Source organism: Pyrgilauda ruficollis, unplaced genomic scaffold (assembly GCF_017590135.1).
Source record: "Pyrgilauda ruficollis isolate IOZ18807 unplaced genomic scaffold, ASM1759013v1 scaffold8, whole genome shotgun sequence".
Lineage (NCBI taxonomy): Eukaryota > Metazoa > Chordata > Aves > Passeriformes > Passeridae > Pyrgilauda > Pyrgilauda ruficollis.
The window spans coordinates 4688377-4832555 of record NW_024529932.1 but is presented as its reverse complement, the minus strand read 5'-3'; the positions used below and the strand labels follow the sequence as shown (position 1 = coordinate 4832555).

The window sequence follows — 144179 nt, the reverse complement described above, 5'->3', positions numbered from 1 at the left end:
ACAGCAGTAAAGGAAAACCAATAACAAACAGTGCTATTCCCTACGGAAATTTGAAGCCTGTATTTTTTTATTTTTCAATCAGTACAGACTTTCCCCACTTCTAGAGCATTAATAAGTCTAGGATGTCATCATTTCCTGCCACTACTTTTGTCCAAGTCCTCACACAAAGTTCCTGATCAGGAACTCCCCATCTTCAATATTACCCAGAAACCATTACATTATTCAAGTATATTTTCTGATTCTATTCTGTCCTAACAATTAACTTTTCAAGACTGGACTTAGCTACCTATAAAAATATATTTAAACATTAAAACACCCATCCTCTACCCTAATTCACAAGAAGCTACCTGCCCACATAAAAAAACCTCTTCCTCTCCTATTTCTTACACAGAAGATTATGACCTAGGCAATAACATGTTCAAAAACCAAAGAATATATAGACTATTGCTCCATTAAAAAGTTTTATGATGAATAAAAAGATGCCCCCCCATTACTGGGGTGATTATCACAAATAATATTTGAAAATATTTATCACCAAAAAAGGAGAAATTTTAAAAGATTATCACAAATATTTAAAACTAAATGATTGACATCATATCATAAAAATCCATTTCTCCATTTTAATAGATTCAGCTATAAGATTACTTGATTTCTTGCATTATTTTCAACAAGGAGACATTTCTTCATTAAAAAAAGGACATATCAAATTCCCTTCTGGACAGGGTAAAGGCTAGACATGTAGGGCAGTCTCCTTATTAAACACTGTATTTTTGGTAAGCAGCTAGAAAGTTAATGAAGACTCTGAGTAATTGCTTACTTCAAAAAGTTCCATTAACCTATTCCAGGAGTTTATAAAACAGTGCATTTTACAGCATAGCCCATGGGTTATGATAATATGCCATCCACAGGTCATGTTCATGCCTGCTTTTTATTCAGCACAACAGACTGCAATAAAGGTGTGTGACTGATCCACTGCTGTTATTAAACAGGCTTTTTTTCCACCAACATTATCAATCTTTTCTTATAACCATGTCTGAAGCATTTCCAAAATTCCATGTGCAATGACTTTCCACCCCATCATGTGAAAACAAAAATACCTTAGTGATACTTTTGTATTCTCACACCTTATCAGGGAATTTTTTTTAAGTCCTTGTAGAATACATTCTTAGGGTAAGATTCAGCTCATTTTACTCAATGTGTCTTGCCCAAACTAGTCACATAGGCCTCCTTTATAGTAGAGGACAGAAATATTTATCCTGTTATCTTTTGAGAGGATAGGATTACTGCTTTAGGAGAAATCTGAATAATTTACTACACCTTCCATCTTCTATTGAAAAGTTAAACTCCTTCATTCATTTTAACAATATGGTAGGATCAGTTAAACCAAACTATTTTGCAGGTTACATTACCTTAGGATTCAATTATTTGAATTTTAAATTTTGAACTGTTAATGTTGTTACAAAAATAATCTGATACAAAAATTTGTATGTGATGGTAAAAAGACAAAATTGAAAGAAAATCTGTGGGTATCGTAATATATAGTAAGCTAGCTTTTGCTTGAGTGGGTAAACATGGTTCTGGAGGGTTCCACTAATTTCATCAGAAATCAGTGCTACTACTACATCTTTTGAAAAGAAATCATACAGAAATTCTTGACTCTTGCTTGGACTTTTCAAAACGTTCTTCCAACAGTTTCTGTTGTGACTTTAGGTACTTTGAAGTACATTTATGTCCATTTTGCTACGCATCTTAAGACAAAAACACAAGTGAGAACCTGAAAAGACCCAATACTAAATTAAGGGAAGTACTTGTGTCATTTAAGACTTCTAATTACAAGAAGTGTGCTACAGTAATTACATCAATGAGCAAGTTGAATTGTTTCCATGAAGAACAATATTTGACGGAGATGATATCTGGTGCCCTCCCCCTTCTTAATTAAAATTTTATTCTGGCAGAAAACCCAACAAAGGAGCAGCCAACTTATCTCCTTTGGGGGCTACTGGGTGGAGAACCCCTTGTGTCTGGCACTCACGTGACACCATTGCTCCTAAAGCCCTTGAATTTAGCTATCAGCAGGGGTGGAAAGCTCTGGGAGATCAAGGGAAGCTGCAGGCTCTGGCTCCTTGGAGCCAGGAGAGAAGGGCGGTCAGCACGGGAATCAGCACAGGCTATTTCCCTCTGCTGAGGCTGAGGTTTATCAGCGCCTGCGGAAATCCAGGACAATGCTGCTCTGCCATGCAGACAAGCACACTTTGGCCAGTGCTTTGAAATGGTTTGATGAGTATCAGAGTGCAGAGTTTGCAAACTGTTTTGTGCCAGTAGCTACCTTTGGAGGAAAGCTGGAGTAGCACTCCCTGACCGTAGAAATGCAGAGTTTGCAAACTGTTTGTGCCAGTAGCTACCTTTGGAGGAAAGCTGTAGCACTCCCTGACCGTAGAAACAACTCTCTCCATAGATAACAGTGGCTTGCTTGGTCAACTTACAGTCTGGATTTTTGACCTCAACCCCTCCAAGTTTTCTAGAATTACATCATCATTCTTCTGGAGTTTCACAATAATAGTAAAATGCAATAAAGAACCACTTTCTTTCCTGCAGTTTCTAATCTTGCTTAGAATAACAGAAAACTAATTTCAAGAAACCTCATCTTGTGCTGCACCTCTAACTCGCCTAATATCAATACTCTTCAGTTTTCCAGTTTCTGTGTTAGGAATGGGGAGAACACAAAGTAAACCAAACCAGAGACACCGCTGACATTTCAGAAAGTGAGTCAAGCAAGAGATTAAGATTTCAATTTATAACACTTCCGTGTTTTTATTATAAAATGATAAATAAATCTAGCAAGGCAGGAAATGTAAATATTTTTGCAGTTGTTTACACTAAGAAAGAGAAAAGGAATTTAACATTCAATTAACCACTTAGGTGATTCCAGATATGTACCATATGGTCTTTGAATTGCTTAAAGAAAAATATTTCATTTTTTATTTATAAACTATTCATGAATTTGAGCTGCTTATAGCAAAATCATTTAGAACTATTTACTCTATACCCTCTTTTCTCCTCCCCAGAAACAGACTGAGGGAAGAAGATGTGGGTCATAATAAAGTATACTGACATCAAAAATCTTTATGTATGATTTGCACTGCTTCAAATCTTTAAAAGACACAGAGATATGAAAATGAATTCTTTATTGTGTTCTTTAACTGATCTTATTTGGACAACTTAAGAGACAATATTACTTGTAAACATTATAGCTAGTCTTTGAAGTAAAATATAAGAAATTTGCAAACATACGATTTTCAAACAAATCTTTCACATCATACCATGCAATTCTACACAGGTATACATATACATGAAATACCTCCTTTTCAATTATAATTCATAATTTCTATTATTGCCTAAGCTTTAAATTCATAAGCCTGAGATAAATAGAACCAGGTCACTGTTTCCTTTGCATACAGACTTGCACTGAAGCCCAAATTTTTTACACTACTTTTCCAATTAAACCTAATTTTAAGTATTGACCTATTGTTTTAAAATAAACAACATGAATAATGCTTAAAATAAACCCTTACAAAACCAAGAAATACTTTAAGCAACATGGTAACTGCAAAATATATTTGCAAGTACAATTTAATCAAGTAAAGTATATGAACCAACAATGGAAGATGGCATCACTACCTGTTTACAGTACTGTTTATTTACTATCTTTTGCTAGAGTCATTTTAGAAATGGATTTAAGAGATCATGACTCTAATCCTTAATCTGCCATAAGTGCAGAGAGAATTTAAAGAAATTACATTCACCCCATCTCAGCCACCTCCTGTGAAGCAAGGGTGCTAACAGTTCCTCTGTCTTGTTCTTTTCTGTTTTGACTTTTCATAGAAAGGACAGTCCCCCACGGCACATGAAGAGAATTTCATTTCAGGCTCTCTAGGCTGTGTTTATGGCAATGAGGTATTCAGCTGTATCTATCACTGTCAAATATAGCTCCAGTAGTGCAATCTCAGGGGGGAAAAAGAACCTCTGAGCCATGAAACTGAACTATATCAAACTAGATGAAGCTATCTGTGCTTTCATATATATGTACAATACATCTAAATATATTCAGAATTTTAACAGGAGACGTATGCAACTACTTCTTGCACTGCTCCTTAAAATGGTCTACCACATGGTAAATATGGCAAATGCTATCACTAAAGTATGTTTGAGTTTCATGGGGCTAACATTTGGAAAAAGAATTTCCTTAAAAGTGCTTCATATCTTATGATATCTGTAAACACTCCACTGCTGTAGATAGTTGCCCAGTGAATAGTGTCATATAACCACTGGAAAACAAATCTTCACAGTATTTGCTATCAGCATTTTCTTTATCATGAAATGAACTCAACTCCACAAAGACAGAAACCTAAACAAACCTTGAGAGGTGACTTTAAGAGCTTTTGAAAGTCCCAGCATCTACTTTAATACTGACCTCAGCAGGGCACCAATCTTCTTGAAATGGCTTTTAGCTATTAATTATTTATAGAACTATCACTTTCCCAGAGTTCACTGTGCACTCCTTTATTAATCTTTGCCTCAGACTCAGACTTTTCAACTTGATTTTACAGTATACTTTTAAAAAGGTTCATATGAAAACTAATCCAGGAACTTGCACTGTATAAACAACTTTAGTTTCCAACATGGCAAGGTAAAAAATTACCTTGAAGGGGTTACACAAACTTCAAGGGGTTGAGTAATAACATATGACTTCACCTCTCTTCAAAACGCAAAAAAGTGCCATATGAGCAACATCAGTACCTTTCAAGTAACTGCAGAGGGAGAAGTGGAAAAGCCATCCTCTAGGAAGGCTCTCTGGCTTTATTATGAAACTTATGTCCCTGTGATCTACAACAGTGGTTTCTTTAAAACTGCCGACAAGAGATGCGAGACATACTGGGTGTCTGCTTCCCTCTTCAACAAATGAGGGAAAAATTAACAATACTTTAAAATATTAGATACTACCCATAGTCGCACTTGCTATAAATTATATCATTTTTCCCCTCCTACTATTTTCTCATTAATAAGAAACAAATAATCACAGCCTCAATTCCAAATAATTTTTTCATAAAGATTTTCAATATCATTCATGTGTGCTCATATAAATTTCTCTTTGCTTGCCCAGTACTGGATTTCCTTAACTTTCCTCATAGTTCCTGTTTCCAATCTGGACAAATTCCTGCTGATGTCCACATAAAATGTCCCTGTCTGAAACTAAGCTTCCACCTGCCTTGTCAGCATGTTTTCTGTGTGTTGACTCAGCCACACATCTACAGTTTGGTTGTACAGTTATGATTTGCAAGTGTTAGAAAGCTTGTTAAGCGTAGAGTCATGCTGTCAATTACTTACATCCTGTTTCCAAGATTAATCAATGTCTTAGGAAGAAAGTGGATTTTTTCCATCTTAGCCAGTTCTTAACAAAACTGGGGTTATTTTGCTCACTTGACTGATCTTCATAAAAGGTATTTATGAGCTGCTTAATAATTGCTTCTGTTACTTGCTGAGTGACAAAATCTGAACAATTAGTCTACAGTTCTCAAGTTCTTCTCCCTTCGTAAGAGCAGTTATCATAACACTACTACTTCTTCATGAGTTTGAAGGAGGAATGGTAATTCCTCCAAGTCACTGACTGTTCTGACAAGCTTAAATATTCTGAAAACTTGACTATATCTAATCTAGTTACTCTATTTTATTCTGTAATCTCATTACTGTTTTAATGCATCTCAAAAATTGCATGTATTACTTACCTAATTAAAATTCACTTATTGTTCAAAAATGTTGAGGCAGACTAGAATATCACTGCTTTCTCTGACATTTACTGTTGCCCTTTCTCGCACTCTCCTCTTGCTTCTTGAGTAATTATGGAATTTATTACCTTCTCTATTTGCAATTCTCAACTCAGCATTTCTAGCCTTTTTTGTTCTGAATTCTTGCATTCTTTTAGTAATTATCTCTAGTCATATAATGATTTCTACTTTTTATTACCTTAATAAAGTTTTAAAGGGCTCGGTCCTTTACTGCCAAATCTTTTTTGCATCAGGATGGTTTCTACCCTTGGTTCAGTCTCTTGGATAACTACATAATGTCTTTTGAATCATCATACTTAGCTATGTTCCAGTTCCAGCAAATATCTGGCAGCCTTCCTCTTTTTGATGCATTGTTTTTAATTATTATTGCTGGGTTTGGTTTCTAAGCTGCTTGAAACTTCCACAGCTTTACATCTGGCTCATTAGAACTTATCCTGTATGCTGTTTTTCACACTTTTATATGGCTTTTACTTTTCTAATAACCACCCCCCCCCCCTTTCTCAGACAGTCAGATATACAGGCTTTTTCTCCCACTGAGTTCTTTTTAGCATCTTATTGATTAGCACCATAAATTTTACTCCCTCATCTGCCACCCAGAATTGTTTCTTTAAAAGCTCTTTGCCAACAGCACCCATTCTATCTTTTAACTGTTTTTTTACATTTTCTTTAATCTGGCTTTCAGTTTTGCTTAGGTTCTAAGGTTACATCATAGTTTAGCCTAATAAATCTAAAATGAATTTTGGAAGGTTCTAGACAGAATAAATATGAAGTCAAATTACAGTTTAAAATTTAATAGGTGGCCACTACTTAGCCTTCCTTACCAATAATTTTAAGATTTATGTTCACCACTTGAGTTAAGTTTTCAGAATTCAAAACCACTTTTACCATCAGAGGTTAAAGGTTATCTCTTATTTACTTTAAGCCAGCTGTGTCATTGCTTGCTCAGTCTATTTATTCTTTTTATATGCATTACTGATATTCACACGAAATTTTATACAAAAACAGAGTTATATATAACTGCACATTAGCAGTCACTCCAAAAGCCTAACAAGAAATCCTAAGACAACAGATGCCACAAGGACACAGATGGCAAATTCTGTAACAAGATACTTCACCCAAACTGCCAGCTCAGTAGGCTGAGGAATAAACCTGTTAAAACTACACTCTCTTGCACACAGATTTCTTCAACAACAACAAAACAGGAGGCTTTGGCTCATGGCAACCACGTGTGATGCAAAAACTATTTTCTCTCTGTAGAGAAGCCAGTTCTGCCTATTGACATCAACTCCTCCTCAGCTGACCAAAACCCATGCCTCTGCATGTTCCCTGTTAATGAAAAACTTGTGTTTTCAGCTCCCATGGCAAGCCACATCTTCCCATAGTGCCTGACAGCCTCCCTGAGCAAGCACTCCAAATGTTAGGTTGCATCTCATCCATTGATTTCCTTTGTCAGGAGCATGACAGACACAACCATAGCAAGTTAAGACAAGGACCTAGGTGGAGCCTTCCAAGGTCAGGATCCCTGTCTGGGCAGAGTCCTCCCAGCTGCAGGAAGAAGGCAGACTAACAACCACACTGGTGATACACCATTTTCATACACATCTTTGCTCTAGGGTATCTCTCACAATACCTGCCTTGTCTTCTGCTGGCAAACTTGGCTGGCTGACATTTTTGGTCTCACAGGTGTTTTGGTCTTTCCAAACACTAGCAACCATAGGCCATGCTGCCAAAGAAACTTGCACTCTGGACAAAACTATATAGCCATAATTAAACCTGTAACCTGATGCACACTTTAGGGTACCAGTAAAGGTAGTCCTTCTGAAGTAATCTGTATTTTAATATGTGAAAACAAAAAGGCATCTAGCAAATTATTCAGTGTTCCAAAAAAATATCAAAGGCACCCTACATACCAACATGTTGCCTCCTACCAAATGTAATTATAATTATGTGGGTTAATTCCATCATTGCACTTTGTATTCAAGTACCACACAAGAAATTTAGCTGTTTCTGGAAGAAAAGCCTACCAGAAGACCATGTAATTTTGAAAAATGCAAAAGGGACTATTTGGCAGTGATCTAGAAAAGAACCCAGATTCCTTTTGCCTCACTCTTCCAAACCATTTTTCATCACAGCCACAGTCAAACCATCTCCCACCACAATTCCAGATTAGAAAAGGTTACTACAATGAACAGACAATTAATATGTAAGTCCATAACTTTCTTAAAATAAGAATTAATAACTCAAACTACTTCACAAAGAAATACAGGTATGACAATCTGGGCAGGTGGTGTTTATTGTACCACTTCATTATTGAGAGCTCTTCCTGTGACTGCAGGGGGCTGCAAACTCCACTATCATTGCAGAGTCTGTTTACCCTGTATGTCATTTTCTGTTACAATATTGAACCAAGCCCCCAGCAGGAGATAGGAATGATTATGCTTGGCGAAGGACTAGCCATGGCATATCATTAAGTTTTGATGACTGTCTCAAAGGAAAGTACTTTTCAAGTCTGAACTTGGGGGACATGAGGGGACTAAGCAGCAGATTATGGGGAGAAACTTTGATCATGTCTCAGATTGATCAAAGGGTCACCCGATACATTTTCAAAAGCCTCTCTGGGCATCCTGGGGACAAGACAAATGTAGAGAAGACTAGGGGAGACACTCTAAAAGCAGACAGTATCATCAACTGCAAGGCAGGCCATAATTAATGAAAACTGACTTCACAAGAGATAAGAAATAAGCTATGATTTGAACAAAAGTTTGGAGCAAAAGCAGAGTACTGAATTCCCCACAGTACACAGATTTTGACACAATGTACATCCAGGAAGGAATGGCTGGAAAAAGTATTGTCATTACTATTTATCTTGCTCACCTAGAAGAATCAAAAAGAAGACTGGTTGTTTTTTAAAGGCATCATAAGGACTCAAGAATCTAGCCTGCGCAAAATTGCTATTCACTTTCCAAACTCAGTAACACTTATCTCCTCTGGCAACAAAAACTGCCAGACACTACAAAAACAGGCAGATATGTTTCCTTGCCCCCTGCCTGGTAATCATCAGCTTCTGGATTCAGTAACAGAGCAATGAATTCCATGGGGAATTTCGTTCTCCAGGAGCCAGCAGTAAACTCTGTATACTTTTGAACAGATAAGCAATGGCCAGCCAGAAATTGAGATTTGCATTATTCAGACAAACAAAGTCTAGTGGGGTGCTGTTTCTCCCTGCTTCCATCTGACTTCCTTTTTGCCTTGCATGTGGCACCAGCTCCCGTGCCCGCCTGCATCAACGGAGCCAATGCAAACACTGCTGCATGCAATGCCTGCTGCCCCAGTGCCTGCAAAATCTGTTTGAATGGCAAATACAGACTCATCTGGACTTATTTTCCACTATCTCTCAACACGACTTTTTTTGCACTATCCCTCCTACTGCTGGCACATAACACGTGATGCTTACGTTTACCTTAAATAGGTACAGCACCCCACAGGTGCAGCAGCAGCTTTTACTTACGAGGTGTAGTCTATATGCCTCATTTTGAAAGCACTGTAACAAAAAGACACATGCAAATTGCCCTATTATCTGAGCTGTGCCTGAGAATGACAGAAGACACATGCTGTGGCTCTACTCCAGGAATTAAGTCTGCACAATAAGACTGAAGCCCAACCAAGTACATTCAGAGGATATTTACAGAGTTTACTTGCCTGTCAAGAGCAGTAAAAGAGAATTTGGGTTCATCAGGAAGAGATAATAATGGATGCTTGCAGCCCTGACAGACAATGCTGCTACAGAAAAATCACATTAATGCAGTGAAGATCTTCACTAAGGAAGAAATACTCTTATGCAACAGCACTAACTTAAGATATAGAAGCCTGAATTAACAATACATAATGGAATCTAAATGTATAGAGAACAGATAAATTCAAATAATCAAAACACTTTGTTTTCTCTGCCAGCTCTGTAAGTACCTAGCCAAATAACAGACAAAAACATACCCTGGTCCTTACAACTGTGTTTCAGTGTCTAGCTCTGAAATCAAAAGAAAGGAAGAAATATATTCTCTTCACTCAAAAACCCCAACCTTTACTTCAAGGCTTTTATTTTTTTTATCTGGACTACAAATTAAACATGCAAATGTGTCTCAAGTTTGGAAGGAGGAACAGCAAAGGACAGCAAGACGAACTACAGACATTAAATACTCTACAGAGTACTAATGTTATCCTAATGCAATTTTTCACCATGTTTTACTGAAATTTAAACTGTCTTACAGTTCTTGACACTAACTTTACATTCAATAAATATAAACACAGACTTTCTGACTATTCCGAAGTTCACAGTATATTTTGCTGGGATTAAGTTCCAGGCCAAAACCTGCTGTCCTACTTCGAAATTACCATAGCCTCACTATAAGATGTTACACTCTTTTGGAGGGGTGATCAGGGGAAGTACAGTTATGACAAGGAAATGGATCTTCCAACACCATTCTCAGAAAAGGAAGGACATTTTGCTAAGGAGAAAAGTATACTTCCTGTGAAGCAGCAAAAGCATTTGGGTATTCTGACCACAGTGTCAAACAGTGACTGGGGGGGCCAGGCTCCAGGCAGGAATTCAGCTTCACACAGACCAGGAAATCCCATGACTGCTGTATACAAACTACACCTTTGGCTGTCACATGACGTGCAGAACGACCACATGTCGTGATGAAGATCAAAATTAGATAGCTAAGTAGAACTCAAGACTTCTTCACTTTCAGATCACACATGAAAGCATAAATGACATGACAAAGGCCACAGGAATGCGGTGAGAAGAACACACTTCCGTTTCCTGCTTCACACTTTCTCTCATGCTGACAGCATACACACACCAATGTGCAGCACAGTGTTTTGCTGCCTTTTATAAGCACCCTTGAAAAGCTCAAATAAACCTTCTTTCCAATATATTGTTTCCAGTGCCTTCTTTACTAAGAAAATAAAGGCAAGGTAATGAATTTCATCATTAAAAGACTATACTTATACAAAAACATCCCTACTCTCTGGATAAAGTGAGTGAAAGAAAGAAAACTTTCAATATAACAATAGAGCAGTAAACACATGAGTGTGCAGGGCAAGGGTCAGAGAGAGGAAGGGGTGTTATTGTGCTACCAAAGAAAAGGTGCAGCTTATACAGTTATTCTGTTGTTACTCACTGTATTGGGTACGTATGGCAGTCCATAAACTTTCTCCTGTGTTTCCTTCAAAATTTCTGTGGTTGACTTATTTAGAGGGTGTTTACCATGGTAGATTTGGTCCAAGACAGCATAAAAAACCTGAAGAGAGAAAACACTTTTCTTTGGCACACGTTACTGGCATATGAAAACCAAAAAAGACACAAAGAAAAGAACATGAGAGACGGACTCGAGAGAGGGAATAGTTTAAATATATATGGTTTGGAAATCTTCTATAATTAGTATAACATACTAATGTTACACAAGAGAAAAACAGGTTTTTGGAGTACACCAATCACCACCATCATGACCTTTTGTAAATCCATGCTTACGTCATTTAGCACACTGGAAGTATTAAATTGTTTGCACTTTTTAAATAAATTAAGATCTGTCCCTAAGGCCCTCCAGCAATTCCACTTTTCAAGAAAAGTATTTTAAAATAGATTTAATAAAAACTCCTATTTTTAAGTTATTTATTTTAAAGTTACTTAAGTGGACACTGCAAAATAAGCTATTTCAAGATCTGTACATGTAGCCATGATAACACTTCACCCCTGCAGGCGCAAGTTATGGCTTAGGCAGTGAACGTAAGAATTATGTTAAGAATGTTACAGAACCAATGAGGTTGGAAAAGGCCTCCAAGATTATCAAGCCCAACCTTTGACCTAAAAGGACCATGCCCACTACACAGAGCTGTGGACACTACTGCCTTTCTGCTAGAGCCCTGAAACAGTGTAGTACTAAGGCTGATCTTTCCTTTATTTTAGCTCCCACCATCAGAGCAATGAATTCCTTAAGTGCAAGCTTAGCTAAAAGCACACTGCACCAGGAGGGTACTTTGCCAGAAGTAAGAGCTGCTCCATAAGCAATTTTTATGCATGCGAACTACAGCAGAATACAGGTGCACAACCAAATAACTGAGGTGTTGAGAGGGTGGGAAAGCAGCACCATTAAAAAGACTTTCCAAGCAAAGACAGCAAAGCAGAGTCTCTGGAACAGTAACAAAAACACAAAACACGCATGGACAGAAGAAATGATTGCAGTCTTTTCTTTTGGTATGAAGATTTCCCTATTTTGTGGAAGTGCAAGGAAGACAGAGGACACCCACTGCTCTACAACACAAGATATTTTTTAGTAGTTTGATGGATCCAGATGCTTAAGGGAAGAGGTCAGATCATCCTGTGGTCAGCACACTTCATAGGAAACTTGGCAATAAGGAGCCTCAAAAAGCTTTTTTGCATGGAATGAAGCAAATAATCTGGCTAGAGATTCAGGCCCAGTCACACTCCCAGGGTGCAATACCATCCTCAATGACATAAACACACTGTCCCAGGAACTATAACCATGGAATTTTATGGAAAAAAAAGTTGTTTGGACATTTTATGTTACCTAAATAACACAACCCCTTGAACCTCTGAAAAGATTCTTTATTATGAAATGTTAGTACAAATGATTCTGAACTCTTTAATAATCTATCAGAATTCAGAATCCTTTTATTTGTTCTGGATACAACATGCAGTTTCACCAAAACTGTTACTGCTTCTAAAGGAGTATAATCCTTCTATTTGAATAAGCTGTCTACTAACATACAGAATTCTGATAAACCCTTTGACAGTCTCTCCTGGCAAATAACAAGTGTGCACAATGATTTTTTTTCTAAGAAAAACTGAGAGTTCTAAGCGGAGGGGGGGGGGGGGGGGGGGGGGGGGGGGGGGGTGTGAATAAACTGTGATTTGCAGGAGCTACTCCTAGATTTCCTGCTTTCTCCTCATTAGCCATGGCTAATGAGAAGAGAGGTCAGTAAGACTAAATTTGCACAATCACCCAGTAATGGCATTGCAAGTTTTATGGCTCAGGTAGCAAAACTGAACAAGACATGTAAGCACTCAACACTGTCCATCTACAGAGTAGCCAGTAAGCATCTGTTCGGATTAAAAATATAAAGAGAAATCTACAATACACTGCAAAAGTACTTTTTTACTCTTATTTAGCTAAGAAGAGACAGAGGCTTTACAATGGCTTTGCAATCCTAGTCACTAGAATCCCATTCATTTTTTTTTTTACACAGTTTAACAAAAGCTACAGGTTTATGACAGTAAGGGTGACTGAGAGTATGACCCACAGTAAGTACCGTGAATAGACATGAAAATTACCTCATGTAATAGTCCTAAAAAGCTCACTTTCTCCTGTCACCTTAGACCTTTTTAACTCTGCAGTAGTCATTTCACACTAACTTCTCCTCTCCTCTCTACAAAACCCAAATCAAACATGAGAAACTTCATCTGACAACAGAGTTTAGCTTCAAGCTCCATCACAGCCTTGATCCTTTTTTCTATCTCCCGTCTCTGAAGATGATTTTTTGGACCAGTCTGCAGATGCTCTTCAGTGTCCTTCACAAGATGGGGATGCTGCATCTGCACTGCAGGGGACCTTCTCTAAAGTAAAATTTGGAGTGAAGTAGTTTGTGGTCAAGGAGCAAAAGCTCAGCTCACAGCTAGGAAGTGGGGAAATGTCAACTAAAGGCCAGTGAAATGTTCTGCCTAAAGAACAATGTGGTGACAGGGAAATGAGTCACTGAAGCCAGCTATAAGCTCTCCCTTGATCCTGGCACATATACAGTGTGGGAAGAAAGCTATGAGCCAGGCCACCTGGACAGCACGGTTAAAAAAACCATCCCTGAAAATAAACTTGAATGAACTTTATACCCACATGCATTTCCATCTACAAACCACAGTTCTGTGTGTTTACACAGGCCTTTGAAATGGGAAAGGGAAACACATCCCAGGACCACAGGATTTTAGATTATACTGCTGAGGAGCAAACTAATACTTAATATCAAGCAGTAGATAGAAGATGATTTCTCATTTCATTAAAAAACATTTCTGAAAAGAGGTAAAAACATAAAAACGTCATCAAATACTCATTAATCTTCATACTGTCTGTCTGTCTATTTTGCACTTACATTGGTATTTATTAGTTTCACTTGATTCCAGTTCTTTCTAGCTCCTTGTCTGCTTAATAGCATTAATATGCACACACTTAGGCATTTTCCAGTGAAGTTACTACTGACTGAAAGACTCTGGGATTCAATCTGCCTGGCAAAAGCCTTAGGAGAAGATGTATGGCTCTCCTATCTTTCCTTCTGAGTAACTGATTACACGACCTAAAAGAAAATTCAGAGGTATTATAGTTATGAAAAAGCAGCAATATTTCTTACTTTCATGTGCCAATAGACTTATTTTCTGAACAGACCACAGAAGAAGAACCTCCAGGTGTTTTCCACACTGCTGGAATATTTGTCAGCATTTTTCTACTTTTAAAGGTCAAATATAGCTAACATAGCATCTAGTCATCAATACAGAACATAGTCTTTGCAAAGTCTGAAGGAATGGTATTAGAAACATCATTCCCAGTATTTTTAAGTATATAGCTAGCAGCATGTATATATTTTGGCATCTGCAAATTAAAATATATTTTGCTTCAATTAATTATTATACTTTTTAATTTGCATGACTTACAATATGCACTTCTAAAATGGAATGTATTAGCTTTGTATTTGCCATGTAGTCAACTTCTCTGGGACATTTTTTTTAATTATTCAACAGAGGAGCTTTGCCAATTTGTCTCTTTGAAATGAGTGCACATTTCTGCAGGTTTTACACCTGGCATCTCCAAGAATACAGTGCTGAAAGTAGGAAATTAATAATATTATTCAGTATGGCATTGTGGTCATTTGGCATGCATTGAAACTAGTTTAACTTAATTTACACAAGAAAAATGTGATGGCAAGCAGCCTGCTAAATTACTGCACCACTGGCAGCACCAGTCAATCATTAGGCACCCACGGGAACTTGAGCCCACCAGAAGTGGGTGTTCTTTAGCCACAGGGTGTGGAATGACTCCAAGACAGACTCTAAAGAGGCCCCAGGAGCAGCTGAGGGTCAACAACAGCAGGGACATTGCACAGCCCCACCACAAGCAACTGATGCAATGACTTCTCCTTTTGGAATAATCTCTTCTACACCACAGAACAGGGAGGCCATGTCACTTGTGAATATATTTGTGATTTATATTGCTTGATACCTGAGCCCATTTAGCATCCACAATGCCAACTTGGTCTCAAACCTTGACAAGATTATAGCAAATACATATAAAAAGTTGAAAGAAATCTGTCAGACTGATACATAGCTGTTATGGACAGAGACCCAGAAAAGAAAGGGTGCATGTCAAAGGACCTGATCAGCACTTTGGTGGTTACTGATCTGTACATGTGTTGTGCCCCCATGAGTAAAAGTCCACAATTAAGCATTCACAGTATAAATTTTATTTCAATCCAGATTTTTTTTTCTCCAATAAAAACCTCCTGTATTAATTATTTATATTCTTGCCCACATTCGTTCTGGATTATCAGACATCTCTATGAGAATCGTTCAAAGCCAGCAGTGTGCATTTTTAAATCAGACCTGTTGAGAGAGTGCAATTATTTTTTCATGTCATGGAGGTACAGCCACAGGTAGCACCTGCCCAGCCAACACTGGCTACTGACAGCCAGCACTGCAGTGGAAAGCACAAATCAAAAGTCCGTTAAGTTTAACCAATGATGAAAAATACATGTATACACTGAAAACAGTGTTCAGTCTGGCATTCACATTAGTGTAAATAACATGTATACAACTTACAGGTTCACGCTCCAGGCTTCTGATTAGTTTAAAGTTTTCTATGTAATTGCACAGAAAAAATTGCAAATGCTGAAGTTTCTCTTTCAGATCAACTTCAGTTAACCAGCCCAGCTCATGTTTGTAGACAGGGTGGTGATAATTTGGCCACTTCTCAAAGGAAGAAATACCAAATATCTGTAAATCTGTTTCTTTCCACATCTCAGTAACTAACCTTCCCTAAGGTACCAGAAGAGTTACCTCACCTGAACACCAGGTTAATTGTAGATGGAAAAACTATATGCTTTGGGCTTAAGGCAAAACAAAGAAGAAAACAAAATCAAACAGCAAAAACTTGTAGCACACTAAGCACAGCCAAATGCTTATTGTAAAAAAAACTTGGCTGGATGCTAATGCTACTTTGAGACACATTTGAGAACTGCTGTTGCAGGACTGAAAAAGGCCAAATACCACATACTGTAGAAATCAGATTTCCTTTACTTCCTTTAAAGAACAGCATCACTGATTGTTTATAGAAATGACTGATCAATCACACCTACCCACAGAAAAAAAAGGTTTATGAATGTAGTTACTTCTCCTAACCCTGTGAGAGAGAAGTCTTACATCCCTACAGCTCAGCTAGCAATTTTGATGTGACAAGTGGCCACTTTCATCTGCAGATGCAGAAGACAAGTAGCTCAAATCACATTCTAGTAAATGGACATGCTGGTTTGATTTTACTATGGTAGCCTGTATCTCTCAATCCTACTGTATTTTAATGATCCAAGGTACACAATACTTCCTCTAATTCAAGTTGTCCTTAAATAATTCCATTACTCAAGAATTCGATCTTAAACTACATTTGGGGATTCTGATAATCCAACCATTTTCAAAAGCTGTGGTTTTCATGATATTTTCCTATAGATATAAGCATTTAGGTTTAAGCAGACAACACAGAATATGTTCAGAAAAACAAACATAACAATTAATATAAAAATTAATTATTTTAATTAATTTTCATATACTTAGATAACACATCTACATGAAAATAAAAAATTTGGTCAAATTATAAACAAAAATATGTTTTGTAAGTGCTGAATAGAGAGCAGAAACTAGAAGGTGAAACACATACCTGGAGTTGCATATCAGCTGCAGCACACACCTTTTTGGACTCACATAGTCTTGACACCATGTTTTTTGGTAGTGGCTTGGAAAAAAAAAAAAACGGCCACATTTAGACTTATTGTATATTTGTAAATTGTGTTTAAATAACTAATTACTAGAAGAGGCTGAAGATACAAAAAAAAAAAAAAACTGGTGGTAATAAAACACATTTGAAGTGCTTTGTATTGAGGAAGGAAATATTTGCCAAGCAAAGCATTAAATGGCCAATTAAGATATCAGCATTAATGCACATAGCAATAGAGAAATCACTAAGTGAAATCTCTTTGTTTTTCTATAAACTGATTCCATATTCCCTTATATGCCCGTTAAAGATATTATTACTATTTTTAAACATAAAGAACAGACTGGGGCAGTTAAAGCCCTCCCACATCATATAACTCATAATACTGAGCTTAATAATACTGGGTTTTCATAACTTCAACTGAGACAGCATCAGACCTTCTACCCTAACCCACATAAAAATATTTAGTTGTACTGAACAGTAAATATCTACCCTTTGAAATTTTTAACAAAGTTAAATTTATTCCACATCTGTGGCTATAAAATTATCCATGCCACCACATACTGAAAAGTCAGAAACACTTTTCAAGTCATTATAAAAAAACCTTTTGACTTTCCATCCAGATGTCTGCAAATACATCCAAAGACTTTTCAATGCCAGATTTTTAGGAACATCTGTCTACGAATGCTTGACCTTACACTTCTTCCAACACTTGCTGAAACTTTTCAGGAGACGTTTTTCCTAACAAACCTTTTTTTTTCCTTAGCAGCTTCTTTAACCAAACAAATGAAATACGGTTAAAATAACTGCATTCTTGCTAAAATATTAAGAAAGGTACTAGAAGTTGTAGAACTTGTATAAAGTCAAGTTTAATACCTAGCATCTCTATGTTATAGAGATGCTAGGTATCAAACTTGACTCTAAAATCATACCTATGCTTTTATAGTGTGTTGAAGCATTCAAGAAATAATCTAAGAAAGTCTACAGATATGGCAGAGCCATATGTTTAGATTCTCTGCAATTATTCTGTGGACAAACAATGTCCACAGAATAAAAACCCAGCTTTAGAGAAGTTGCACCTAAGTGAAGAAAATTTTATCAATTGACTCTAGAATCTCAAAGTTGAAACAGATAAGAAAAATTCTCTGCCCGCACAGCTGCTTTATGCAGTACTTGCTAAGGTTTGCAACCTCTTCGCCAAGTCAAAAGTTAGCTAGGTCAAGCAGGGTATAGAGCCAAAGAATTTAATAAGGCAGAAAATCAAAAGAATCAAGAAGAAAGTAAAAGTAAAATCAAGAAGAAAGTACAGGTCACTCTTATGACCACCTGTTGACAAAAAGGCAAAGGAGGAAAAAAACATTTATGTCTTTCTTAAATCTATCAGTGTTACTAATCTGGCTCAAAGATTGTGTTGTGATCATAATTCACAAGCCAAGCAGAGTTTAGCACCAGAAAAACACTGCCGAAATTAGATTAAATTGAAAGAATTTAAATTGATAAAGAAGTCACTTATTTTAAAACACCTTTTGGATCTTAACATTTCAGGGAAGCAGAACTCCAGAGAGTTTTTCAAAGAGCACAACTCCACTCTTAGGTATGTTTCTGTGAATGTCATGCACATAGATACACTGAGGTCTTGAACTGGAGCATGTACTGTTTCAGGCAGTAGAAACTATTCCTCCTTGCTCCATTACAATCTCACACATTTGCTTAATAAGCAGCTGAATTAATTTTAAAAAAGTATCAGCATTCTTACTTCACTTCTTCTGAAAGATGAACTCTGATAAAACAAGAATGAGACTGTCATCTTCTTTCTAAAAGAAAGACTTCACAGAGCTTTGCCTAAAACTATGTCATTGAATAACCATTCAACTTTTAAAATTTAAACACTACATTCTTTACTTTGAGTCCACTCTTCTATCCTTCTCCATTAAGTAACTTTAAGATCTTGGAATGAATTTTTCAGCATGTTTTTCATGGTGGCTAAAAGAAAAGAATTCACTGTGATCCAAAGCATGCTTAACTCCTTACCACTGTGTAGTAATTGCAACACAATACAACTGTACTATCTGTGGGCTTATTCTTGTGATCATGCTAATACAATACTGTCTTTGTAACTCCATCTCTGTGAAAAATGAACTCAGTTCAAATTTGAACAGCTGAAACACTGGCCTTTGTTAAAGAGAGCCTCCAGAGACACACAAGCTTCAAATTATTTAGCTCAGAACTACCATGTATCTCTGCACTTTACAAATGGAATTAAACAAAATCACAGCGGCAGAGAATGGCACCCATGCACCAGACTGTCTGCTTAAGTACTGTAATGCCCTCATTTTGGTATGGCTTGACTTCATGAGCTTACCTGACTAATCCAACTTTAGTAACTAATTATTACAGTCCTCTCTATTTATTCATTTTATCTCAAGGACTTTTTGGTTTGAGTCATCTTTTGGATGAAAGGAAAACAAGGCTTGCTATTTTCTTGAAACAAATGGATTTCTACTGGCCAGCTTTTCCAACTAACTTCAAAAGACCTGCTCCTTTTGACAGAAGAGCTTGCAAGCTTTGTCACTCCTCAACATTCAACAGCACAACCTTTCAAAAGAGACAGAAGGCAGAGACAAGCTTTCAATAAACTTCAAGATAGTTTGGACCAGAACCTCATGATCTACATCTAAATGAACTCTCATCTTTGAAGGTCTGCCCACCAATTTCTTTTCCTGAAATGCTACTGAAATGCAATTTTCAACAGTTCACATGTTTTAATAATCAAAACACCTCTTTCCCCTCCTCTTCCCACAAGCATAAGCACTGATTGTAAGTGCAGATTCTCAAAGATGAGTCCTTCTACAACTAACTTTTATAGCAATGGCTAATATAAGATGAGATTACACTGGCGAGTTTTTCTGATGCAATTATGTTTAGTAGGAATATTAGAAACCTGAAGTTTACATGCAAAAACTAGAATGTAGATGTAGCAACGCCAAAAGAAAGATGCTTTGTCAAATTATCTGCATTGCCACCAACACAAACTAGGTCAGGAGTAAGTCCACCTTCTGCCAACATCCAGCAGAGCCCCGTTGGCGTAGCTGGTGCAGGAAACAGCTTTCTAGCAGCCTTCTAGCATAGAAAAGCTCAGTCTCTTAATTCATAAGAAGAAAATTAATGGAAGTTCTCATAGAGAACAACATACTGATAAAATGGTTTCACAATTTTCACATTTTACCCTTTTTGTCCACCTTCCTTACTTCCCCTGGGAAAGGGGGTAAAGTGGACTCTTTTTTTTCCAAATAAATCAAAAACTGGAGAAACAAAAAAAAAAAATCCAATTTCCTGTTTGCACAACAAAAGAATTAATCAGGGAACAAGCAGAGAAATTAAGCCCCAAAAAGATCTTTGTGAAGTTGAAAATATAAGAAAGATGGGATTTTCAAGTCAAACTACTTCATAACATATACACAACAGAAAAGATTGCTTCAATCTATTTGTATTTAAATGACAAACATAGAAATCTGATATCAGATTCTTAAAGTCAGCTTAGATGAACCAACATAAGCAAAAGCAGATTTATAGATGTTGGATAATGGCTTAAAAATGCATCCTAACATTAAAAAAAAAAACCAAAAAAACAATTAAAAGGATGGAATGTAATGCTCTCAAGAGCCACAGAGCAGTTTCAGGCTCTTCTTCTCATCTTCCAGCATAATCCATTCTTGCCCCCTTCAAGACTGGATTTTTACATCAAACCTCTCTCAATTGCTCTCTGAAAGGGGAAGATTTCACCACCAATAAACAGAAGTAGTTTATGAAAATGCCAAATGGGACATAGTGTCTGGTTCTTAGCTTTTGCACTGAAACGAAACATGGTTTAGATTTGTCAAGTCATTTTGAAAATACAAAGCCATAAATAATGTTTACAAATTTCTTTCAGATGTTTTAGTGAAGCTCATTCTCTGAACTCATATGCAATCAAATTAACTCCAGGCTGTTTAAACACTACATGAACTTTATAGAGAACATTAGAAAGTCCTATTTCTGTGTGTGGAAGTAGATAATGATCAACAAGTAGACAAATGATCAACACTCCTGAACTGAGTTTAATTCCCAGGTTTCAAAGAAACCTTTCTTAGTACAATCAATGCAGCAGAAATGATTGCTCTCTTGCAAATAAAAAAAAAAAAAAGAAAAAAAAAAAGAGAAAAATTAAAGAGCAAAATTTTCAGACAGTATCTATTAAAACAGAAGTTAAACAACATATTTTCCTAACTGTTCAATGGAGGCAAACATTAATTCTACACCATAATAGTGAAATTCACTGAATGCTTAGTATTGGATAAAAAGCTCCAGTGATATATAACACTACACAACTTAGAAGGAATTTTTGAAATGTCTGTATAGATATAAATCATCTTGTATTATCATAAAGTGACCACCAAAAGTCACCTTGTTCCAAACAGCACTGCTTTCCAAATACCCCACAGAAAGCAGATCCTTGCAATAGACTGATAAAGAATAACCTCATGTAAGAAAGGCATCAGAGTTTTAATGCAGAAATTCATGACTGACAGAATCTAATTAATCCTAATATAATCCTAAATAGAACAGTATATTTTTCATCACAAAATATTTCACTCACTTCCCTTCACTGTGCTAAAAACAGAAATTTTGAAACACTGTAGATCATGTCCATTTGCATCCATGATTCGCTACCTGAGCTTTATTTTAAGACAGACTTTAGAGAGTTAAATGACAAATGCTATTTTTGTCATAACTTACCTGTAATTATATTAAATCATTCCAAACAACTTGATTCACACAGAAGTTGTTCACCTACTATACCTTGTAGGAAAAAAAAGGCTGGAAGTTTTAAATATGTAATTGGAACCTAGGATATAAGAACCTAGTATTCTCCCACAGATTACATTTATATTTTTTTGCAATGACAATATTAGCATCTTTTCTGAATAACTGAAATTGTAATACTAAAACAATTTTATCCATTTCTTATTTCTACTTTAAACATTATTAAATAATAACACATGTAAAGATGATTCTTTTCCTACATACATTTTTTCCTATTTTCAAAATTTTACATTTTTTCCCTACCTGTCCTGTTTTATAATGCCTTGCAAACTGGTTAACCACTCGATAATCATTTGCAAAGTACTCCATCAGAATTGAGGGAACTTCAGCAAAATCAGTAGCACATCTGGTTCCTAGAGGTAGAATAATTGTACACATTAGCATCTGCTATTTTCACTAACAAATAGTTAACTCTTCCCAAAAGGTTTTGCAACTTTCAGTTTGGACTTTTGGTGAACTTTAATGTTCTTTCATTTATTAAGTCAATATTTTATTTCCATTATTGTACATACTGCCAGAAAAGCTTCATTATAATCCTATACATTTTACTATAAATCACAAAGTAAAACAAAATATTTGAACAGCTGGGTGAGGCACCTTATAAAGCTCTGGATCACACCCTTTTTAAACTAAACCAGACTGTAGCCAAACTGGCCCTACATGAAACACCAAATCTATTTAAGTGTCCTAAACCTAAATTAAACTACAATGTAAATAAAACTCTGCCTTAATCCCATTCACAGTTACAAGTTTTAGCTTCCATCTGTTTGCTGAGCTTTCTTATGCTTTATATTAACCTCACTTTATGATACCAAGTCATTCATTCAAGTAACACTCTTGCAGATTGAAGACATGTTCTATGTAAGTGCAATGAGGTAATATCTCAGCTGTTCCTATTTTCAAAAAGCACTTTACCAAAAACCTTATTTACTCTAATCTTTATCAGCACCTTACCCAATGGAAGTTACTAAAAAGCGTAAAACATTGCCAATCAAAGCTGAATTTCTAATTTCTATCTTAAAGTTAGCAATGGAAAAGTTGCTTTCGTAGTGGACAAACTGGGTCATCACCTCTACCCCAGTCTGCCAGAGACAACGTCAACAGTCAGAATCAGTCTTAAATCCCAGTCTGCTTTTACTATTATTTGAAGACTGTTTTTTAAAATCACTCCTTTGACCTCTACAAACCTTTCTCTAATTTTCAATCTTAACTTATAATCTGTTTACATTCAGTGATTCAGACTGATACTGCTCTTAATAGAAATAGCATTTATCACACTGGTTTTTACCTACTAAATTGAGAGAAATTATATCCTCTCTGAGCCATCATTATCCAAAGGCAAGATAAAGTCTAAGAAACTATCAATTCCAGTTCTCTGTACCTGCTGCAGTTTGAACTCACCTTCAGACTAGACACAAAAAACGAACATGCCCAAACACTGCATGAGGTTTCACCAGTACCTTTACCATCCTAATACTTACTGCTGTTAGATACAGCTCTGATGTAATTTCAAATCACACTGCACCTTTTCACAGACACATTAGCTATATGCACTTCTGCATTGACACATAAAACTGTGATTCTGTTTGTGCACCACTGCTGAAAAATCCATTTAGTAGCAAAATTTCTCCTTACATTCTGAAAATGCATGATCTGCACCGTATAGTTCAGAATTAAAGAAAAGTAAGGCAAGAGAGCAGGAAAGATGTCAAATAATTCAGCTCATCTCTACTAGAATGTCTAATTTTTTTGTGCTCACAATAGCCTGTAGTCATATTGTTTCCATACTTTACCACCCTTGTGTTCCACGAGAGCAGACAGCCCCTAACAGACATCCCTGGGACGAGCCCTTTGATTTTTACACATTCCAAATCCATTAAAAAAGGATTCTCTACAGAAACAACACCACTGACCTCCAACCTCCAATGCTGCTTTTGCAATGCTAGATCTGGAGTAAAATCCTCTGGGATGCAGGACTGCCTGGAGCTAAGGCAACAGAAACCATACACAGGGACTCCTGGAAAATCTGAGCCTCACAATTAGCCACTTCCTGCCCCTTCAGGAGTTTGACATGCAGAAATACATGATTCAGCACAAGAGGAGAACTCACACCAAAGCGGCTATTTTGGGCATGTAAGTATTCCTGTAGCTCAAGATGAGCAAGGCTATATGAGTGAAAGGAGTGGGGGAGAGCCCTCAGCTGTCCCAAAGACTACACAGAGATTATACTGAAGGAATTATGCACTGTTCATCTGTTTTAACAATGTCCAGCAGTGACATACTTATAAAATAGTTCAGTCAACTTTAATTTTAAATGGACAACTTAAAAAAAAGAGTATTTTGCCACTGGGTGCAAAGGTATCTATTGATAAAACATTAACTTAACACCCCTTTGTATCATTAGCATAAAAATGGTAAAACGTATTTTAAAACTAACTCTTCAGACAAGGGATTCACACTCTCACCTGTTTCATAGTTTGTTTGTTTGTAATAAGTAAATGTCTACTGCACTTGAGAGTTCCTGCACAGTATTATGGAAAAGAATATACCAAGCTGTCCACAGGTAAAAAAGTAGCATGCCAAGCAGCCTTAGCCAGCATGGGTATTTGACCTGTTTGTCACAACTGCAGAAGGTTATAGAAGCCAGAGACCTGCCAGCCAATACCCTCACTATTCTTCGCAAGACCTAATTCACTAATTTTCCTTCATTCATTTTCCTAAGTAATTTCCAACCCAGGATTCAACATGGTTTTACAGTAGGTACAATCTACTTCCCAACCTCCAGCTATTCCAATGATTATGAACTCCACATAAGACAAACTTGAAACAGTGGATACCATCAACAGAATAAAGATCAACAGTATATAAAGAAGAGATACAAACACCAAATTCTTATTAGAAAAAGAATATTCAAATGTTGTTTGGTTGGTTTTTACATAATATCTGCATATCTGATACTGTATTCTCAAATCATCAAGGTATAGAACTATTAACATGACAACTATTTTTGGTTCATACTTTTTTATTCTTTTGTTTTGTTCTGTCTATTTCTAATTTTTTTTTTTAATCTATACCTTTCTTCTGGGAATTAAACATTTGACTAAAACAAAAAAGTCACTACTATAATTTCCTTACCAGTGACATGTTGGTACCGAGTTCTTCCCAGCATGGAATGCATAGCATGTCCCATTTCATGGAACAGATTCTCCATCATGCCAGGACTTAGTAGTGTTGGTGCACCCCTTGCTGAATTGGGAAGGCTCAGCATAAGAACAACTACAGGTAGCTGGTACTCTCCATTTTCCTTTAGCCTGCCTCCTCGAACTGTAAAGTGACAGTCCTTTTCAAGGTAAAAGTAAACATGGACAGCCAATGTCATTATATCAGTGATATTAAAACAATGATTAAATTAAATTGTTAAATCAAATCGGAACATATACTCAGTTACACAAGTATTTGTAATTTGTAATTTTTAATAAGTTACTGAACAACACTGTTTCTCCATCCTTACCATGTACTTCAAATTCATAAAGAAATTACTTTACTCCATAAAGGAAAAACTGTGTTGCTTTTAGAAAATAAAATTATTTCTTTATGTATTAGAATTATCAAAACCGTTCAAATTTTCTAACAGGTATCACTAGTGACAAGAAATTTACCGATCTGTCAAATCCATAATGCACAGATTAAATTCTCTCCTCAACCACCAACAGTATCTTCTTTATAAAATATATCACACACCACTACTAGTATATTGTGAATTACTAGCAAAAGAGTTATATATTAAACTAACGTAAATTTAAGGTTTGTCCACTCATCACCTCACTAAAGGTGGTAATTTGCAGATGCTTCTACTGAGTGAAGAGTCTACTGTACTGCATCCTATTGCAAATATACCGGCACTAGGTAGTGACTGGGTCACAACAGTTAGAACCATCTACAGTTTTAAAGAGAATTTAGAATAAAAATGAGTTGAGTGTAAAGATTAGAAAGTATAAATGTCAGATTGTTTCTACTTGTAAACAGTAGGCCAGAAAACAAGCGTTTAAATATCTACCATTTCTCTAAACAGAGTTCTCTAAACATTTCTAGCACCTGTTATTCTGCACCACAAAGAGTCTGAGTTCAGCCTATTGGGTGTTTTTTTTAAATGAAAGCTTGCTCTAAAACCCACGTATGAAGTTACAGACATTCCCTGTTTAAATTTATTTTAAAATGAAGCAAGTTTTACCAAATGTATATTGAATGCAAATAGCACTAATGCTACAGTCATTACTTATACAAAACCCAAGCTGAAGTCAGATCATAAATGTTACCTGATGTGGTTTATCAGGTCGCTGGAAGAAGTCACAATAGATGTACCCTAGCAAACCTTCAGTTTCATGAACAACAGCCTGAAGAAAAGAAGAGTATCATTTCCATAGTGAAAGCACTGATAACATGCAAATTGAAGACATAATATTCAAATCCCAGGACTTATAATGAAGAAATAACAAACAAACTGGGATAAATTAATATAAAATCTGTTCTTAATTGAAAATAAATATATGGACAAAATTCACATCTTGTATCTCAAACTACAGACATTTCTGCATTCACTCAAAACTAGCTAGTCACAGATAAGTATTACAAGTACTTTCTGTGTTAAAAAAGCCCACAAATGACAAACAGAAGCTGATTTACCACAGAAATAAAAATAGAAAGAGTAAGGAGTAATTATAAAATGACCCACAGTATATAAAGGAGAGTGGAGGATATTGCTGGAGGCTGAGGATAGAAGAGCAGTGGAGAAGATCTGGCAATTAATAAATGAAGGAAGATAACAGAGGAACTTGGAAACCTGATTAGTAAGTTACTGCCCAGGTTTTCATTTCTACTCTCCCCTAAAAAGAGGGCAAAAAAATAAAAGTAAAAATCAATCTCAAAGTAAAGATGACTTAAAGAGTTAAAAAAATGAGGCAGACACATGACAGCTAGGACACACACCTCCAGCATTCTAGGCATCTCTGGTCATCTGCAAATTGAAACTAAAACTAACAGGGCCCATTCAGAAAGGTGCAACAATAATCTCCAAACAGAAACTGTTTCTGATTCAGGCATCCTTGACACAGAGCTATTAAAAGGCCATAAAATACCAAACATCCAAAAGGCACTTAAAGAGATGATAAAGCTCTTGAGGTCTAACTTCAACTAAAATTAGACAAGTAGTTTGTGTTTTTGATAGGTATCCAAGTAATTTTTTTGATTCAACAGGAACACACTGTCTTGTTTATCTTCCCTTTGGTTTCAGATGCTAGGAACATGAATACTTACCAACTTTCGAACATCTTCAGACCAAATCTCTCCTCTCTTCGTCTGTTCAGCATAGAGAGAGATCCCTAGGAGCTGACTGAACAAAGAGTTCAAACCTTCCATGCATGCCCCAAGAGAGAAAAATGGACAGTACAAGCCAGGATCAATGTTGTACCTAAGGGAATACAAGAATCCCAAATCAGTCAGTCAGCAGAGCTACATAAACTACAGTACTCACCTTCAAGCCACAGGATATCACAAAATACACCAGCTCAGCCCAAAGACCCTCAGTGAGCATGTTTGGCTTTATTTTTCCAGTGAAACGAAGTTACAGGCACAGTGCTTTGCAGTACTTCAATGCTTCTTATATTCAAATCTGGATACCAAATTCAACAAATGGTGACTGTGACTTTCAGAAATGTGGTGAACATGTAGCCCAAACAGACCATGGCAAACATGATGGGTGGCCAAGCAGTGGCTTTTGGTACTCAAGAGGCCACTGGCACTCAAGTGCCTTTCCCATGCCAAGGCTGCACCGTGTGACTGATCAGAAAAACAAGCTGGCTTTGGCTGTGGTGTAAGCCAAATCCCCAGCTAGGGCAGGAAATCAACTGGTAAGCACTGCTGACTCTGCAGTCTTGTCTTTCACTGCAGCAACAGAAACACCAAGCAGACACAATCACCTCCCACACAAAAGTCACACCTCAAGCTCTGGGGACTCTCTTGAACCATGTAGAAATTATCTTACAGCTGCAAACCACCTGGAAACTTCAGTATGCAACATGGATTTCAAACATGACCAACACAGCTTCCTGAGCCTAACCTCAACCAGCTACGATGCTGTAGTACAGAAGACACTGATAGGGAGGAAGACATCATACATCTGCATGCACGCACATAAACAGAATGAATAAAAAATTCAAAAAGGAGTTCAGAGATGTATGCAGTCTGTAGAAGGGCTTACACTCCCTGAGACTCTGACCCTAAAAAGTAAACACACTGTAAGTGTATCAAGCAAATAAATGCTTTGCAAAATTACACCTTTCAGAAGCTGATCAGCACCACAAAACTCTTTTGAGACAACAGCAAAATCAGAACTGGAATCTGCTTGTAGGTGTGTGTGCACCTCAAATGGCAAAAAATACTCTTGTGCCTCATTTCACATACAAAGCCCAAGTGTTATTTTATACCATTTTCTAGGGTCTGAGAGTAAAGACTGCTTACCTCTAGACAATCACAGTCACTGAAATTTAAACGTGCATCAGCTAGATTACAATAGCTGGACACCAAAGATGAGAACCATGCTGTTTTAAGGCCTGGGATCAAAAGGCTTAGTTACAGACCAGCTGTGAAAGAAACAGCTAGTCCCTACCCATACACCTACCCTTCCTTTCCAGTCCCACAGAGAAGACCTGAAAAAGAAGCCCACTGGGGATACTTCATTTGCCAAAGTGCTGCTTACAGCTGCAGCTCCGATTCACTGATGGGCATCACTGAGCTGCGAGGCACAGCAGGGTGGGGTTACTCCTCTAAGCCACAATATGGTGAGGTAAAAGATTTTGCTTATTTTCACACCACAAATGCAAGACACTAAAGTCAGTGCATTCCATTATATTTTAAACTATACTAGAATATAGAAAATAAAGCAGATTTTGCCTCTACCATACTGACACACTTTTTCAAGAACTTCACACTTAAATTCACACACTGCATGCTTCCATGTACATGTTTTCCTTCTTGCTCAAAAAGTCATTACACCCAAGGAATAACCATGATATAAATCACTTTAGATCAAGTTAGATAAAAAGACTGAAAGCAAGTCTCTAAAAGAAAGCAGAAGAAATGAGTTAATTTTCATGTAAGCCACAGAAATTTGGACTACAAAGGACACTGAATGACACACAGAACTGCCCCTTCCACCCCAATGTACAGAATTACAGGGTATGTGTTGAATATCGTAAGAATTTTTAACTCAGTAATTCCTAAGAATTGCAATGCTTTCAACAGTGGCCCTTTTTGGAAAGCTTTAGCAGGTAAATCTCAGATGTCTCCACACTTTTATAGAATCACCCAGTGATTGCCTTCTGGCCAGACTGTTACCATGAAAACTGAAACACACCATTAAGTGCTTCAGATCTCCTGACTCTGCTCTGAAGCTCTCCCTGCATACAGACTACAAGACCAGTTAAAACGTCCCGTCTTTGGCAGCAAATCATAACAACCTCCATAATAGTTTACAACTGGCTTTTGTCATATCACTTTAAAATCTTGTACTATCATCCTATATGCCACTATGGATAGTAAGATCAGTTTTCCATTTCTAATTCAAAGAATTGCTTTTTTAACTAATATCTGGCTACAAAAGTACTGTCTCAATACACACCACAGACAAGCTCAAGTGGCTTCACTGCACAAGGGCTCTTTGCAGGGCTTTTTTGCTGAGTGCATTTCAGTCCTGCCAAATCTATGTTTATTTGCAAAGCCTGCACACTCCCCTCCCCCCCAGACATCCAGTATCATCCAGGATTCCTGTGCTATTTCCTCCCTGCCTAGTGGGAGAAGAGAGGCAAGCGTACAAGGTATTTCAAGAAAGAAACATATAATACAGTACTACAAACACACATTTCAGTAAATCAAAATTTAACACTACCAACAGCTCACATTCATAACAAAACATCAGATTTTCACAGCTGCAGGAAATTAAAATGTGTTACTCCCAACTGTGAGTTCAGCTGCAGGATAAGAGAACATGAAAATAATAAGAAATTAAAGAACAGCCCCTTGAAAACATTTAATGAAATTAGATAACATTTATACAAGAAATAACAAAAATCAAAAGATGTGTAAAGACTGCTCAAAATTTTCTAAAGAGCAGATTTATTTTTTTTTTGATGGACCAGGTAACCCTGGAAACCGTTTCCAAGTACATGAAAGACAAGAAAGTCATCAAGAGCAGTCAGTATAGATTCAGCAAAGACAAGTCATGCTTAAATAACTTGATAACCTTATATGATGAAATAACTGGCCTGGCAGAAAAGGGGAGAACGGTGCACGTCACCTCCTTGGACTTCAGTGAGCCCTTTGACACTGTCTCCCATAAGATCCTCACAGACAAGCTGTCAATGTATGGGCTGGATGAGCAGACAAAAAACTGGCTGAATGGCAGGGCCCAGAGGGTGATCAGTGCCACAGTGGCTGCTTGGAGGCCAAGGACCAGCAGTGTGCTCCAGGAGTCAGTACTGGGTCCAGTCCTGTCCTGTCCAGATGTTGGCAGATAACACCAAACTGTCATCCAAACTGGAGGAGTGGCTGGTACGTCAGAGGGTCTTGTTTCCATCCACTGGGACCTTTACAGGCTTACAGGATAAATGAGCTGATAGGAACTTCAAGAAGTTCAAAAAGTTCTCCCCTGCACCTGGGGAGAACAACCCCAGGCACGAGTATGTGCTGGGGGACAGCCAGACCCAGCACAAAAGGAGTTTTGCAGACAGGGACCAGGGGGTCCTGGTGGACACCAAGTTAAACATGAGCCAGCAAGGGACCCTCACCACAAAGAAGGTGACCAGCACCCTGGGTGCACTAGGAAAAGCATGGGCAGCAGGCTGGGGGAGGTGACCCTTCTGCTCTACTCAGCACTGTGTCCAGCCAGTGTTGAAGCTCATCAGGAAGAGAGACACAGCCACACTGTTTTGCCTGGGAAAGAGAAAGCTCAGAGGGATCTTAATAAGGACTATAAATTCCTGAAGGAAGGGCGCAAAGAGGACAAAGCCAGGCTCTTTTCAGTGCTGCCCAGTGACAGGATGGGAGGCAACAGGCACAGATTGGAACATGAGATGTTGCATCTTAACATCAGCAAACATTTTTTTCTCCAGTGAGGATTAGCAAGCAGTGGCACAGGTTATCTTTAGAGGCTACAAAGTCTTGCAACTTGGAGATACTGAAAAGCTGCCTGGGCATGATCATGGACACTCAGCTCTAGGAGACCCTGCTTTAGCAGAGGGCTGGACCAGATGACCTCCAGAGAAAATTTCCAACTCCAACTACTTTGTGAAGATGTCATATGGAACCTAGGACTAAGAGCACACAGCTGCAGCATGAGATAGATTCCAGCTTTATCAGAGGAAGACAATGTTTCATACTAATTGCAAAGGATTACCACATTCAGTTGAAATACTGGATTAATATGTTTGCTGGAGGGGTGGAAAAAAAAACAACTGAAACTAAGTTTAATTTCATTTCAGTCAAATACACAGATATGTACTAGTGGGAGAAAGCCATGCTATTTCTTCATGGATAGAACAGCTGACACTAATATACTGCAGGGAAAAGATCAATGCCTACTTCTCATTCTCAGCACTCCTTGAACATGCACAATGTCCCCATAACCCCACCCCAGGATGAAAAGTATGGGAAGAAGGCTTTCTGATAAACACTTTGTAATATACTGTCACTGTCCAAAGTGGGGAGAGAGGGTGGGGTGGTGGCAGGAAGTCAGTCTGTAATAGTTTTGTCCTTTGAAAAAACCATGATACTTATCCACCCCCCCAGAAAAATAGTAGTAACAGACTATAATGCCTTAAGGCAGACTCCCCAGAAGAACTAGCCCCCAACTTTGGCTAATGTTTGAAGATGTCACAATCTTGACATTTTGAGTACAATGAGGTCCTGACTAAACAACCACTTTAATAGAAACTACACAAAGTTAATGTCAGTCCCTTCTGGTAGAACATTGCCAGGATCAAACCTCTCCCACATTTAATGAAAGATGTGTGTTAATGTTCTTCTTGCCAGTGGAAAATTGAAAAAAGTTTTGAAAAACAACATTTTTTATACAGAATGCCAAAACAAAAATGTTTTCTACTTCTGATCTCAATTGTCCATTTTTGCCTTGCCTATTATACCAGTGTGCAAAAAAAAAATCAAAGGTGAAGATATTGAAAAACCCTCAAATACCACTAGTGTTATGCCACAGACTCAATACTTAACTTACTTCTGGACACACCTGGCAGCAGTCAGCAGAGATTATTATACCTTGAGTTATCTGGCATCCACTGTTTGCTAGCCAATGCAATGTCCTAGGAGTTAGGCAGAAAAGGGTTAAAACCCGTAATAAAGTGCAATTATCACAATCAGATTATAATAACCAATAATACTTCAAAATGAGTACTGGGTAGTGAAAAAAAAAAAAAAAAAGCTACTCCTCCAAAAAGTGTGCAATACATCTTCAAAAATCTTTGTCTAAATACCAGTCTATACCCACTAAGCAGTAATCATTCCAGACACCAAAACACAGATTCAATTCCAAGTTTTGAATTTGGTCCTACCTCATACATGAACTCTATTTTCACAAATTAAGTACAACCAACTCTAAGTGAAGAAAACCTAACCCCAAACTTGCACTGATTCCAGGAAAACTTTCTCTTTGGACTTACTTAGGAACAGCAATTAGCTGAAACCTCAGCTATCTGAAACTGATGTTCTATAACCAAAACCTCAGCTCCTGGAATTATTACTGATAGATGATCTTGCCTTTCAGTGGCAAGAGCAAGCATACGACTGACTATTTTCTGAGCCCCCACCTTCAAGATTTAATGCTACTCAGTGAAAAATAAAAGGTGTAACACTAGGTAAGATTAGAGGACAATGGGGAAAAGGGAAGAAATAGAAAGATTTGAACCTTCCCCAAAAAGAAAAATACTCAATGAACAGAACAGGAAATGCTGCAATCTCTACTAGATCTCTAAAACTTAAATCTGACATATGGGTGTGGGTAGAAAAGTATTTGGAAGAGTTTACAAAGTAGATGCTCCCTTGTTGAAGATTCTTGGTTGATTTCAGACACTCAAATGGTAGCAGTCATTAGCAACTTCATTGTTTCCAGATGACAAGAAAAAAAAGCATCTGTTAGCTAGCAAATGATTACCCAATCTCCATTACTGACAGCTTCGTTGTCTTAGTGGGACTGCAAAAACACACTTCCCAGGCACAGTATTTTGGCATTCAAATTCACGCCAATCTGAAAACATGGTAGCTCAACTTTCGGCAGCAATGGGGACTGTGACAGCAATCAAAACTTCTCTTCCCTCAGTCCTTTCAAAGAAAGTTCTCATGCTGTTGAAGGGTCTCAGGTTCTATTTTCAAAACACACTGTGACCTGGGACAGATTTTGTAACAGACCACATAAAACTTTAAGATGAAGACTTCTCTCAATACACTCCTTTAGCATTTTAAATTGCTCAGTAACAAAGACGGAACTTGTCTGTGTAGGATGCAGAGCCTTTTTGAGGGCTGATCCAAGATTGTAAAATTAATTTCTCCTGAAGCTAAAGGGAAAACTCAAAGTTCCCCATCTTCTATCCCAGGTGTATGGTGCTTCTTTGATCCCTATTCTTTCACACATGAAACCAAGTGTATTTGTAAATGCAGACTAAAGCTTCCCAACCAAACCCTACCAAAACCAAGGCATTCCTGCCTTGGCAAGGGGTTGGACTAGATTATCTCCAGAGGTCTCTTTCAACCCTAACAATTTTGTGATTCTGGGATTCCACCACACATTACTTTTCAATTGACAGAATGAAAGTACAACTTCAGTCAATGAATTAGCTGATACTGACTGACTACATAAAAAGGAGCAGAATTTCCGAAGTGCTTTAGCTTAGTCTGCCCTTGAAATACTCACTAACCAGAGCAAAGCTACCTTCATAATCTACATGCTAAAAAATGTTGATGACCCTACTGTGCATACAATTACTTTTATTATATTACATGCTAAAGCAGCAACTATTCTAAGAATCACTTTATGCACAATTTTCAAGCTGTTATCAATTGTGAGCTTGAATAGTTGCACAGCTTTGTGCCTTCTATTTCAAACAAATAGTAAAAAAATTGAAATAAAACTGCAAGAAGCAGCTGCTTTATCATGAGCACACTCTTTGGCAAGCAGCCTCCACATTTATTCAGACAAGTTATGATTTTATCTCCAACAGGAAGTACACTCAAGTATTTTTGGGAAAAGAAATCAGAAAGGAAATTATCATGACCCACACTGAACTACAGTAACAGGCACTCTGCTACCAGTAAAACTTCTGCTAAGGGTTACTGCTACTAGGAAGAAAGCTAATGTTCTGGAGACAGACAACATTTAGCGACAATAACTACTGCAAAGGAGACCTGGAAGACAGGTTTTCTTGTATGGTATAATTTGCAGCCCCAGAAGAGCAGACAGACTCTTCTGCACACGGCAGAGAGTAAGATTACCAGAAAAACATTGTACTACTGTCTCCAAAGCTGGCAAACACATGGAAACATGGTTACAGCATTTCCAAAGGAAGAAAAATGATTCAGGGCAGCTAAGCAAGCCAGGGAAAGAATCAGACACCCAGCCTGGATACCCTTTTGCTTAAAATGTGAGTTCTGGGCCTTAGGATGCCCATGGCACCAGAGAAGGGCACACACAAATATTATGACACCTTCAAGCTTCATAAGGCACCATTTAGAGGGAACTAGCACAAGTCTAGAGCTCAGCTATGAGCTCTTGTTTCTTTCTGGAACTTAGGCTTCCCTGACTGGACTGCGTGTTGCATAGTTGAATCCCAAAAGCATGAAGAGCACAGTATTTTCTATGGGAATACGCCTTTGAAAATGCAGGCAAAAGAGATGGATCTCAAATGGTGTTAACTTTGCAGAGAACTGTATATTCCAGTCAAAAAGATTTCTTATCATATAACATTTCCTCTAATGCATCCCCAGTAAAAAAAACACAGGTATGGATGGATTTTTGATATTTGCAATTTGCACTGCTACAAAAAGATATTCCCAACTATCCTTGAACTTAAGCACATAAATTTTCTTAAGCCATTATGTGAAACTTAAAGGATCTGAATGCAATTCTGGAAGAACAGGAAAAGGAAATATCAAAACTTCTATCCGTTACAGACACAGACACACCCATCAGAAAACACAATGTTTAATCTAAAAGAAGACTTCCTGAAATCAAGGATTTTGTACATGCCTAGGTATTAATAATTTCTTTTTTAAAAGGTTGCTTTTAGTTTTGATGTAGGAAATATAACATTTATGTAAAAAAAAAGGGGACACCAACACACATTCACCCTGCACAAATTAGTAACAGCATCAACAAATACATATATGAACTCCTCTACAATGGAAAAGAATATTTTCCTCTGTGCCAAACTTTCAGTTAAGCTGCTTTGATTTAAGAAAGATAAAAATTAAGACTCAGAGAGGTCCCTTTTATTGTAATAATGAACTTCAAATTAATTGTTTCTCCTGTAAAATTGCGTAACTCTCACGCTTACATGTCGAAAGCTGTAAAAGACTGAGACACAAACTTGAACATAATAGGCTTGCTCTGTATTCATTTTGCATGTTCCAGTAAATTACTTCACTCTGAACATCTGATTTCAAATGCCAAAGCATTTGTATTTATAACAAAGTTCAGGAAAGAATAAAAATTCTCTCATATACTCTGTCAGAATGTGAGCTAAGTAACTTTAAAAGAGAAATCTCAGTAGCCTCCTAACAAAAGTAGACATATCAAAGAAAGCTGTAGTTTCTTTAATGTAAATTCCTACTTTTATTAAAGGATAAGCTACATTTAAGACATCCAGACACTTCACTTTCACAGTTTGCAGCCCAGCAGTATTTTTAAGAGAAGTAAAGTAGCCAAACCAATTAAAAAAGCTATTATAAAAAGAAGTTAACTGACACAATGAGGTTTGGTTATTCTTCAAGAACAGCAGGCTTCAAACAAAAAGGCTGTGCCCCTGTGAGAAACAAAGATGCAGTATGTGATTATAAATAATTATTTCTAAGCTTCTATGACTTCACTGAGTCTAAATAAAATGCAAACTCCTAAAATCACTTTCATTTAAGCTGTGTCTATGGAACAAGGCTAAGACTGTTTTGTGCAACATGACTTTCATCTACTCTATTAAGAATGCTTTTTATAAAATTGAACATTAGGGATATTTTGAATTAGGATCACTGTTCTTCAGAACACAAGCATTAAGACTCTTAACAATTGCAAATTAGCTGCCAGGCAAAAATTCTTATCGGTGGCTATTATACGTAGTCCCTGATATATCCTGACCTCTTTGGGGGTTTTTGTGATAAAAATTATTATCCTGTTGACATCCACAAAAATGTAGATGACAAAGTTAACTATCTCTAATAAAACGGATCCCATTAAAACTTTCAAAGAAACTTGAAAAGATCTTGTTAGTGAAGATAAAAGTGAGATGAACCCCTCAGGTTAACTTGAAGAGATCAAGACAAGGAAAACCCCTTCCAATTTTCATTACATGCCAGACTATGAAACTTAATTCTTTACCTAAAGGGAGGCTCTGAACCATGATTTATAGAAGACTCTGGATTTCTTAAAAATAATAACAATAATAATAATAATAGAATGCCTTTGTATTCTCATCAACCATAAAGTAGCACCTGTATTTCACATTCCTTTTTTCTTTCTGTTAATTGTACTTCCTAGAATATTTTGGAGGAGGTCAAAGGGTACTTTAGAATATTGATATCAACACTACATGCAACTTAACAATTTCTTTGTTCTTCAATGTTTTGAATAAAGAAATAATTCTTGAAAGTTGAATTCTGCTTTACAGCAATGCTTTTCAATAACTTCCAGGTTTTCCTCCAAAAAGCTTAATCCACCAGCTTTAGCGACTGGTGAGTTAAAGTAGATTTTCAATACCTACATTAGTTGATTTAACAGAAGGCATACCTTCCCTTTCTTATAAATAGTTTGTTACACAAAGTTCTCCTCCTCTCTGAGCACTTTGGTTGAAAGATTTCCTAGTTATATTTTGCATTACATTTCTACTTCAGCTTTCAAACTGAACAGAGTGACAGTTTTGTCACATGTTCTGCAAAGGGTCTGGGCTATACTTCCACATGGCATTCCCAAGAGAGAACAGTCTTTCATAAAAGTAAAAATAATTTTACAAAAAGCAGCCAAGAACAAGTTTCTTTACTAGCAACTTGCAAACTTCAATATTAACTGTAGCTTTTAGGAACTTGTGAAACATCCAGTCACATTTTCATACCTTGGTACCCCTCTGAAAAAACCGAACTGGTACCCACCCTCCCCTAAAGCCAGGAAACTATGTACAGTCCCAACAAGAAAGGAGGTGATTTATTCCTAATTTCTGCTAAACTGGCACTCCAAGATCCAAAATGCCTGCAGCTGTCATGGTGGCTTCTCTTTCCTACACATCAGGAAACAAACTTATTTTTGCATTGATCTGTCATCCTCAAGGCTGGTCTTATTTCCTTCTGCAGTCCCAAAGAAAGGGACTAGCACAGAGTCAGTACTCTGCAAGCACATCACAGCTTCAAGTGGAATAAAATCTGGGACATTTTGGCAAAAATCCTAACAGTGAATTATAGCCAGTGAAGTCAACCCAGCCTGGCAAGAACCACAGGTTAAGGAAACAGAAGTCAATACCAAATACACAAAGCTCACTGCTGATGGTTCTCAAGAACAGTTCTGCACCTCTGTCAGAAGTGACTAAGCACAGCCAATCCTACCTTCAAGGCAAATGGCTGACCTCAAAAAGTCTCTCACAGCATTTTGTGGTAATTTTCTGCTATGTTTTTTTCTCTGACCTGGAAGAAGTCAGCAGGACTACTACATCTTTGCAAGATCAGGGCCTTGAGAATTATAGCTGCACTTACTGAGAAGTAATGCAATTTAATTAATACTTGGGTACTTGTCTGCACTAAAATGCAACATTATTATTTTTATCATATACATATTAGACATCTTCTTACTTGTTAGACGCTGAAGCATGTTCTAGCATTCACTGGTTTATTACCCTTAGCCTGCCAAAATTCTTGAGGTTCTCCTAATTACTCTATCTTCTTTTAAGACGCTACTACCATGAATTTCAGACTTTTGTCTCCCGTTTCTCTTAAAGTGCATTTATACCGACATGTATTTTCCCTGCCTCTTAAACTATAGCTACAAAAACATTACACTGTCTTAAGTGTAGGTTTAAAGCCAGAGAGGCTACTTAACATAGTCTGGAGAAAAAAAAAAAAGGAAAATATCCTGTTCCCATCAACAGGAGGCTTACGCTTTTGAAGTAGGATCAAGTTTCCAGGGAAAAGACTTGGTGAAAGCTGACAGCAACAAAATCGCTGCGGCCGGGTTTAGAGAGAACAACCGCAACGCTGCGGCTTGAGTCTGGAGCGCCTCCTGCTGCTCAAGGGCAGAACAGCAGCAACGGTCGGTAAGGCCGGGGAAAGAAGGGACAAAAACCAACCCGAGGCGACAGCAAACAGCATCAAAACTCTACAGGCCAAACGCATGGGAGCATCCTGCATCCTTCAGAAGTAAACATCTGCCTCTTAGAACTAGTTATTGGAAACCTGGTGAAGGATTTGTTTCCTTAACACTGCTACAGTAAAGACTAAATGTATATTTACAAGGTAAAATATATAAATAAATTTAAAATACACAACATGCTGCAAATATAAAATAGACACATCAAAAACATGCCATAAGTTTCAGTGTCATTTGAGATGTAGCTGGTCAAAATCTGGAGGACTAAAGAGGAATGGCTGAATAGGCCAAACTAAGAAACAGTAACCATTTTCCATTTTCCGTCCCATCTAATATTTCTTGCACCCCCTAGTGCTGAGTTACTTAATCAAGAACTGAATCCCCATAGTCTCTTTCTTTATACCTACATTTGTAAAGATAATCTACATCTTATCTACCTGACAATACCTAGAAAATTATGAGTTATTATTTCAACAAAAATGTTTTACTAAGCAGAAGAAAATAGAAATTCCTAACACAAAAACCTACCATGCAAACTACTACTGAGTCCCAAAACATGAGAGACAAATACTTAAGCCATGCTAAGTGCACAGCGAAAACCTACCATGCAAACTACTACTGAGTCCCAAAACATGAGAGACAAATAAGCCATGCTAAGTGCACAGCACTACTACAAATACAACCACAGCATTTCTGTTAAAGACCTGAAGCTACAAGTAAATTTCTTCCAAAAGAAAGAAATCCTCAGAGAACTAAAAAAATGTAATAGATGAAACAAAGAACAGCAGAAATGCATGACAGTTAAGTACATCTTGTTTTAAAATATATTTTGTGGTTCCAATGTGAAAAAAATGCAAAATAAAATAGGACAGAAGTAAAAATAAATTATTTATTGAGCTTATAAATAAAAAAAATAAAAACAACATTTTTTTTTAAAAGCATTCCATCATTTTCCCATGGAAAAAACCAACGAACAAACCAAGGAAAACGACATCACTTTTTCTTAGATGAATAATTTACGACCATGAGATAACTGGCTCATTTAGGAAGAGAGTAACAACAAATAGCCAAAAGTCAAACTCCAGCCAAGCACGAAGGTTTGTGTGACAGATACAGTTCTCATCTTCCAGTTACAAAAGTGCTGAACTGAACATACCATAGCATCCACAGATTATTTATTGAGCTTATAAATAAAAAAAATAAAAACAACATTTTTTTTTAAAAGCATTCCATCATTTTCCCATGGAAAAAACCAACGAACAAACCAAGGAAAACGACATCACTTTTTCTTAGATGAATAATTTACGACCATGAGATAACTGGCTCATTTAGGAAGAGAGTAACAACAAATAGCCAAAAGTCAAACTCCAGCCAAGCACGAAGGTTTGTGTGACAGATTTTTTTTCTAAACCCCCTTGGGAGAGCAGCATGTCTTTCAATTATCTTTTCCAAGAGAAACCTCAAAGGTCACTGCTGCCGATCTAATAAAGGCAACATGCAGAGCTTACATCTTTCACAGCTGACATCTCATTATGTGCAAAGGCCCTGTGCACTATTTAAGTCTGTGTAAAGGATTTATTTCCCAGTCCTTGCAACAGAGATAAGAATGAATTCTATCCATAAACAGCAAAGATTTACAGAAGAAGTTCCTATTTCAAGTCTGCAAGAGGATGAAGTTGCACATTCAGTAAGAAGCACAATGAAGTTAAAATATGAAGTTGAATTGTATTCAGTGTTTAAAATTTATTTTTAAACATTACTACAACCCAAACTAAAAGCAAAACAAGAATAAGGATTTTCTATCTGTTATCAAACTGCTCTGTCCTCTTTTATCAAAGAGGGCCGATACTTTCCTGCCAAACAACACAGGAGTCAAAAGCTTCTACAGGCATTCCAGCAGTAACTAGAAAATATTACAAACAACTCTCCCATAAGATAATATTTATTCTTTTCATATTGAGGTACATCTTCAAAGAAAGAAATCCTGTTTATGTTGAGGACTTTCTTTGTCTTTATTGCAAGGACACTCATTTACATTACAATCAGGAACATAAGGAGCTTACCTCTCAGCACGAAGGACTCCACTGTAATAGGGGTGATCCCATGGCATCAACATCTGAAAGAGAATTCCAGCTTATAATTACAATAACAGACAACAAGTGAACCCAAAGTAAAAGTTTTGTTTCACTTGAGTATTTTTGCAGTTTCAGTAAGTCAGAGAATTTTGAAAAGAAATGTGAAACAGTTAGGGCTCAAACCAAAAATAGCATCATATATCATAACCTGACAACTTTTGTAACATTTCTTGAAGATTGGTCTTCTTATTCAACTATATGATAGGACTGCATACCAGATTTCAAGAAATACACTCCGTTCAAATAAAAAGATAAATCTAGATACGTACAGCATTAAGATACATTCAATGTAGTATACAAACTGGGCTTGAATCTAACCTAAAGAAGAGCCTTTTTTTATCAAATGAGTCAATTAATTCAAAGCAAAGTGATACTCCCTTTCACTGCTTTATGTTTTGGTTATCTCAGTATCACTTTGTATAAACCAACAGCTCACTCATACTCAGTATTTGGTTTTAATACAGCCGCTAAGTAGTCAGAAAGCATTTGAAGCCTAAAGAGAGAATGTTTCTAATTCTACTACATCTTGTACACTAAAGTAGAAGTAGTTGCAGACCATGATTACCTTATACTATATTTTTTCAAATAAACAAATCAGACAATCACATATGGAAATGTAACTTACTGAATTGTGGGGATTGAGCTTCATTTTCATCTTTGTCATCATTTCAAAGTCTTTTTGAGTTCTGAAAAATATTTTTATTATGAAAATGTTAATGAAAGATTTTTGAGCAGTGAAACACACTGCATGATAATATTACATCCTAATAAAATGTTCATCATCAGAGATTTATAGTACTAAAATGACTAGATAAAATGGCAGGCACACATACAACAGTTGAAAAACCTTTTCACTCTGCTTCTGCCATTCAGGTACTTTCAAATTCAGTCCCTCTTCCTGCGGTTGCATAGCTCAAAAGCATTTTCATTCTTACAACACACCCCATTAATACCCAGTGATGAAACGGTTTTGTGCTGTGAGGAGCTCAGGGTGGCAAGAGGGACAAAGAGGGAAAATTGTTTATAGATGCAAAATGTATGGAGTTGTGCATATGGCAAGAAGACCAGGAGAGATGTTCTACACTTCAACTTGGTCTTCTTGTTTGCTGTTAACTGCACTTCTTGCAGTCCTGGGTGTTCTCTGATCACAGACACAGAATTTATTCTAAGCACACAGCTTTCCCTTTCTTGCAAAATTTTGGGGAAGTCTTGGTTTTTGTTTCATCAGAGCACATAATAAGCAGCACTGACTAACACAAGTCCCTGTATTCTTGAAATAAAGAGTATGGTTAAGAAAAAACTTCGTGAAAAAGACATACCTTTTAGACAACTGCTCAGAAAGCTTCTCCAGAAACTGTCTTACTGTTTCTAGAATGAAGGAAAAAAAATTAAAATTATTTTTCCCTAAAGGATGTTAAATTTACATGAGACTATTCCAAACAAAAATTCCATTACATTTTTTAACAAACTACTCCATTGACATTATTTCAAGAGATTTAGTACTCAATTTACTTTGTTATGTGCTGAGATAATGACACCTTCATAATCTAAGGAGTGAGCATCAATTCTGAACCAAAACACCAGATCCTCCTCAGTGAGTACTGTTATTTACAGTGACCACTGAGTATGGCATACAGCAAAATGTAACTGCAATAAAACACTTCACTGGAAGAAGTATGTGCAAACTTAGCTAAAAAAATTAATAACCTTTGATCTGATATGTTACATGTTTGACTTCTCAACATGTCCTTCCATACATGCCTTACTACCTGGATTTTTGGCCATTGTTCCCTGAAGAGCCCTGTGGGCAAAGGTGTCATAGCCAACCAACTGTGCCAGGCTGTTTCGGCTCGCAAGCAACTCCTCCAATCGCGCCAGCTGCTGAGCATTGGAGTGGAGAAAAATCTTATAAGCAGCTTCTCGCACCTAATACAAGGGAAAAAAAAAAAGACACATTGCTACAGAGTAATTTTTAACAGGAACAAGTGATGCAACTGAAGATCTGGCATAACAGCTGTATTTCATTGATATTGGTGGGAAAAGGCCTAAAGCCTTTTAACAACAGTAATTACAAATGCCTGACAATTACAGCTCTTACCCATTAAAAGTGGAATGAGGAAATGCAATGAGACAACCTAACAGATCAAGACTGCCAAAAAGGGTCCTGTTCTCTACTCCTGTCAACAGTCTCTCATCACCTCCCTCTTTCTGCCAACATCTGTGCTTTTCAGACCACTCTGTGGGCTGTCCTAACTCATTAAAACTTCTGAAAATAAACATAAGTTGTTCTCTGCATAGCAGTTAAGTTTGCTTATGGTAGAATCTGACAAGAAAAAGAAACAGGGTCAGGGGAGAGAAAAGAGAGGAGGAGAAAAGCCTTATTTTTTTTTTGTAGTAGAAAACTAATAGTCAGCCCATCTGCCCACAAACTTTCTCCTTTTCTCATATTTTTAGTTAGCTTGGGTCTTTTCATAACACTGGGAAAAAACCTACCTGAATGGAATTTAATAAAATGCTTTTATGTTTCACAAACCAATGTATAATTGTAATAATTGTATTTCTACATATGGAATAAGCTCAAGAAATCCAGCAGAAACTTATACTTGCCTTCATCTGAACTAAGCCTCTCTCTATATAGCATAAGTGAAGAAAGAACCTTGGAATGTTTCAATATGCTCCTGATCCTTGAATTGTATCTAAAATCCTAGGGTGCCACTGCCACATCTCAATGAGTCTAAATTAATTTTAAATTTATAACTCTAAATTAATTCTTTTTTAGAAAAACAACATTAACAATAACTAATTTTTTTTTTCAGGATAATTCAGGTTGGATGGGACTTTATGAGGTCTCTAACCCAACCTCCTGCACAAAGTAGAGACAGCTATGAGCTAAAACCAGTCACACAAAGCTTTTTCCATTCTGGTCCTGAAACCCTGCACATATAGGAGAGACAGCATGACCTCACTATTTCACTGCTTGGGTATCATCAGCAGGAAAAACTTCTCCAACTGGCATTTCTCATCTCAGCTTCTGACAGTTGTTCTCCTGTCATGCACCACGCTCAAGAGTCTGGCTCTATTTTCTCCATGACATCCTTGTAGGTACTGGCAGGGTGCTGCCAGGGTCCCTGCAAACCACCTTTGCTACAGGGTGAACAAGCCCAAATCCCTCTGCCCTTCCTCACAGTGGAGGCACTCCAGGTACTGCCCATCTTGGTAGCCTCTGCTGAAGACACTCCTGAAGAGTGGGGCTATAATCTCATCGCTCAGTCTCTAAGGGAAGCCCAGCTGCTGCTGGCCCTTTGCTGCCAGGGTCACTGCTGGCTCATGCTCAGCTTGCTGCTCACCAGCACTGTGGGCCTTTGCCACAGATCAGACCCAGCCAGGCAGTCCCAGCCTGTCCTATAACCAGGAGTTCTCCATTTCCAGGTGTATAATTTTGCTCTTGTCCTTTCTGAATTATAAATTTGCTCTTGTCCTTTCTGGTAAGACTGCCGCTGAACCATTATCCCAGCTTTTAGGCCACTCTGAATGTCAGCCTTCACCTTCAAGTGTATTGATTGTTCCTCCCTATTTGCTCTCCCCTGCACATCTGGTAGGCAAGCCCTCCGTCACTTCCTCTGTGTCACTGATAAAGGTGTTAAACAGGGGACCCAGGACAGACTCCTGCAAGAATTCTTCCATTACCAGTCTTCCTGTAGGGTGCATTTCAACTACGACTCTCTGAGGCTGATCATGAAATTATTTTTTTTACTTATCTGATTGTCCACCAATCCAGACTGCAATCTCCTGCCTTGGACTAAAGTCACTGATGAACACTGATGAACACTGAGGCAAAAGCAAGTGATGAGCCTATCTCAGCCTTATCTGTCTGCTGCCACTGTCGCCCACCTAACTCAGCACTAAGTCTATGTTTTCCTTGCTCAGGCTTTTAGTAACAAGGCAAGAATAACTGCTCTCATTGCTTTTGATATGCCTTCCAAGTCATAACTGCAGTTGAGCTTTGACTTTCCCCACATCATACCTACACATACAGGCAATGTTTCTACATTCTTCCCCTGGATCTTGTACCTTCCTGTGGATGTCATGGGACAGAGAGAGAGAAACGGCAAGCGTTTCTCACAGCGGCTCGTGAGAAATTTTAGGGAGTTGGAAAGATGTGATAACTTGTTAAGTATAAACAATTTGCAGGTGGTGTTCTTCTATTTTGTTTTCCTGCTCTTTACAAAGACAGTGTGCAAGGAAGATGTTTTTGTTAGTTAACCAATCAAATAGAATCTATCATATTATTCTATAAAAACCATGCAGTTCTCTTGAATAAAACCTTCTTCACCTTTTCTACAATCCTACCTCTCGCCTGTTCCTGTGTCATGCTTGGCACAAGAGCAACACCTTCCATTCCATGTATGCTGTCTCTTGGAGATGAAGCTTTGTTAAGAGTTGTCTGCTTGTCAAGCCCGGTTCCTGATACATCTGCTTGGCTTTCTAAGGATCAGGATGCACCGAGTGTCTCAATACTCTCACATGCTTGGAGGATGCTGCCATTAGAGAACTGCCCACTTTCTTGAGCTCCTTTACCCTTCAGAATTGCAATCCATGGGATCCCACCTCTGAATAAAATGAAGTGTGCTTGCCTAAAATCCAGTCTGTATTCTACCCCTCTTCTTCTTCCAGACATCCACAATCTGCACAGCCATTATTTCAAACCTGCTACTATCAGGTATGCCATTGATTATTACATTCTACCAAAGTTTTTCCTTGTTAGTAATTACAGCATAATCACAAACCACATAGATCTGCCTCACTAACAAGTCAAATAACTGATATGCACTTCTGGTATAAAGGATGCCAAAGTAAAATCAGGGAATACAAACCAGATCATCAGGACAATCAGCATGTAGACCAGCAATTCGTAGGTAATTGCCTTCAGCTGTAAAATTATACCGAATGTGCTCTGGCAAAACATGTTTGTCAATCTTGTTGGGAATGTGAGTTCCTATCAGAAATTCATTACACAAATCCAATATTCTGACATTGAGGTCGACTGCCTTTTTGCGCTGTAGGAAAAAGAAAGCACAAAATAATATCTTCAGAGAGAGTACAAGCAGAACTCAAAAGTTTTTAAACCTTAAAGGACTCTTTCAAAAACTAAGCAGAAAATACAACACTTAAGATAATACCTACAGAATCAATAAAGTCAAAATGCAGGGCAAGTCAACAAGATTAGATGCTCATAAAGCATTGAAATTTCAAAGAAAATGCCCACATTTCTGCAGTAAGAAAATATACACTGGAGTTCAAGTAGAATTTACGTAAGCTTTGCTAATTTGTAACTGATTGCTATGTAAAACACCGAATAAAAAAAAAGAAGCATCTTTTAGAGAGCTACCCTAAAACAGATATAGAATAAAATTCTCTTTTTCCAGTTTGTATTGTGCTGTTTTCTGGAGACTGTAAACTATTTACAGTATTTCTATCCTTTTCTAAGGAGTTTGTGATTTAGAGTTTCATCATCGTCACAGTATTTCACGCACTTAATCATGCAAGATGTGCTTCAGTGAACTTGCTCACATTACTAGAGTATGGTCTCTATTGTGTGTGGGTTCACAGCTCAAAAAAAAAAGGCTGAGGGAAAAGATACAACATAACTTGTAAAGTCCAAAGAATGACAACGTGATCTCTGTCCTCCCATTCCCACTCTTTCTCTTGAAAATATATCTTTGAGTTTTATTTTAAAAAGCAGGAAGTCTTTGTAGCAGAAATAAACTCCAACTTACAACAGGGAAGGATTTCTAAAGTCTTAAATGAGAATTTAAAAGAAACACTGAGCAGCAAACAAGAAAAGTGAGATCGGCAAGGGACGAAGAGGAAAACATGTAAAAATAAGTGAAAGCATAAATGAAAGGAGATGAAGTGCAATAGAACCAACAGTCAAATCAGACATAAACCCCAGAGCTGAAGTTTCAGGGTTGTTCTCTGGACAAAGTAATTGTAAAAATACATTCTAGAACCATTTTCTTGGTCACAAAACACATTCAAAACCATAATCTTCAGAATAACTATAGCATCAGCCTGGTAGAAGAGCTTTTGTACAGATCTTTTAGGGGGGGATGACTCAGATAAACAAGGAATTACCTTCATACAGTGACATGAACTATGAACAGAGAGATCATCCATACCACAAAGCATGGTATAAGCTGCTGAATTTGAAAAATCCATCACTAACTACTGCAGAAGTATATAAAAGTTCCAAGTCAGGTAATCAGACTATGCCCAGATACTCAATTTTGAACCAGATTTACAACTTCTGGTTGTGTAAAGCACCCCAGGAGTGCCTGGACACACACCTGAACCCTTCTAACACACTTCACTTGATTAACCTCAAGGTCATCAAGGTGCACAGAGTGCTGCTTTTCCCTTTCTGTAAATATGTTGTTCTGACAGCTGAGCAGCTATTTTAAATATCTGATGCAGACACACCAAAGAAAGAAAATAGGATCCCATAATAATTGCTTATAATTCCTCAGAACAGAAAGGAATGATGAGGACCAAACTAGAAAGAACAACCAACTATCTAAAAACTACCTTTAGAAGTGATTTAAAATAGACAAAATTAATCACTTCTAAGGCGTCAAAATTCTACATAGGACAAACTGACCCAGAAGCACGTGATTTCACGTCCCACATGTTTCATTATCTGGTCTTTTGTAGACAGACAAATTTCTGTTCATACATTGTAGCCAGAAATTACCTTTTCTTCATCCAAATGAATGCCACTGATCTCAAAATCAAACATAAAAAGCTCTGCAACTCGCCTAAAAATACAGTAAATCCCTGTTAAAACAGCCTCATTTGATAGTAAGCAGCATTTCTTAACAGATCTTGCCTTTAGTAGTTATTTATGTTTCATGTCTTTCACAGAGATTAACACCACAGTTATATGAATGTTTTTATTAGGGACAAAGATTTCCTATGTTTTAGGTACTTAACAATTCACTCAGTGAGAAACAATTTGTCCTTTGTTTTTAATTTAGTCTGCTTTGAAAATATCCTTCAAAATAACTCCAATACGTTAATCTAGATGTTCAAACAATATGTGCAAATTACCATTTTAATTTCTTTTCACACTTCATTTATTCTAACATCAGAAAAATACCTTTCCAAATCTAACATCCTTGATGGTGGTAAAAGAAGGAAGAAGGAAATAACTTATACATTAAGCTTGTCTAACCATGTCAGTGAATAAATAATTCAAAACTGTAACTGCATACACAGCTAATAAAACCTATTACAGCAATCATAAAGTAAGCTTTCAATAAATATACTGCTAATATGATTTTGAAAAATATAAATAAGTTCTATAAAGTGAAATCAAGTTATATAGTCTGTTCCTAAATTTATTCCTAAAAACATTGATATGCACACCACAGTACAGTATATAATTTTAGTCAAAAGAATATTATTGAAGGAAATCTTAAGTTTTCAGGTTTTTTTTGTTCTCACAAGATCTCAGTTATTCAGCATAAATACATCTTGTGCTCTACGGTCACATTCTCCAAGACTACACAACTACAACTTCCTAACTCCTGTGCAGGTAGTTTGGTAGAGACTAATAAATGAATAATGGAGATGTGGTTTGTTTTCCAAAAGTTGCATTTATTAATTTAAGAAAACACTAAAAATAAGTACAATAAGGAACAATATATACCATCTAAGAAACTAAATCAGCCAGATTCTATTTATAATCTATAAAGATCTATAAGCATCAATAAGTACCTGGTTTCTGGATCTAAGGAACTCATTACAGTTTCATCAGCTAGCAGACGTCTCAGACTCTGACACAGTTCAACATCTGTATTTAATCTGAAAAGATACAAGGTAAAAGAATCATGCATTAACAACACACTAATATTTCAGTTTCTTGGTATTATTCATTCAAAGGCAGTATTTAGTGAAACAACATCAAAAGCCAAGGACTTTATTCTCAAAATGCTTTCTGGTTCACAATCACAGTAAAAAGTGGAAAATTTCTACACAGAGCACGCGTGGACAAACCAGCATGGAAACAGGTGTTGGGCAGAAAAATAGTTTTGGATGGTATTTTGCGGCAATATGAGCAAGTCTAACACTGACTGCTTATTTTTTTATGAACAAAGACAATCATGGTGAGAGCATAAAGGTGGGAGAACGGTTTTCTAATCCTTTCAAAGAAAGGACTCCATTAAAGGAAAACCTGTGCTCAAGTTTGCCATCAGATAAACGTGCTGCTGACTGCCACTGGGCTAGACTAAGAGCTTACTATCCCCAGAACAGTTCCACACACCAAGCACTGTCCCCTTGCAGATAACACTGTGTCCATCGGATTTGTTGGCATTTTATCCTGGACTCCCAGGTGGGATATGGTGGGCAATGAAACACATGCACACAACAGTTTATGAGCTGCTCAAGATAACATATGAGTAATTTCTTCTTTCTACAAATTTTGTATCTGAAGTGGCATTCAGATATTGAAGTCATATTGTTATATATGGTATGCTTAATTAAAATCCTGAGAAATCCACTTGCAAGCATTTTGGACATAAACTTTACAGCCACTAGAGAATTGTCACAAGTCCTAGAAAAATGTCACTTCAGCCTTTGATGGGCTTCAGGGACATGGAGTCATAAACTGCAAGTAAAATAGAAAAACCTCTCATGAGATACTGTAATAAAACTAAACTCTTAAATATCTGTAACAGAAGACTGACACTTTGTTCCCATGCACAAAGATTTTTTTTGTTGATGGCTGTTTTCATAGATGATCATACTGTAATTTTTAAAGCTGCATATGGAAACAGAAAAAAAAAAAAAGAGAGAGAAAAAAATAAGAAAACATACTTCTCTACCACGGTGCCAATGTTCCTGCAAGCTTCTTCAGCAGCCTCTCTGAATGCAAAGTCAGGGTGGGCAACTTTTACAAAATCAGCCTGACACAGCAGAAGAAAAAACAATGAGGCAAAAAGACAAAAAACCTCCTGGCTTATAAATAAATTGCATTCAAGCAGTTCCATTTATATTAACACTTATTTCTACAGTTCTATGCAATCATTTTGTAGAATTTGCCTTTTTTGTCTAAACCATAAAGTTGGAAATGCTGATAATTATTAAACCACACAGTGCCTGTGTCTTTCCAATAAACATCATTATTTCACATACTTCTTAAAATATTTTAAGTAGTGTGTATCTTAGAGTCCCTACAACACAGAGCTACTCCAACATATTTGAATGTTATTTAAAAAGATTTTTAAAACTAAATGTTCTAGTTAAGAAGAAAGCACACCACTAAATATGCACATTTCCTAATAGGAAGAAATACTGATTTTTTTGTAAATCTCCAAATCCTTCAGGGGGTTCATAAGGCTAGAAGGATGCTAAAAGGGGCTGGGGAGCTAGGGGCTTCCACAACTGCTGACATGAATTCAGGGCAGTTTTAGCATTGAAATGACAGATTTAAAATATTAGGAATATATTTCAAGTCTTGGACTATACTGAAGATATTAAGCATGATTTTAGAGAAAGTACATGCAACAAGCTGACAGTATAAATTATTGCAGTTTGATTGAAAAGAGCCTTAGAAATGTTACACACTTAATTTTTACTTCTTAGAATTCCTTTTTAAAATCTTGTTTAATACTGACAGAAAAGGTGCTGAATGACAGATATCAAAATTCCTAACAACAGATAACAATCACCAAATAACTTCCAGACAGTTCTGCAAGCTGTGCATCTGCGAACATAAAAAACCTGAATATAGTAAAAAGGAGGTAATTTTAGCTCAGCAAACTTACACAAAACTATGGCAATTCAATTCTGACATTAATGTTTTAATTAGGTATTGATTGATTAAGAAGAACTAGGCATAGTCTTCACAAAACATAAGAACAAAGACTTGACAGAGCTTTTAAGTACTTTCAGAAGGAAAAAGTGCCTGGCACAAAAGATGTCTTAAATATACAAAAGAATAAGAAGCAAGATTGGAGAACTGAAAACACACAGAGACATTCAAACGTGAAAACCCAAGTGACCTCAGAAAACTCAGTGACCTATTCACTGAGAACTGATTTCAGTATGGAAGTTGGCTCTGCTGCCTCCAACCAAAGAATGATGCTTTGATAAATGATATACTTTGGGCAAACTTCCAGGGAGCAACATGAAATGCTCTAATAAACTTAAAGTTTTGTGATGCAAAATATCACACCAAGTACTCTAAATCTGTGGACCACAAAAACTACAATCTAAGAAATTGCTGCCTTTTTCTTGTGTTAATAAAAAAGTGATAGTGTTGAGTTTTGTCTGCTGCCTTTACTCTGGAAGTTCTTTATGGACCTTCACCTATAATGATCATAACTTAAAACATGTGCATTGCCACTCCAACTCTAACTCTGAAATCAAAACCCTCTTTCCCACAATGTAAGTGACAAGCTGGAGAGCTTATGTATTAATACTGCAGCAGAAGCACAAGTATGATTTCACTGTTGTTTTTCTTGTTGTGGCTTCTATGCTATTTTTGCATCTGTCTTAAAAATAACTGGACAGTTTTACAGGATTTGTACTTCCCTATCATTTGGTAAAAGCCTTTGTAATTCACTTTCAATCAATTTAATTTTCTGTCTTAACATAAAACTTCATGGAGCTGATCTGCTATTTCTACACTGCTATTACTGCAGTGTAGAAAATCATAAAATGGAACACAGTGTAAGCTCAGCCAGTTTAAAAGAATTTATGTAAAAACAAAAAAAAAGTAACATACCAAGTCTGCTACTCTGCACAAGCTATCTGAAAGCTGATCAAAGATCATTACAGTCTCTGGCCCAGGTGGCGCTGAACACGCCTTCTGGACAAGCTGCTCTGATTCTTGCAATGCTTTGTCCTGTGCTTCTTGAAATCCTTCTGGACAGCTCAGTTCTGGAACACCAAACAGACCCTGCAGTGCAAAACACAGTGAAAACACATCACTATTGCCCTCCTTGACTTCTGCACCTCTGTTTCAAGACTGAATTATCACTACAGAATTTTACCCAAATGACCCCAGCTAGCACACTGTAACACTTCACTGGACAGCAGCACCAGATATCAAGAGATTGCAGGCAACAGGACAGTTGTCTCAGGCTCACTGAATGAGCCCCCAATACTGGAAGCAGACCTCAAGGGAATAATCAACAAGTGAAAATGTTTGTAGAATGAACAGTTTTATTCCTGAAGTTCCTATCAAGCCTGGTCCTGTCCCACAGGTAAACACACTTATTTGTGCAGAGTAAATGTAGATGGCACTTACGTTCTGCATTTGTGGAAGAGATTTAGAGAGGTTCTACCATTGATCAAACAAAATTACTAATGCTAGCAGATAGAGAAGTTCCACAGTGCAGACCTACAACAGAAAAAAGATTTCAAAGAATCCCCTGGGCTGGAAGTGATGCCTAAAGATTTTTGGGGTTTATGTATTCTTCATGTATTGGTAGCTGTGCAGACTGTTAATACATAGTTGTAATGTCTAGTACTCTCCCAGCTCTCTTTCTCACAGTTAACAAACTCCTACTGATGCATTCTTGAAATTCTGTTTAGTCTTGCCTGTTAGTTTAGCAAGGACACTTTATTTTGCACCATGTATCACAGACATAATAAAATGCAGAGTTAGAAGATTGGGAAGGCTTGGGGGGAGCTCCAATAGGGCTAAACCCAGAGGAGAAAATACCTAACACAGCTGCTCTTCTAACTGGACAATATTTTATAGGTATACTAATCAACAAACCTTTTAAAAATGTAGACTACAGTATGTACTACGTGTACACATCACCATGTTGTGCACCTTGAAGGCTTTCAATTAAAGATTTGCTTTTATATTATCATTTTAACACTGTTGAAAAAGCTTTGTGTTTTATTCCACATGAAGCAAGGACCCACAAGGATCACTGAATTCCAATTCCTGGCCTTGCACAGCACTGTCCCCAGTCACACCATGTGCCTGAGAGCACTGTCCAAATACTTCCTGAGCTCTGTCAGGCTGGTGCTGTGACCACTTCGCTGGGGAGCCTGTGCCAATGCCCAAATACCCCCTGGGTGAAAAACCTTATCTTAGTTATTCCTTCATTTCATTTAAGTTAAAGCAACATCTCTTCGAGCAATACATTCCCTCTGCAACTTCCCAACTACAACATGAGCATCTCCTCACCCCCTGACTACAGCATCGAACAGTGAAAGGTATGTGATTTCACACAAAACCCATCCATCCCAAATTCAACCGCAGTATCCAAAAACCACAATCTGGATTTTCAAATCTGCAGTCCAGTCAGTTTATAATCCACTTTCTGCAAACTCTTTGTGTTATTGCAATCAGCTGCAGATTTGGAGCTTGCTAATATTTATCCAAATAAAACAAAAAGCTACAAATTGACAGCTCATCTGTACAAGTATATATTCTGAAGCACAAGCAACTCTTCAAGCACACATCTGGAACATTTTGGGTTGCTTTGTCCTATTTTCTTTCTGTCACTGTTGCTAAAGGCACCTTCTTTATTTGCTAATGAAAGGAAACTTTTCCTCACACTTCCCATGTTTTAATTTATTATTTGGGAACAGGAACTGGACTGAAGTGAACACTGAAAAAGGTATTTTTCTATATTTACACATGTGCACACAAACATAAATACACTTGTATCACAGCACTCTTAAATAATGTTTGCTGTGTAAGACACTCGAGGCTGCCATTTCACACAGATCCTCAGCCAGAGGATGGATGCAGTGTCCTGCAATATCCATGGGAGCTCCAGGTCTTCCTGCTGCCCTACATCATCACCCACCCTCCCAAGTGATCTCTTCCTGCACATGTAGTGCTTTGTGACCAGGATATATCTCCTCTTAGAGATAAATTAGCTGCAGAACTCTTCTTACATATGATACTAAGTTTAACATAAAAAAATTAAAATTACAAAAAAAAATGAAGCTTGGTGTAGTTCTCTCCGTTCTTTAATGTCATTGGCTACATGGCTGAAACATTTTTGTCTTCACTTGGTCTCAGCATTTACATCTTACCTGGCACAGCCTCTTTGTGAGCCTGAAATACACACCTCTATTCCAAAAGAATTGTGGGCCGAGTGAATCATCTGGAACACATTCCCTAGACCAGCCAAATGGACAATATTTAACCAAATTATTTCCTTTAGCAAGACTTCCACCAGTGTGCTTGCAGAGGCATGAGAACCTAAAAAAAGGTTTCCCAAGCAAGTGCCAGATTATAAACAGAGGTCAGATTTGTCCTTTCTAAAACCCAAAGTTCAACAGCTTTGCCAGGCTGGGCACCATGGCAGGAATAGCTGAGTCAGCAGGCAAACAGCTGGATTTTAGAGCTGCACCTATTCCGTATGCACTGGGCTACCTTACCCTCTCCAGGAGCCTGCTGATCCCCCGGAACATTAACAAACGCTCCTGACTCACCCTAAAAAGATACGCATCAGAAAACCCGACTGTCACCAAATCAGCAAAGAAATTCTTCTTTTGCCCCAGGCAAGGCATCAAGAATAACGCCCAGGCAAGAGAAGGGAGCAGCGCTCCTGCGGCACAGTCCGAGGGCAGCGGCACGGCACCGACACGAGCAGGCCGGCGCAGCCAGGGGAGGGCTGGCCCGGCAGGGGCAGTGGAAGGGGCGATCTCACTTTATGCACGTATGGGCACCGCTGAGGCTCAAAGCGCTGCCACGCACAAGGCCGTCACTGTCAAACACTTCTGTGTCCAAAAGCCACAACCTTTGGGCTTGCTAGAACCAGTATAAGCTCTTCTAAAAAAAACCCAAAAAGACTACACACGTGAGAAAAATCACCCCCAGAGAGTTCCCTTAAAACAGCTGAGACAAGCAGAGCAAAGCACGAGGCTGCCAGCGGCCAGGGCTCCGGCCGCAGCAGGCCCGGCCCTCCCCTCCCGCCGCTCACCGTGTCCCTGCCCGCCGCACCGCCGCGCAGCGGCTGCTGCTGCTGCTGCCTCGCATCGAAGGCGGTGCCCACGGGGCACCAGCTGGTGCTGACGGCCCGGCCGCCCTGCCCCGCCGCCCGGCCCCGCAGCGCCCGGCCCAGCGCCGCGGGCAGCGCCCGCCGACAGCCGCCCAGCATGGCGGAGCGGAGAGCAGCGCGCCGGAGCGGAGCGGAGCGGACCCGGCACTGCCGCGGCCTCCGCGCGTCCGCGCCGAGGGGCGGAGCGGCAGCAGGAGGCGGAGCGAGGCGGAGCTCCGCGCTCCCGCGGGCCCTCGGCCCGCCGGGCACCTCTGCTCCGAGCGCTCCCTGGGCCTGTCCTGCTTCCCGGGTCACCGGCGCCCGAGCCGGCCGCACCGAGGTCTCTGCCGGGTTGATACCTGTCCTACACGTTCTCCAGTAAAACCTAAGGCCCTTTTAAAACGGTTTTTTTGTCTACATGTTTCTGTGATACAACCTTGCGGCGTGTGGCTTATGGGAAGAAACTTCCTCTTGCTGAAAACTTCACAAAGCCTTTTCCTCCGCCTGAGTGCCCTTGTATCTCCCTCGCTGTCATTTGAGAAGTGCAGCTGTTCCTCCTGAATTAACCCACCGTGCCCTTTGCGTTTGGCCTCTGATCCACGCTCGGGTTCAGCTGCTGTGGGAACATGCCCACATTCTCCTGGTACCCTGAGGTGCTGATGGGCAGCCAGGCCTTCAGCTCCTAACACTGCATTTGCACTGAATTTCGTGATGCTGACCCATCTCCATGTTTACTTTATTCTCTTCTAAAAGAAGTGAATGAGACTTCCCAATATATTTTTTTAATATTTTGGAGTTTTAGAAGAAAAGGAGTGGGGGGAGGGGGAAAGAAAAGAAAATTTGGGAGAAAAAAAGACATAATTTTTTCATATATTTTATTTCCTGTTTTATGGCACAGGAAATAACTCTTGGTCAGTTCTCTGGCATGGCTGCTTCAGTGTTGATTAAATATTATCTTTAATCTGGGAGAATTTGTTTTGCACCAGCTAATTCTGAAGTACAGCACCTTTATGCTGTATTTTTGCACTGGTCTTGAGTATCTGCCCACACCAGAGAATCCAAGTGGCACTTCCTCCTATCACTCCATTTTGCTCAATTTCAGACCTGTGACTACACAGAGAGAAAATAACCATATTTAAAAGCTGTAAATGAAACAATGAAACTTGCTTGAGCCACACAGCAAGCAGCTTCTGCAGAGGTATCAAACTACACTAATTTCAAGTTTAAAAATTATTTTAAAGTGGTTGGATGGAAACTAACCAAGTTTCAAGTCCATCTACACATGCCACACTGGAAGATATAAACTGGCTTGGAAGTAACTTGCTTCTTGTTTATACAAGATATCCCACACAACATAAGTCCAGAACTTTTGTCTTTTATTTCATCTCACTTTGCTTTAAAATTTGTTCTTCTGAACTGGAGTACACAGCCCTGTGAATGCCTACAGTAAGTCACCAAGCCACCAATGTGTTAAGCCCAGCACTGCAGATTCTGAAGACTTGTCCTCTCTTGTGCAGAAGCTGTTCCTGGAACCAAGCATTTTCCATTGAATCCAGCAGATAACAGCTCTCTTAGGGAGGGCTGAAGAGCACAGGCACGCAGCATTCGGGGATAAAGCTACAGGGTGGGCAGCAGCAGTGGCTCCAGCGGGTCAGCGGTGCTGAACAGGAGGAACCCAGAGAAGGTGGTGTCGTCATCGCCGTCTGCAAAGAGCCCATTGAAAGCCTCTCCTTGGTGGGCCTGCAGCCACACCTCGTCTCCTCCCTGCAGCTCCAGGATGGCGGCTCCCGAGGCCTGGTCCTCTCCGCTCTGGTACCTGTCCACCGTGTGCAGCATCTTGATGCCGTTCTTAACGAGAGCTACTCGCACGTTCCTCGAGTAGACAGTGATGTGGTAGGTGAAATAGTAAACACCGGGGTGTTTGCAGGTGAACTTGCCAGTAGCCGAGTTGAAGTCATTCAGGCTGTTATACAGCACCTTGTCAAACTTGATCGGGCGATTCGGAGGGGGAAACTTGGTGTTGGCTGTGAGGCCAACACTGAAAGCACTCCTTGGCAGTACTCCTGGGGCACCTACGTCCCCCTTGTCTCCTCTGTCTCCTTTCAAACCTCTTTCCCCCTGAACTCCTGGATTACCCTGTGGCCCTGTACCCCCAATATTACCTTTAGGACCTGGATTACCAATCGGGCCAATTGGCCCTGGGAAACCAACTCTTCCAGGATGGCCAATTTCCCCCTTTGTCCCTTTTGGTCCTATGGGTCCAATGTCTCCTTTTAACCCCTTTTGTCCTTGCAGTCCCAGCTCTCCCTTCTGACCTTTGTAACCCACTGATCCTACAAATCCTTTTGGTCCCAGTTTCCCAGGTGGTCCTCTTTCTCCTTTATCTCCTTTGTTCCCCTTCTCTTCAACAGTCCCATTGGTTCCTAAAGGAAAAAAAAAAAAACCAAAACAACAAAACCAAATAATAATAAAAATAAAATAAAACAACTCCAAACTTTCTTGTGATCCTCCATTAGAAGGCACAAAATGAGGTTCATCATGAGGAGATACATGTGCAGGTGTGCATCTCCACTGTGCATACTCCACTGTGCTCACTGTAACACAGTTTTTCATACATTTAAGAGCAGGATAAGGATAATGTCTGAAGAGCCTGTTGTTTTGTTAGAAAACAGGTGCTCTGGCTGGCAGCTGCAAGAATAAGCTCAAAGGAAGAAAGGTTGTCTATGGGCTGATGATAACACTGACAGCTCACATCATCTCATACAAAAGCAACATCTGTCCACACTTTTTTACAGTCTTTGGTATACAGAATGGGTGAGAGGGTTCAGAATTTAATCAGAGGAAGAGGAAGGGGGGATTTTTTTACAACACCCTGAACTTGACTTGAACTGTCACATGTTTCTAACATTTCTACGTATAATTTCTATTTCTCTTGGGCTACATAGGTTGCTACTGCAGCACAACTAAAGGTGTTTGTCTGGGTTACTTGCTACCCTATGCTTTATTTTTCCTTCATCCATCATTGATCAGAAGATCAAAGCCTTCAAAACTGCTCTGGTTCCTGCAAGGTTTTGAAGGTGAAGCTCTCATGATGTGAAAGGCACTTTAGCAGTTGATAGAAAAAGGACACCATAAAGAACATATGCTCAATCCATCAAGAAAAGAAGCTGATCAATTCTGCTCAACAGCCTTTGGCTTCTCATGTTAGGAATAATGCTGCTTGTACAGTTTGTTGTTCTCAATTTAGAAACGAGAGCATTTAAAATAGATGAGATTGTATGATGAGTTCACAAACATAAGGGAAACAGTTCATAGACAAATATTAAATTGAAGCACTTCTCTGACCTCGTTCACCTTTCTCTCCATTGACACCATCTTTTCCTGGACTGCCAGGAATTCCTGGTTCACCTAGTACAGAAATAAAAACACAGATATTCATTAAACAAATTACCATAAAATTTGGGAAGAGTCTTTCTTTAATCCTTTCTCCTCAAGCCTGGCCAAACAATAATGTAAAGCATACCCTTATTCCTGACTTTTAGTGTCTGCCACTGCTGGTAGTGTTATCTTACAGAGAGATTGACAAAGAGCAGAGAAACTCTGCTTGAGGACGGTGCTTTTTGGGTGCAGAAGGAATCCTTGGCATAAAGAGGTGAGTTATTGAGACATGTACAGTTGTTATAACCTGGCAAGGATCACCAGTGTGAAAACTTCTCTTGTTGCCTCTATCCATGGAAATTCAGCAAGAAGCATTGCTGGGGCAGGAAGCCTAGCAGTTAAACAAGGACGTGGTTTAGCGGTGGGCCTGGTAGTGCTGGTTTAATGGTTGGACTAGATCATCTTAGAGGACTTTTCCAGCTGTAATGATTCTGTGATTCTAAGAATGGTGAACTCCTGCATCAAGAAGACACATGTGCAGGAGTTTGACTGGTGGCAATGGATCATTACAGTGGAATAATATTGCCTATAAAGCTGAGGAAGGCATTCACACTCTAGATCCCATGACAGGGACTTTCCACTACTCCACAGAGAGCAATTATAGAAGTGATTTTTGTAGTACAGAGGTAGTACAAATGCCCAAGAGGTCCGTGATCAAATAACTGGATACATCCCAAGTGCAGCAACAGAAGAAAAACAGAGTTGGCAGTTTGGTTCCAAGAGTAGCTCTCCAGTCATATGGACCAGAGAACAGTTCTTTAGCAGTTTCCTGCACATTGGGTACATCCCAGCATCTGCTGAAGTTTCATGGACTTGATAAGGAACAAAATTAATTCTCATGTATTAAACCACAAAGATGTATCTACATAGAGAGCAAAGAAATGGTGCATTCACCCCTCTTTGTTCAAACAAAGAACAGTCAGTACAGTCATCATAACAGATGAATTTAGGAAAAACGTTGGAGAGTTTATCAGAATCTAATGGTATCATGATAACTCACTGGAGTGCAGGAAAGGCCTTTAGAAAATAAAATATGAAAGCTTTAGGTTTTCTATTTTTCTCACGTTTCTGGAACCCTGATACAGAAAAAGAGGGCAGTTAAATGTATGTGCCTATTAAGATGGTAATGGAAATCTTTGTTTCTTTCTATATTTTAAAAGGTGATGAAGTGTTATATGTCCACATGCCTGCAGATTTATCACCTTGTGCAACCCTGGCCTTGATATTCCAGCATGGGTACAAGGGCCATCATGAGCCTAAGGCTTAAGGTATTATGGGGGTGATTAGCTTTAGGATGCTGAGATTATCTCTGTCTTTGATATCTCAGACAAATCTCTATTATAGCCTGCTAGAGCAGAAATAAATCCTACGTTGTTGTTCAATAGTCTCCATTTCTGAACTTACTCTAGTGACTCTTGAGTTACAGCAAGTAGGCACACTCAGAATCAAGTCCTACCAATGCATAATTTAGATAAGAAAGAGAAATCTTCTTACCACTGCATATTTCTTACTACAACAAACAAATTTTCAGTTGTTGCTTTTTTGTTTAGTGGGCTTGAAGCTCTTAGCAGAAATGTAGTTTCTATCTTAGAGGAGTAGGAGTAGGTTTGCAGGCTTTAAAATTTTCAAATAGACCTGAAAATATTCCAATGATAGAAGGTAAAGCCTCTTTTTCTTTTCTTTTTATCCCATGAACCTGACATCTCCATAGTATTTGCTGTCTTGCTTTCATTAAGCCTTTTTTTATATTTCCTTCTTCAAATAGGTAAATGACAAATGTCTGAAATGTTTTCTGAAGGCTAGGCAGAATAATCCTATTCATTCAGAGTAACTACAGACAAATTTGGGAGTGAATGGCCTTGCATTTGATGCATTAAATCATTCATTCTGAACATAGTACCTGTATCTCCCTTGACTCCTTTTGACCCGTCACGTCCATCCCGACCGGGTATGCCATTGTGCCCAGGATTGCCAGGGATGCCAGGATACCCTTGGGTGCAGACATCCTGCTTCTGTGTTTCTGCTGTGCTGACTACAATAGCCAGCAGTACAATCCAGCTTTTCATTCTTTACATAGGTTATATGACTTTGGCTGAAATATTTAAGAAGAAAAAGTACATCTGCCTATGCCTGCCTTAGAAAGGAATGCAGGGTAGTGCAGGGAGTAAAATAAGGAAATGGAGTTTCACCCTGTCTATTCTTTTGTTTATAAATCTCTCTATAGCATTAATTACAGTCCTGGTGACTACTAAGTGCTATTTTAAATAATTATTTAATGGACATATCAGTCCTGGCATCATTCTACATTTAAAATATTAGCTTTACACAATTCTCCATCGACATTTCTCCCTGCACCTACTTGTGACTGCACAGTTGTACCTTTCATCTCCCAGGAGATAGTATCACGGGAGGTGAGCTAAGGCAATTCAACCCCCTCATTCAGCACAAAGCAATCACTTTTAAAGTTTTAAAAATTTTTTATTATTATTAGTCACTCAAATTAGTCCCCTACTGGGTTAATAAGTTGAATGACCTCTGAGGAGGGGTAAGAGCTGGAGCAGAGTGAAATGAGGGCAAAGGTGTGAGGGATCAAGAGTTTTTTGGCAAAAACAAGTCTTTAGCCGGGTGCTCCCAATTAAAGTAACTTTGCTACTAAAATTCCATCTTATATTTATCTTTTCACTAGAGAGTCCCTCCTATATAATGTCTTTTAATATAGGCCTATTGAAATCATTAAGACTTAATCCTGGACACAGCTGGTCTAATTGAGTGTAAGAGCAATTGTTGGGAAGAGATTAGACTGAGGAATAAAAAGCAAATAGCAACAAAATTCATACCTGTTTTATTTGGAATTAATATCCAGAAATGCACAGAAGCTTAAGCTATATAGGTTAAGTACTTAAAACTTAAAACTGATTGTTAGTATGAGTAGATGTTACACAATTGGCTTTGGAATTGGTTCTTTTATTAATGAGGAGTAAGATCAGTATTTCTTTTTCAATATTGACTAGCATTAACTAAAAAATTATGTCTTCTCTTTAATCCCTTCACCACAATTTCTCACTCTCATGAAACCATGCACACAAGTACCATGTAGAGAGACACCAGTATGTCCCCAGTAAGAATAATTACACCCTTAATCTAATTTATAGAGTAAGACTTTAACTTTGGGATATGCTCCTTAATCTTCTTATTCTGTGTTTAGAAAAGTTCCCCATTTTGGAACCATTATTAGAAATAATTTATGGTGTCTTTGCTAGTGGATTTACTCAGAGATGTTTGTTCATCAACCAGAAAAATCCCACTTTGTCTGCTGGTTGGCACTAAAGAAAGGTGAAAATAGATAAGACATTTGCTCCTTCTGAGGTATATAAATATTGCTGCCTTAGTCAAAAGGAAGAGTGCAAAAGGAAGTGCTCTGCATGACACTGTTAGGCTATGATGCATCCCATGGAGAAGTCTGACAGTCCTTGTCCCCTTACAGAGAACCCCATTCCCAGTTGTCTAGGGAAGCGTTTCCTGCCTAAAGAATAGACAGTGTGGTCCCCATACATGCACTCCTCTCCACAACCTAGCATCAACACCATCATCATATATATAGGACCTTTGTTCTTACCTTGTTCACTTGGTACTTGCGGTGTTCTTGGGCATCTTTCAACTGAGTGTAGAAACTTCATCTAAAGGAATGAACACTCCAATATGTGCCTTGAGGGCAAGCACTTGTTTGGTGACTAAATTCTCAAAGGTCAGTGATTTAATTTTGAGAGCTGTTCAATAATTAAAACAGAGGTTTAAAGTGGAATCTTTCTATTTATTCCAATATTAAGCTGAAGTGCTCTGTACTTTGGCTTTTACCACTGTTACATAAAAGGAAATTGTTAAAATGGATTAATAAGGCTTTGATTTCCTGTTCCTTTGTACAAATATATCACACAAATGGTAGCCTCTGACACCTGGGATGATTTGTGGGATGGAAAGCATGTCTCACACCATTACTGCTCTGCGAAAATATGTACTAAAGGTAAATTCTGAATCAGGTAATTTACAATGGATTTAGGGACAAAGACTATAGAAATTAAAACAAAAAATGCTGAAAATGTGGCATTACAATTATTAGGTGATTATGGAAAAGAAGTAACAAGGTTAGATTAAAAATAGAATAAATAAATAGAATTACAAAGTTTTTCATGTGTAATAAGCAGGCTCCCTATCTAGCTATTCAAGCAACAGTCAAAGCTATTGGGCTACTAAATTATGTATAAGTGGTAACTAATTTGAAAAAAGTCATAACTCGATTCTTAACTGTGTCTTTTTGAAACTACTGGAACTGCTGTTGTCTAAGGACTAGTGGAAGTCAACTGAGCTTATCATCAACTCCCTAAATGCTGATCATCAGCAGTGAAGGATAAAACCAAAAGCAACGTGAGTTAATGTGTTAGAGGAAGTGGCCTTAATTCACCCTTGTTGGTTCAAGTAACTGCAAACAGTGTCTGAGGGTGTCACCACACTGCAAAGATGTGGCACGTGTGCTTTGCACACATCAAAGAACGCTCCCTCAGCACAGCAGAGAAACGAAGTTTTCTGTAAGATCTTCACCACCACCCTGTGGCGACACCAAAATATTGCAAGAATTGAGATGCCCTGGCTTGAACCTGGGACATCGTGTCCACCGCGCTCTGGGGAAAAGGAGGGACCATGGGCAGCAATTCGCTGCTCTACTTGAATGAACTTCTGTAGCCAAATTAACCTTGCTGCTATGCTAACTGACAAGAAGAAACGAGAGCCACAATGAACAATCCTTTTCTCTTTACCCATTAAACACCATCTGAAATTTTCTAAGCCTGCTTAGCCTCAGTCTCCTTTCTCACTTAAAAGTTTGAGTCATTAAAAACCAGCCCATCCAGCCAGTTAGGAATAACGTCATTCATTAGTTACCTATACCTTGATGGACTCTGCAGTTAGTCTGGTTTGATGCATTTTTAACAGACTACCAAGAAAACTGCTGTAGAAATAGCCTTAAAAACAAATGTTTCCTTCAGCTGCTTTTTAGTGCCTTGTCTCATCACAGAATAATCACAGAATAATGATTTGAAAATAATTACATGGGAACAAAGAGTTCACCATTTGCTCTTAAAAAACATTGCATCTGAAAGGCAGGAGATGCAAAGGTTTTTAGATTGACTGCTGTGCTAATTACCTTTATTAGGTAATTAGCTGCATGAATATGACAGCAATGACCATGATGGTTAGATATACCTGACCTTATTAGCAGAGCAGTTTCTAGACGCTTTTTCAATAAGTCAGCATTGGGTAATTAGCTGCATGAATATGACAGCAATGACCATGACGGTTAATTAGATATACCTCACCTTATTAGCAGAGCAGTTTCTAGACCCTTTTTCAATAAGTCAGTATCACTAAAGTCTGGGGTGTGCTTATAGGAAGAGGCCATGGTGCACCTGGGGCTCCTTTCCTCTTGAGCAGTTTCAGCTTTCCTGAAAAAAAATCCCTGGGAGAAACAGTGGAAAAATCCTACATCACCTTTGTATTTGGACAGAAATTCAGCCCTTGAAGAGCAGTGGTACTCCTTCCTCTCAGATCTGCCCTTCTGAACTCCACTGACATGACTCCAATGATCCGGATGGACACCTTACAACCTCTGCTTGTCCAGAGTGGTTTGGTTGCCAATGCAGGTGTCCAACTCTTAAAACATTAAAACGACTCAAATAAATGTTGTCCAGGTGTCAATCACACATACATACCCCCCCACTCTCCCCCAAGATGCACAACAGAAACGTAGGATGTAATGATGTGTTGGAAACAGACAATGTGTAATGTAAACAGAGGGAAGGTGCGATGGATGTGGGTCACTCGTCTGGTGCAACCTCCTGCAGGTGCCAGCTGAGACATTTGGGGATGCCACACGGAGTCTACAAAGGAGCTGCAGGTGTAAACACACGTACACACACATACACACACACACACGTCTGTTTTTTGAAATCGGAGCCTAAATACATAATAGTGGCAGTAGGTGAGTTCTCAGCTCCAAGCACTGGACAAGTTCTGATTGCAGTGAACTAAACAGAGACTTAAGATTAACAAAAAAAGTGTGCTAAGAGTTTATACAGTTTTATCATATTCTCACAATTACATATCCTCTAGATAGAGTAACTAGATTTTGTAAAGCATATAGAAACACATTTATTTGTATAAGGAGTATTTGTGTGCTTTCCCTAAAAACTACATGCTGTGCTGTTTTTCACTGAGTTTTTAATTTCTCCTTTTATTCTGGAACATGAAAAGGCCTGAGTCCTTGTTTCTGTTACTAAGCACAGGTCATTATGCAGCCTTTGGAAAAAACCTGAAGCAAAAAAAAAAAAAAAATCTAAGACAAGCAGTGCTATTTCTGTGCAAACTAAAAGCTCCATCTGATAGATCAGCTCTCAAGGAACTTAAAAGCTAAAAGTAGAGAATGATTTACAGGATTTAGCCTGACTGCCCAAGCATGAAATAAAAGGCACAAATGAGCTCACCCTGGCCAGATGAACCACAGGGTCCTTAGAAAACCTATTGACTGCTACATCCTACTCCAGTATTTGCTTAGGGTATGTTTTTATGTCATCTAATCTATCTCACCAAGTGCTCAAACTGTGCCTTTCACTTCAATGTTGGAGCACTCAGCACACAACCCACCGCAGCAGCTGCCTCGGGAGGCAGAAACTTTCAGCTGTGAGATGAACCAAGAAATAGAAAAGCCCAGATGTTGGAAAGAGGGGTAAAGAATTAGCAAACCAACTACTGGGCCAGCATTTGAACTTGTCAAAACATTTCAGATGAAAATATTTCAGCAAAGTATGTTGCTTTGTTAAAGCTGGTGTGTCTCAGCAAAACACAATTTTTGACACAGCCTAGAGCAGGAAGGACACAGACACACCTTTCAGATGTGGCCCTCTGCCCTGTCAAAATAATGAGACACAAAAAACTTCCCTGAATCAGAGAAGTTGAATCCCCAGCTGCATTGCCCATTGCTCTATCAAGCAGGCAGGTATGCCTGTTCACACATACGTGCAGAACATGCCGTTTGGGTGAACCCATTTAAATGGTTTCACTTTTATTCCAAAGAAAATAAAATTAAATCCTCCTTACCTGCACTGCAGTACCTAAGTCACCATCCTCTGTTAGCAGGAGCTTTATTAGCACAGAAGCTGCACCTGCATGTACTGCAAGGGGTACTGTATGAACCCTCTGCCACGACAAGGTAAAGCACAGTAGTCACAGTCACTGCTGAGACAGCAGCAAGTATGGGCTTTGCCTGAACAATGAAGAGTTCAATACCAGAACCAGGCTTAAGCATTGTCAAAATGAACTTGTGCTGGGAAGAACTGAAGCTGTTACCGGGAAAACAAAAAGAGAATGCTGTGACTTTTTTCTTTAAAATACTAGAAGAAATATGACAGTTGATACAGTTTTGCATCACAAAGAAAATTTCATAGACAATAAAAAAAACCCACAACAATTTTAAAACTGCAGATAAAGTTTTATAAGACACAGATGAGGGACTTCAGCTTTGTATATTATTTAATTCAACCATGTACAGTAAGGGAAAAATAATAGGAATGTAAGTTTGTACTTATTTCCAGAAAATAGATTCATTTGACAAACAACATTCAAAGAGTAAATAAACCTTGCAATGCAGTTACTCCAGAAGAAATGCACATCAAGCTACTGCTGTCCTATACATTGTACTTCAGCTGTCAACAGCCAATTCCTCTGCTCTGCAGCCAGGACACTTCATTTACAACACGTGTAACAGCACACACACGGGGTGAGATGTACAAAGCAATGTACGGAAGGTATAATGTTACAAAACACTTACCAAAATAAAATACATATGCAAGTTATCCCTAGTATTTACAACAAAAGAGTTTTAAATTAGAGATCATTTAGATGGCATCTGCTACATCCAAATGCCACACGTATAGAAAAAAAAGCAGAAAGGCAGTCAGAGAAAGGTACTGTGTTAGTTATGGCTAAAGACCTTTGGCTCTAAAACTGTGATATAATTATTTCCAAAAGACAACTAAAATGTGGAACATTTGAGAAGTCTGTCTTTGAACTCAGTTCTTACTCTGACCACTAAAATTCAATGTGAAATTTAGCATGGCAAGAACCACTTGTAAAACAATCTTATTATTTTATACATCAAATGCTCCGAGTTGGATGCAATTATGGTTTGGCATTTCCTAACTCAGTGGGTACCCATTTGAGGACAATTATATTTTACTGCATCTCATGCAAAAATTCTGAGGTTATCTGCTCAGCAGGCCATCAGGAAGGCTCCGGCTGGGCTTTATCAAAATGAGGCACAAATGTTCTTAGTAGTTGCCCTAGAATTTTTTACAGTAATTTAAAACATGCAATTGGAAAAGAACAGATGTTGCCATCACAGCTTTCTGATGATATCTACATAAGTTTTGCCACCAGAAGGAGAATCAGGGCAAGAGTTGCTAGAATTCAAACTTCTACATCTTAGTTGCAACTCCTTCCCACAGACTTTGAAGTGAGGCTAACTCCCAAGTAAATATTTGTCTTAATTCTTGAATAATATAATTGTGTATTTTCATTTCACTATAATTTGTTTAAAAGACTACAGCATAGTATAAATTTGGCCTGTCTTACTATATTTGATCTTAAATCTGTTGCAAGGTCATATTGCAAAGAAAGACAGAGAGAGCATTACAAAACAATGATGTCTATATGAAGGGTACTATATGTAAAACTGTCCTGAGTAACCCACACCATGAAATATTTTCTTTTTATCTCTTTGGAATTCTCTTCTTGAAAAAAAACCTGCTGCATCCAAAACCATATGCAAACATTTCTGTTCATTTTTAGGGCTAAGGCACCAGCACTAATACATGGGAAGAACCTTCATGGGCACTGACATGACAGAAGAAAAATCCCCAAACCTTTTTTTCCAGCACCCCACAGAACCGAGCACTGGAAGGAAGCAGGTTTCAGTGAAGACACATATGTAAGTGTGGATCTCATAATGTCTTCAGGTCCAGCTAGCAAAGTTTCTGAGTGAGCACTGCAATCCAACTTCAGCCTTTTTTTTGCACTTATAACAAGTTTTTCAAAATGTCATTATGAAAAACATCATCTTGACTCGCACCGTACATGCATCTCATTGGTTTACAGGCCTGAACGTGGCAAGTACCCACAAAAATGGGTATGTAAAAATGCAAAAGGCTTACTCATTTGAGGGGAAGGGTGTGCATCCATGCCTGCATTTGGAAGTCTGCTCCTTGTGTTTAAACTGAGCATTTAGAATTATCTATTTTTAAAAATCTGAGCAGCAACAGCTGGCTTAAACATCAAGAGAAATATACAAGCAGCTTTTTTCACTGACTTCCCTGTGCATTTTCTTTCAGCTGGATCACTACAAATGTCAGTGTGCACTTCCACTTCTTAACTAGTTTAGGTCATCTCCCATTGCTATGGGAAAGCACAAGCAATGAAATTTACTATGCAGGGCACAATTTGGCCGAATTTTATCTGAATTTGTCTGAATACCAGACTTTGCCTTATTGCTGAGCTATATACACAAGGCATTTGAAATGTACAGTTGTCAAAAAGGTGTAATTTAAAATCAAAACCACAAACCTGGGCTTTGCAGAAGTGGCCACAAAGTTATGAAATCACAAAACCTACTTAGTAGTGGGCTTCACAACACTGATGATAAATAAAAATATGGAGGTAACAATACTAGTAGGAACAAATACCTCTTTAAATACCTCTTTAAAATGATACGGCTTTTTTACATTGTTGTTAGAATGCCTGGCGTTTAGCTCCTTGTTTGTTTTTCATATATTACAGATCCATGACAAAGCTGATTGTGCCCATTGTCAAAAATACCTTTGGACCTATCCTAATCATCAGATAATGCCCCTAATCAGCAGCATAGGATAAAGTATTGTAAAGACATTCATAGCAAATCAGTTCTGAAACATATTGAGTCTTTACTTCCTTCCATATTCCCAGCAGTCTTGTCATCCTTGATGAGAGCAAGCAAGCAGAAACTATCAGTGCTACAAATATCAGGATCTTCTTTCTTCCTGATGGCTGCTTAAAAGTTATTCTCCCAGATCAACTTCATGCCACAGAGGAATTGAAGCAATGCATGGATTGAATATGCTGGCCAGAACTGACCTTAATCAAGTCAGGTTCTTCCTCTTCCAATGGGGACTGGACACCAAGACAAAAATCCATCTCTGGTCCACACAATTTCTCTGTCCCTTGCAGTAAGGATTTCTCTTTCTTTTTGAAGAAGTTATTGGTCAAAACCCATTGTCAACTGAATGTGTACAAGAAGCATGGATCCAGACCGCTTCAATATATTTACATTACAATTTATTAATTTTCTAAGTCCAGCTATATGAATAAAAAGCATGAGATCTATGTAACATAGCCAGCAGTCACCATGTATTGTCTCAACTCTGATTTTGTACATTCACATCATCTCCGTGAGAAAATAAAAATGTATTTTTTACACAGAGAAATAAACATATTGGAAATACAAAGAAGAGTCTCCCAGGTGAAGAAATGAGTGAAAAAGCGACATGAAAGCTCTACACTGAAGAGCATATATGCATGCATCTGCTCTGACTGAAATTAATCAATCTGAGATGCCCTGGGCTCCTCTTGTTTCCACCTGTGTGCAATAAATGCACATATCTTTACAGTCCATTTCACACTCTGTTCATGTTTCTATAGGACAGAATAAAATTTCCCTGTTCCAATCTGGAATATGGTAAGGCCTTGCGGGATGTTCCCCTGCCATTTGGCAATGTACTAGAAAAAAGATAGGAAGGATTAGCGTCCACTAAATTCTGCAATACCTGGTTTATCACATGGGATATCTCCACCTGATTTTAATAGGTGATCTGTGTTCAGTGCTCCAAAAGGAAAGAGAAAATTCTCCTAAGACTCCCTGCTGATACATCCCTATAGAAAAATTCCTCCCTATCCAAAATTTGGCCATCAATATAAGGTTAAGAAAAATGAAATGTTACAATGACCTGCATGATTCCCTCACTACTTCAACATAACTAAGAAACAGAGATCAAATACTGCTGTTTCTGAGTAACAGCAAGTTGTCTTTGTCAGAAGAGAGACTGCTCTTCATCAGCAATGCTGACACTTGGCAACATGGACTTCAGAGCAGCCCTGACAAACTTCTTTCTTATCCAAGACAAAGGCTGCATTCCTGGCTCAAGGGAACCCAAGGTTCTGCCTCTGAAACGGGAGATTCACTGAGCTCAAGTGAGCTTGACTGTGTCTCCAAGGTCCTCCTCTGGAGTGAGTCTCCCTCTGTGCTGATGTCCTTCCAGGTCCTTGGCCCCTCACTTTTTAAAAGGAGTGAGTTTGTTGAAGGTATGCCAGAAGAGGGATGGCTTCCGCTTGGGTTCTGCCAGGGCAAAGACCTGCTGCTGTGGGACACTGGTAGGCACGGTGATGTGTCGCTGGTGAAGGGGATGAAGGGTTTGATGTGGAGGAGGCACGGAACACCCATTATAGCTCACACCTGCAGAAGAACAGTTGGAGAAAGCACCTGAGTCAGCCAGGGAAATTTAAGCAGAGCCAGGGGACAAGAAGAATTTTGCCATGATCTTGAATGGCACAACCACTAAGGATCACGTTTTCTGATGTTCGACTTTTTAATTGCTGCATTGATTTAGATTAAGAAGACAACAGTATCAGTAAAAATAATATAACAGAATTACCAAAAACAAGCAGCAGTTTCACACAGCTGGACTATATTGTTTGCATAAGTACATCTTGGCATTTCAAAGGAATGACTTCAAACAGCAGATACTAGTACTTCAGTCCACTCTCAGAGTAAGGCTGGGTAAAATACTGCTACCAACAAGAATTTTGTTTCTTCCATTTGAAATATATTTTTCTGGGTTAATGTTCTTAAGACTTTGAGCTTTGTGCATTCTCCTAATCACAGACTTTAGCCATTCCCCTGAAAATCCAGGCAGGTTCCAGGGGTATCTATTGATTGATTAAGAGAAAATGCTTTAAGAACATTAATCTCAGTGAACAGAAGACAACATTAACCCTTCACTCCTAAACTCAGACTTAAATCTTATTCCACTTTTCTCTCAGCACACTTGAAATTTAGCTGAGTTTGACTTTAAGATGGAAAAGGACAAAATCCATTGTGATTTGTTTCTGCTGTGATTATTTTCTGAGAGAGGAAATGAATAAAAAAGCCATTTCCTGACAAACAAGCTTCTGGTCCATCCTTCCTTCTACAGGAATGCCAGAAGAAGCCATTTTGACTGTTATTGTAAATAATGTAACAACGTGGCTTGCAAAAAGAACTTCAGGACATTTTAAAGAAGACACAGAATTGGTAAAGAAGAACAAGCTCTTTGAGTAAAAGCAAAGGAAGGAATTGTAACGCTAATTTGTAATTTAACCTGTGCGTCCAATTTATCACCACCTTAAAAAAATAAACACCCTGCCTTACCTCTTGAGTTTCTTCTCTAATATACAGAATACTGACTTGTCTCTTTGAAGAAGCTCAAGGAGCTGATTTAGTAGACAGTTTAGAGAGATATTGGAATTTAATATTAAAATACAGGTTAATGGCAATTATTTGACTCCATATAAGCCACAAAAAATGTTTTTAAAAGATTGAAGAACTCAGCCACAGCCAGACTGTGCTATTTCCTAATGACAAGATCAATGGAACACAGTAAGAAGGTAATGCAATTCTCAACACCTACCTTTAATTTTTCCTTGCCTTGACTTACGGGCATTCTGCATGGCTTGTTTCTTCTGATTTTCTGAGATTTCCATACCTACACATCAAAGTGTAAATTAGGGCACTAGTACGTAATTACTGTATCTAATACTTGATTGTATTAAATTAAAACAAATAAGTAAACTGTATCTTAAGCAATTTTTAGTAAATCTTAGTAGCAATACACCTGAAATTTTTAGAAGTATGTTTTATATTCTCATATGAACTTAAAGAGGGTTTTCCACTGGTATAATGACAGATAAGTGCAGGTAACAAGAGATTAAAAAAAAAAAAGTGTAAATTAAAATTTCTGAAATCTACAAGTTACTAAGTAATAGATCACAAATGCAGAATCCTTTTGTTTTTCACTCACTCTGAGCTAACCTGGGTAACAGATTGGAGTCACTGCTAGTACAAATTTGGGTATCTTTCCCTTCACTCAGAGGAGAGTATCACAAAATCTGGCAGATGCTGAAGCAGGCTGTGATGTGGTTTTGGCAGCATCATTCTGGGGCTGGATTCCTCACTTGGGTTTCTCATACCTACTTGTGTAACTTACATGAAGCACATGGTAACCCTACGCTATTTACTATCATGTGACAGGTGTATGGCTGAGCTGGGGTACAGAGATGACAGACATCTGCTAGAAGGCGGCATCAGAGACCGGTGCTGTCTGGAGCCCACGTAGAGGCATTCCAGTTTCCTCTCCCTGTGCACAACACAGCTGAGATACGTGCAAATGTCACATTTGCGCAAGGTGACAACAGGGTGCACATGCTGTGTCATTTCATGCTGTGCATAAGGCTGCACTCACTCCCACATATGCACAGAAAGAGCACAGAAGCTGTGGTTCAAAGCCAGAATGAAGTGTCTGCCTTGGTTTCATTTTGCATCTTCCTCACTTCTCTATACTTTTAAAACTCTCTTTTTTATCCTGAACTTATGAAGAATTTATTACAAATCAGCCTATTAACTTAAAACATCCATATTTTTGGGTAGCAGTAGTTTATTTTGTTCTGCAGGTTTGGTTTTTTTTTCCTTTATAGAAACAAGGAAACAGATTTTTAAAAATGAAAGCAATTTCATCAAGAGAGATCAGACCACTTTCTTAGGGTTACTATTAGTGGTTTGGAGAAGGATTTTTCTGGCTGTGTTCTTTTCTCTCATATATTCATAAAAGCTAAGAAAAGCTAGATATGGTTTGGGAGACAATGACTCACACCAAAGTGTCTTTGAAAATAGAAATAAAATGCCGTTTGCAGTTCTGAATTGAAAGAGTATTATTTGTTCTCTGAATGGTCAGATTAGAGGCTTTGTGTTGAGTCCAGCAAGATAGCTTACAAAATCAACAAGACAAATTTAAACCTGAGGTTGAGAATAGTGGCATTTTTCCATTGGTTTTGGCTGAAGGAAATGTTTAATTATGCCAAAAAAAGAAGAAATTTTAGAAAAGAAACAGTCTTCTGGTTAATGGAGAAAACATCCAAGCCACTGTGGCTCACAAGACCAGATGCACATTAGCTATTACAACTCAACTATCTTTCCTCTGGTTCATCATACCTGTCCCAAAACAGGAACATCAGAACAGCGAGTTGCAACACTTGAAAAGCAACTTTCCAGAAAGCTGGATGTTACATGGGCAGAGAAGACTGCATGTGCCTATGTGCCATTATCAAACATACAGTTTCTCTTTTAACTGTTTGGTTTTTTCTCCCCCCACTATTTTGCACTGTGCCTGAAGGGCATCAAGTACAATGGACCCTCCTTGTGCAGTTCTTGCACTCAACAACCATGGGAATTTGTGACCAAGCCCCAAAACAAGGCTTAGTGCTTTTATGACAAATCTCACTGCCAGCGCCATCACCACTGTTGGATGATTACTCTTCTGAATATCATATGTTGATTTTCAAGAGGTCCCAGCAGAATAAATAGTTTAGGGCTGTAGCTGCTACACCTTTGCAGTTTCCTCATGCTTGGGGATTTCTGCAGCAGTGTCACTTAGCAGGAATGGTTAACACCAAGACAGACCTGTGGCTGCCCAGGGCAGAGCCTCAGGAGCTTCCTGACAGACAGCATCTAACTTGCTCAACACACTCTCCCAGTGCTCCATAAAGTAGCCACCCAGGATGCAGTGCAGAGCTCAAGAATGCTTCTTCTTAGAAAGGATGGAAATGGAAGCATTCATTTGTTCACTTTTTATCTTCTTTAGCTCAGTCTTGCTAACAAAAGTGCAGGAGCTGTGTTTTACTCAGCAGAACCTTCCATGTCACTGGATTATGGCTCTCGTATACTGGAGTGGAGTTGTTCTGTAACTGTGTTGGAAGAGGGACTGTGTGGACAATTATGATCAGATCCTCAGCAGCGTTCTATTACCCTCTGATCACCTTCACCCTGTTGCAATATCCACTGTTTTGGTGGATAAAAAACACCACTTTAGAGTGCTGTTTAGGTGAATTAAGGGAACGCATCTACCTCCCATCCCTGTGAGCACAAGGTGACAGAGCAAGCTCCACACAGAGCAAGGCATGAAAGACGTCAGCATTGTGCACACCGACGCTGACTGTAATGACACTGTGACATTCAGCACTGGAGATGGGTCAGGTTTGCAAAGTCTGAGGGATGTTTAGCTGTGGCTCCTCCAATGTTTACTCTAGACTCAAGATGACTGGGATTAATTGCAACAGTTGGAGCAATGTGGAAGGGTTAAAACTGATTTTAAATTGAGAATGAATTGGCAAACTTTGAAGTATTTTCTTCTGCTTATGGACTATCTAAAATACATGTGGAAGAGGCCTTATTTTTGTGATACAACAGTATCAAACAAGAGAAAGCAACTAAGATCAAAAGGGTTACATTTGTAATGTAAGGGTTATTCCTGTCTTCCTATTATTCTGACCACATGTTTTACATGGTCATGGAATATAAGGTTTGGCATCTTGTTTAAGTTTTAATAATTTCTGAATTGTATCATCCACTTCACTCCACTTCCAGTGTTAACCTGATGTCAATCCAAAGCGTTAGCCTCAAGAATGTTATTGAAAAGGAGAAGTTCTCATGCAGCCAACATTCACAGATGCACTAACATGGCTTTTTAGAAACACTAAAAAAAAGAGGTTTTTTTAATTAGTGTTGCTGCTTTCTTTGCATATGTTTTGCCAATGAAATTTTGCTGGAGCTTTTGTCACTGATTTTAAAAGGATGCATGAAACTATGCAAAACCAAAAAAGCAATCCTAACTATACATTGACACAGAAGACACACTGTCCTTCGAGTGTCTCACAGGCTGCAGGTCTAAAACTGGTTCCAGGATTTACTATCTTTTTTCCTGCTCACTCATTTCTCTGTGCCAGTACCATAGCACTCACTGCCCAGTGGTGCTATTGCTGGGTCTGTAATTAATGACACCATACAACTGCATGAGCCTCCTGGACACACGAGGTGCCACTATATGACAAAGTATAAATCTACAATTACTGCCGCTTGGCTTTGTAAAAAAGCATCCTTTATGGACAGATATTTTTGACCAATCATTCATACAAAAGTGCTAGGATATTAGATGGATTTTTTATTATTGATTGGTTTTTTTGACTTGCATCTTGTCATATCTCATCTCTCGTTCGGCTCCACCAAGCACCAGAATCATATGGATGACGCTACCTGCCCTGAACCTTTGGCCCACAGTGACAGGGCTAACACACCTGAATGGACTTCACTTACACAGCTAAACATCATGTCAGGTGAGAAACACACACCACCTCAAGAAGACAGAGTGCACATCTGTACAAAATGAAGAACTGCAAAAGCAAGTTTGTTTTAACCACTGTTTAGAAATTGTTTCACTCACCCATTTCCTTGTCTTCTCGAACTCTTCTCCTTTCATTTTCACAGGCCTCCATCCATCTCTTTTTATCCTCCTGTTTTTTTGCACAGAACAAATGAACCTCTTCTGTTGTTCTGTTTATTATCTTAAAAGCATTCTTGACATTGATGTTAAAATCTTTGTCTCTGCCATCTTCGGTGTCCACAATTTCTGTCTCGTCCATGTCAATACGATCCTTGTAATACAAGATGTCCCTTCTCAGCAAGTCCTTCTTACAGAACACAAGTTGATGGTCAAAAAGGAAGAAAGTCCTCTGCTGGCTTTTCCCTTGTTTTGATATTTTGGTCAGTTCTCCTGAGTGGATCAGTTCTGAGCTTCTGGCTAACACATCTGGCCCCTAGGAAGACAGGTATATAGAGATATAGAGATATGTAGTAAGTAAATAATCTTTTAAGATCTCACTGTGTGTTTAACCATCAAGTCTTAAGTTCACTCACTTTTCTTGTATTTTTATTATTAGATTTGAAAAAGTCACACAATGTAAATAATATCATACAGGCAAATTCAATCAATGTGGTTCTGCTGTACTTTATTGCTGCATGAACAGAGGGAAACATTTAAGTCAGTAAAACAGGTTCCCATTCTGACAGAACTACCAAACTTCCAAATGAGATTCAACATTTTTAAAAGCTCCATTTTGTCATCTCATCTCAAAGGCAAGTGTCCATGTTAACACATACTGCTTTTCCTGAACTATAAACAAGGTTAATCAGTAACAGAAACATTGTAAATTAAGCAACTGGACTTTTAACTGAGCAATGACCACTTGAAAAGTAGACACCATAAACAACCACCTACGCAGAAAGACTCCTGCAGGGGACATCAAATATTGTACACAGTACCTTTGCCCAGGAAAGGCACAGGCTGACACTCACCTCCCAGTCTACGATAGAGACTTGCCAACGGGCAATCTTGTCTATGCTTTCTAGTCTCCGTTTTCGCTCATTGATCAGGCATGCCACGTTCTTCATGGCCTCATATGCAGCTTTTATGTTGCTATAATCACTGGGAAATGTAAGCACATTTCAAGGATCACTTATACAATAACATGATGCAATCACAAACCATGGAAATGATGCAACCACAGTGCCTGCAGTATAAGCCCACATTATCCACTTATCCCTCTACTCAGGTACTTAAAAAAAGGAACCTGATTCCCGCTATCCCAAACCCCACACAATAGCCTCTACAATTCAGTGCTGCTGTACTGCTGGGCTTGTTTAGGAGAAAATTATTAGATTGGTGGAAGGAGGCAGAAGAGATTGATGAATGAACTGCAACACTGTCTCTACTGAAAACAATGGTAGAACTCCCACTGACCTCAGTGATGGCTGTATTTCACCAAAGGACTGTGCTTTTTAGCAAGATTTTAGTGGGATTTTTTTGGGAAGGGCATTCTTTTAATCATGTTTAACAACTCTATTTTCTCCTTCTTGTTCCCAATGACTGGGTCAATGAACACAAATGGGGAATGCTAGCTGGACAGGAAAAAAACACAAAATCAATCCCACACAGGGTGAGAAGAACAGGGACACCAGAGAGAGGGATTAAACGAGACCAATACGAAGAAAGCATCCTGTTTCCATGGGACAAATGTGTGAGAGCCATGATGGCCATCTGCCTCTTCCTGCTTCAGGACTAATGCAATTAACTCCAGCCAATCCTCCTGTCCTTCCTGCAATGCTCTGCTTCCCTCCTTCTTTCCTGAGCTCCCAACATGCCTACGAATCTCCCCAAGCTTGCAGGCAGGCTTTTTTTCATCCTCTGCATAGCACCCATCTCTCCTTCACCTTTGTCAAATGGAGTCTCTCAGAAGAGAGAAGGGAAGAGACATATTTCTTGCTTAAGGAGTCCCAGCAGAGCAGCTGCTTTTCCTCTTTTATCAGAATGCCTCTTGCAGAAAAGGGAGTCAGAGGCAGAAAACAGCACAAACCAGAAAAAAATCCTGCCAAGGTGTTAGCCTTGCTGTCCTTTTTATCTGCTTCTGTCTCAGTTCCAATTTTCACTGGCTACTGCTCACGGATGTGCTTCCCTTCTGAATGTGTGCATTCTCTCCTCTCTTTATTTACATCTGTGGGAACTCTATTCTGCCACACCGAATACAGAAAGTGAGATTAACAATAACAGGATCCTACTAACGTCAGGGAGATGTCCCACAGGGTGACCTCATGATATCCATACTGCTACACTGCCCTTCCTTATCTCAGTTCCTTTTTTCCTCTGTTGGTATTTATTCTACACTTGCTACACAACCTGTGGCCTTCACAGCAGGCTGTGCATATTGGAAATTCAAATATTTTATGAAAACAAAATGCTCCCAAAACCCCCAGCTGGCTGGAGCTTTCCCAAGGCTCCATGTGGGTGTAGATCTGCCTGTTTGTGAGCATCTCTGCACAGTGGGTGCCTCTCTGTGCTTGAAGGCATCTCTGGATGCTGAGCCACACAAGAGGAAAATAGGTACTACGGGAGGAAGGTGGTGAGACCTCGCTGTCACTTTATCAGCATGTTTAATAGCTCACAGAATAACCTTTCTAAAATTAGTAGCAGTGAAAAAGAAACTCTAGCTAGTAATTCTTATTGCAGCACTTCCCAGGTAGTCACAGAACTGCACAGATGCATTTCACATCTAAATGTCAGTGCTTCACACACTTTGTATTTTGCCCCTGGCAAAAATCCAGTGGTCTCCAAGGGGAGTTTTCTCAAGGTTAAAGTACTGACCTTGGCCAAGGAAGCATTGCCTCAGGCTTCATTTGGACTTTGAGCACAGGGGTCACAATGGAATAGTTTCTTGCAATTATACAAGATAAAAAGACGTTTATAGATAAAATCTTAATTTAGTCTAAGATTGAATCAGTGCAGGGGTTTACCAGAAAGGCTATATGCAACTTCAATTTTTATTTATGCCAGCTGAAAATCTAGTATCTGGACTTTACTGCAAACTAAGATAATGTTTATTACTACTAAGTTTCTAAAACAAATTATCTCCAAACTTATTCAGATTGTGGTTATTTTCTAAGGCACTCTTCACTTCTTCTTACATACACAACTTTTATGAGTCTTCCCCTCTTCCTATTTGGATTTCCTTCTCCTTTATTTCTTTTGACACACTGGTCTTTTTTTTTACTCTGAATTACATATCCCTCCCTGCATCCTGCTTAAACACCACCTTCTCCTCCTTCTCCCTCTTTGACTTATTCCTCATTGTGTCTTGCATCCTCTCAGTCCCCTCTGCTGCACTTTCAGATACTGTTTTTGTGACTGACTGTGATGGTTCCAAGAAGCTCTGTTTATCATTGTCCTTGGCAAGTTTTGTTCCTGATCACAAAACCTTCAGTGCTGTGTCACCCAGAAAACTTGAGTAATTAGGTATTACTACTATTACAGAATTTATTATATTAGTTCTCTCACCTATGCTCCTGCGTGGTGTATTTGAGCAATTCTGCAAGCTGCAGAGGGTATTTGCAGATTTTCTGAACAGGCGTGAGAAGAAAACCATCAATGGCAATGTCAATCATCTGCTGAAGCAAGCGACAGGCCTCGAAGAAGTGGCGGTATTTGCCCTGCTTCATCAGTCTGGAGAGCTCAATGCAGGCACTGGGATGGTTGTTACAATACTCTGAATAAATAGCAAAGCCTTCTTGCTATTAAAAAAAAAAATACAACTTTACTCAAGTATTTATCTATAAAGGAGAAAAGCTATTTTTGTAATATCTATTATATATAATTAGATTAAGTAATCTATTTTCTATATTGCTTCCAGGCTGATCACCCTTGAAAATATGCAGAAATCTACTTTGTAGCTGTCAAAACCACGTACCCTTCTTTGTCAGAACACAGAAATAAAGGTCTCTTATTGAGTCAGGATAATCACACTCACTTTAAGAAGTATTTTTCTTTAGGGAAGAAGCTATAGGCTTAGCAAGTCTCTGCCAGGAACTCACAGCCTATCTCCCCACTACCTACCTTCCTTAATGTCTGTATGAAGTTTCTGCATGCTGAATATGAGATCACGGCAAACAATCCAGCTCATCTGTGATCATTAAGAGTTTCGCCAAAGAAACTTAAAACTGTTTACAAAATTACATGATTGCTAAAGATGAGGAGAAATCTAAAATAAATATTTAATTAATTGCAAGTTACTTTACATTCTAAAATGCTGCCAGTTTATTATTTAAGTAGCACTTGTTAGTAAAGTCCCCTCCTAATATGGTAACTTTGGCTTTTTATTATCACATTTTGTTAATTTCATAAATAAAATCAACTTTTTCAACCTACATGTTGAAGAAAACATGACCCTATTTCACTTAGATGAGGTTCCTCTTTGTTGTACTGTTTCTCAAGATCCTTCAGAAACTTCCTTTGGAACTTGTAAATATCTTCAATATTTCCAAAAATGGTGCTTAACTGAGCTGTGGTGAACATTCCTGTATGTTTGCGACACTGCCGAATGTAACCCTGAAATGAAATAAAAAACACTCCTGAGTCTGAGGATATGAGACAGGTCCTACCCTGAACAAAATCATTGAAGCTGCCAAGACCCCCGTGATCTCCAGGCAAGGGAGTGGTCTTCTAGACACACACACACACAGAAGCAGAAGTTCAGATTTGCATCTGAGATGTTCACATGTGGATTCTTGGGGTCCAGCCCCTGTCTCAGGGTACCCCACTAGAACCAGGGACCATCCTGAGTGCAAAGCCCACCTGTATCTCCCTGTTGCGAATGCACTGCAGGGACTGAACCTCCAGAACAGCTGCTGTGCTCACAGTCTCACAGCAGTGACAGCAGCAGGGCTCAGGGAGTGCAAAGGTTAGCTGATGTGATAGGGGCTATCCACCAGGCTCCTCCATTTGGCTGCTGGCAGCCAGGCCTCCCGCAAACGGCTTTGGGAGCAGACAGCTGAAACAGCCTTGCAGTTGCTCTGGTGAGGTTTACCAGGAAGTAACACTGACTGTTGCTGGCACTGTTAGGAATATTCCTGTCTCCTCCACAGCCATCTGCTCTGAGAGCTGTGCAGCGGCTACGCTGCAAGCCAGCAACCGCATTTCCTACTGCACTAACAAGGAAAGCTAATTCCTGTGTGGCTCCTGTAATGTGGGCTGCAAACACTTCTTAAATGTAAAATGTGTTTTATGGGTATACTCTAGCTTCATGATCCTGGCTACAACCAGCCTAAGTGATTCATTCGAGGGCTGAGCTTGCAAATTTGGGTTACTATCTGTGTAGCTTTTCTGGCTTAGTCTTGCTTGAGTGTATTTTCAGCCTTATGTCCTACTTGCACCACCCTAGAGATTCACTCTGAGGACAGCAGATTATCTCTACCCCACATGTTGAGGATGGCCCATTGCTTCTCTAGTACTAAATTCAGAGGCTTGCCAGATATTAAAAACCAGGTATAGGATATACGTATTAGAGAAAATTAATTCATTAATACATGCCTAAGTCGTAACAGGTCAGTAAAATACGAGAATCATGTCCGAGAACTCAGCCATGGCAGCAGCATAGCAGAGCATAGAAATTCTTCCCTGGTCTTTCATGCACACGATCTTACTAGCTTAAGTAAATAATGAATATAAATGACAAAATGTACATTTAATGTTTTAAAATTAGCCAGTTAGTAACCAATTTTTGTCCTTTCTCTCCATTTTTTGTTCTTCAAGAAAAAGGCCTGATCTAAAAATGGAAAAAAAAAGAAAAAAAAAGAAGAACAAATAAAAACCTACTGCTGCCTTGTCTACTTTGCTGTGAATGGAATAATCTAATGGTAAGTGGTGGACTAAAGGATGACAGTATGACAAATACAAGGACAGACCTAGCAAACTAAGGCTACAAAGAATATTTTTGTAGGTTGCTTAGCACCATTCCAGATGCAAACCACAAAGACAAGTCAAATACAGGTCAAATGCACCGTAACTCATGTCAGAAGAGGCAAACTTCAGTGAAAGTATTAAGAAGCTTCTTGCCCAACTGTGAGCCTCCAACAAATAATGAGAAAAAAAGAAGAAAACCACCCCATTTTGTGGTTCAAACAAGCAAGGCAGATCTAAAACACACTTAGATTTCTTCATGATTCCTAAGCATCCAGTAAAAATCTCCTCACTTGAGAAAAAAGGGAAAAAACCACTTAGCAAATACTCTTTCCAAGTTACTTCCAAGAAGTTTTGTCACTGAACTGCAAATTATTTTACTACAGTTAGTCAAAGTTTTCTATACAGTGGCAAAAATCTCTAAATAAACTAGACTTCCTCCTCTCATTTATTATGGAAATAGCAGTCAGAAAGGCACTTTTTCGCTGTCAAAAATGGAAGTTTTTTTAAAAGAAAGGAAGCAGTGGCTCATGGCAGTCATCAGAGAGGAAAGCTGTAAGAGGAAACAAAGAATCTGACTGACAGCATCAGAAGTGCAATTGGGAATATTGTGATATAAGATACCACTGTGGTTCTCAACTTATATGGAATGATTTGCTTTCATTAGGTCAGCAGAATGGCCTCAAGTTAAAACACGTACCTCACAGATGTCCTTGAGATGCTTGATATAGACTCGTTCTGTTTTCATAATTTCCTGTATAACGTTGGTTCTCATCTGATCCCTGTTTTCAGCTATTTTCTGGCGATGCTTGCTGGTATCTGAATCTTGTTCTTCATCCTGGATATTACTACAATTTTCTGGCACTTCTTCCTGATTAACTCGCAGCTGCAGCCAGAACAAACAAAGCAATTAGAGCGAAGCAGAAAGTTTTACAATATGTGGTAAAACTGTTATAAACTTCTTATACCTAGGAGAAGAGTGGATACAGACATATTCTCATTCTTACCTTACAGAGGGAGTTTCACAACGGGATTTATCTCATTGTACTCACTGCATATTCAAATAAAGTGTTGGGATTTCTGTCTGGTTAAATACATGACTTCTACTCACAGTATTTGAGAGAGACCATATTGTGCTGTCCATGTACTGTTCAGAGTTAAGCTTATTTCTGACACTTACTAATAGTTAATGTGTTTGGCCAAGTTAGCATAGGGGTAAAAATTACAAAAGCAGACACTCAACCGCTTTTAAATAGTTTCCCTGTGCTCCATCTCTATGATGTAGACAGCAGCACCTCCTTTTCTGACTTCTGTCTGATTGCCCAGGTTGCCTAGAGATCTAGAACGGGGAAAGGGAGGAACCCCCTGCTGCACTTTGTGCATGTAGTACTTCATGCAGTGCAGCCCAAGTTCCACTACAGGTTCTCAAAAAGCAGTACAAATTATTTTCTAAAACATACTTCAATTTTTTATCGAGTTGTTACACTGTCATTAATCTGGGTGAGTTCTGACTGCGGAGTTCAGACTGTGAACCAGATTTCTACACAATGTCCTTGATATTAAATTAAGCCCTATTTTACCAAGAAATCCCTGTAGCATAGCTCTCCCCTGCCCTTATGAGAACTGTTGTTCTTCTCTGTATACATTGATGACTTTCTGTTTGAGCTTCCTGCTCTTGTAATCTCTGTTTGAGAAACTCCTTTGGTTGCAAAGGGCCCAAATGAAGAAGACAGAGTAAAAGCTGTCAGAGGAGCTAAGGGATCTTAGGGTGTGATTCTCTACTGCTTTTTTCCTTGTGAACTCATTAGGGGTCACACCACTGAGGTTCAGCTATAAACATGCTGAGGATCAGGTATGAAATGTAATGCCATCAAAACTGTTGCACTCTGCTAGGAATCTTGCAATGGTGCAAAAGCAAGAAGCAGAAGAGTTACTCACCCTGACAAAGCTAGCTGGAAACCAGGCCTCCTTGTCCTCATTTCTTCCCCACCACCAGTCTTTGTTGGAAGCTTCTAGAACTCTAATGACATCTCCAGCTTTGAAGCCCAGCTCTTGATCATCCATAGTGACATGGTCCCAGAGAGCCTCCGCATAGACGATGGTGCCATCGCTTATCAGCTAAGATAAGAAGAAAATGAGATTGCAAAGGACAGAAGATAAACTATGAAGTGTTTATAAACTACAACGATATCAATATAGGTCACTAGATTGCCTACTATTACTCCTGTTACAGGATAAAACTAAAATTTCAGATTTTCAGAAATCTCCGCACATTCTCATTAGTGAAAACAATTAGAATCCTGCTCCAGAGCAGTTACATAGGGTAACAGTTACAGTCTGTGATGGTTTAAAACCCAGAGGGAAAATTAAATCTATTCAAACTGTCCCCTTTTCCCCACTCCCTTCCTATAGTGGAGGAAACACCAGAAGAGCTTATAGAAAGAATCACAATTTACTGAAAAACTGCAATAACCACAGTAATGCTAGTAAAAGAGTGCACAAAACAGAGTTTTACCCACAAAAAGGGATTCACCACTGAGCAAACAAAAATCCTTCCCACAGAAACTAGCTACTGCCATTGAATTTTTTATGACTATGAAATCTCAGACTATGGCAAACATCCCTCTGCATCCCCCACCCCTGTCCCTGCCGTCCCTGTGCCATCATTCCAGCAATGCAAAGCCCCGGACATTACCTCATTAATTGCTAGCTGTTCCCCTCCAGGCTGCAGGTACCTGGGAGCAGCTTGGCAGAGCTCCTCGTAGCTGTAATCTTCCTCACTGCCATTGTCATCCACTAAGGCTGAAGATTCAGTTCCACCATCTGCAGCAACTAAAACAAAAGTGCAACAGCTGTTTGCTTCATCATTTTTATGATTCAAAGAAAGACAACAATGCAGGAGGAATTGCTGAGAAATTGCCTTTGTTGTCACAAATAAAACAGTAACAGCAGGAGTGGAGGGTAGCAGAGCTCTCAGGAAAACCACCTTTCCGTCATTAAGTAAGTTTTACTCATTTTTAGAATTTCTTATTCAGCAGCTGATGAAACTGAGAAACTTTTGTACACAAAAAAACCCAGAACTACAACGATTCCTTACTTATTTTTTACCAGAGGAAACCTTAAATGACCCCTATCAGAAGGGAAGCTCCGATGTCATTTCCCAGGCAGCAGATGTGAGAGCCTTAGCAGTCCCCTGCCACCACCAGGCTGGGTGCCCTCACACCGTCACATCCCCTGCAGGGACATAAGGACCCAATGGTTCCATGCCCACCCACCCGTGAGAGGGGCGGCAGCCCGTGTGCAGCCCAGCTCTGCGCTGGCTGCTGCCACCTCTCCCATGAACTGGGGAGGCTCTGCCAGCAGCAAGGCTCAAGGGGACATGGAGCCCAGACTGAGCACAGTGGAATGGCCCTACAAAAAACCTGTTCTAATTGTCCCAAATCACAACAACTTCTTGGTTTGACAATTGTACATTTTCTGACCAATGAGCAGCTTTGTACAGAAAGAGAGGTCAGGACTAAAACAGGTTTCATCTTATTACACAGCCACATAAGCCAGAAAAAACACTGTTATTGTATAAAACTATAAAATCCCTTTGGAGTACACCACTGGGTGATACATCCTTTTGGTGATCACCACTGGTAGAGGAAGAGAACTGGGGGCTGAGCTCAGGAACAAGTCTGACTGACTGACTGACTGACACCCATGCTGCTCAGTGCTGGACCCTGTCAAGTGGGTTCGCCTCTGAAAGCCACCTGTAATGTTCAAACCACCCAGGATCAAGAAGCATTCATGACCAATGGCCCCATGCTTGAGTGCACTCTCTGGTCCTTGTTAATATATTCCTAAAGAATTATTCTTATGGAAGTCCAAGCTGCGAACTAGAGCCTGAAGATCATACAATGCTCAAAAACACATTAAAAAGTAAAAAGTCAAATTCAGAATAGATTGCTAGCACTGAACTTATTTGCTAAAGGTCAGTGTGTCCCAGGTAAGTTGCCACACAGTCAACAGAGCAGCTCTTACTCCTGAGTGCCTGGAAAGGGGCATTTAAGCAGAATTATTGAACCTGCCAATTCCAACAAGCAGCAAGGCTGAGCAGCAGGATCCTGAGATTGCCTCTTCTCTACTCTGCTTCAGACCTGGGCACTGCCTGTCTGCTGAGCTCTGGGCTCTGGATGGGTAAGAGTCACAAGGAGACAACTCCTGGCTTTACTCCATGCACCTACTACCACCAGGCACTCTGCTGCCATCTGCTATTTACCTTATAGGGAGAAATACTGCAACCCCCTCCTCAGGGCATGCATACCATCCCCGGCATCTTCACTCATCTGAGCATTAATTTGCCAGAGAGATCGAAGCAGACCACCATACAGATTCAACAAAAAACTTGCAAAATTTTTCTTTCCATTAAAATGGAAAAATATGGCATAGTCTTGATACAACAGAACATGGCTATTCTGTTCTACTCCCTATCATTTTAAATAGACATTCACATTAACAGTATAATCTACTTAAGCAAGAAGGATGCAGAACCCCTATTTAAAAAATCAATTAAAAAAATTAAAATCAATTTTTCCCCTATAACCTCATTAATCTGAGCAGTGACAAACTTTTAAAATACATCTTGTGACACTTACTGAAAATCTTGATTTTAAAAAATCTGAAAATAAATATTTCATTAAAACAATTTTTATCTTAAAAAGCAACATGTAAAAAATTAAACCCAGTGGTCCTTTATACATTTCCAGTGCACTATCCATATTGCCTGTGAGGTTGTTCCAGTAATAATGGCACATCAAAATAACGTAATTCATTTGACTCCAGACAAAAAACAACTACAATTTTGGGAGAGAAAGCTGTTTGTTACTCTGTATCAAATCAACAAGCTTACATGGACTTTATAGGGTAGAATCAAGTGAAATCTTGCATTCTGCATCTTTTCCTCTATTGTATACAGAAATACCAGAGGGAGGGGGGTGTTTTCCCGGTTGCACCAACTGGATGCAAAAAACTTAAGACAGCCTGGGATTGATGCTGATCTCCTAGCAGCTTTTCACCAGTAGTGCAGGTTCCCATGCATGACACAGAGTAAGTGTCATCAGAATCAGGCCCCCTGACTGCCACTGTTTACCCTTTCAATCAAAAAACATAATGAAAAAAAAAAGAGCAGCATGTCCTACTCACACGTACCCATCTGAAGGCTCTCCAGACTCCAAAAACGCGCCATTGCCCCCCTGGCTACCATGCTGCCGTCAGACCTCTAACAGGTGATGATGCTCAGTCCTACAGGGCTGGTGGAGGATCACAAGAGGCTCTGAGCTACCCACAGCTCAGAGGAACAGGCTGTCAGCTGCCTTCAGCTCCCGGCAGTGCCTCGGAGGCCGAGCCCGGCTGGGAACTGCCAGCAGCGCACTCAGCCGCTCAGCCTGGCTGCTGCGAGCTCCCGGCTCTCTGACATCATGGGGTGCCCTTAGGGAGGAAGTTCCAGAAAAGAAACAAAAACCTGGCTGCCTGGCCCTGGCCGCGCTGCGCCTGCAGCCGCCCAGACCGCTCCCACAGAGCCCGAACATCGCGAACACAGCGAGCCAGGGAGTGCATTTGTTTTTCATTAAAGCAGCTAAACGCGATTTCAATCTATATTCAAATGACTGCAATCCAGAGGGAGAGACTATTTGGATGGGAGTTGGGAGTTCCTTGTATTACAACACTGTTCGGAGTATCGGTTTATCTTTGTCATACTATACCAGTTAAAATTCCAGAAGAAGTAAACAATTAAGGTATTTTTTGCACAATTTCTCTTGCTTCACAAGCAAATGCTGTACCATTTTTTAGGGCACAAGCAGCACAAGTGTTAAGGCAGCAGCAGACTGCTCCCAGGAAAACAGGGAGGAGGGAAATATTTTCTCACTGAAACTACAAACTTAATTCAGTTGTGAAATAGGGAATGAAGCAGGAAAGCATTCAAACCATCCATCTTTCTCTGGGTCTGACCCAGCCAGAGCACAACCTCATTCATTCACCATGGCCAGCATTCACCCCACCCTTGCATCTGTGTCCTCCCACAGTGAAGATGGATCAGGCCATGCACTGGAAGCAAAGGCAGGAATTGCTCCCATCAGGAGAGTGCAAAGCCTGCTGCAACCTATGTCTGTACACAGTGCTATGCCTACAGTCTGGAAAGCCCCAAAAACTTAATGGCTTCATCTTTACCTGAAAACTGTTGCTCAGCTGAGCCTGTCCTGTAACTGGGGACTGCCTCCTCCAGGGATACGTTCACAAAACCCTGGAGGCATTTCTGCACACAGCAACTTCTCAACACCCACTAAAATCACATGGCTTTCCCCAGTGCTGCCTCAAACACAAGGCCAAACATCACCCTGAAATATTAATGCTGTCTTCCTGCAAAAATCCTATTAGTGCTGCACTCCACAGGAGACTGACAGAAATCATCTTCTGAATCTCTCACAGATCCCTATTATTTCTTGCTGCAAGGACTCTAGTTGGATAGCACAGTAAAAACAAGCTACTACATAAGATCTTCACACACAGCATTTTTCTTGGCATAAACCATTAAAATAAAGCAAGCTGGCAAACAAAAGTGACACTGATGACACTGAAGTGCTGATGATCCTGGGACTTGCAAGTGAAAATTTCACACTTTTAATCAGCCACATCACAAGATCTTTGCCACGTCAAACCCTGCCCATCAGGGAAAAACAGTTCAACTGCCAAAAGAAAACCAGATCAAACCCCACACAGCTCTTTTACAAGACACTTTGAAAAAACAACCTCTGAAAAACAACTCGAAACTCTTTCAGTCTGATTTTTGCAAAAAGGAACAGACTGTGTGCTTCTGCCCAATGACTAACCTAATGCCACCGTGGGATGCTGCTCGGATGGAGGGGGGCCTGCCCTCCCTCCTTTGCATGGGCACATCTGGCAAACTGAACCACCATAAAAGTGCTCATTTGGGGTGAGGTGGTGGTGGCTTCATTTCCTTGTAGATCAGCCAGGGACAGGAGGAGGCACAGGCTGTCCTTTGTAGTGGCAGTCCACAGTGACCTTGTCCAAATGCACGCTGAGCTGGCTTAGCCACTGAGCAGGGCACTCTGAAAAGGCTGTGGGTAGCACTTACTAAAATACTAAAAGCTAGTTTATCCACCTCAAGAAAATTCAGTTCTAGAAACACCCTGGTATCAAAGAACCCTCCATCCTGAGGCAGACCACAGGTCACCCCCAACCACTTCTCCGACAGCAGCCAGTAGCAGATGCCCAGGGAGGAACATAAAAATAGATGAGGCGTGTGATGGCATTTTTCTTATGTACTTTTCTAAATTCCAGTTATCTTCCAGATCAGTCAGATCCCTCTTGGGGCAGAAATTACATCTTTGTGTTCAATGAACTGGATTTTTCAAACCACTTTCTGATTTTTTTAAACTGTTGAGATGTGAAATACAATGTGTAGCAATTAGTTTTATAGTTTAATTTTACAGACTGTGAAAACTATCTTTTATTTTGAGCTTGCTCTCTGGTGATTTCATTTGGTGCCCTTTAGTTCTTAAATTATTGGAAACAATAACTATTATCTGTTCATTTTTCCTATGCCAAACAGACTTTTATTCTCCTATTGTCCTTTTTTCCATGTTCCAGAGCCCAAGCCACATTAATCACTCCTTCCAGAGACACACACTGAGTCGATTTTCTTGTCCTTCTGCTTTTCTCTACATTGTCCCCTGTAAAAATGACTTTTGGGATGGAAAGGAATGGGGAGATGGCCCCCACACACACCAGTGGCACAATTGGGCCTTCTGTTTTGTTCTCTATTCATTTCCTACAAACTCCTGCCCTTTTATTTACTGTTTTGACTGTTACTATGCACTGCACTGACTCTGTAAATGTCTGTTAAGATTGCAAGATCTTTTCCTGAATGGCAATATCCAGCTCAAAGTCCATCCTTCTGGAAGCACATCAGGCTCTTTTCCTCCTCCACATGCATTACCTGGGCTTTACCAACACCCGACGCCAGTGCAGTGCCTCATGTCTCACTTTTACTGCCGTGAATAATTCAGCACACCAGCAAGAATTACCATTTCATTTTATACTTCCCTTCCCACATCATTCGTGCAGACACTGAACATCTGATTCCACTCATGAGATCTCTCTTTAATACCAGCGACTCTCCTGAGTCATCCCCGAGCTGTGCTCCACACAGGCCAAATTCTAGTCCCACCCAAAAATATGCAAAAAAAAGGGGTTAGTTTTTCAAATGCTTATAAAAATTACTCTGCAGTGACAAATAGACAACCTGTTTAATGTAATTTAAAACTTGTAACCCTTCAAGCACAACAGTAGCAATGTAAGTCTCAAGGGCAGTTTCCTGTGTGTTGTCTGATTCTTACTCTCTTTCCTACATGTGATGATTTACTGCCTTGTAACATCTATTTTTCTGAAAATTTACATCTCCACTTTTATCTGCCATTACTATAAGAAGAAAGCAAGTAATGTATTAGGCTTTAGCAAGTAACTAAAATAAGATACCACTGGTTTTCAATGCTTGAGTTTAGAATGACTTTCTATAATAAAGGGCTTTTGTGCTATCAAATTTCACTGTGCATGAGCAAACAAAAAACTCTCACATGTTCAAAGACAAGGAAGTGCCTTGTGATTTAAGAGAAAAAAGAAAAGAGATCAGAATTTGTGACACTAGTCACTTTAGTATTTTCTTCTGGAGCTACCAAACAGATTTTTGCAAGTGCTTTCAAACTGTGAAGTCCATGATATTCCACACTTTCCTTCAGAGTTTTGATTTCAGAAACTTTTCCTGCTCCACTTCTATGTTTATTGTAAGGTATCATAAAAGTCACACGTAATATAATCAAGGTTGCTTTGGCTTCATTGTTCTGAAAAGTGGCCAGAATCTTGGTTTGTGTATTTGTCATTCCTGATGCTTAAGTTTAGGAGACCAGTTATTCAAAACCTAAATACCTGGAGAGATATTGCTTTTATGCTGTTGTCTAGGTAACTAATACTATTTCATGTGGTTTCCAAACATCAATTGGAAAGGATAACTAAAAATAGAAAAAATAATTCCTGCCCTGTGATAATAAAAGAGCCTCTTTTTTTCACCAACTACATTATAGAAGACCTGTTATTCTGTGAGTGGTCCTTCTGGAATCAGGGACTGAGACACCACATAATCTCAGCAAGACTCACAGCATTCAGTGTCTAATTTACCTCAGTGCCTGATCTGGATCATTAAGTGTACTAAGAAGCATACAGCAGAACACACTCCAGACATACGTTTTAAAGCAGTTCCCAATATTTTACTACAATAGAAATTCAAGGAAAATACAAATGGAGTATATATAATTGCCCTGGTTAGAGAGAAGAGGGGGTGGAGTTTTTAGCACTGTTTGTTCCATACCACCCACATTATCATTGGGGGCATGGTTTTGGCAAGAGCAGCCAGGCACTGGAAACCAGAGTTTGCCATCTTGCTGGATCTCTCCAGGGAGAAGGTATTGGGATCAGCCAAGTGGACCCAGGCCCTTTCTGCCACTGTCAGTCCCTTTCCCATCCCTTCAGGTCATGGCCCCAAGACACGGTGCTGAAGAACAGCGACAATGAGTCTGAGACGCCACTCCAAAGGAACAAAAAGCAGCAGAGAGGAAGCGGCACAGAGCCAAGCCCAGCTGAGCAACACAAAGCCCAAGCTCCAGAAGAGCCCAACTGGAGCAGCACCAGAGATGGAAGCAGCTGAGTGGGACTGAGCCAAGCTGGGGGGAGCAGCATCAGTGCCAGAGGCAGCTGTGCAGAATTGAACCAGCAAAGCAGAGCAGGATCTGAGGCGGCACTGCGGCACAATGCGATGATCGCGCTTCCAAGGAGTTTGCTTGCCCTGCTCCTTTCGTTGTTTTCCAACTGGGGTGAGGGAGAACATTAAGTAGCAGAAGCTCTCCTTGACATACTGCCTTTGTGTCCCAAATACCACGTGGCCCAGATGCAGGAACAGTAATTATATTGCCTTTGTGTGGAGACCACAGCAGGCACTGTCTTTAGGAAGACCTGGAGTTTTTTTCATGGTGGTAAATGCCATTTTTTGTGGGTAGGACACCTTTTTGCATACTTTTTGCTATTAAAACTGCTGTTGTCATTGCAATTTTAGTAAATTGTTATCTTGTAATTTCTCCTTATTGTTCCTCCATTACTGAAAGGGGCCAGGGGAAAGGGAGTGGCTTATTTGGAGTTTAGTTTCCTAAACCAGCTGTCTAAACCAGCACAATAATGTATCTCAGAATCACAGAATATTCTGAGTTGGAAGGGACCTGCTAAGATCATCAAGTCCAACCCTTAAGTGAATGGCCCATATGGGGATCAAACCCACAGCCTAGGCATTATCAACACCATGCTCCAACCAACTGAGCTCATCTCAGTGGATAAGTCCCTCTTACTGCCATAGTTAGAAATTCTCAAGTCTGCTTCTTGAAGAGCACCTCCTGAAAAAAGACTGTCATGTTCTATTCAAAACAGGAGAATTCAGTTTTAACACATTCTTACATGAACTAATTTGCAGTTAAAGCATTTTTGGTAGAATTTGGATATCATTGCAGCTAAAACTTAGCTAAGAGCCATAGAAGCCAAGTACTGACTTGTAAGCATACACCTAATTTTAATAAACATTGAAAATGCTATTTGTTAAGTTTCCTGCTTCAGTCATGGGAAACCTTGATCAAGAAGGTTCAGGGTGAAGGTTCCCAACAGTGCTTTGTTCACTATTAACAGTGAAAGATACAAAGTGAGAATTTTGCTTTTATTTCCAAATCTTGCCACTGTCTGAAGGAACACAAATGGTGTTCACCCAGGTTCTTCTGGACCCACCTGTGAAGAAATGTTCCAGTATATCTAGACTAGTTAATAGACTACTTCCATTAACTCCAGATAGCATTGCATGCTAAGAGTAAACAATTACAGCAAAATTACACAGGACACATCAGTGAGCCTGTTAAAGTGCAGTGCTTCCAAAAAAGGCAATTTTTACCAAGAACTTGTCCCTCATGTACCAGAGTTCTGGTTGGACTACACTCACCAGCAAGCCACTTACTTTTTTAAGGCTTGCCTATCTAAGTAAAGCTGAATGCATGGCAAACAAAAAATTAAAAATACATGTGTGATGTGGCTAGGGTTCAGGTATGAACTCAAGCATATTAGAACTTACTTCCTTCATAATCTATTGACTTTAGGCAAGTATATTACTAAGAGAGTGGAGAATACAGGCATGTAAGTGGTACAGAACAGTAAACCATAGTAATGTCAAAGAGTAGACGTGAAAAAACAGTTTTACATGAGAACAGCAACTACTAGTAAGAAACTCACAAACAAAGCAACTTAGCTAGGTATTACTTTGTCACTGAGCTGGTTTGCACTCTTTTGTCCTCCATACTATATCCTAATTCTTGCTTAGCCTGGAGTGTGGCTTTCTGATTTACAAAGTCTAAAATACTCATCTTACCATTAGATGTTCTCATCTGCCGCCTCCGTCCCACCCGGTCCAGACCGATGGGGGTACTTTGTGAGAAGGTCAGTGGCCGGAACCTGGCTGAAACAGCCTTGTACGGGGGCACCTTGTGTGCTGGAACGGGTGGCCGTGCCACAGGCTACCGAGGAAACAGGAAAATCCAGTATTAGTAAAGCTACAGGCAAGTCCAACTGGGCAAAGCTCAGGTATGAAGTAAGGTTTCTCCAGACAGTCCAGGTAATTACATGGGCAGTAAAATCCCCTATGTTGAGTGGCATTGCTTAAACACTGCGTACCATGTCCACCAGCATCACAGAACAAGTTTTATTACATTACAGTTCTTTGTTACATTGAAAACTCCCTAGCCTTCTGTTGTGGTCAGACATGCTCTGTAATTTTCATCTTGTAATATGCTTTTTTGAAGACAATCAGAAGGCGGGAGCACCTCTCCTATGAAGACTGGGCTGAGAGAGCTGGGGCTGTTCAGCCTGGAGAAGACAAGGCTCCAGGGAGACCTCACTGTGGCCTTTCAGTACCCAAGGGGGTCTACAATAAAGCTGGAAGGGGATTTTTTATAATGGCATGTAGTGAGAGGATAACGGAGAATAGCTTTCAACTGAAGGAAGGTCAATTTAGATTCATTAAAAGGCTTTCTAGGGTGAGGATGGTAAAACACTAGAACAGGTTTTCTGCAGAGGTGGTGGATTTCTGCTTTCATCAGTTAAATGTATTGCTTGTCAGTAAAATAAGCCAATAATAATTGTCTAAATGATGCTCTGTTTTGAGTTCCCAGGGGTCTCCTAAGAAAGAAGTAATACTAAGTTTATTATTACCGTTATCTCAAAGCCATTTTCTTTGGATAAATCATTCATTTCTTAAATTAGGATTGGAAAACCTACTCCTGTTTTATTTGCAAATTGAGTCTGATTTTACGTTGTCCCTGAACAACGCCACATTAGCCAGGCTGAATGATCTTGCATAAGCATTCAACATTAAACAGCCAGGCTTCAGCACATGAACTTCAGAGAAACTCGCCTTTAGATCTTCTCTTATTGTTCAGTTGTTACTGTTCTTCTATCAAGTAATCTGAAACATCAGGGATGGTTTTTAATGAACTATCTCTTGACACTCTGTTACGAAACCCATGACAGTATTGTTTGAAAATGTTTTCTCACACCTAAGCTGTCAGACCAAAACAAAATACAGTGAAGAGGAATTAGCTTTGTACTTTCCAAATATTCCCAAGGGTTTTCAAAGCTTAAAAAAAAAATCACCAGTGTGAAGAGCAGTCTTTGACAGCCCCACATAAAATACTTCTAGCGCATATATGCCTGCTTGATGAGTCCTTTTTCACATTTCAGCTAAAAGTTTACTTTTATTATGACTGCCAAAAACCTCAATGTGTACACAATATGATTCAGCTACAACCTTAGCTTTAAACCTCATTTCCTAAGTGCCTTATCAGTAAACCAGGATCCTTCACCACAAAAAGTCTGATTTGTTGTACCAAATAGCTAATGAAAGTGATGGCAACTAGTGCATGCAAGTAACTGGCTGAGTAAGCAAAAAAAGCTATTCATTTCTGGGCATTTAGGGGGTGTTTTCAGGTGTGTTTTCACATGTGCTATGAGGGGTGTTTTGGGATGTTTTTAGGGTGTTTCAGAGGTGTTTTCAAGGTGTTTCTGGGGGAGTTTTCAGGGTGTTCTGGGGCTGTTTCAGGGATGTTTCTAGAGTGTTTTTTGGTGCTTCTGCGGGTGTTTTCAGGGGTATTTAGGGTGTGTTTTCAGGGGTGTTTTGGGGATGTTTTTGGGGCATTTTTGGGATGGTTTTGGGGGTAGTTTAAGGGGTAGTTTTGGGGGTGGTTTTGGGGACGGTTTCAGGATGATTTTAGCATGATTTTGGGGTGTTTTGGGGTGTTTTTAGGGTGTTTCAGGGATGTTTCTGGAGTGTTTTGGGGTGTTTCTGGGGGTGTTTTCAGGTGTGTTTTGCGGATGTTTTTGGGAGTGGCTTTGGGGGTGTTTTCAAGGGTATTTATGGGGTGTTTCTGGAGTGTTTTAGAGGGTGTTTGTCAGGTGTTTTTAGCATGATTTTGGGGGTGTTTCGGGGATGGTTTTAGGGGTGTTTTGGTGTATTTTTGGGGTATTTTTAGGGATGTTTTCAGGCCTTTCTTATAAGGCTTCAGTTCAAATCCTTTCCCCAGACAGACATGGATGTGTGGCAGTCCTGGGAAATTGGCCTGGGAAGGCCATAATATGGTTTAATAAGGTTAGGAATGCTTCATTGTTTTGGTCTTGACCACAGTGATCCAGCAATGTGGTTAACTTAACTCCAACCAAGCTCTTATGGCAGCACTGGAGCATGGAAAGAGTCAACTCAAACAACTGCCTTGATGCATGTTCCTTCACTATTAAACTGATGTGAACAAGATTAGAAAAGAGAGCAATCTGGTTTCAGCACTAAATGAAGGGCCTGGAGAGTGTTTAATCCCTTACATAGTACAGCAAGTTCCCCATACTTACTGTCTCTTGAAATCCATCTATTATTCTTGAGTAAGATGGCCTAGAATTTACAACAATAATTTTCCTCTTTTTTTTCCCTTCCAAGGTGAGAGATAGAATTAAGTTTAAAATTATGTTTCAGGGATGAAACATAATGATTTGAAACATATGATTTGAAACAAAGGCGTTTGCCTAGGTAAAAGGTTCATAGGCTTCAGCTGGAGTTTTGCATTAAGATGCATTTTTTCATCAGGGACTTATAAAGAAAAAATATGTAATACACAGTAACAGTGTTCATGTTACAAAATGTTTTTCACAGGAAACTGAAAATTCTACCATTGTTTCAGGACTTTACTATCAGTAAACTTCCCAGCCGGAGATGAAGTGGCTTGAGAAACACTAACAGGACTCAAATTTCATTAATAACCAACAAAATAAAATATTTTGAGGATGCAAATACTAATTCTTTTTTCTCTTGCTTTATCAACTTGATAATTGCTTTAGGCAGAAGTCCTCCAGCTTTCAGAGTAAGTAAGACACACCTGATGAGTGCAGCCTTAGAAAAGATTAAGCTCTGCAACCAAATGCAAGATGGGCCACGACCACCAACACAACAGTAAGTTCCTCTACACACTGTACTTGCTCAGCACTATCTCCTGGGAGAAAGGAGCAATTTTTACCTTTCAGAAGTTTTTAATTTCTCACTCTTTTACTTAAGTCAACCGAGATGGCAAATATAGGTACTACTCAAGTACACACTGCTTGCTTGTAGCTTTCCTACCTTTGTTTCATCTGATCAATTTAGTGGTACACGGACAGACATTGTATTCATATTGTCAGTTTTCTTAAAGTCTTAATTTCATTAATTTCTCAATTTATTACCAGTTTTCTCAAGCACTGTCTTAATTACTTTTAAGTATCTTTGCTATGCCAAAACCAAGATTTTGAACACCACTATTAAAGCCACAGTTTTTGAACAGGCTTGCTTTTGGATAATTTGAAATGACCAATAAATAATGTGTTATAATTCTGTTTGATTGTACCATCCTGTTCCTCAGCCCCTCTATAAGGAGACTAAACACACATCTGTCTTACACACAAATAAGCCTTATAGACCAACATAAGACATAATGACCATGCCAAGAAAGAAATCAGATTAATTTACAATACAGAAAAGATTATCCCAAAGTCAGTATCAGTTTTGTTCCATGCTGTATTTTTAGCAAGAAGACAAAGTAATTAGTGACCAGGAAAGCAGTATTCTAAGTACACGATGTCAGCTTGACAAAAGGGAAGGAAGAGAAGGAAGCATCCATTCTATTTTCTAGGCTGAAGATAGAGACAAGGAAGTGAAAGGATCTTTTGCAGTTTGCAGAGCACATCTGTTTATCTTACTTGTGTCAGCAGATTTTCTCTCTCTTCTACTTGATCGTCTCCATAGAAATTGACCCCACCTATTACGGAGATGGGTCTTCTTTTTCTCCCTCTGTGGTAGCCTACAGTATTGCTTTGGATCACAGACCCAACGGATGCCAGTCCCGGCCGATTTTCTCCATCTGCGCAGTCTGTGTTCTGAGACTCCACTGCAACTGCATCTTCTGGTATAGAGAAACTTCGGATCGACATTTGGCCATAGTCTGAGAGTGGTCTGGGCCGGGATCTTTTTCCAGAGCCCCATTTCCTGGGTGTGACCTTTTGTGAGTCTGCCTTTTCTTCATCCTGGGATGTGGACCTCTTCCAGTGGTCATCAGAAACAACCTTTTTAAATGTGAACAAGTCAAATAAGCCACAGAATTTTCTGACAGTTAATAATTTGTGAGTTTGTCATATGGCAGATCAACTTATCATGTCTAAAACAGAAGGAGTTACCATAAATACAACAAATGCAATTGACAATTCAGGAAGAGATAACTCTGCAAAGCAGAGACATCATGGTGCTTGTGGTGAGTAAGGTAAACACCCAACAATCAGTACCTCTTTGGCAAACCAGACTAATAACACTAAAAACTCACCTATTATCCCAGCAGTACAGGTAGGTCCTATCACAAACACTGAACTCATGGAATAGTATCTTAGAAAGATAGCTCTGTGCTCACAGGACTTTTTTCTGTGCACAAGTTGGATATTACAGGCAACACCAGTAAAAATAACTCAACTGTGGTTTTGGACTTTTTACCAAGGCTTGTAGCAACAGGACATGGGGCAGCAATTTTTAACTGAAAGAAGGTGGGTTTAGATTGCATATTGCATATTTAGATTGCATATTTCTTGACCTTGAGGTGGTGAGGCACCAGAACAAGTTGCCCAGAGAAGCTGTGCATGCTTCAACCCTGGTATTGTCCAAGGTCAGGCTGGATGGGGCTCTGGGCAACCTGATCTAGTGAAAGGTGTCCCTGTCCATGGCTCGAACTGGATGATCTTTTAAGGTCCCCTCCAAGCCAACCCATTCTATGGTATTTCTCTGTTTCATCTCTGTTCAGTGATGAAAACAAACAGCAAGGCTGCATTTTGACCACTTACAGATCCATGTACCTGTAAGATGATACCAGACTGGGCAGTCACATTCCCTCCTACCACTCACTCCCACAATGCCACTCAGTCAGATCTAGAGATTCTGCAGCCAGGAGTGGATTAGGCGAGCGAGCTTGTCCAGTTTGGAAGGGAGAAGCTCACTTCCCATATGCTCTGGGAGGTTCAAGCCATGCAGATTATATTGGAGATATAGCACAAACAGAGGAAAAAATGATGGGCTTAGATAGGAAGCTTGGAAAATGAGCACATTTTTCCTATCTAACAGCACACCTGGCTCACACAGGCGAATGCCTTCATGTATCACAACTGCAGTGGTATTGCAAGTTTGGAAAAAAAATAACCTCAGCTGAAATACTTGGTAGAGGGAACATTTTTAGCACTTCAATGCATTTGAAGTAACACTGCTGTAATTTTTTTTCTAGCAAAACCCATGCAATTTTTCAGGAAAAAAATCTGCAGACAAAAATTTATGTTCACTTTTCCCTCAAATTTCTGATTTCTTGGTGTTTCTTGGCTTTTCCCAGCTCCTTCATAAAAACGGAAAAGAGCAAAAGCTAGTAAGTATTCCAAAAAAGAAAACCATAATTTTGTCTCTCTCTAACTATATTTCGTTCAGATGAAGGCATTCCAGATATTGCATAACCAAAGCAAACAGGCAGCCCAGAAGCAGCCTTTTGCAACGATGTCTGTGCCAGAGGATTTATCATCTTCTGTCACTTCTTGTCCACCTGTCATTTTCAGCCATCCACTACAAATCCAATGAGTCTTTTTTAAGCCTCATGATACAGTGGGCAGATGTTGCTTTTTGTTTGAAAGACAGCTTAATTCCATGGTATGAAAGCACTTCAGCCAGTAAGCCGAGTTACTAAACAGTCAATATTTTAACATGATTGCTGCAATTATGGAAAAAAATCAACATCACACATTGCTCTACGTTCAATTATTTCACTTACAGTATGAAATTTATTCTAACTGGAGCAGTTCAAAAACTTTTGGTTTCTATAGCATGACATCTGTCACTCAAGCAAGAACTTCAGGTTCTCTACAGATTTGTGTTCAGGATCAGTTTTAAGAGTACATTTAATGAAGCAGAGAGTCACTGCCCAGCTGGTGCATTAACACAGCTTCAGCAAAGCTGTCCCTTAAGCACAGCCCCTCCAAGTCTGAGCAGCAAAGTCACAGGTTAAATAAGGTTCTTACCTCAGAATCAGACACAGGTAAAGGGTCTCCACATATGCAGTGACTGAGAAAGGAGCTCATGAGAGTCATTTTATGCTTTTGTTTCGCAAAGTCTCGTCCATAAGAGCTACAAATGTGAGCACACTCTCTGCATAACCAGTCAGGCAAAGTTCATACCATGATCCTGTACTTTTAGACTGAGGGAAGGACACGTCACACGTCATCTCATAATCTGCTGCTTACACCCTTATCTTGAGCAATAACATTTGCAGAGGACTACTTGCATTCTGCAGGACTCCACCTTCCGTAGTGATCCAAATGACAGCCAGATTAATCTCTGCTGTACAACAAATAATGCTGAAGGATGTGTGCTTTTAGTCTTACATCTATAAACTGTACTGAATAATACCAAAAGAGAAAACATAATCCTGTCTCTGCAAAAACCAGGGGAAACCGGACTGATAAACTCACATTCCTCTAAGTGGCCTGCTCAAGCAGGATGTGATCAAGTGACCACTTACTAGCAGGAATAAAAATATCCAGTACACAACTCATGGGCTCCAGTACTGCAGTCACTTAAGCATAAGTGTGATTCTTGGCATCAAGGAAAAAATTCTGAGGAAACAATTGTACTCCACCTGTGAGTGGCTTTATACTGGTGCACCACTGCTGACCTCAAATTACCTTCTCCTAATGAATCTTTTACAAGTGAAAGCAGGTTGATGTTGTGCAATTATTACTGGGAACATCTACAGATGTCTAGAGATACACATGGCACTTTACATAGGATGAAAATCAAAATCTCATGCACTGGCTCATGCATTTTAAGTGCGGGTCAAAAATTTCAAGGCAATCTGAGATTTCTGAGAATTTAAGGTCTAAGATTAATCCACATTGGATTTTCTGAAATTCATACCTGCTAGTCTAGCAATAGCACAAGATCACCAATACTAGCAATTGAGATTATTAATCTTGCCTTTTAGGCTGTATCCTCAGTTAGGTTTCTTCTGAGACCCCAAATGCAAACAACTCTGCTTATTTGTGCTGATGCAAATGAATTCATTTTATGTGGATAACGAAATTCGTACAACAGCAAACTAGTAAAATCATTATATTTCAACTGCTTTCTTTATTCCTGACAGCACTGTATCTACAAACACAACCACTTAAAATGAACATTTACTTCAATCCAGGTTACACTTGTATTTGCTATTGTCCCCTTTCAATATGTCACTCTTAGCTGCAGATTCCTGCATTTAAATTTCAGTTCTGCAATGGAGCTGTCTGTACACTAACAAGATAATGAAGCTGTCATCAGAGCCAGGAGAAATCTCGGATGAAATTTTGTGGCCTAAACATAAGCACCCAGGGCCATTCCAAATGTCCAAAGGACTCTAAGATATCTCCATGTGCCATGCATCATGCAAGTATGGCACAGGACTTATGGGAGGCTCGGGCCATCCAGAAGCAGCCCCTGGGGACAAAGCAGTGCAGGGTCTTTTATGTTCCAGGAATCAAGTTGAGCCCCTAAACAAGAGCATCAGCCAAGCCCACTGAGTGACCAGCCAGGCAGCACTACAGGCAGGAACCAGGTGTCAAGCTGGATTGCAGGCAATTTAGATGGAGCTACAACCATGTTCCCCAGTGCTGTGGACAACCCTGCTTGGCCCCTACCTCCCGCTCCAGAAATGTGCAGCCTTCACAAGGTGTTTTCCAGCTGTGTGCAGCTGTCCTTGATAGCTGCCCCTCACTTCACTTGACAGCTATTTTTAGTTGGGCTCACTCCAGGTGTGCTGTTCATGCTGTGTTTCCCAGGACCCCCTGGCCACACCCAACAGGCTACAGAGGGAGCTCTCCCAGGCTGCTCCCAGGTAAACAATGACACCACAGAGTTTGTGCCCAGCCAGACCAAACCCCTCCCGTGCCTGCGCCCAGACTGATTTCCCAATCCAGCTACAGCAACTACAAGGACTCGATCATGATCTCACTCAGCTCAACCTGGCACTGGTTCAACCCTGTTCCATTTAATGGCACATGACTGCTATTGGCATTCCCTGTACTCATTAATAACCAAGGTAAGCAACATCAGCATCAGGTGTTTAATCACTGAAATCTTAGCTTAGTCTTTAGAGCCTGGTTCTCCAACTATTACTCAGACAGACCACTGTGTACTTTTGATAAATTCAGCACTCCGAACTGATTTCAGAGAAAGTACTGCCCAATGAGCACAAGATCTGAATTGTACAGTACTGATAAAAAGTTGCTTATGTACTTATTTTTACCAGTGATATGGCAAAGAAATTGCCAGTACCTGAAATTGCATGCCAGGACTTTTGCTGGTGCAGTTACACCAACAATGAATAACCCTTCATCCTCTATACCTGACCCCATTCTCTGCAGCAGAGAAAGCCCAAACTACAAGTCTGACCCAACAGAAACTTCTGCTGGTCAGCTTCCTGCTGTTTGGACACTTTTGAGGGCTGACACCATGACAGCAAAGGAAAAAGAAAGCTCTGAGTGATTTTTTTTTTGTCAATCTGTTTAGTCAATAAACTCCCTAATTAAAATCCCCAGTTTATAAAGGTCTTGATGACTGTGTACATTGCTAAGGCTCCCTGACCACTAATCTGCATTTCAACCCCTACTGTTACCTATTCGGATTTTCAAAATTTAACCTTTAAGTTCCAAATGCAATGATGTTCCATAACATGCACATACAGACAACTACAAAGGTGTAAGGGGACACTTCTGTCCTGAAAAGTTTTCCCTACCTGGTAATCTTCTGGGAAGCCACAAGTAGGTGCCTCTTGGACAAGGATACCCAGCATTCCTCTTCCCCATGGAAAAGAGCATCCTGACTATGCTTCTGCTTTTTCCTTCCCCCCTCCCCCCCGCTTTTTGTTTGGGGGGGGGGCGGGGTGGTGTTTGTTTTCCTTCACTACACAATAAGTCACAATACTTCTGGTTCTGTTATCTCCGTATATTTGAGCTGCCTGGCTGAAATGTAATTTTGCTAACTACTTTTTCTAACCTTTTTCTAACCCAGAGAAAACAGATAGTCAAAATCTAATAATATCTTAACAAAAATGCAGATTAATTGCCAAATGCAATTTATTGAAAGGTGTGATAAATTAAACAGATGATGATTCTTAATGAGAATAAGTTATGAAGAAAACCTGAACAGGCTGAGAAGTTTCAGAACACAATTACTACATCTTCTCAGTGAAAAGTTTTGATAGGTAATCAGTCATGCTCTTCTGCAAATGACAAGGCTTGAAACTATCAAAACACTTGTGCTAGGTGATGTATCTTTGTATTTTGATCAAGAAAATACATTTCTGCATATATTTAGGGGTCTATATAAAAATGTACAAATTTCTTTCACTACAAATGACAGCTATATAACATATTATAATTGGTGACTATTAAACAGCTATTACTTCTGTATAAGACAGTAACTGCCAAATCTTAGGAACTCAGCAGTAATATTAGAAGTGGCTTTTCAGTTTATACAAGCCACCAAACATAAAAAGGGCCAAGGGATTGTGACCTAGCAGCTATAAATTATTTTACCACCTTGACCTAACAGAGTAAAAGTCTGGACATGTCTCCACCTAGGTACATGATAAAAAGTAACTGCTGCACTTTTTCTTGTTGATAAATAGCCGTTGGGAGAGCATTAATTGAAGTTCATTTATCACCAACACTAAATGAGGTTAAAAGCTTGTTTTATGTTTCATGGACATGGTCAATAACTTGGTTTTTTTGCAAACTGTTGCGACAGATACAGAGATTATGAAACTCTGGATAAATAAAGCATTCCAGAGCAAATTTCTTTCTTTCTTTCTAGATTTTATAAAAAGATTCTAAATTATTAAGACAGCCCAGAGATTCCCTATTGATCCAACAGTAACAATTTCCAACAGTGACACCACAGCAATATCTACTGTGGAAATGACTGCTTTACTGCAGAAGAAAGCACACTTTCAGTAATTGCATCTTCAATCACAAACAAATAAGAATTGTTAAACCAGTCCAATTCAAGAAAAAGTCCATCTATTCCTCTGTAATTAAACGCAAATTGCACTACATTTTTTCTTTACATCCCTCTGCCGCCTCTGCCACTAACATATTGTCTTTTTAATTAGCCTTTGAGAACCCCACATAAATGCATTGATTATCTATCCCTAGAATACCAAGGGCAATTCGACCAGTGGTATGCAAGACAGAAAAATACAATGTATGAAACAACTGCAAAAAAAACCTGCTTAAATTACACTTATATACACAAGCAAAGCAGAAGCAATCAATGCAATACAATCATGGCCAACATTTACAGAAGTTTTAGCTGCTTGGAGGATAACCTCCCTTTTCTTTTCCCCTTCCTCCCCCCAAAAAAAAATTGTGTGGAGCCACAGTTGAAAAATTCACAAAGCACTGCTTCTGAGGGGACTCCCTAAAGGAATAGCACTGCATGACACCAGTATAAGCTCACAGAATAGATGCAGGAAATACTATGCATTTTAGTAAAGAAACATGATATTACTGTGCCCTGTGACATAGCAAAAGCAACCCCCATTAGCAACACAAACTGGTGTGGTGAAACACTAATTTTAGAAGTTTCAAAAATTGGTAAAAACTTTATATAATTTTCCGCTTGGGATCAGTGGAAACAAAAGCAATTGTGGTGTTCTAACTAACAAATACACCTATAAAACCACATTAAGAGATCAGGCCATATAGATACAAAGAAAATTTAGCCATCTATTTTCTAAACCCTTTTAATGCAGGTTTGCTTCATTTAACCTGATCCTTGAAAGCCTGCTTATCGCAATCAATGAAAGCATAAAGCTTTCCCTCTCAGCAATATGCCTCACCAAGATTAGCGAGTTCACCTTGGTAATATCCATGTTTCACAGATAAGGAACAGATACAAAGCACTTAAGTCACGTAGAAGCATAGGGCAGGACTGGAAATGACAAGCGGATCTCATGATTCTCAAATCTGTTCCTCAGCCTCAAGGATTTCCTTCGTCCTCTTCTCTAATTAATTTCTAAATCTAAATCAACTAATACATTTCCAAATGGCAGAGGGGAGGAGTTTGCAGGGAAATGTACTTCCTTTGCAGAAATAATCTTATCACTCATATAAAAATGCAAATTTGCTAAAACCTGAAAACTGTTTCCTCTAGTTTTCTGGTGACTTGCTACTTGGGGATGGCTGGATGATGCTCTTATACTGTCCCTTCTTTACTTCAGAATCTGAACTCGAACTGCAAACATGCAGTGTATAGTGAAGGGATATTCATATTCTCTGCTTCTTTTGATGTATAGATATTAATAAATCCTAAATAAATCCCTAAGTATCTTCTGAGTTGACTGAGAACACCCCAGAACAAGTAACAGGTTTATGAGGGACTTTTTTTTCTTTTTTCAGGCTATCTTTGTAACACCCACTGGCAGATCTCAAAAGCCAGATGATAACCACAGGCTGGAAGTGGAACTTCATGTTAAGCAAAACATAAAAAGCCATCAGCCTCTGCCTCTCTTCAGAGTCTGTCCAAAATGAGGTCCTCTAGTTCCTCACTCTCGCCTCATGACCCTGCCCAAGCCGTGCCCTGAGCAAGTCCCAGCAGCAGTCACAAACCCCAGCCTGCGAGGGGTGGAGCTGCCTTGGGCAACTCTGCCAACTCTTACTTCCCAGAGAATGGGATGGGGGCAAGGCTGCTGCGCTCGCTTTCCCCCCAGCACTCGGCTGGTCTCCCAGCCTGCCACAGCATCCTGGCACCACGGCAGCCTCCAGATGTCAGACTGGGAAAATGCAGGTGCCTCAGGGGAAACTGCAGCTGCCTCTGCTCCCTTTGGAAATCTCAGCCACCTAGCATTGAGATGGATTCTCAGTGCCACAAACTCAACACTGCACTTGATGTAAGAAATCAAATCACATAGGCACAGTGCCGTTCCAGTTTCTGGGGTACTATTTATTACTCCTGATCCCAGGGTGAGCAACACCTGGGTATTACCGAGGTGCGACTGGACAGCTACGGCAGAGTCAAATATGAGATGCTCTGGAAAGGCAGAGGTGCACAAATGCAATGAAGAAAGAGTGCAGCATGCCCTAGGCTAGCTGCAGTGAAGTCCATCTGAGCTCTCCCTGTCACCATCCGAAACATTTCTGAGGGGATGACAGTAACTCCTATATTATCCTACAGTTTTCAGGAATGGGCAATTTTATTAATAACTGCAGAGTTACTTGGTCTAAAATTCAACCCAATCCAGAATTCAGATTACTGTCACGACTGCCTTGTTCTTCTTCTTCCTAGTAGCAGATATACCAACAAATGATTATGGGCTGCACCAAATGGATGACAGTTCTGCTGCTGAGAGTTGCAAGTATTTTTGCTGCAATAGGAAGGTATTCCTGTCATTTGAGGGCTCCCTGCTGCATTGTTGCAGCAATGGATTCTGCAATCTAGGTTTGCAGCAATGAGCAATGGTTTCTAGTCTAGGTCTGGGCAAATGCATCTGGAAGTCACTCTCTGAATGACTGTGGGGACACTGTGTGAATACATTCTGACTTGTGCAGAGCAGCTCAGAGTTTAGAGCAAATCCAATGTTGTTTGGTCTAACTGAAACCTCAGTTTTCTGTAAGATGCTGTTCAGAGCCTGTGTCACAGTTCTGATGCTCTGTCCCCAGGCCCTGTAGTCAGCAAGACCAAAGTGCCACTGGAGCTGTGAGCCCTCCCTCCAAATTACCAGCCCCTTAGGAGTAAACCCAGTTTAAGAAATTCATCCCACTACTTCACCTAATTATCCTTCACAGTTTATAATATTTACAGTTATACACATTAGGTTGATTAAGCTACACTCTAAATTGCATGTGGATGAACCAGAGGTGAATAAATCCAAAAGCAAGAGTTCAGAGAGCTGAAAGCAGCTAGCTCCCAGAAGGTGTGCTCATGCCCAGCCACACAGCACTCAGGAACTTGAGGCATGTACTACAGATGATCACCCTCAGATCCTGGCTGCTGCTTGCTCCTTGCAGGCATTGAACATGACCACATCCAGCTACTATCCTTTGGTCCTTCACTACGAGGCCACTTTTTGAAGCTAAAAATAGTGAGGACAAACAGAAAGGACGTATCTGAGTCCTCTGTATCCCACCCCTAAAGGTCTTCTGCCTCTTCATCTTTATAAGCTGTCTTCCAAGTTAAGTGCTGTGTGCTCAATATTCAGAGCCCAGAGACCTGTCCAGGACAAACCAGCTCAACTCTGCCAACAGCTGAGCACTGGGCACTTTATCATGTGGACTAGCTGGGACCAGTGACTTTTGTATGGCATGAGCATAAATGAGTTGACAGACAGGTCTTAGAACATTTAAAATATTGTCTGCAAATAAACTGTGACTCAATCATAATTACAGCAGAGTTACCCCTTCACTGTAATTTATCATGTACTTATGGTCACGCAGATAAAGTACTCAAGTAATAAAAAGTCTGGTGTACTGTGAAGCCAGATGCCAGCAAGGCAACCTAAATACCAGATGATCTAAGAGTCAGTGAAGGCCTAGGTGAAATGTCAAGTAACTTGATTTTACTTTTTTGTAACAAATGCAGAACAGTGTTTTGTTCAGGCAGCCTTAGTGGCTGACACACGCCAGTCCAAAACAGACCAAGTTTTCATTATTGCAGTGAAATGGGGCTCTTCCTTCATTAAAGCAATCACTATGTGAAACTCTCCAAACAAGTACAAACTTGTACTTAATCACCTTTTCATGCTATTTAAAATCAACATATTGAATATAAATGACAGTAGCATGAAGGAGACAGTGGCAAAGCTTGGGATGTCACATGTGAGCTTTGGTGACTCACACCTCTGTAGCTTCAGAAGTGCTGAGGCACGGATCCAGGCTGCACTTAATTAGCTGTTCCCTGGGAAACAACCTCTGTCAGGACCAAAAACCAAGAAATCTCCCCTGCTCCAGTCCAAATCTCGCATTTTGGTGAAACCAAAAGAGTGACGTGACAGCATCTCAGGACTCAATCACATAAAGGAAAAACACAAAAAAAACCCCAAAACAAACAAACAAACACACAAAAAAAAAAACCCCAAACCATCTATTCTGATGAACAAATAGATGACCTTGCAAGAATACTGCAAAATCAGCTTTACAGGGGTGCGGAAACACAAGGCAGAAATATTTGGTTTCCATATTTGGGAAAATAGAGAGATGGTCCAAATTCCACAGATTTCACTTGCTGACTAATCTACTAGATGAGTGAGTAAGGAAATAAACTATACTTGCTGCAGCGACAGCAGCCAGTCCTGAAAAGAGAACCTATTTGAGCGTGACTGGTTAGGACCTTCTAAGCTTTGTACTGCAATATGTCTTCTAAGTTTAGTGGCTGTACAGGAATACATACTGGGTTATACATGAAATCTGGAGAGAAAGGCCGATCCATGAAGCATGGAAACAGTGCAGAGTTGTCCATCAACACAGTGTATTTAAGGTTCAGACAAAATTTTCAAAATGTGTGATGTCCATGGCTCCACACTACATCTCAAATGATTGTTGAGAGCAAACTAAGAACTCAGCCATCACAGAACAACTTGCTGGGCAGGTACAGTTCTGTAATGCGGAGGTGTAAGGTAAAAATGAATTGTAGTCAAAAGTTCAAACCCCAGTGACCTCATTGTGTGAGTATGTGGCATTCATAAAAGTGCCTACAGGCTGAATAAACTCCAATTAAAAAATAACCTGGCATAAGTATCTTTGGTGCCAAGCTAGCTCCATGCTGAGGGAAGCATGCTGTAAAGCAGGAAATTAAATCCTCCAAAGAAACAGTAGGAAGAAACCATACCACTCTACCTGTTTTGCAGTCACTCTGAGTGCCACAGTTTTAGGGTTGTGTATGAGAGGAGAAGCAGGCATGGAAAAAAGAAACAACAGACTTTATATCCCTTGCATTGTAAGATAAAAGCAGACCCTGTCCTGCACAGCTCCTGCTTCCAACCCACAGCTACCACCTTCAAAAATTTTGGTTTTTTCCATCAGAAGAGAGGTCTGCCTGGATGCAGCTATGCCACAGCTGTTTTTATGAAGCACAGGGGCTCCAGGCAGTGGTCACAGCAGAGTGAGGGCTTACAACCAAGGGGTCTGTTCCCTGGCCGCCACTTCCTCCATCTTTTCCTGGGATCCATCCCATGTTGTCTGCCCGCCCATTACACAAACCCAGAGCAGCCACCAGTGCACACTCTATATTTTAGACAACTGAAGCAAGCACTAAAGGACACTCACAATTACCCTAAAAATGTTATAATATAAAGAGAAAGCTTAAATTGCATGTTAGATAATAACAGAATGTGGTGTTAAAACTAAAAACTGCATAACTTTTATCCACCCAATGTACACATATTCATGTAAAAACTGTACTGGTTTGTTGGGAACTAAGGGGAAGGACCAGATTAATTTCTTCTGGGTCATGATGGCAGCTCACCACTAGATGGTAGATGAGTAGCATTAATTCCACCTCCCATTTTACTCCTGAGAAGTACAACTGGCAGCTATCCACACTAGGGCTCTCCCCTCTTCTGGCAGTGTGAAAGCTTCTCCTTGCATGTAAGTGAGAGTTTTGGAAGATATGGATGGCTGGAGCAATTATATGACCCCAGAAGAGGAATAACCTCTGAGCCCAGACATTTATACACACTGAGTTTATTTTTTCAATCTTACCATTGCTGCAAACACAACAGTAAACAAAATTGCTTTTCTCCAGCAGAAGGACAATACTGATAAGCTCTGTAACCATTTACAGTTAGCTTGCAAAAACTGTGCCAAGCCTTTAAAAGTAGGACAGCTTCACAGACATTTTAAAACTTCACTGCATGAAAGGCTGAAGCTTGTGCAGCTGCAGCATTGCCTTGCCTATCTCATACCTAAGACACTTTAGTCAAACTGAGGTGGCTTAAAAGATATGTCAGCTTTATTCTGTGAATGACTTGCATATTTATACAGATCCAGATGGATATTTGCCACAGTGAGCTGGGGCTGAGCTAAGCCTCACTGCTTCAGGCAAGTGCAGGGTATGTCTGATAGCTCTTTACCAAGATTGCCAAATCATTGCAACTTCTCTGGTGCCAACTCACACCGTATTTTAGGTGGGGGCACAGTGTTATCATGTGAATTTACCTCAGAGGTGCTGCAATATATCCATCTACCCATTCACTGAGAGTATGAAATCACTCATCAGGTGCAGTGAGAACAACTGTGTCTTCACCAAAACAACAGTAGCAAACACTCAGTCCAGTGCCTAAAGTACTGCTGTCTGCAGTTGCCAAGCAAAAGAATAAGCAAGCAGTTTACCCTCAGTACGATCGTCACTGGACAGGGAAAACATTGGATATAACTGAATGCTTAAACCTCTGTACTGTGTCTTTCACGCCACACTGCTCTACAAATATTACCATGTTCTGCAAAGTTTCCACAAGCAAAGTGTTTTACAGTAAGTCAACACTACTTCAGAATACACGGACTCTTTAAAATTAAAAAGACCTTTCAGTTGTGAAGGAAACACAGCGAGACCCTGCTCAGGCTGGTAAAGTCTGACAAGGCCACATGACAAGGTGGTGTATCTTCAGTGCAATGAGCTGCCCTTGAAAACATACACGAATACCTTTGCTGCCAAAACTTACTTTGATATTAATGTGCAAAGAAAAAATAATTGTACATTAGCATCCAAAGAGAATATTTAAAGGAAATAATTGCTGTCAGCATATTTTAGCAATAACAAGCTGCAGCAGCCATTACTTTGCAGTGTTTTGCATTAATAAAGACAAAACCCAATAGGGAATATACATCACTTGTGAAGGATTTTGCTTTCTTTCTTACCTCTTCCTTTTTTTCTTCAGTACCAGAGGCTAAATTGAGGCTCAGCTGAGAGTGGCTGCTGATGCCACTGTCTTCATTTCCATCATCATAATACATAGTTTGCACTGAGTCCTGGAAGCAAACAGGATTCCTGCCCAGCTTCAGCCCTGGTACCTCAACTCTCTCCTCGCTCTCCGATGAGCTCAGTGACAACGTGCTGTGATGGTTTGGACACTGGAAATTCATACTGCACTTGACCTTCCCTGCAGTGGGACTTTGAGGCTTTGGAGTGGTTGGCCTGACCGGAACGTGAAGATTTTCAGCTTCATCTGTACACTGCTGAGTAGCTTTTGGTTCATCTGAGTCCGAATAAAAGACTTCATTGGGAAATGGACTAAGGTCGTCCAGAGTAGGTGAAAAGCTATCAGAGTCTGGGATACCTGATGATGTCCGGGGGCTTTTATGCTCAGTGACAGCTACATTCATTTCAGCCCTTTTATCCTGAGCCATCACAGGGCTTTGGAGGTAAGGTGTTCCTGGCAAGGAAGAGTCTGGACTGGATACTGAGGAGGTGCATCTCTTCCTGTCATGATCCGTGCTGCTGGAAACCCTGCGGGAGTAGTCATCGTGCAGCCTGCTGTTTGACCTTGTTCTCTGGGACAGCTCACTGGGGGAAGGAGCCATGTTCTTGGGGCCATCCTTCTTCCTTGCAACATCTGTAACGTTACTGACGAGTTTCAAAACTCGGTCAAAATCCTTTGCTCTGATAGGGCTCCTCCATCGCTTGGATCGCCTCTCAGGGTTTCCACCACTTTTGTCGGAGTCAGCAGAAGGAACACTCACAGTCCTTGCTGGCATCTGTTTTTCATTTGCAACCTTCAGATCAGCAAGGTTTGAGGTGGACTTCCGTTTGAATGAGCTTTTCTTCAGAAAGTTCAAATTATCTGAACTTTTGCTTCTCCAATAAATGATCCTGTTGTTTTCGGAGTCTTTCACCAAAATTTCACAGATCTTTGGCTCTGCAATGACAGGTGATGTTGGCCTAACGCAGTTGTGGCGACTCTGAACTTTATCTGTGTCTAACAAGTTTATGCGGCCAGCACCGTAAGCCCGCCTGATGCTGCGTGAGCGATGAGTGTTCCTCAGGAAGGACTCATCGCTCTCCTCCACATCAGAGCAGTCAGAAGCTAAACCATCCACTGCATTCTGGAAATCATGTAGAGGCCCCGAGTAGGAATACCTGTTAGTCTGAACTTGCACCACTGCTCCATTTGAACCATGTTTGCCTATGCTGTTCTCGTTTACGATGTCTGAGCATTCCCTTGTTTGAGTTCCTTGCTGAACTGAAGATTTCAACTTCTTGAAAGATCCCATCTTTCTGATAGAAGAAAAGGCATTCCAGGAGGATGAGTTGCCCATCAAAACCAGAGAACGAGGCCTGTCAGAGCTGGAATTAGCTCGTTTCCGAGGGGTGGTGAAAAAGCGCATGATTTTGGAAGGGCTGAGCTTGTCCTCTTGAAATTCCTCCTCAAGACTGTTGCTGGTGCTGTGTCCCCCATTATGACTGGCACAGGTAGTCTTGTTTTGGGGCTCTTTATTATCCATAACTATACAAGTAACGGTGGTGCCATTTCCACAGCCATTTGGAAATGTTGTCATGCTCTCGATGCTGTAGGCATGGAGATGGAGGCTGGGGCAGCTCAAACCAACACTGCTGTCTCCACCAGCTGACCTCGCTGCCTCCCCTTCATCTGCTGCACCTTGGTTTGCCTTGCTTTCACACTGACTGGGTGGGCTGAGCTCCTCAGGTGGCGCTGCCTGCACCAAGAAAACAAAAGCTAACATTAAAAAATTTTCTTACAAAGCCTCCTACCAAAAGAAGTTTCAGCTACATTTTAGGAAATAAAGACACACGCAAAATGAAGGAGTTCTTCTATGGTGAACAAAGGTGTGTTGTAGGGGTGCAGAGAAGGCGTTTGTCACTCTCTCAAAGTATAATTGCATTTGTCAGCAATTTAAGAGACCAGAACAGTTTCAATATGTGCTTGTTTCTCTAATGCTAATCAGCTAATAAATTCAGTATGACTAATACACCTACCTTACAATAGTAAATACAATCCTCATATGCACATAAGAGAAAGAAATTCCCAGTAATACCAATCCAGTCTTCCTCCTCATGTGCTCAGCACTGAGTCCCAAGACACATAGGAGGTTTTCCTCTAAAAGATGTTCATCAAGGGACACCTAACTCTCAAACAGGAAGCAAGGAAGAGGAAAACAGGCATGATTTTCCCTAGACTTGCTTCTGTTGAAAGGCTGTGTGACACTTGACTGACTTGTCTGTCCCCTGGCACATAAAACTCTAAGAAATTACATTAAGTGCACAGCAAAGTCTTTTTCCCTACAAAAGAAAACAAGAATTAAAAGCAGTACATCCAGAAGCCACCCTAAGCTACCTATGGTGACAACAAAATGAAAAGTTAAATCTGAAAGTGACTAGAGAGTCTGGGACATTCTGTAAAGGATCTCCTCCTCAGCTGAGCCTGGAAGATCCAGCAGACCAGGTCACACTCCAGTGCCTGGGAAAGCTGTGGGGGGACCACCTGGATGTGCCTCCTGCCCCAGCCAGGGGTCTTAGCCAGGCAGGCGTTTTCCCCACCATGATAAACAATGCCCCGAAAACCACTGGGATGCCCAGTCTGAAGCTGGCTCCACCTTAAAAACAAAGCTCATGGCACGGCTCTCTCAGCAAGGGGCAGTGGGACCTTCGAAAACTTGCCACTGTCGGCGGGGTCATAGGGGTGGTGGGGGGGATTTCCCCCCCCACCCGAAACAAGGAGAGAACGTGTACAGCTGTGCTTTGGGGAAGGCGGTAGCCCCGGACCCTTCTTTGTCTCTTTCCCATCGCAAGGGCCGCGGGGGCTCGGAGAGCAGCGGGGACGGGGGGTTTGGGCGAGGCGGAGGCGCAGCGGCAGGAGGTGCAGGAGCTCCCGCGGGGAGCCCGGCGGGACCCGCACAGCCAGTCCCCACGGCCACGTGAAACGCGGCAGCTGCGGAGACCGTGCCCGCTGCCTTTCGGGCTGCTCCCTCCGGAGCGCACTTTGAAAGTTTTGCGAGCCCCTGCTCCTCCGCGGGTAAAAAGATTTGCTCGCGCTTCAGCAAGACGCCCGGAACATCCCCCGCCGCAGTTTTTAATCCGTCATTTTTTAATGACGGGGTCGCGGCGGAGCCTGCTGGGCAGCAGGGCAGGGCAGAGCCGGGCCGAGCCCCGCCGCCGCGGCACCCGGCCGGACAAAAGCCCGCCGGCCACCCAACCCTCGGCCGGCCCTTCAGCCCTGGTACCGCTCTCAACTTTCCACGCGGAAAGCAAACATCGAACGATAAACGAGCACAAGACGCTGCTCTCGGCAGAGAAGTTCCCAGAGAAAGCGGCTCTGGGAGAAACTGCACCTGAGCGGGCAGAAGGGGCGCGGGGCGGGAGAACAAACACAACGAGATGAGATTAAAACTCCAGCTCGTAGCGTGGAGCCTGCAACAGCAGCCCCGGAGCAGCGCCCTTACCTGGGGAGAGCCGGGGCTCCCCACCGCCGCGCGTCCCGGCCGCTGCCCGCTCGCGCATCGCTATGGCAGCGGCGCCCGGTGGGGCGGGGCGGGGCGGGGCGGGGCGCGCACCCCCGGCTGCTCCGGCCGCCCCCGCGCCCGGCAGGGTCCGCTCCGCCCGCCCCGGTGCCTCCCGCCGGGGCTGCGGCGCTGCCCCTCGCTGGAAGGAGCGAGCCTGCCTGCCTGCCTGCCTGCCGGCCTGCCGGCGGAGGAGCGCTCAACTTTCCACGCGGAAAGCAAACATCGAACGATAAACGAGCACAAGACGCTGCTCTCGGCAGAGAAGTTCCCAGAGAAAGCGGCTCTGGGAGAAACTGCACCTGAGCGGGCAGAAGGGGCGCGGGGCGGGAGAACAAACACAACGAGATGAGATTAAAACTCCAGCTCGTAGCGTGGAGCCTGCAACAGCAGCCCCGGAGCAGCGCCCTTACCTGGGGAGAGCCGGGACTCCCCGCCGCCGCGCGTCCCGGCCGCTGCCCGCTCGCGCATCGCTATGGCAGCGGCGCCCGGCGGGGCGGGGCGGGGCGGGGCGGGGCGCGCACCCCCGGCTGCTCCGGCCGCCCCCGCGCCCGGCAGGGTCCGCTCCGCCCGCCCCGGTGCCTCCCGCCGGGGCTGCGGCGCTGCCCCTCGCTGGAAGGAGCGAGCCTGCCTGCCTGCCTGCCTGCCGGCCTGCCGGCGGAGGAGCGAACGGCCGCGCAGCGATGGTCACGTTTAGGAGCTTAAAAATTTCCTCGCTGGTGCCCCGCCCCGCCTCTCCGTCCCTAGGTCCGTATGCGCTGCTCACGAGTGCAGCTTGCACGGCTCGTTGACCAAACTCACTCTTGGTTCCCAGGCTCTATTTCTGTCCAAAACCTGGACAACTTTTTGGCTTGCTGCTATTCCTCAAACTTAACAGCAGAAACAATCAAACATTTTATGCACAATCTGAACAGAGTTCATATACTACAAGCAAAATTTTGTTGAGACAGTGTCTTAAAGCCCTGTGTCATGACTCCTGGCAAAAGACCTGTACAAAGTGGTAGCCCTTGCTCAGAAAGTTTATTGTTCAAAAAATATTTCTACACTTGGACTGGAACTGTAGATATAATTTCAACAGTTTTATTGTAGCTCAGGTAAGATACCAAGAGAAATTGGGGCAAGACAGACTGCATGGCAGAGCAGATGCCCTACAGAACTAGCAAAGGCCACCAGCCCCACTGCCTTTCCTCCGAGACTGGTGTGACTGCACATGCAGTGTAATTAATTCTCTGGAGAGCAGTACAGACACATTCTCAAAGGCAAGGTGTACTTAGGGAATGAGGCAAACAAGTGGGCTTAAGGGATGCAGGTCAAATGAGGTAGCAAATAACTGGGAGTGACCACAGAAGTCTCCAGCAGTCAGCAGCAGCAGGCACAGCCTGCCACCAGCCTGCGGCCACAGCTTTCTGGTACATCCCATGGAAGGAGTGAGTTTGGAATAATGACTCAAATGAGGGGGCAAGGTGGTTGCTTTACAGTGCTGGGCATGGGAAGCAAAGGAGAAATAAATGCAGATTAAGACTGGAAATGCTGACATTGTATGGAGAAGGTCCATATGGACCATGGCTGGTGATCTGTGTTAGCTTGGGACAGCGTGGGGAAGTTCTAGTGTCAGTGCAGACAATAAGTATCTGCTTCAGACCTTGGAAAAGGGACATTTCTGAAGGCAAACTCAGTGAAGTTGGTGAAACAGGCAAGACAAGGACCTCAGTGGCAACATTATGAGGAAAATTTCATTTATATGAGACAAGAAGTGTGTCAGAAATTAAGTTAAAAGCCACTTTCAACAGGTCTTATAAACTTGTCTCACAGCCTCCCTGGTATCTGTAAGGATTTGTGCTGGTCACTTAGAAACTTCTAACAGCGTTATTCAACCCTGAGTTTCAATGGGTTTGTGTTCCTATGTTCCTTTAAGTTTCTTTCCAGAGATATCCCAGGTATATGCATCACCCTCCTTCTGAATATACTTTTTAATCCACAACCTCTGCCCACTCAGAGAAAGGAACCTTCAGTTCCTTACATGTCCTCTATTGACCAGCTGGACAGAAAGACAAAGCAGAGAAAACTTGAATTGAGACACTAATTTGGTTCTTTCCTTTATCCAGCCAACAATGTTTCAGAAGCTTAAGAAATCCTGATAACTGAGACCTGAAACCACCTTTTAAATGTATTTGAAGTTCATCAGCAGATTAAACAGGCTTTAAGAGCTAGAAATTATAAAAGAAGGTATTGACAGATTAATGAAGTGCTCACAAAAACTTAATTCCCTTATAAAGCCACACAAAACTCACTTCAGATAATAAGAATTTATATTGCATGTTGTACTTTTTAAATGTCACTACATTTAAGGAAGAAAATACCTAGAAAATTGCAATTACAGATATAACTGTATCTAGTCAATTAGACATTTGTCAAGTTTCTAAAAGTAAATAGTTTTAATCTTCCAGACATGTTCATTGTAGCTTTTCTGCTGGTACTGTGGTAAAACCCTCTTCTAAATCTTGCAGGTTCACTGATTCAGTCAGCCCTTCCACATGTGCATACTACTCAGAGAAGCTTGGATGCAGTACACTAAAGAGTGTGTCTGAGAACAGGATTAACTTCCCTTACTGGAGACCAATAATTAACAAAATCTTTTCTTAATCTGAATTTTTTTTTTTGAAGGCTGATAAATTGTATATAATGTTCAGGTGCCATCACACCAAGGTCTAGTAAACTGATGCAAAACAGAATTTATCAACTGAACTGCCATGAGAAAAAAGGCAAACCCCTTTTCCAGCTATAAACTTAAAGCTTTTCAGTTTCATACAAGCCATAGTGTTTCCTCAAACAAAAGTTTCAGGAGATTAGTCCTTCCTGTATTAAGGTTTTTCAACAATCCTAAAAAAGCAAAATGAGAGTACTATTAGCATCTGCCATTGAGAATCCTTGCTAATGCAAACAAATCCATAACACTTGCATGGGTATTTCTGGAAGACTGAGCTATATACTCTGTTATTTGCAGGCTAATGTTTTGCCTCCAGATGAACAACAAAAGCTGCAGTGAACAGAAGGGCAGTGCCAGCAGTACATGTTATGGTTGACTAAGTACAGCAATTTATGAAAGAAGGAACTTCCAGAAGAAATTCCAGATTGGTATATGCGTGAGATTTCTAATAGTGATTTGACATCACACTTAGCACAACAAAAATGAAATGCTTGTTTTAGAAGCTCTAAGTCTGTTCTTTAAAAGAGGTTTAATGCACATGTGACAAGGAGTGAGAAGGATTATTCCAAGTGTAATACAGGTGGGAAAGGATTACAAAAAATGTGACATGGGAGAATTAATATAGAGTTTTAAAGATGAAGGAACAACCTTCCCCCAGCTTTTAACTGGTAGTGATACATCTCTTAGATTTTTCAGAATAGCAAAGGGCACATTTATATAGTGAAGTTACACACATAAATCTGAAAAGTCTGAATAAGAATGCTTCTATCTACTTAGTTTAGAAATCCTCTCTTCCACTCCCACAACAGTTATTTTTGATGTTTCTTTTATAAATACTTTCTAAAAGTCTGGTTCAAAGTAGAATTTTTGTTTAAAAGGACTCTTGAAAGAGAGTACAAACAAAAAAAGCCAAAAGGAATAATTTCAGTAAAACATAAAAGCACTTGTCCTACTTCCACAGCTACTGGGCAAGATGGCAAACAAAGTGACTCTCTAAGATACACTCTAAATTAGTGAATGACCAAATTTAATTATTAAGATGCAGAATTGCTGAAAAAAGAGATCTCTTTGCTTTAAATGACAGTGTATTTTCCAGGCTGCAGTACATAACTAAGGCTCCAGTTGTGCAATTTGCACCTTCCTTTTAGATCCCAGGCAAAGTCTCTTCTGCAAGCAATTAACCCCCAAGGAATCTTTACATACTGGCAGGTCCTGCAGGGGGAATTAAGCTGAGTCATATATCTACTGAAGTTAAAGGCAACTCCCCCACCAACTTCACTGGGAGTAGGAACAAGATCTCAATTTTTTTAGTTTAGAAATGAGTGAAGAGTAGTATGTTTGTGTATGCAAGCTCAAACTAACTTAGGCAGCTAATTATTTTCATCTGGGTTTTTTTTTAATATAAACGATGTGAAATTAGGGTAGGAATTTTCCATTTTTTGTATGTCTGCAAGCAAATTAATAGTAATAAATGGAAACGGATTTTCCAAAACCAAGACCTTTGTCATCTTGGCACTGAAAACATCCAAGATGACAAAATGAATCACATTGCTAAGAAAAACACTGAAAGGACAGCCTGAGCTAAACTGCTGCATCAGCTTCCTGATTTGGCCAGTGAAAGTCCCCATTGCCCACATGGGGAGGGCAGGTGGCTGGTGTGCAGCTTCCTAAAGGCCCTTCCACTTGCATTTACTTTGCTGCTGATAAAAGCAATTACTGACCCAAGTGAGAAAAGTTTATCACAGTTTGGTATAAATCACAATAGACAACAAACTGTTTTCCCCTCTAATCTTCTTTTAAATGTGCTTTGCAAGGCTGAGCTTGCTCAGCTCTCTTAAACACAGGGACCTAATTTAGGGAGAGCACAATAACCCAACAGAGTGACGCCACCAATGAAAAATGACCCTTGTGTACCAGGTTACCATTATCCCATCTCTGAGTTGCTCTTACTCACACACCTACACTAGTACAGCTGCATGCAACTTAATGATGGCTTCAGCCTTTCAGGCTGCTAGAATGCTATTTATAACCCCACGGGGTCTGACTGCAATGCTATTCTTCTTCCCCATCCTCAAGAGGCATTATTCAGACAGCATGACATGGAGAGATGGCTGGTACTACAGAAGAGCAGTTTCCAATAAACAGATCATTGTGTTTTAACATAAAGAAGACTTCTAGTTACCAATTAGGAAGGCTGAATTCCACCTTTATTTTGTGTCTCCCAAAGTATAAGAAGTAGGAAGAGAAAGGACTGTGGAGATGAAAAGTTGACAGAAATAGGAAGGAAAAGAGATTAGTCAAGAATTTCTTTATTTTCTTTTTTTTTTTCCTTCACTCTACATTTTTTGTTTTCTTCTTATCTTGAAAAAAATGTTAGCTTTTCTGTTAGATGGATGTACATTAAAGTGATGTGGACTAGTTGGGAAAAACGGGCAAGATTTCAGACTTGGAGTTGTCCCACTCTGCAGCCTTTTGCTTTCTCTTCCTGTTCTACTCAAGCTGCCATCCTTTCCTATGCCACACTCACTGCAGTCTGGTGTCCCTGCAGCCATTCTGTATTTTCCTTGCTCGAAATAACAGCATGTAAAAGTGACTATTAGCAGCTCTTTATCAACCTTCTTCCCCACCCGCTTAATTACTCTGCCATCCCTTCTTCCCTATTCAAAACTGTTCTTCCAAAATTACCTGAGGATATGAAGGCACTTTGTTATGCAACAAGGAGGGAGAAAAAAAAGATGGAAAAATAAACACATAGAGAAAGAGTCTCGAGGAGTTTGAGGGCTGAGGACCACCTGCAGTGGGTGAATGAATGATTCAGACCAGGGGCTGGAGTGAAAGCGAGGAGCATTTTTCTGTGTGAGCCATAGCAAGGAGCCGTGCGTGGGTTTATTTTATTTTGGAGCGGTGATGCTTCTCCCTGGGCTCAGGGAGGAATCACAAGCAGCACTCAGTGCTCACTTAAATCACTGAGCTGTGCTGAAGGAAAGACAGATAGAGCAATGCTGCAGAGGCACAGTGTCCACTAGAAAAGTGAAGCAGGTAGTGGACAGTGTTAGGAATGATGCCTCATCAATAGAAATTATGCAAAAATACATAAGATCACCTTGCTTCTGAAGCTTATTATAACAAAATAACAGGTCAACAGAATAATTAGCCAGAGTGACACTACAGAAATTCCCACGTGGTTACAGTGTGGCTCCAGACCTTGTGTACCTTCGTGTGGCCAGAGCAAAAAACCCTGAACAATTACAGCGTTTGATATGCTCATGAGAGAAGAACAGTGAATATTTCAGTAAGACTAAGAAAGAAAGAAGCAGGTTGCACTTGGTGGGAAGGATTGAGGCATCCTGTTCTTAGGGGTTCCTAGGGTGTATTGATTCATGGCCTTCAAGAACCACACAGTTCCTCGGGGTTTATTTCTCAATTAGTACCAAGACTTTTCTTTCTTTAGTCTCTCTCTAAATGACAAACTTGCTATCTTTGTTACAGTCTGAAGTAAATGAACATTCCTGGATGTATTTCTTCTGCCAGATAATTGAATTACCGTCTCCACCATGTTTCTCTTTCAGACAAAAAAAGTCATCTTGCTAATTCTACCTTTAGTTTGTCAATTTCCGCTTTTGGTTGAATTTACTCTATCAAGAATGCCTTGCATCAGAAAAGCTAGGAAAGAATAATCTGAGTAAAGCAGGTGACAAGGTCTACAACAACATTTATGTGCTAGGTCTTTTCAATACCATTTGTTCTCTGAATTTAGCCTGCCAGAAAACTTCAAAGCAATTATAAACCTCCATCTAATGTTCATCTAATTCAGCTTTTCTGCTGTTGTAGTAACTAATTTTCTTCATTATTAGTACTAAACTCAAAAATATTTTTTTAAGGCATGGATGATCACATTAAGCAAACTGTCTATTCATTTTGTCCACAAAAAAAGTTACCTAATCTTAAAGATGCAGAAAACACACAATGCCACTCACTTGAAAATTTGTCTGGACAGAGAATCAGACAAAAATTTTGGACTAGCTTACTTGTCCTGTTTTAAAGAGACCCATACATACTAAATTAGAACTTTTATCTGCAGTATATCGAAAGAAATCTCTTGCAGTCTTATGTTTTTTGTAATATTTCAATTGTTTCCAGGAATCAATACAAATAACACATATTGACTACCTCTGTAAGATATGGCAGCTGCACAAGTTTGTCACATTTTGATAGGAAATCAGATTATTTTTAAAATCAGAACACTGTAGTCCTGCAACTGCCTTCCTATTAGAACAGCAAGGAAGAAATTCTAGGTTTAGTAGCCTGAGATGGACTTAGTTATGTGTATCTGTGGTACCAAATTATATAACTGCCTGAAGTGGGGGAACTGGAACCAGTACACCAAGTTTTATGGCCATTGACTCAGACACATATTCCTATAACTAGTGGTAAAACAACTCTGTATTCTACCACCAAAAGTAATGGTAAATTATCTGAAAAAAAGGAAACAGCCTTTTCAGGCAGGAGAGATGTCTTTATGACATCTTCCCTAAGGCTGGAGAAGACAGATTCTGGATTTTGTTTCTCTCTGACCTTGGCAGTTCAGCATACTTTTCTCAGCTTAAGTGCCATATGTGTAAAATATGTGATGATAGGAGTAGTGCCTTATAACCTATGGGTCTGCAAGGACCAATCCATCAATGCTCCTCTGGCACTTTGATGCTTACAATGATGATAGCTATAAAAAGTGTACACATAGGGAAAATAATCCATTATCTACCCGTGCAGAGGACAAACCTTAAATTCCATTTTTTGAAAGGAGTTCAGATTCAAGTGCCTGTTTCAAGATTCAATTGACTATTTTGGTGATGGCCCATTAATCTTCTAAACTGGAGTTTACAGATTTGGCTAATAATTTATGTCTTGTAAGAGCACAGGATAGCTCGGAACCTGAAAGATTACACATAGCCTTACTAAAAAAATTAATTTATGTTGGTGAGTTGTGTTTGTTTTGGTTCCTGTCAGTGACAGTAATTTTTAAAAAGACCTTACACTTCAGATTCAGAAAATCAGTTGAGGAAAACCTTACCAGCCATTCTGTCAACATGCTGGGGTACATAATTGAACTACTAAGCTGGAGAGATGAGCCATGTTTCCAGTTCCAGTACAAAAGGGAGGCAGTTTGCATAAATTCTGTCTAGGGTCTGTCTTTTATCTAAGCAATACTGAATACCTGAGCCAGAGCTCTTCCCACCTCTTGCCTTTCATTATATAATTCAGCAAACTTCATTTCTGTGCCAGGACAGGAGTGGCTACCTTTTTGTCTTGTTACTACACACTGACCCAGAGATGCTGTTTCTCCCCACAGATCACCTGATCCTGTTCACATCATCTCCTTTGATCTACTTGGTCTCTAAGGATGAAGGTAGAATTGGTGGCTCCTGCCAATCTAAGAGCATGCTACCACCTAAAGGGAGAGATGCTGGACATGCCTTCTGCTTTTTCCCACCAGGCTGTGACCTGAAGCAGCTCCCCTGGCTGCACCCGAGCTGTTGCTGGGCAGGAGGTGGAAGTAAGCATCCAAGGGCAGGGGGGTAGGGCGGGAATGAGAGTGGAAATGCTTTCCACAAGCAACAGGACTCCTGAAATGGGTCCAGACTTGACATTTTTCTCAGGAGCTGCTCAGAAGTGCTGTGAATTGGAAAGGGCTGGAGAAACATGCAGTTGACCTCAGCAATTCCGCATGCGCTGTGTTTGTGCCACAGGGTGCCAGAATGTGTGGGTGGGAGGTGGGTGTGTGAGTGGTGGTGCCGGGTGGGTGCCTGTAGCAGGTTCATACAAGAGACACAAATAATCCCCAAATTCTGGGGCAACATTACAAACAAGTATTTTTCACTGTGTTGTCTGGAAAAGCAGGAAAATACTTTCTTCAGAAAACAGTTAATATAATTTTTTATGATGCATTGTTGTGTCAGACTCAGAGATTACGATCAATCATTACAGTAAATAGAGATTTTAAACTGCTTTGTGTTCAGTCTCTGATTCAGTTTCAATTCCAGCCTCACCACACAAGAGTACAAATATAATCACGATGCACAGCAGTCAGGATTGCTGTGTACCTCAAAACAGCCATTTGTGAAATAACTCAGTAAAGATGCTACCTAACTCTTTTCTTGATGCAGCAAAAATCTTGGCAAGCCAATCTATACTTGAGTAGTTTATTCAGTCTCATTGGTAGGATGAACACTGCATAGTTGCTAACATTTAGTATTGTGCTGGAATCAGTTGGTTTACAGCCTGTTTTTACCAGTCTCTGCAGCAGCAGGGAACAGGGCCTCCCTGTCTGTGCCTGCAGCCAAACCATATGCAGCATATGTTCAGCTGAGGCACTGCTGACACCCCCTGTCAGCATCTGGTAATTTTCCTAGCAGCGACAAGACTTACATGAAAGTTTTAACTCTGAAAGTCCTGAAGAGCCACAGATAGTACATTCCAGAATAATTGTTTTAACCAAAGAGCCAGAGGTGCACCTTTGTAACCAGCCAATTTCAGCAGGCTGCAGGATCATCTTTATACTTCACTGTGCCAGGCAAAGAGAATAGGCTTCATTTGGGAGAAATCCTGCTATTGTTCAGATCATAAGCAGCTCCTGTTCAGTGCTCAGCGCTCACAGTCACAGATACTGCTACTGAGAAACACTGAAATAACAATCATCCTGCTCCATGCACAATATTCTATGGCTTGATTTTCCAACACTTAATCAAAATACGTCATGCAAATAAAAACTTGGAAATTATCCAGAATTGACTATTACATCTTTCATTGTTCCAAAGGCTAGGAAACCCTTCCTAAGGTTTACAGTAAGACACCATGACTTCTGCTAAATAATTCAGAATCCCAATGAAGCATATCCTCTTTTCTCTCTTCCGAGTCTTGCTCCTCTCATTGCCTAGAGTGCCAAAGCTGCAGCACTGTTACTAGTAGAAACCAACACGCAATTTTTAGCCAAATCTCATTTTACTGGAACCTCTAAGCTTTTGAGAGCTTATTAGTTCAGATTTAGCCTGGTATTAAATGAGAGAGAGTGAAATCCAGGCTTTATAGCAAGTATTAAACAGCTTTGCTAACACATAGTAATGAAAAGCAATTAGCATATGACCAAGTCCAGGCTCATTTCACTTAAACCAGGAGCTGTTTTCCCAGGGAGGCTATTGAGTACTTGTGACTACTTTCTGCTGCAGTATTCTTACATGGAATCATGTGATGCTTTCATCCTATGCTGAGAGTTTTGGAAAATACTTCACTGGCATCAACCCACTTTTGTTCCCATAAACTTCTACCTATTTCCTGACTTCCCTTAATGGGTAAACAACTTTTAAGTTGTTAGCTTAGCTAATTATGCTTAAAGTTACAGAGAAACCTCTCTAATTTACCAAAGACTCCTAAAAGCTCAGTTTTGTTTGGGTTTTTTGCTTATTCCCTAGAAAAGCACAACAGCCAACATGACAGCCATTACTCCAAGAAAACTGGCCATCAGCAAGTTGCTTAATCCTCAGTTTACTTGCTGATTTCATACCACAAGTTCAGTTAGAGTACATTGCTAGAGCTGTGACCTTGCAAATGGTTTAAGAGGTGATTCTCTGCTGTTGCATGCTTAAAATCACACTGATCTCAAGAGATAATCTACAATAAATGCGTGTGCACCTAATAGTTAAACTGGGGGAGTAAGGGCAAAGGCCAACAGTGTGATTGTTTATTTTAAAAAGATACGTTTATTAACACACAGGTGTATTTGAATTAAAGTGAGACTGCTCCAACAGTTCTTAGAGCAGAACTGTGCTTTTGGTTTTGGCCAGCCTTAAGTATAAGCCTGAAAGCAAAATTCAGGTTTCATTTGTATTTCTGAATTACCACTGTTTGCAGGTGAAATCAAAGAGTATCTCCTTCCCTGCCTAGCAGGAAAGGCAGGAGCTGCCATTTTGGAAGTAATTTTCCTTGTTTGTAGATGGAATTAAACCACATTACTTAAAGTTTTCAGGTTCTGTCTCTTTCCTTGCAAACAATGGGAGATTATTGTTTTCATCTGCATACAAAACAGTGAGAACACCTTGTTAGAAACAGTATGTTACAACACTTTTTCAGTGCCAAATACATTACAACACAGACCAATGGTACCGTCTTCTCCTGAAAAAGGTTTCATAGAAAGAGTAATAATTAATACTGTAGTTTGCACAGGCTACACCATAGTATGATCACGTTAAGATACATTTGGTCACTCCATATTTCTCCTGGCTTCCCAAAATGTAAGCAACAGACCAGCTTAATAGCCTTTGGCAAAGTCTGCCTTTCAAAATTTCTGAGTGACAGTGGAGGACAGCGCTCCAGCCCAGTGCCATCAATGATAACACACCAGTACACCCAGCCACCAGTGGCTCAGCTCTATGGCTGGATGGGCTTCTGCCCAAAGAAGGTGGGTCCAGGAAGCTGGGGTAATGCCAGAGAATTTGCCCCCAATGCCACTGCCATTGGGATTCCCTTGAAGTCACAGAGTACAAGCAGTTGGTTGCATAGTGTGCGAGCTCCACAGAATAATGCCCAAATGGCTTTGCTAGATGAACTGCACAGATTATCTGCAACTCTGAAAACCACATACACATTAACAGAGGGACAAACCACACTGCAGCCAACACACAAAACTTTAGCTATTTTGATATTAGTCTCAGTCATGGTTTTGCACTTAACTGGAAAAACTAATAAAACCATAATTATAAAATGAAATTAATTACCACCATATATACCTAAATGGTTATGCCTTCCAGCAGCCACTAACTACAGCGTCGGCTCTTCTGGATAATATTTAATCTGCATGTATGAAAATCCATTGCATAAAATATCATCCAGTTACAGTACAAACCTTGTTCCAGAAAACCTGCTTGGTTTTTTGAAAGAGCCTGTTGTTGCCTGGATTCTGGGCTCGGTTCTGTTGAACCCCCTGTAAGCCCTTAAACGCCTCTGGGAGGAAAAGGGACTCAGCATGATCCACAGTCAGTACCTTGTGGAATTGAGCCTTAAGTTAATGTATAACAAACGGCTGCACAGCAGTGTGTGAAATCAGCAAGTTAAACATACACTTAGAATAACTGTAACACAGAAGGAAGAATATTTACAGGACCATTTCATTAAAATATTTGTCTTGAAGAGTCTTGTATGCAGCATTCCTATATAGTTTCCAATCAAAAGGTAAGGTTTGGGAGTGTGCTGGTGAAAGTAAAATTAAGTAGCCAAGGCAGAAATAATCTAAAGTTGCAACCAAAGCCTTCTAGTTAAATATGGTGCAGACTGTGATCTGGTTATTATCAGCTGGAATCTACCCTGAGCAAGCTGCACCTGACAGTGAGGACAAAATGGATGACCCAGAATGGTACACACTGAATGCACATCCGCGAAAGTGAAAATAACAAGGAACATCAAAACTTTATCACCCAGCTCTAGTGCTGACAGGTGTCAGCAGCAGAAGCAAATGCCAAAATCATACCTGGTGATACTGAAGCAGATGGAAGAGGCAGAACTCAAAAGTACAATTATGTCTTTGAGAGCTGCGGAGTGGCGCAGGAAGGCAGCGGGGTGTGCAGCAGACACTGCTGGTGGGGAGTGGAGTTATCCCAGTGGCAGAACAGCGTGGAACACCAGATAGATGCCTGCCAGAAATGTGCCAGGGACAAGCACCTCCCTGCTTTTCCTGCCTGGTGTTCAGTGGGAGTGCAGCTACACTTTCCCAGAAACCCACGTGAATCCTGAGAGCTGAGTATCACATTCTGAAATATGGAGTGTCCCTGGCTTTATGCTCTCCAGTCAGAAGCACCTGTATAGCTCTCTTCTGTACATCCCTGTATGGAAGACACAGTTCTATATTACAGAAGTTCTGCTGGAATGGGATTGAATCTTCCCTTTTTCTCCACAGAAGATATATTTGACTTTCACTTGCTTTTTTTTCTGAGTTAGAAAGATGTGAAGAATAACTGCAATTGTGAATGCAAGAGAACATTAATTCAAAGAGAAATTAATTTCTGTCTTGCAGTTCTCATAGTTATTCCACAAATAATCAAAATTAGAATCTTTAATGGCAATACCATATTAATTTCTTAAAAGTGGAAATGCCAGCAGATTTCCTTAATAATAGGTTTACATATCCAAGATCATTTTCAAAACCTTATTAATAATTTATAATGAAGTACAAGGCTTCATATTATGTCTCATGCAATAATTTGAAACTCATACATTATGGAATTCCCTATTTCTAGTTAAATTCATTTCAGCTGAATGGTCTGCTGGGATCCCAGTACCAAGAAAGTTAAATGTATGAGAGGATAAAGACAGAACTACAACTCCACAATGTCTGATTTATGCTCAAGGCCTTCACTAAAAAGGAGGAAGCAAACTCCTCAGAGCCATGCTCTTCTCATGCAAGATTGGGCTTTTACAACATTAACCTTTCTGAGTCAGACACAAGGTCCACAAAAGTGGGGACTTTCCCCTGCTTCTATAAATATGTAAGTAAAGATTATAAAAAAAGCTAAGTCCAAGCAATTTTCTTGGTCTCAGGTCACTCACCAGGGTGCACATCTAGAGTGTTGCCATGTAAATACTGGTTTTGATTATGGTGCTGGGAGGGGAGAAAATGAAGGAAATACTAAATATATCTTTGTTGGTCGAAATTTTAGGAGAAGCTGAAATGCAAATAATACTACAATGCACAAATTGATCTCCAGTCAATCTGCAATTCACAGAGTAGCAGGTTGAGTTGAGGTTGGAAGACACATCTGGATACCATCCAGTCCAGCCCCTGTCACCAAAGGGTGGAGGTTGGAAGACATCTGTGGAGGTCACCTGGTCTAGCTGCCCTGCTCAAAGCAGAGTCAGCTACAGCAGGCAAGCAGAGCTGTGTCCTGTCAAGTTTTAAATAATATTTTGAAGTGTACAAGGATGGAAATTCCAGAACATGTGTGGGCAGCCTGTTCCAGTATTTCAGCAATTTCAGAAATTTCTTGTATTCCAGTTTGTGCAGATTGTCTCTTGCCCTTTTACTGGACACCAGTGAGAAGAGTCTGGCTCTGTTCTCATTATCCTCTTTACTGGTTCAATCCCATCAGGTATTTATGCACATTAATAAGATCCCCCCAGCATCGTCTTCCCCAGGATGAATGGTCTCAGCTGTCTCAGGCTCTCATCATATGTCAGATGCTCTAGCTGGTATAACAGGACTACTAGTTTTTATATCCCCTGCAAATGTGCTGAGGGAGCACTGTCTCATCAAGAATGTTAACCAGTACTGGCCACAGCATTGGTGTCTGAGGTACAGCACTAGTGCCTGGCTTCCACGTGGACTTCATGCCATTGTTCATACATCTTAGAAGCCAGTGGTTCACCCGCTTTTACATCCCCTGACTATCCACTTGCCTAGTCCAGGCTTCTTCAGTTTGCCTGGAAGCATGTTGTCAGAAACAGTGTCAAAAGTTTTGCTAAGACCCACTGCTCTCCCCTTGTCCTTGGAGCTGGTAATTTTCTTGTTGGGAGGCTATCAGCTTGACCAGGCATGATTTCCCTTTTGCAAATCCATGTTGACTACTCCAAACCACTTTCTTGTCCTTCATATGTTTGGAAATGCCTTCCATGAAGATTTGATCCCCCTCCTTCCGAGGGTCTGAGCTGAGGCTGGTTAACCTGTACTTTCCCAGCTCTTCATTCCTATTCACAAAGGCCACGCTGTAACCCCCACAGACCAAACCCTGCCATGTAAACCCACTACACTCTTGTATTCTTCCATTTGAAGTTTAAGTTGTCATGTGCTCCTTGCAGGCCTCCTGCCATCCTTGCTTGCAGGACTGGAGCATTCAAGAGGTGATTCTTGTCAGTCAACTACCTATCTTCACTCCAAGATGTTATACCACAGAAATCTTCCAAGGATATTCCTGAAGAGGCCAAAGCCTGCTGTCTTGAAGCCCATGGCTGTGATCCTGCTATTTGTCCTGTTTCCTTCTGTAAGAATCTTGTACTCTTGTCACTATGGGCCACTGCAGCCAAAGCTGCTCCCAGCCTTCACATGCTCAGCCATGTATTCTTGTTTGTAAGCTCAGGGAGGTCCAGCAGAGTGCTGTTTCTCATTGGCCCCTCAGTTGCCAGGGTTAGGAAGTTATCCTCAAGGCACCCCAGAAACCTCCCAGATTGCTTGTGCCCTGCAGTGTTGTCTTTCTGGTGAATATGGGAATGGTTTAAGTTGCCCCTGACAACCAGGATTTCCATCATGAGGTGGTTTAACATCTGGTAATATTAATGTAGCTGCAGAATTTCTGTCTTTGATTGCTCCTGGTTGGAAATGTGTTACATTTTCAGAGGACTATTCTCTCTCCAGAAACTACTATTGCATTTTGCAGCCACTGCCAGCAGTCTCAACCAAAGCTAAGTCTTAAGGAGGCTTGGACACTAAACACACAGTAATATTTTCATACTGGTGACCTGAGTTTGGACATGTTAGCAAAACAATATATCTTCCCCATGCTGTATATGCTCCACAAATACAAGAGTTGTCTTTCAGACCTTTCTTCCACTACCTTTTGCTATCTCAAAGCTCAGTTGAAAAATGTGGAAACATGGAATACATAGTTCACCTACCAAATCTTCTACTATGTTCATGCCAAATCTTCTACTATGGTCAGAACACACTGAAACAGCAGTAAAATAAATTGGAGGAAAAAAAAAAAAAAAGACAAAAGTAAGCATGTCTGCATGTTGCTGTATCAACTAGCATTGTTAGGAGCTTCTCAGTCTTAACAGCCCCACACAACACAATACAAAGCAGGCTCTGAAAGAAGGGCAATTCCCCCTGCAAATATTTAGGTTAGCAACTGCAAAGTAATCCAGGCACAGCACTATTCATAAGAACAATTCATCACCAGGTCATACAAGGCAATTAGGCCTGGACACTAGAGGCAGAGGGGAGCAGATTAACAACCACCAAGATGTTTTAAGTGATCCTGGTTTATTTTTAACAATATTTTAAAGCCTCTGAGAAGATTAATTCCTCAGCCCAAGCCTCAGCATTCCCTTGCTGCTGCCAAGGTAAAATGATGTACTAATTGAGTTCTCAGCACAAGAATTTTCTTTTTAAGACTTGGGAGTGACTGTTTTGATGCTGCTAATGTCAGTGCACAAAAAACACCACTTTCCTCCACCCTAAAAGTTTGATTTCTTTGCAACAAGATGAAAAGGTTCCTACAATTTTCTCTCTTCCTTATTCTCTTTTTCATGCCCTCATGCAGAAAAGACACAGTAGATTACATCCATAAAAGCAAAACCTGCTAATGTGTGTTCTTCGATCATGAGACCCTGTTTCATAGGGAAGACTGTAAAACCTTCAACAAGTACATTATATACAAATACAGTGTTAACGGGACAAATGAGTCAGTTTCTTACACTGAAGATAAAATGCAGCCAACAGAATAAAATACAATAAATATATCTATTGTGAAACATAGCAGATAAGATGTCAATAAAAAGGTACCTGGAAATAAATAGTGAAATATCCAGTACAAAATCTTTAGCCATATTTCTGAATCTTGTTCTGAAGAGGAAATTATTAGGAAGAACCTGCTGTCCAATTAAACTGGACAAAAGGCCATCTAATTATCCGAGTGGTTTAAGAAGGAACAAGAAACAAGATGAACACAGAAAATTTTCCCTTTATTTTACTTTCCCATTTTCTGGGAGTCTACAATTTACAGTCTTCCTAAATCACAGGCTATATTCAGAATATACTTTTTTCTAATCCTCTTAGGGCAGTTTTCCACAAATTTTTCTGCTTCCTCTCAAATTAATGTTTGCATTAATTCTTTGGATTCTATCTCTTAGGGCAGTTTTCCACAAATTTTTCTGCTTCCTCTCTGTTTGCATTAATTCTTTGAATTCTACATCCTCATATTTCACTGAATTTCCCATAATTATTTCCCATAGTTAACTGGCACCCCAAGTGAAATACATTCCTTTGGTTTGATTTTAATCTCCTGCCCAGATGATGCCATGTCTATCTGAAAACCTAGCTGCACCAGAGTGCTGAGAGCTAGGTGCCTCCAGCCTCTCAAATATGGATGTTGAACAAACATGAAGGATGGATTGCCAGGAGAAAATGAGAAAAGGGAGAACAGCTGGTAAGAAAACATATAGGCAGACATGCAAGTTAGTTTTCTGGACTATTGCCTAAATATTTAAATGGTGGTCATACTTGCTTCTTGTACCATTAGGAGGGGATTTCTGGTTTTTAAAATCTCAGTGACTGTAATACATAAATGATAAATAAATAATTAATTCCTTAGAAGCATGATGTTGTCAATCTTTTATTTTCTAGCTTCTCTACATGCTTCTTGTATTTTATGCCACTATTCAGGTTTTTAAGTCACATATTTAACTCTGTTTTCTTGCAAGCTGAAAAGTCAAAGCCCTACTGATGAATACCACCAGTTCCCCAAAATTCACTTGTTCTCTCTCAGCAGCCAGTGCACCAGGAAGTATAAATTCCATATTAACCTTTTCTCCAGTGTGTTCCACAAGTGTGTGACAGTGAGGTATTTAGCAAACTTGGCTATTTTCTTCCTGGATAGCTAAGCTGTTCCATCAGCAACATAAAAATGTTTAAACAACAGAGCAACAAACCTTGCAGTGTGCCAAGTTCATTGTTGGGAGGTTACTTTTAATTACAAGGTCCTGATTAACACACTGGAACAAGGCAGTAGCTTACTTCAAACAGTTCCAAATCATTGTACATAAAAATGCTGACTCTTGTCATAAGCAAGGACAAATGACAAAAACAAAAGAAAACTGTTTTGGCTCTGAGTGAATTCCAAGTTCCATGACAGAACTTTGCAGAAACCCAGTAATCTATAAAAGCCAGCTTTCAAACATGAATTTTGTAGTACCATAAACAGCCAAACTGCTCCCATTAGTAGCCCAAATCCTAAAACTGATGGTATAATTCAGAAACTTATTTTTAAACAAGGTTTCTGTACAGGATTTTCCTTTTTAAATCTTGCATTGATTATTTTTAGTTGGTGCAACCTAGCATAGCTTACTCCTCTTTTTCCTCCTCCTCCTTATGATTATCATTACCATTATTATTTAAATCCAGTTTATTTAGTCTGTTAACTGACTGAAGCATTTTACTCACACATTCTGCCCAGAGGCAGCATTATCTGTTTCTTAGAAAAAGCATTCTGGTTGTAATTCAGTCTCTGCAATTGTATTAATGCAGGGACAGATCCTGGCTTTATTTGAAGCTCTTAGCTGCAGTTCTTCCACATGGAAGCAAAATATGAAATTACCATAATTAGGACCTAGTTGAAAATGCAAGAGAATAAGGAAGTACACTCCTCATCATAGCAATGTTAAGCATGGTAAAAATGAATCCAGAAGCTTTTGTAGAGAAGTTTCCTTCCTTAGAAAGAAGAAAACAACTGACAAAATGTGGGCTAAGCTGAGCAGCTTCTGCACTGCTGCCTCAAGAGGGTACCTGGGTGAGTTGCTGAACATCTGAACTTTGAACATTACAACAGACTCTTACTTTCTATTGCCACACGTGCATGAAAGCCTCCTTTATTTTCTCATCCCAGGAAACGGAAGCCATATGAAAGAGAACACCTTCAGAATACGTGAGCAGTACTGGCAAGTTTAATCTAGAGCCATAGAATACAAATAAAATAGAAATCACTGGGATGATTAATTTGTGAAAATCTCTACTCCTTAATTTAATCAGAAAACAAATTACAAATGTGACCAAGATAAATGATCAATTACTTATTAAAGCTAACAGGGTGCAGCTGATAGGGCCTAGTAGATAAGTCAAAGTCAATTTTAGCTGGAGTTCAATGGGCAAGTCCAATAGGATGGTTTGGGTGAATGAAGACATGAGTTGGCTTTAAATAAGACAGGTGGTTCTTCCACACCAATTAACTCTTACTTCATGCTACCTGTGCAGTGGGAAGTTGGCCTCCCAATAGCAATGCTGGTAGCCAGGAGCGTATGTAAGGTAAGCCCTCTGTTGGAAAGCCAGGTTACAGTGTAGTTAAACTGCTCTTGAATTTGTTTAACGAAATTAACCAAATCCAATGTGTTTTCAGAGACCACAAAGCATTTCCATAACACAAAATAAAAATATGAAAAAAATTTACAGAAATGCCTAATATGGCATTCTGACTGTGTCACAAAAACACCAGGTGAGATCAATGAGCCTTGCCTTGAAGCCAAGCAATGGTCCCACAGACTGCACTGTAACTGCAGGTCAGGCACTTTCCAGCTGAGTCAGGTAGAGAGGACAGACGTGACACAGAGACAAACGTCTCAGACATAAGTGATACTGTCCAAGTGTTAATCTCTCTCGCCTCCCCCTGCTCCAAGCCAACACACAGCTTGAAGGAAGTTGTGTGTATTAGCAGGGATTGAATTTGCTCCTGGTTGGACCCAGGATAAATGAGCTGCTGACACAGTAGATACCAGCCTTTCTCTGCAGTTCTTCTGTGCTCAGTACCCCTCAGCTCTCCTGCTGAACCTCAGGCTCAATGGAACTGTTAGATCAAAGAACTAATTAAACTGAGCTCTTCATTACTGTTGTACCCATTTACGGTCAACCTACTTAAGACTCAAAATATTCTCACAAAACATGCACAAAATTTAGTCAAGTTCAAAATCAAAAGTTGCTATGGAACATGTGGTGAGAGCAGTACTGAGAAAATTGACTGTTTCAAGGATTAAGTGTCCCAAACAGAGATCTTAGAACAAAGATGGATTTTGAAAAAAATTCTGGTGCTTTTCATTAGCAAGAGGCATAACATTCTTCTTCTCTTCCATTTCGCCTCCAGGAAGACAAAGAAGGGAAAGAGACAGAGGAATATTAAATGATGTAATACCTCAAGACATATAATTCGTCTTAATGATATAGATGCTTTCTTTGTTAACTGGGCACTCTGTGCCAACAATGTAAGTACGTAGAGATTTAGGAGGCTCTGCCTGTTCAACAGATGGCTGCTGAAATTTGCAATGCACTTGGAGCTCAATTAAAACTGTGTGACAAGTAACTCTTCTTATCACAATAATGTTTATTATAATCTGTTGTCATGGCTTCAAGTAATGACACTTTGAGTAGCAAAAGTAAGCCATGTTTTGTGTTCCTATTGAATCACCATTGTATTTGGCTAACACGAATTGGGGGTTCAGACCCATAAACAATTTTCCTTCTGTTTAAAATAATCCAGCTAATACAAGTGGAACAACTTCTCCAGAACTGCATACCTTCATGCAATGTTAATACTTCAAGAACAACATCAAAATCAAAATCTCAAAAGACCAAATAATACATAGGACTGTCTCTCTCCCAGAACAGAACACTAACCAAAATAAGGCATTTTATGTGCATTAGCAAGGACAGTTAAATACAGACTGATAACCATGTGACTACAGAACAGAAAATGTTATGCTTGTATTTGTAAAGGAGGAGGTTTGCCTCAGAAATTAACTGACTCTTTAGTCTGAATCTGAACTTCATAAGATTTTACAGTCAAATCTGAAGGCAGGATCGGCTGAGATGTGGGGAGCTCTGTTCCAAGTGAAGAGGAATCATGGACCATAAAGAAATTGAAAACAGTAGAGAGGAGTAGTAGCTGTGCACAGTGAAAAGAAGATGGTTAGGCAATTTCAGGGATCAGTCAGGGAACCAGGAAGAGGAAAAAGTGATGTGATGGTCCTTATGAATGTGGCAGTCAGGGCAAACACCGAGGCCCAAAGAGATCACTCACTGAGCCTGCAATTAAGGCCTTTGCCTCCACAGGGATACAGGGCTGTCAATGACCCCTTCTCCCTGTCCTGAAGTTTAACAGGTCTGTTCTGTATGGAGCTACAGACCAGGGAGCAGTGACAGAAAACACAGCTATTGCAGAGTAACATGTTTTTATAGAGAGATAAACCTTGTACAGATAATGAATTCTGCATCATTTTTGTTTTAGGGGGAGAGCAAAAAGTATTTGGGTTTTTTTCTTATGGCTTCTTTTCAGAAGGTCAGTATGGCTCAGTTGATGGCCCAAAGAATCAATTTGGCTTGCTTTTTTCCCCAAAATTCATAGGCAAAGCATACAAAAACAGCTGCAAAGCTCTTCCAGTCTCTGCCTCACCCAGCAAAGAGCCCTTCAAATGGGCAGTCTTAAAGCCTGAGATCCAAAGTCATACCTCTCCTCATGCACATAGGGTTTAACATGTAGGAGCTATTTAAACTCTTCCAGGAAGGTCAAAGGGAAGACTTAAAACCAATATAACATAATACCTTTCATGTTCTCATTACCTACCTACCACATCTGGTACTGGTGTTTTGTCATGAAGATCATACGTGTGTGTTTGTCCTTGTGTGTATACAGTAATCCAGCAGAGCATTCTTAGATTAATACAATGTAAGACCATGACATGAGCCAGGTTCACTCCCTGACTACATGCTTGTCTCAGCATTTCACAATTCTACAATATGCTAAGGAAGAGCAATTTCATACAGGGCAAAAAAATTATTTTCTTTTAATAAGTACTGCCAGCCACTAAATCTCTAAATAGAGAGGTAAACCTGTCACAACTGGAAATAAAATCTCTTCATCACCAGATTCAAACTTGTGTGATTTTTCTTTATGCTTCACTTTACTAATTGGTCAGTTGTGCCAGATAATTTGCTTAAGTCTAAAACAGATCAGAAAGCCTTAAAATAACATTTCAATGGTTAGGCTGTGAAATTTGAGTTGCTAGTTTTACATGGTGGGGATTTACATTGTCTTGATTAGTCTTTGAATATATTGGCTCATAAAACTAAAGGTCTCTCCATGAGCAAATGATCTGTCTGCTGCCCCAGCAGTACAAAATAGCCACTGATTTCCTTGAAGATGGGGTTGCTTTTGACAGTTGCAGAAAAGAGTCTTGAGCCTGCCCCCTACTAAATCAATTCATTACACAACTGCCATTCAAAAGCTGTCCACGCTTTACGAAGCATATGAGGATTGCTGCTGCTGCTGCTGCTCAGTACTGCCACAGGAGCTCAGCCACAGATGTAGTTCTCATCTGGTTGGGAAGCTGGTTAAAATCCTCTAATTAAAACCCTCCATGGCCTTATTCAAGTCCTTCTCACAGCCCTTGACCTTTTCCCCTCAGCTGGGACACATACAGGTATGGCAGTCTGCTATATCACAGCAGGCAGGAAAAGCATTATCGTGTCCAGCTCCTAGATTTTCCCATAAATACTTACGTCTTTCACACTTGCTATTGTGTTGAATAGACTACAGTGACACTATGTCATGAAATGTAAAACTTCTGGATCACCTATCCTTTTACATGGCTGTCATTTTCTTAAAAAAAAAAAAAAAAAGGAAAAAGTTCCAATATTTGGAATTATTAATTGGGCAAAGAATAGACAAAAATAGTGCATCTTCATTTGCTCATAAAAATTTTTGAAGCATCACAAACCACAAATACTTCTGATACAGTCACATTAAATGGTTCAGGGTTATCATAAATCATTTCCCTTTATCCCCTTCCCTTTAAGTATTGCATACAAAAAACATTAATGCAACTCATTAAGAGGCACCAACTTTTTTCTGAGTAACAGCCTTAGTTTATCAGAGCTGCTTCATAAATTCTTGGAAATGAGTTCTGCTTACGCACTTCTAGGACTCTGAAAACAGAATATGCAGAGAGAGGGCATCAAGGACTGGCAAGCCACTGTGTTCCTTTTGTGTTGGAATCTAAAGGACAGTTATATTTAGAAGACAAAAACTGCAGGAGAAACAGGGGCTGAAACAGATACAGTAAATAGACAATGTTATTTTCAAACCTCATGGGACATGTTGGTGTTCTGTGAGAGAAAAAACAAAAACTTGTAATTAAATATGTGATTCTCTGGGAAGATTTAGAGCCCCTCTGAGAACAGATGACATGTAATGCCACTATCAGGAATGACATTGCAAACTGGAAGAAAGGCAACAAATATCAATTAGCTACTCACAACCTGGACATATTTGATTGTTATTCATTCGAGATTTGCTTGCTGATTGTACTAATCAAGAAAAAGGAAAAAGCCTTTGGAAAGGATTTCTAATGTCTACAAGGAAATCCTCATTTCACTGAGAAGTGCATATTTGGTGCTCCATGTCTTCAGGAATTTTGCCCATCAATTTGTTTCACCTTAGGGCCTGAAAGAAGAGGGCAGGAAAAATTAAGTTGGTTTTACATTCCCTTATGAGCCTTACCTGCTCAAACAGTACCTTCTTGCATCCAGAAATGTAATCTAATTAGAAAAGGAGGAATGAGACCACTTGCCAAGGATTTCTACATACCCTCTGACTGAGCCTACCAGAGGCTGCAGCAAGCCAATGAGACCCTCAGCCATGCTGCTGCCATGCATGTGCACATCCTGCACACGGGATGTGGGGCATAGCCTATCATGTCTATGAGACAAAATCCCTGTCCATAGGCTCTTCTGAGAAGCACATGGCTCTCCTAGAGCTTCTCAGGATTCCTGTATCTCCAACAACGAATTTACTTCAGAGTGTGACAAACATCCACACCACACAGTGCAGTCACGACTTTATGTCTACCAGATCATTCTGCTGGAGAAACTGGCTGTTCATGGCATGGACAGGTGCACTGTTTACTGGGTAAAAGCTCTGAGGCCATAGTGTGGTGGTGAATGTACATCCATCTGGCAGGTGGTCAACAGTGGTGTTTCCAAGGGCTCATTGTTGGGCCAGCCCTGTTTAATATCTTCATTGGCCATATGGATAGCCAATAGCCTTGGCTATTGGATAGCCAAGGAATACTCAGGTTTGTCTTAGAAGAACTTTATACTCATTTCAGGCAGAATCAAAGAACTCAGTCCTGGAGCTCTTATCTATGATATTAGCTGCAGTGAGGCAGAGTGGAAGCCCACCAAGGTGAATGGGAATTCAGAGAGCTTTGAATGATATCCCGTAGGAGCAGAAGGTTGCAGAAGTGAGACTCAAAGCAGACCACTGGCCATTACAGTAAAGTCAGCCAGGCTCACTCTACTACTTATGTTGTTGTAGTGACATAACACACTGGTGTACATCTTTGCCAGACTGCAGGCTTCCATGTGATGATTTAGGGGCAGGAAACAGTTGGGGAAGGAAATGGCAGGAATGACTGCCATTCTGACTGCCCTGCCACACAGCATGGAGCAAGCACTGCATCTGGGGGGAATATAGGGTCTCACCCACTCCTTCCAATCCCCTTACACATCCCTACAATGTGAGTTGAAGAGCTTCAAGTTACTGCCATTATTCTACTATTAAGTTTTCACATGTATTCAAACCCCTACACAACACAAATTATTCTAATTTTAGGATTTAGCTTTATAACCATTTAGAAAACTTTAATTTGTCTCTCAATACACCTCAAGGCCCAAGCTCAGGGGCACACAGCTGTCAAAAATCTTCAAGAGGAAATGTAAAGGGGAAGGGAAGAAAAGCAGCCCTTCTGCTGTTAAGCTTTGTAAGGCAGGGGAATCACTGGGTACTTCTACAGCCACTTGCATGGAGTAAATATACTCAGAATTCTGCACACCATGCCTGGCAGCAAATCTAGAATCCCAGGCAGCTCTTTCTCCTTTACAGGACATCATTGTGGAACCTGTGCCATTCCATAGGAAACTAGTTGTAACAGGGTGCTCTCAGGTAAGGCTCGGGGAAAACAACTGTCCCCAAAGTGGTGACAAAGCTGGAAGGAGGTGGCACAGGCTGGCCAATGTGAGTGTGAAAGCAGCAGCAGGATCCAGGTAGAAGAGCAGGAGTGGACCTGGCTGGAGGACATGTGAAAGCGATGAGGAAGGACCATCACATCCTGAGCGGCTGAGGAGAGCAAGGGGTGGGGAGGAGAGATCTGCGAAGATGATAGAGGGACCTCCAAGTGGTGACCTGGAGAGGCAAGAGAAGGAGCTATTTCTTCCCAAATGATTCTTGTCTCTTGGCAATGAAGGAAAACTTAGGAAAATATGCAGATTAGAGCAAAGGAGTGAAGAGCTACAGTAACAAAGAGCTACAGTAATGTGAAAAGGCTGGTAGAAAAAAGAAAATTTCACTGGAACAGGTTATCACTTTTTTTTTTTTTTTTTTTTTTTTTTTTTTTTAAGAGTGAAAAAAACCAAAGCAGCCCCAGACACTTTTAGCTCACAGGAGCAGCCAGCACATATCCAGCTCACCTGAGGTCTGTGGCCTCGGCAGCATTGTGAGTGTTTTATTTTCACTGACATAAACCATTCATGAACCATTTCTCCAATGCATTAAGCATAAACAAGCTTTCATTTCGCACAGGTATTTCTTCCTGCCACTGTGATTTCATCTCCTAAACCAAATATTTTTATGCATGGAACCACCAAAAGAAAACAAGTCTGAGACTTCCCACTAATTACTGCTTTTCCCAGGAGTTCTCCTGCAGTGTCTGGAGCCAGGGTCTCCTGCCACACGTTTTATTTTGTGGAGTCTTTCTATTTTATGACTTTTGAAGCAACTGGTGGTGTTTATTGATCTTTCCACACAGCTGTTCTTTTCCTACAGGAGCACTGAGATGGTTATTCTTTGGTCTGATACATGAGGCCCCATTTTCTGTTTCAGGGAGTTGAGGAGGCAGAAGCTTTTTAAGACTCTGAGTTTGTGGGTGTAAAGAAAACAGAAAATGCTACACACTGGCTTCACTTTCACAGTAAAAAATGTGCTTGTGTGATGAATTTCAAAATCCCGTGAGCTAACTATCCAAATGAGACTAGATGTGATAGATAAGGATGAGGTGGGGGGATTGCCAGAGATCTGTGCTGGAAAAGGAGGTAAAAGCCATGGATAGCTCTACAGGAGAAGGACGGTGGAGGATCTGCACGAAACAACTCCAGCTCCACATGTGCAGCTTCCAGCACATCTCCTCATGTCCCAGACAACACTTGAATCCCCCTCAGCAACTTCTACTATTCCTCAGGCATCCTAACTAATTTCTAATATTGACTGATCAAACATGATCAGTACACATACACAGACCTGACGCATGCAATAACAAAAACCACAAGCGCTCACGACCCCCAAATAACCCCAAACTGTGGATAGCATCACTCGAGCGTGGTGGATTGCCTTTCAGACTCCTGCGCGGGCCGCAGCCCCAGGGGACGCCAGAGCCGCACAGCCCCGCGGCTGCGGCCGAGGCTCTCCCGCGAGGGGCGGCCCTGGCAGCCCGCAGAGCCCCCGCTCCCCCTGGGTGTCCCCAGAGCCGTCCCGGGACACGGCAGCTCCGAGGGGTGCGCCTGGCAGCCCGCAGAGCCCCCGCTCCCCCTGGGTGTCCCCCGAGCCCTCTCAGGCAGTGGCGGTCACGCTCGGAGCACCGGGATGCTGGTGGGCGCTCCTAACTTGACGAGGGAGCGGGTAAAGAGCACGAAAGGAAACTCGTGAGAGAAAATACCTGCCTTGCCGCTCTGCCGACTCCTCAGAAAGCGCAGCAGACGCTTGCATGCGCAAAGCTTTCCCAAAAATCACCTAAGGATCTCCGCTCAGCAGGAAGAAAAGCAGGGGCGCTCTCGTCCTCCCCGAACCGCCCCTGCGAGCAGCCGGCTTTCCCTCCGTGAGGATTCCCAGCCCTCCAAGCGCCCGGGGGTGCCCGAAGGCGCCGCCGCCCCCGGAGCCGTTCCCCTGCCTGCTCCGCTCGGGGGGAGGAACAGCTCGGGGGTGTCAGCACAACACGCTCCATAAATTCTCCCCTAGTCTTCTGCAGACCTAAGTCCTTGAGAAAAATGCCTAAATCGCGGAGTTTGTTGACATAGTAACCACATTTAAGTTTTTGTCCCCTTCAGAAGCTCTCTGCATAAAACAATTCATTATGTAAAAGATTTATCCAACGTGCAGCCGGCTGGTTTGTGTGGTTTTATTTGCCCGAGGAAGAAATAAAGATAGGAGGTTTATACACTAGGTTTCCCACCCAGACCAAGGGGTTGCTTCATTGCAGCGGATAACATTAAGGTCTTCCACGAGTCTTTGAAGGAAATGTAACACCAAGTAAAAGAGGAAAAAAAAAATATTCAGAGAAACAGCCCATTTCCAATACCTAAGTGAAGTAAAATTTTAGGAACTTTTCAGGAGGTCACAAAATGTTTTGTATTTTCCCTCTAACTTATTCACATATGTTTATCCGATTTCTCCAAAGATGGTTAAAACATTTTAAAAGTTCCCAACTAAATTTGTAAATCTACAGCAGATACTGTGAGAAAGAGCAGAGGGTCAGAAACAAGTAAAGCCTGTGGAAGACTTTGCTTTCCCAATTCTATGGAGATGAGCCCTATGGAGATGAGCTCTTTAGTCTCCGGGCAGTGAAGAGAAGAAAGATAAAAGAGAATTGTGCTGCAGGGATCACGTGGGGTTTAATGGGTTTTAATGCATCCCCTCATCCAAACCGCTGCCACCCTACACAGACCTGCATGCAGATTTCTAGCCCTTTTACTGGTAATTTAGGCTATGGGAGCAGCCTGGCAGGCTTGTGCAAACCATGCTACCCTGCAGGGCTTTTTTGACCCCAGTTGCAAAAGGATGGGGGTGGGGGGTAAAATAACAAAACCCGAACCTTGGTATTTCGAGTTGAAAAGAGTCTTACAAGCAACGTTTCAGTGTTTTAATTCAATGTTGCCTTAAAACTACTTGATTTACAAATATCTTTCAGGGTCTAATTGTGCATTATTTACTACAGACAACTTTCTCTCTGATCAGGGTTAAATGTGTGATAAAGCTCGGAAGCAGCAGAGCGCATAGAGTGAGAGATCTAGCATTTTCCTCCAGCCTTGAAATTCATTACAATTGACCATAACCTTCCCCTCAACACCCAGGCAGCTTCATTTTCTTCACATCATGCTGATTCTCTTCTTCCCCCCTCCCCTCCAAAAACAAAACAAAACAAACAAAATATAAACAAAATGAAACAAAAAAATCAGGTAAGTTCTTAATCCACATCTTTTTACTGGGCTATAGCTGAGAATCATTTCCAGAGCTGTCATTTAAATGAGAAAAGAGAAGAGAGAAAGAAAGGAGAAGCTTAAATGTGCATTCACAGCTTTGGAAGTCACCCTTGGATGACGTTTCATTACACTTTTTAAGGATAGATTCTCAAATATAGTCCCAGCATCAGGACATATTTCTCAAATTATCACCAGCTCATATCCTGATCCCATACCAACTATATAGGTGCTATTTTAAATGTTTTATATGTATTAAGAAACTGGTAGGTATTTTGAAGTTTGTAAAGCTCTGTTGTAAAGCTCTGGCTCTGCTGTATATTTCACTGTGCATATGAAAAAAAAAATATTTTCAGTAGACAAGGTTTGGTACAGTTTTTAATATATTTCAAAGCAGGTCTAAAAGGGTAGACCACTAGCCCTGTACTCTGGCTGCATGGATGATTCAGTGAAACCCATGGAACTACTGGAAGTGTGTGTAGCTCTGGTGGCTCCAAGGTGGTGTGAGGGAGCTACGCTTCTGGCCAGATCTTCTTTGGATTTGTTGTTGAGCTCAGTTTGACACCGCACCTGAGGAGCTGGTGACTGTGAGCTGCAAGGCTCAAAGTGAGGGTCAGCCTCATCTTTTCCTTGCATCCCTTGCCCCTGTCTGTGTTTGCCTTGCGCTGCAACTGTGCTGGGGCAACTGAGGCAGCCATTTCAGGGGCTGATCCAGCTGAAAAGCAATGCACCTAAAAGCCACCATTTTCCATTTCATCAGCTTGTTAAGCTGACCTGGCTACAGATGTGCAACTGCTGGATGCAGTCCAGGCAGATGGGTAGGCAGTGCAGTGGGACAGCAGAACAGCAGCCCCCAGTTGCTCTAGGTTATTTGTGTTATTAAATTTCCATCTAATGTTGTTTGTGCCTGAGCTCTCCCAGTCAAATGGAATAACACTCTTTCCTTGTCCTACAGATTGTAATCCACTGGGTATAGAAAATCAGAGTTTTTAGCAACTCAAAAACTCAACTTCGAATAATATTTCATCATCTAGCAAAAAACTATAAAATATACAAGAAGTTAAACTGATTCATTTCTGTACATTGTGCATACCAAACAAATATTCCAATGTCAGCAAAATTGTAAGTACTAAAGTCACTCTTCTTTTTATAAATTGAGCCCATATCCATGAGATAAGCTATTAATTGGGAATAAGGGTGGGGTGTGAAGTTGCATATGTTCAATATTATTTTTCAATATTGTTTGTGCTAAGTCTGTTTAGCTTTGTTTTTCTGAAAGCTTTTAACCAAAATGTGAAAATAACCTACTTGCACTGTTTACTTAAAAATTATATAATAATTAGATTGTCTTACCGCACATAGATAACTAAGAATTGTAGTAATTTGACAACATCATCCACAGGATTTCATAAGATAACAGAAAGTTGCACAAGCACACTTACTAGACCTGTTATTGAAGATGAACCTCTACACTGACGAGATGGCAGAAAAGTCCTACGGCCTTTAGTAACGGGGTTTCAGAAAGCAGAGGAGTGACTGAACTCAAGAAATGGGCTCTGGCCCAGAGCCATTAGCAGCCGCTTAGTGCTATGTTTGCAAATGCTCTGGTTCCTGTAGAAACACCTAATCCTTCCTGAATTCTGGTCAGCATTTATGGTTAAGTGCAGACAGTAAAAGGCTGTTCTCATTACCTCCTTCTTATCTGTATGGTCCGTTTTGTGTGACAATGGATTTTCAGCTAGAATTTTAAAGCTTAATTATTCTGGCCACGTATTCGACATCTATTTACATTGCAATGTGTGCCTAAAACCTATTTGCTGGGGGATGCACGGTGGGGTGGGAGTTTTGGATACTGCCTTAGACATAGGGAACAAAACAATACAAGGAAAGCACAGGAACCCACAAAGTCCTTAATGCAAATCATAAACTTTCTATAGGCATTCTTGAACTCTCCTATAGAATGTGATACTGATTTTTATGTGCAGCAATGGAAGTCTCAAATATCCTTTCAACAGTGTCTGGAGGGATTAGCAGATTGTCAGAGCTGGGGATGAGAACTCTTTCCCATTTTAGGATGGACCTCCTCGGTGCTCCGACCATAAATAGAGTTTCACAGAATCATTTCCTTGGGGTCCTACTCAGTCCAGCAAGACACAGCTCACAAAAAGCCACAAAATACTGAAGCAAACTGAAAAGGCAAAACCCAGAATAAAAGCATGCATGAAACAAACAAGGTTTGTGGTCCACTCCTTAAAAAGCTAAAGCTGAAATTCCTGGTTTTTGAAGGAATGCCCCTTACCCAAAGCAGACCAATGAACCGAGCTCATTTTGTGGCTGTTTTGCTTGCTCAAGCTTTCTAAACTTTGTGCACATACCCCTATTCAGTATGGTGTTCTGGAAAGTATCTCAGCATTATCTTATTTTTGATCTTTATTGATTGTGGCCCCTAAATACAACACTTGTGGATACATCAGCTACAGCAAATAGACCATGACTGATGAGGTAAGCATCCTATATTCAAATGGGGGTGCAAGTGCTATGTGTTTGCTGCCTACAGCTCTTGATGATGACGCTGTGCCACTCACAGCAGTAGCTGGTGACGAAACAGCTGTCCTCTTTATGCTGGAGTTGGAGTTGGTCTGACTTTACCATTACCTGATCTATCCCACTCAATGAGCAGAAAAATCTTCATTTTCTTCCTGTGGGATTGTTTTGCCCTGTATTAACTCCTTTACCAGCTCACCACAGATTCAAGACAAGCATCAATGTTGCTCCAAGGGAAACAGCAGGAGTGCACCCAAGTGGAAAGGGAAGAGGGGCTGCCTGTCACTTTTTGGCAGCAGTTATCCTTTAGCCTAGTTCAGATATACTGCCTGACTGTACCCTTGGGACACAGCTAGAGATGTTGTCCAGGCCACAGATTAACAGGGTTAAGAGGTTATTTCTTTATCCCTCTCACACTTCCATGAAGATTGCTGCCTCCTCAGACCTGCCAACAGAGTGGCACCTTTTGTATCCCCTCAGCCTCAAAATGATCTGGAAAACAAAAGTCTCCTGTGAAAATCCCTGAGGCTCGTACAGATCATTTTCACAGAACTGTGCCAGGGGGTGACGAAATGAGCAATTATATCACTGAATCAGAAGGTAAGGTTTCACCAGGTGCGTGCCTTAGTTAATGCCTTACTACCACTGAAACAGGGCAGTCTCCTCTCTCCCTCCTGGACAGTTGTCTTTGCCCCCACCCCATGCCAACGCCACTGTTCCTCTGAAAATTGGATGAACCAGCTCAGCTCACTTAACTGACAGAAAACACTTCTTTTATTTTCCCTGTTTTTTATAGCCTGTGAGATGAACCAGCTCACACAGGAGTGACGGAGCATTCAGAACATGTAGTCAGGGACCAGGACCATGCTTGGGCTGGAGTGCATTGTGATGGGAAAGAAGGGGAAGAAGGGCTCAGTGCACAATAACATCTTAACATGGGTCAGCTGCAGCCTCCCCTGAACAATAGCTGTTATTGCTATTTTCTAGCTGAGCCTGAGATCTGTCCCAGCACATATTTTACAAGCCGTGGTGAGGATAGATGGATGTTTGCACAATGCTGGAGACCTTTCATCTCCTCTGAAGGAAAAGCTCTTTCTTGACATAGACAGGAACAAGTCCTAGGAAAGTGTTAATTTGTTTAAAGCTGCTGTGCAGCTCCTTTGCCCTTCAGGGACCTGGGAGCTTTGAATCACCAAGGCATCAATTCAGATGATGCAATACTTGT

At 40.2% G+C, this 144179-nt stretch overlaps 3 protein-coding genes across 5 annotated transcripts in view; all 3 read right to left on the bottom strand.

Moving 5' to 3' along the window:
• The window catches only part of LOC121364246 (mitochondrial intermediate peptidase), a 65548-nt gene extending 10849 nt beyond the window's left edge, over window positions 1-54699 (bottom strand). The window contains exons 1-16 of the mRNA XM_041487381.1: window positions 54457-54699; window positions 51285-51458; window positions 49373-49461; window positions 48272-48358; window positions 47247-47310; window positions 45370-45552; window positions 42265-42421; window positions 41815-41863; window positions 41121-41181; window positions 40424-40476; window positions 27059-27212; window positions 26062-26139; window positions 24881-25085; window positions 21989-22098; window positions 16829-16903; window positions 11024-11143 (exon numbers count right to left, since the gene is read on the bottom strand). Of these exons, the coding sequence (XP_041343315.1) occupies window positions 11024-11143; window positions 16829-16903; window positions 21989-22098; window positions 24881-25085; window positions 26062-26139; window positions 27059-27212; window positions 40424-40476; window positions 41121-41181; window positions 41815-41863; window positions 42265-42421; window positions 45370-45552; window positions 47247-47310; window positions 48272-48358; window positions 49373-49461; window positions 51285-51458; window positions 54457-54633 (1836 nt within the window). The 5' untranslated portion in view covers window positions 54634-54699. The remainder of the gene's footprint in view (window positions 1-11023; window positions 11144-16828; window positions 16904-21988; window positions 22099-24880; window positions 25086-26061; window positions 26140-27058; window positions 27213-40423; window positions 40477-41120; window positions 41182-41814; window positions 41864-42264; window positions 42422-45369; window positions 45553-47246; window positions 47311-48271; window positions 48359-49372; window positions 49462-51284; window positions 51459-54456) is intronic.
• A 1431-nt stretch (window positions 54700-56130) lies between these two features.
• On the bottom strand, window positions 56131-60017 carry LOC121364126 (complement C1q and tumor necrosis factor-related protein 9A-like). Its single transcript, XM_041487121.1, has 3 exons — window positions 59852-60017; window positions 57859-57921; window positions 56131-56936 (listed from the first exon to the last, which is right to left on the bottom strand). The coding sequence occupies exons 1-3, from the start codon at window positions 60015-60017 to the stop codon at window positions 56131-56133; spliced, it is 1035 nt and encodes a 344-aa protein (XP_041343055.1).
• Window positions 60018-65463: 5446 nt separating this feature from the next.
• SPATA13 (spermatogenesis associated 13) lies at window positions 65464-138958 on the bottom strand. Of its 3 annotated transcripts, none has more exons than XM_041487399.1 (13): window positions 138874-138958; window positions 109068-110860; window positions 95865-96227; window positions 91966-92110; window positions 83149-83285; window positions 82392-82571; window positions 81154-81339; window positions 78924-79103; window positions 78057-78289; window positions 75524-75653; window positions 74613-74985; window positions 70752-70826; window positions 65464-69538 (listed from the first exon to the last, which is right to left on the bottom strand). In XM_041487399.1, the coding sequence occupies exons 2-13, from the start codon at window positions 110703-110705 to the stop codon at window positions 69357-69359; spliced, it is 3822 nt and encodes a 1273-aa protein (XP_041343333.1). In that variant the 5' UTR covers window positions 110706-110860; window positions 138874-138958; the 3' UTR covers window positions 65464-69356. The 3 variants fall into 3 exon arrangements, with proteins under 3 accessions (XP_041343333.1, XP_041343334.1, XP_041343332.1); XM_041487400.1 differs by lacking the exon at window positions 138874-138958 and adding an exon at window positions 113078-113099 and having other exon boundaries at window positions 109068-110864; XM_041487398.1 differs by lacking the exon at window positions 138874-138958 and adding an exon at window positions 112608-112646 and having other exon boundaries at window positions 109068-110864.
• Between the last annotated feature and the right edge of the window lie 5221 nt (window positions 138959-144179).

What these genes read in the sequence shown, in the direction of transcription:
- LOC121364126 (XM_041487121.1), bottom strand. Translation starts at nt 60,017, where the DNA reads ATGAAAAGCTGGATTGTACTGCTGGCTATTGTAGTCAGCACAGCAGAA. An exon ending in AGGAGTCAAGGGAGATACAG is followed by an intron (nt 57,922 to 59,851) that starts GTACTATGTTCA and finishes TTTCTGTACTAG; the next exon opens with GTGAACCAGGAATTCCTGGC. An exon ending in TGGAGAGAAAGGTGAACGAG is followed by an intron (nt 56,937 to 57,858) that starts GTCAGAGAAGTG and finishes TTTTTCCTTTAG; the next exon opens with GAACCAATGGGACTGTTGAA.
- SPATA13 (XM_041487399.1), bottom strand. Translation starts at nt 110,705, where the DNA reads ATGACAACATTTCCAAATGGCTGTGGAAATGGCACCACCGTTACTTGT. An exon ending in GCAGATGAGAACATCTAATG is followed by an intron (nt 83,286 to 91,965) that starts GTAAGATGAGTA and finishes CTTTTGTTTTAG; the next exon opens with TTGCTGCAGATGGTGGAACT. An exon ending in TACACCACGCAGGAGCATAG is followed by an intron (nt 75,654 to 78,056) that starts GTGAGAGAACTA and finishes TACATTTCCCAG; the next exon opens with TGATTATAGCAACATAAAAG.